Here is a 144,179-nt window from a genome sequence, read left to right on the forward strand (position 1 = left end):
CTGTTGCATATTTGCCAAAATATGTCGGCCTGGAGAGGGATGGGCGCCACCAGGCTGTACTTGCCTAAGACAGACCACAGGAAAATGGTGCCCCTACGACCCTAGTGGTTCAGGGATCCAAACAAACAAGCACTTATGATGAAATATAACATCAATGGATTGTGTACATGCAAGAGAACAGGAGATTACAAAACAAAACCATTAAGATGTAAAAATTCCAACCTGTCCTCCCCTGAGGCCTTTGTTTTTATCAAAATATCTTAGGTAATGTAAGGTTTTAACATTTCTTATGCTGAAATCTGACTCCGAAGGGACTTCCCGTGTCTTGTGTAATCCCTTACAGTTGGAGCATGTCCAGAAGTCTGAGAAATTACTGAGCCGAGCGCCGAATGTAGTCCACATATTAATTTATATAGCCTAATCAAAGGATGGATCTTTCTTCCTTGCCAATTACAATCGTGTGGAGAAAGAGCGACGGGGGCTCCAGGGTTGCCCACTTTTAGAACACATGGCGATGAAATGTTCACGCCCCATGACAAAGCCGCAGTGATTGGTGCGCGCCGTCGTCGATGCAACTTTCCCAACCATGGCTTGAAGAATGGGAGGAGGGGTGATAGGACGGTGCCACGCACATATCCAACACCCCAGGCGAGGTGATATCATTGTTTTCTGCACAGACTGAAACCAAAGACACATTCCAAAGCAAAGGCGGGCTACGACACCCTTCTGAAGAGTTGCACTCAAGGCTGAGGTCAAACTTAGGACAAGTATTTTTGAGTATGAGTGGAATAAAACAGCGTATAAAATAGTATATAATTTCAGTAACAAAAAGCAGATCAACCCTAAAGGGCGTGGTTATTAAAGAATAGCAATATGATTGGCAAATAGTATAGAGTTAATAGAGGAGTAAAACTAAATTAATCTGGTAGGATAAAAACAGTGATGGAGTTGGTGATACTGATGATAATGAAGAGACTGTGTATCCACAGAGCCAATGTGTCGAGAGGTGTTATTTTTTTGGAAATAAACAGCAAAGCTAACTGTCGGACACAATTATTAATCAAGTCATAGGGTTAGGATTCAATAAGCATTTGCTTCTTCCCACTCCCTTTTGAACATGTACGATAACATTGTTTGTGGGTTTTTTTTCGATTTATTGTTTTGTTTTTGTTTTGTCATGTTCGAAATAAAAGTTTCATTCATTCATTCAAATAGTGACAATGATGCAACCGTGCACACTCCCCCCATAATAGTCAAAATAACTCAGTCCGATATTGACTGTGCATGATTTTCAAAACCACTAACAACAGTGAAATGTTAGTCAAAATAACATCCCATGCGATCTCCAAATGTCACAATTGTCCCCGCCCGTTTGGCGCCAGCTGCGGCTGCTTGCCTGATTGGCTTCCCTCCTATTTAAGCACAGTGCTCTCACTCACCCTTTGTCAGTCCATCAACGAACCTCTGCACCAGCAAGACGTGTCTTTTGACTCTGTCCGGTATCCTGCTTGTGTATCCTGTCTGGTATCGATCCCATCTTTCTCGTCCTGTTTGATATCTGACTCCAGTCTCCAGTGTCTGGTATCAATCCCGTCCGTCTGATCCTGTCTGATATCTGACTCCAGTCTCCAGTACCGGGTACCGATCCCATCTATCTCGTACTTTCTGAAATCTGACTCCAGTCTCCAGTATTCGGTCTCGATCGGATCTGTCTCGTCCTGTCTGATATCTGACTTCAGTCTCCGGTATCTGGTATCAATCCTGTCTGTCCGGTATCGACCCTGTCTGTCTGATATCGATGCTGCCTGTCCTGTCCGGTATCGACCCTGTCTGTCCGGTATCTGCTCGTTTATCTGGTATCAACCCGTCTATCCGGTATCTGCTTGTGTATCTTATGTTTACACGCATGACTGCCCCATTTCCGTAAAATAAAGCTTGCGTGAAAACTTTATGCATCTGGGTCCTCCTCCTGTTCTGGTTCGGACACCAAATTAAAAACAGAATGTACATATCACTCACCATGGTTTTATATTTGGGAGAAACCTATGATATTAGCATTAAATGCTTTTCTCTCCTACTTTATGAATTCTACATCTCATGGGAAAGAAGCCACAGTGTGACCATCCATCAAAAACTCTGCTCTCATTTGGTTTCACGCAAGCGCAACCGCTGTGTCGTCGGGCGGCTGTTGACTAATGAACTCAATAAACTCCACTGCGGTACTAACCACACGCAGGAATGCATACTCAATAAACACCTTATTTGACTTTACGGGATTGTGTACGATGGTTACATTTTGCATCCGCAGCGGCGTAATTGGCGAAAGGAGTAATCCCCGCCTTGATGTGGGGGAGCGGTGCGGTGACATTGATATACAGCACTCCATTAATTGCCATATGAATAGGGTCCGCATTGGTTGGCGTGCTGCTGATGCATCACGGAGAGATGGGTCACTCTGTCTTTCGGAGCCCCCCGGCTTCGCCATGCTCATAATTACTAAAACCCCCAATTCATCTTACCATCACGTAGGCCAACTATGCACTTCCTCCCTGTATAAATGACTTACAGTTATGCAGTCCTGCTAAATGGCCGAGCTAGAGTGTGAGGCCACCTGTGACCGTGAGAACATCAAACATTGTACTCTCACTGGATGTGATGTTTATTCGGTGCTGCTGAGATTAAATAGAAGAATGAATGTATTTAAATTATACCATACAGAATTATCTTGATAATGCTCTGGTTCTGTAGGGCAGTGGTCAGCAACCACTGGGCTAGGGGGTCAACTGAGCCAAACGGAAAGAAATAAGTTGCAGGATTTTAGAATTTGAACGTTATCATAATACAGTGGAACCTCGGTTTTTAAACGCCTCTCAGTTCGGACAAATCAGTGTTCGACGAAAAATTTCGAGAAATTCTTGCTTCGCTGTTCGGTCAAAAAATCGGAGTTCGAACGCTGGTTCCCTAGGGTGCGATGCTGAGCGGCGTACGGGTGTTTTAGCCCCTAATTATGCCTCCGAAGAAGGTCAGTGCAAGCAGGACAGGTGAAAAAAAAACAAAACTATTGCCTTTAAGAAAGACATAATAGCTAAGTATGAAAGAGGTGTACGAATTTCCGATCTTGCTATTGAATACAGCATGGCTAAATCTACTATCAGTACGATAGTAAAGAATAAGGAGGCTGTGAAATCGAGTGATGCGGCTAAGGAAGTTAGCGCTATAAGCAAGCAACTGCCGCAAGAAAGAGGTTGAATTACTTTTGATTTTTCTCTCCCGGCCGGTCCACCACAAAGGTAAGAAATCCTATTCATAATCCTTTATTTTTTTATTTTTACACGTTCATGTTAGCGTAATCTTTCGTACGGAAGATTACGCTAACGCGAACGTACGATTAGCCTGGGTTAGCTTCATGTTTACGTTCATGGTAAACATTCAGGGTGTTGGAACGGATTACAACGATTTTACATTATTTTTAATGGGAAAAACGATTTTGGTGATTGAACAAATCGGTTTTCGAACAGGGTTCTGGAACGGATTATGGTCGAGAACCGAGGTTCCACTCTATTCTTGACGTTATAATTGATATTATCTTGATAAAGTTAGGCTCTGACATATATCTAAGAAGCACTGCATTAAATGCATGTAATACTCCAATGTACTGTAGGGACAGTGTGTATAATTAGACCTGTAGATATCAATACATTGTGCTGTGCTACTGAAAAATACAAACTACAGACATTTTCAGGGTTTTCGGGTACCCTTAGCAGCTCTTCCTAGGTCTGTCATATGGTATGTCAAATAAATGCAAATGTCTTAAAAAAAATACTCATTTATATGATAGAGCATGTCTTTCTCATTTTTAAATCAATATTTTCTGTAATGAACAGTTTTTTTTTACCACTTAGAGGCGCTAAATACACAATTTCCTTTTAATGAAATCCGTCAAGATAGCACCAAAGCCCCTGCATCAAAACTTAGATCTGCTCACACCTTGTCCTAAGATGAAACAACCAAACAAATAAAGAAAAAAATCTGAAAGGTTTCGAGTTTTTAATACAATGACAAACCAAGCCTAGCTCAATGGGTGTGATATTTGAGCCAAAAGACTGAAAATCAAAAATAGATTTGAGGATGAAAAATACAGATCCGAAAGTTGAATAAAAGAGTATATGAACCGAAAAAAAGAACTACGAAAGGAAAAAATACGATTTGGAACTGTAAACGATATAAATGGAAGTGAAAATAATATATTTTAAATTACCTATTCAAAATTGTACACAACTAGAATAAAAAAAAACATTCAAACAATTCGTTATTACTTTGCAAAATATTGCAAAACGTTCCAAATTCAATGCGACTTTTTCAGTTTAAAACATTTGACCACAGTTTGACTTCATACAAATAATGCAAACACTTCAGCGTGATCATCCATTTTTTATTATTGCATGTATATTCACTTTGAAGTGTCCACTTGAAACACAAATCCGAACATTATAAGTCTTTTATACAATAAATGCATAACAATCACTCTGCATTAAGGGGAAAATAATCCAGCTTTCAAGTGGAATACAGAGCAATCAATTTACATTTATTTACATCAGCTGAATTAAACACAAGTTAAGATCACGGGATCATTTTGGTTTTTAAAGTGCAACATTTGTATCTGCAAACGAACGTTTATGTTTAATTATTGCACTTTATAAGTGACAATTATGCTTTAAACTGACTTGCTCTTACAGTCTGTGTTCAAGAACCCATTGCATACATTAGTTCTAACAATAGCCTGTATTAAAATTTGAACAATTAACCAAGCACACTGAAATCAGGGTTTTCTTTTGTTTTCAGACAGACTCCCCCCAAAAAATCAGGCTCACGTGCAAATTTATAAAAACTATCATTTTTAATAAAAATAAATTGTTACTTTAAAAATAGTATATAGTGAACTTTAATCTGATTGGCTTATTCACAGCTTTGAATGATCAATGTTTGCTGAGCTGGCAGTGAATTAAACAAAACAAAGATAAACAAACATTACATTCTTATCCCATTGTCAAAACATAAGCTCATTTTAAGTATATTTTCTACTGTGTTAAGATATTTTATCCTTCTCCCAGAAAGAAGGAAAAAAAGCATTCTTGTGATAAGCAAAATTGGCATATCTAGCAGATTGTAGAACATCTATACAAATAATTGAAGGAATAGGTGGGGGAAAAGTACTGTTTTTTAATATGCTGCAGATAAGGATAAGCAAGCTACAAATGATCCCCAGATGCAGCTTGAATAACCCTGAGTTAAAGGCACTCCTGGTCATATCTATCATCCATCCATCCATCCATTATCTGCACCACTTATCCTCAGTAGGGTTGCAGGGGTGCTGGAGCCCATCCCAGCTATCTTCGGGCAGTAGGCAGGGGACACCCTGAACTGGTTGCCAGCCAGTCGCAGGGCACTCAGGGACGGACAATTCACTCGCTCATTCACACCTTGGGACAATATGGACCGGCCAATTAGAATAGAATAGAATATAGAATATATCTTTATTGTCATTGTTACAAAATGGGTTGAACATATTGTGACAACAAAATTGGACGTGGCACTCCAATTTCACATTTAACAATTAACCTCACATCCATGTTTTTTGGGATGTGGGAGGAAACCGGGGTGCCCAGAGGAAACCCACGCAAGTTTGGGGAGAACATGCAAACTCCACACAGGAAGGTTCGACCTCATGACCTCAGAACTGTGCCGCACAAGCGCTAACCGCTGCACGGCCGTGCTGCCATATCTATAATATCGTAGAAAATATGTCTTTTTTTTTTTTAAGAGAGAAATTAGCATGATGATCTTCCATCTGCACGAAAAAAGTACTTTTTCTTTGTATACGCTGCAGGCCCCCAAAAAAGGGTCAGCGGGCCACATATGGCCACTCACCGTAGTTTGGACACCACTGTATTCAAAGTACTTTTAGTCGTATCTATCATATTTTAGAATAATTTTCAAATTCTACAAATATATTAAATTCATTAAAAAATATATAGACATTAGCACATCAATCTTCCATCTGCAACATGTGAAAATTTTGCCTATCTATAAGTGTATATATATTTTTTTTTTTAAATATCAATTTGCTCATATTGAATGTAGTTTATTTACCAATGGAGTTAGATTGTATTTACAGGAAGTGTAACAAATTTTTGGAGAAAAATTCAATTATTTTGTATATTTTGCAGGCCCCCAAGAAAGGATCAGTGGGCGACAAATGCCCCCCTGCCTTAGTTTGGACACCCGTGAGTTAAATTCACTCTTAGTTTTAGTAGTCAGATGTTGGAAAAGATTGCTAATTAAAAAAAATATATTAAAAAAAAAGAACATAATATAAATGTTCATAAATATCTTCCATCTACTATACATGATAATTTAACTTTAAGTAGCAATATTTTTACTTTATGAGATATAATATCTTAAAAAAAAAAATACATTGTACCCATAATGTGCATTTTTTTGCCAATTTTTTGGAGGAAAAAAGTCTTGTTTGTTGTATATGCTGCAGGCCCCCCAAAAAAGGGTTCAGTGGGTTGCTAAGGGCTCCCAGCCATAGCTTCGACACCCCTGAGTTAAATGCACTCTTGGTCTAATCTATTAGATTTTAGAGCAATTTTCTAATTTCAAAATCTCATTTTATTTTGAAAATTGCAGAAGGAGTTTCCACCTGCAAAATATGACAATTTTGCTTATTATAAGTACAAATATGCTTCTTTATGAGGTTAAATATTTTCCAAAATATACATTTGGACAATTTGGATATAATGGATTTGTCAATGGAGTTGGATTGTATTATTTGGAAATGTAAAATAAATTTTGGGGGAGGGGAAAAACAAGTATTGTTTAGTGTCCATGACCCCTAGAAAGGGTCAGTGGGCTCCAAATAGCCCCCCAGCCATATTTTGGACACCTCTTAGTTAATTGCATTCTTGGTCTTGTGTATAAGATTGTAGAAACAATTAGCTAATTGTTAGCTGTTTTGCAATTGGAGTAAGAGTGTATTCTTTGGATGTGTAAACCACATATTGGAAGGAAGAATATCCTGCAAGGCAAGATGGGGTCAGTGGGCTACAAATGGCCCCTGGTCATAGTTTGGAAACCACAGAGATACATGCACTTGTCTTAAAGCGTGTGTGTGCATGTGTGTTAGGATGACTATGTACTTCTAAATTGTGTTAATGTAATTTTCTTGCCTCTGTATAGCGGCTCACTCTATGTATTCCTTTTGGACCACTACGCCATCCGCGTCCCTTTTCTGACTCCCAGTGGCCACAAGCGGTAGTGCGTCTACTTGATGCTCAAAGCAACCCAGATAAGATAGAGGTTTACAAGTGGCATTGGGCCTTAATTAAAAGAGACACTTGTTGGAGCACTTGTTCAGCAGAAGATCCGGCATCCACGCTTACGCATGTCGGACCGCTGATCCTTCTGTAAGCCTCTTCCACTCTGTACACAAAAATGGAGTTTGTCAACAAATGAAGTAAACACATTGAGTACTGGATTTTTTTAAACTATAAGGCACACTTAAAGAACCCGAATTGGCCAGAAATTTTAAAGTGCAACTTATGACCCTGTGTGCCTTATCCATCCCAGAATATGGTAATAAGATTGAAAAAGTATACGGTAATTACATGTGTATTACTTAGTGTTCATTTTACCTCTGAAAAGTGATGGGTCCCGGGGACTCGCTTGCTCAAAAATCTATGGGTCCCAACAGAGATCTAGGGGTCCCCAAAATTTTGTGTTATCGGGGTTAATATTGGAAATCGGCGACAAATATATAATATAAATCTATATATTCTTTCAGTTTTAATCATCACACTTAATTGGTAATACAAAGCAGTTATCACTTCATATTTTTTAGTTCACAAAAATATTGTACATTATACAAAATAATTTGCTGAAATATTAGTCTATATATTCATGCAGTTTTAATCACTTCAGATTTTTCAGATCATATATTCTTCGTGGTTTGCTGTCCCGCCACAGTTGTAATGCCTTCTCAAGGTCCAATTGCAGCAACAGAATTTCCATAGCTAATTTGTGGTTTTCATTGTCGTTGTGCCGATCCAATGTGCTTTTCTGAAAGTTCGTAGTGCGAAATGATTTATGCAATCCAGTTTTTTTGTCACGCTGGGTGCACGCATTACAGAACATGTAGCCTCCATTATCATCCTACTGATAGTGTAACCAGGAATATAATTGAGTCCATTTAGGCAGAAAAGTCCTTTTCTTGCTAGGAGTATTTATTTGTTTATTATCTTTCGTCGAATCGTTCGCTTCAAAACACGTGTTTTCCTTGCCTTCACGATCTTCTGAAGAATTTCTCGTGCAAAATAATCGGGTAATAATGACAATTTGGTGTCAAAAAAGTTGCGTCCCGGGGACGCACGTTGATTTGACACTATGCGTCCTCAGCAAAAATGATGCGTCTAGGAAAGCAGGGACGCAGGCAAACGAGAACACTGATTACTACACAAGGATTTACGGGTACACTGAGCAACGAGTGAATGATCAATAATCATCGGTGGCCAAAATCACAATAGATTGTACGTAACAGGATTCGAGCCCGGGTTGAGGTGGTGAGGGCACCAACACTTTAACACTAGAACGCCAGTGGTACAGATGACATATGAAAAAGACATTATGTCATTTTCACATTATTTTTACTCACGGGGTCATAAACACTTATTTGCATAGTTCATTCTGACAGGTTGTGCATTCCCTCCACTTCTTCGACTGTATGTCAATAACGTTGCGAAAGACAGAAACAGAAAAGGTCTTTTAACAAAATACTTTACAAGCTATTCTACGTATGTATTCATATAAAACTGAGAGGTTGTTGAAACATAGTTGAAGGAGTAGAGAGACTGTTTAACCCAACCTTTTTCAACCTGAGAGCTATGTTTTGTTACTAATTAGTGCAAAGGGCACTGAGTTTGATATGCGTTTCTAAAATAACAACTGATCATGTTATAAATATGTTGTTACCATGTTATTACCATGCTAATTATTGTAAGTGAACCACTAAAAATCCAATTACAAGAGAAAACCACAATTACCCAGCGCTGGTGAGCTATTTGCAGAACAGGTCTGGGGGCACCTCAATTGTTCTCGGGGGCACCCTGGTTCAACTGATCAGAGTGCACTTGGCAAATCAGTGATTCTGGCATCGAGATTAAAAGTAGTGTGATGATTAGATAAGTTGTAATGCATTTTTGTACGTCATCTGTACCACTGGTGTTCCAGTGGTAAAGTGTCCTGTCATGATGACTGATTAGTATCACCTGTGCCCGCTCGTTTGGCGCCAGCCGCTGCGGGCTACCTGATTGGTTTCCTGTCCTTTTTAAGCCCAGTCCATTCACTCTGTCAGTCCGTCAGCGAACCTATGTTTCTACAAGCTAAGCACTTTGACTCTGACTCCCATCGCTTTTTGCCCCAGTTTTTTCACCTGTCCGTTCCTAATCTCCCCGTTTGTCTCCGGCTACGACCTGTTTTTGTGACCCCGACCATGTTTGTTCTCCCGTCCCCGCTTACGGCCCATTTTTTATGCCAACCATGTTTTTGCTCTCCTGTCCCGGCTATTGACCTGTTTTTTCCGTCCGCGACACCACCATCTTCCGCTCTGGAGGATCCACTTCCGTATTCGAAACACGATCCGATTGTGTGAGCGGCTTGCTTCCCGCGTCCAGCGAGCACCGGATCACGGGCGCTGCCCTTCCTCTTTCTATCAATAAACTTGTGGTTAACGTTACACATTTGGATCCTGATTCCGTTCTGGTCGTGACATGTCCCTGACCTCACCACTGTGATCCGGGTTTGATTCTTAGCGTTAGCTTAATGTTAACGTTAGCCTAGCGCTAAATCTCCTGCCCGCTGCTATCAATAAATAGCAGCTTGCACACCCCGACTTTGATCGGCCATGTTTAAGGACTGTACTTCCCAAATCCATTCAACACGTGGACTGAGCGATTAGGGAAAAAACACTGGACTGTGTGTACAGTAAGATCAAACATCTAGTTGGATCCGCTCATCTCTGTCTGTCCCTCAGCCCCTCACATTAAACCACACCACCTACATTGGATATTACCGAATCTTACTGCAATATGTATTCTGTGTAGCACTATTTAGTTACTCTATATAACACGCTACAGTGGGCATTTGCACGTCACACTGGGTATTTGTATATTGTATTCTTTTGGCTTTATTATTGTACTGTTCTCAGCTCAGGGATGCTGCTGGAAATGTGAATTTCCCTTAGGGGATGAATAAAGTATCTATCTATCTATCTATCTATCATACAACCCCCCCTCCAAAGGAAAACAAAGCCTATACAACAAAGACAGTTAAAACATCTTCTTTGTTCCTTTATCTCTTTGTTTTCCTTATCCTCACTGTAAAATGTGTATCTGGAGTGCCACGTCCAATTTCGCTGTCACAATATATCCCATGTTGTAACAATGACAATAAAGGTATATTCTATTCTATTCTATTCTATTGTTGCAAACAATATTTTGTGATTTAAATCTGCAATACTTATCGACTGAATAATTATTGCATTATTATGTGCCATAGGTGTATAAAAAGCACACATTTTACACAATAGCTATTACTATAATCTCGCTTTATAGTCTGTTACGCCATATAGATGAAAAAAACATCACAAAGGACTATTTTTGGGAGGAGCGCCTCATAATCCGGTGAGCCTTATACTTAAACAGAATGAAGAGCGGTAAGACTCTAGGCTGACGATAAGCAGAGAAGACGCTGACGAATGGCGAGCCACCTTTGAAAGATATGAGAAAGGAAACGCCACAGATGGCCCGCAGCGCAACCGTTCCCGGAGACAAATGAGTCCTCGTGATGGCGATTGACCGAGTCGGCACAATCTCGACTCCAGTTTTCTAATTGCGACGGTCGACATCTGGCGATCCCGTGTGGAAAAGCCGTAATTTCGGAAGGAAAGATGAATGGAAGTCGCCATCGACCTGTCGGCGAGGACGATCTGCCGGGCCGGGCCGTGACTGCTGAGTTTTTGACGCGCTTTAATGGAGCGCCGTGCTGTGACAACTAATCACCTGAGCTTCTTCATCAGCGACTCCTCTACTCTAAGAGAGTAATTGATGGAGCAGACGGGCACTAGACGTGGCCTGACAATCTTATCTGTCTCTTCAACGCTCTCCAGCTCATAGTAAAGGATAAAACACTTAAAATCCATTCTTGGCATAGGTGTCCAAAGTGTCTGTCTGAGAAGTTAAATAAGAACTCATGCGTGATAACTGCGATAAGCAGTGTTGGTACTATTGCGTTACAAAGGAAAGTGTTCCTGGAATGCGAATACAGACGCTGCCCTACCCACGAACGAGATAGCTGCCGTGCGATCGTTTGTAAGTTGAATTTGTAAGTTGCTTCAGTGCTATATTTTGTATGGGCTGTATGCTTAAAGTTTATATAAGTATGTTTAAGTAACCTGTATTGTTTTGAAACTCAAAAATAAAAAAATATGCTCTATAAAATTACAAAAGCAGGCTGAATGATAAAGCATAGTACCGAAAAACAAAGCTACACATTAGGCGCTGATGTTCTGTGGTCTGTGAAGCCCTTTGAGACTCCTTGTGATTAAGGGCTATACAAATTCACATGACTTGACTATAAAGATAAAGATAAAGATAAATAAAGTAAAGTTTAACTTACTTTTGGAAGAGTTAGGCAACTTCTTCCTCCGTGGTAAAAAGTGGACAAAAAAAGGCCATCCGACCATTTTCTCAACCGCATCTAGCTAGCTTTCTCATTCCACTTTTGTTTTAAAAGAAACAGCTCGCCTCTTCTTTACACTTTACACCAACCATATCGAATGGATGCACGAGCTATTAAACAATAAAAATGATATACAGTGCAGTGTGTTTACATTACACACACTGTGCGCATGCGTCTGCCGCTGTGGTGCCTGGTTTCGACTCCCCTGCGGAGTCCTCCCCCCCTCGTGTGAGCGCGCATTCTGCTGCGCTTCCGACAATAGCAATCGTATTCTATATAATCTCTTATAAAAACAATAAAGATATTGTCGGAAGCGCAGCGGGGTGCTCGCTCGCGTGAGGGGGGGGGATTTTGCAGGGGAGTCGAAATTAGGCACTACACTACAAGACTCCTCAACAGCTGCTAAAGGGATGTTTTGCCATTTTATCGCAGAGCACAACATTTAAATTTAAAGGGTTATTAATGGATATATTAGTTACGCTGATAACAATTGTTCCAGATTTTTTATCTTTTATTTTATTATTAAGAATATGTACAGAGTTATAAGACGAAACACATGTACAATATAACATTTTTTTGTATTTTGTAAGGGAAAATACGACAGTTTGTAAAGGCATGGAGCCGTGGAGGTTGACAGATATGATTTACTTGAGTAAGTTTTGGGAAATTTCGTGCTTCTAGGAGGATTTTTAAATCCCTATACTTTACTTGAGTACATTTGTGAAGAAAAAAACAGTACTTTAACTCTGCTACATTAGTTGAAGTCGTTACTTTGTGACTTAATAAATCCCCTCCACATAAGTACGCGTCTGTCTGTCTCCGCTAAGGCGCAACTATCCGGCAGGCTCTACCATGTGTAACCCATCAAACGAAGCAACCTCGTCATGTGACCATATTCAACTTCAGCAGGGGAAATTGAGTTTACGGATAAAACAGATGGAAAATGTCGCTTAGCAATACCGACTGTGAAAACACAGAAGAGGAGGAGGACCCCTGGCCTCACATCAAAAGCATGTTCCCTTTAAAAAGGGGGTGAAACGCCAGCTACAATATGCAATGTTTCTTTTGTTCGGGTTCATGGGCTAGCTTGTTGGTCTGCTTGCAGAGCCTGTTAAGATAGTATTCGGGCTTTAAATATGCTACTTGGTGCTTCATTTATTTATTTGATTTATAGTATCTTTATTTTATTGTTTTTTAAAGCACTTGAATTTACGTTGATTATTTTAATCTACTTTTAAATGTAATCATTTTTATGTTGATCGGATGGACTTTGATAATTGAATGATCTGATGGTTTAAAAAAGAATCAATAAATACGATGTTGCTACAGTTACTCAGTACTTGAGTAACTTTTTCACCAAGTACTTTTTTACTTTTACTCAAGTAAGTATTTGGATGACTACTTTTACTTCTACTTGAGTAATATTATTTTGAAGTAAGAGTACTTTTACTTGGGTAAATTTGTCATTATTCTTTTGGTCATAACAACTTTGGCTGCAGTCCTCCGCTCTCCTCCGAGTTGTTTACGTCACATCTTTTCAGATCAGGTCCCCCTCCAAAATAGCGACTACCATATGGTTAGATAGCAAATAAGAATACAGTATTCACTACTGCACCGAAAGAAAAGGCGAATGAGGGCTGTGTGGCAAAAAAAATGTGAGCCAGCAGTGCTGTTGACATTGTTGAATGCGACGGCTCGTGTCTTTCGTGAGTGAAATGGCTCTACGAACCGGCTCTAGGAAATGAAAGAAGGGAGTTTGCTCCCCACCAATCAACAGCTCCCTCTGAGCGCTTTTTTCTCTTGTGATTTGTCAAGATGTATTTTGGGGGATTCTATGTTGTATTTTATCTGTTTTTTAGATTCATCAATAGTTTTATATTTCCTATGTTTTTTAGTGTTATTGTGTTTGTATAAACGTTAAACGTTTATACTTTTTTCTTCTTTTATCTCTCTTATTCCTTTTGTTACTGTATGTTTTTTTTTGTTTCATTTTCTCTATTTTTCTATTTTTTTCCTTTTTTCCCCCCTTTTTAAGTCATTCAGTGGATAATGTTACAAAATAATTGCGAATATAAAGATTTAAGCAACAAAAACCACCCGAAGAGCCGTTTGGAACCCGAAAGAGCTAGTGATCCTAGCTGCTAGCCGCTACTTGTTAGCTGCTCTGTGTAAATAAAGTAAGCTTCGTTCTTTTTTGTCACTCGCCTTTCACAACCGTTTTGCAGAGTCCAGTGATTCAGACACCCCCACAAAAAATCCACTGGGACAAATGTCACATCACACAGAGTGACTCAGTTAAAAATTTAGGTGTCATATTTGACCCTGATCTAACCTTTGAGATGCATGTAAAGAAAATTACTAGAACCGCTTTCTTCCATCTTCGTAACATTGCCAAAATCCGTTCAATACTGTCTCAGTCTGATGCGGAAACTATAATTCATGCATTTGTTACCTCCCGTCTCGATTACTGTAATGCACTACTCTCCGGTCTCCCGAAGTCCAGAATCAAGTCTCTTCAGCTAGTACAAAATGCCGCAGCGAGGCTTTTAACTAGGACAAAAAAGTACGATCACATGACACCGATTTTGGCTAACTTGCACTGGCTCCCAGTTATCCAAAGATGTGACTTCAAGGTTCTCTTAGTATTGTACAAAATCATACATGGACTTGCTCCCTCTTATCTTTCAGATCTGATCTGCCCCTACGTCCCGGTCCGAAGCCTACGATCTGAGAGTGCCGGTCTTCTGGTGATCCCGAGAGCAAAGAAGTGTTCTGCTGGTTCGAGAGCGTTCTCCATCCGGGCACCGGTGCTGTGGAATGCTCTTCCCCCTGAGATCCGATCTGCAACCTCAGTGGAAATGTTTAAATCTAAACTTAAAACTCACTTCTACTCCATTGCATATGAATAATAACCTACTCTTCTTGTCGGCTGAAAAACAGTCTGTGTAACATAGTGTACTAATCTGTGAAGCCCTTAGAGACTTATTGTGATTAAGGGCTATACAAATAAAAATGACTTGACTTGACTTGAATTAAAAGCCGGATCTCTTCTTCAGGTTGGATGCTGGGTGACCTCTCACAGCGCAAGAAGCATTACAGCACTGTCCTCCACTCGAAAAAAGTAGAGGACATCCCGAAGAAAATGTTCGTATCTACCGTTTTGCATAAGCTGAATGGTCCGGGGAGCGTCTGTACATTTCTTGGTAACGAGTCCTGTAATGCATTCTTAAGAAAAAATTGTAACTGCTTTTGTAACTCCATGATCAAAACTAAATACAATACTTATTTTAGATAAATACAGAGACCACTCGCTACTTTGTTCTTCGGTTATGGCTGGTTAATCCTTCGTGGATTATTAAATAAATTGATTTTGTCTTTGTTGTCATTAATATTGTATCGTGCATTGAAGAGAGCGCTCTGAGGGCGCTCTGTTTTGGGTGGGTGTGACCGTGTGTGTGCGCGGCCGTGATAGGCTGGTGGAGGCTGTCAGTCAAACAACCGGGATGGGCATGCACAGTCTATGTCATCGAATCAAAACAAACAACTAGCTTTTAGTGGCTCGTTACATTAAAAAGAAACTCATGAATTAAATTGCACTGTGAGGAAAGTCAGAAGAATGCAAAGAAATGCTGACCACCAGCGGTTGCCTCGTGGGATTATTATTACTCTGGCGGCGTCTGGGAGAAGGCAAGGTTTGACCTACAGCTAATGGCTAGGCTAAGAACTGTTTGAAGCCACCGCTACGGGCCCTGAATCTTGTGTTGGCGGAGACCATCTGTGTCTCGCCGAATGGTCATTTTCCGGACAAATCGTTCAGGAAAGCGCTCCCCCATCGAGAGGCCAGGAGTGCGATCCCCCGCAATAGCCATCGACTAACGGTTGACCACGGTTTTTATAAGAGGAGTGAATTTGCAAAAATGGAACATGGAGCAATAACAGGCAAGTCTGACAATTTACATCACAAGACAAAACAAAGAAATCCATGTAAAAGAGATAAGCGCACAACTGAACCTTCAAGGTTATATGATAAGACCATTGTTGGGGAAGTACACTGATATGAAAGAATACATTCAGCAAGTCTTTTACTTTGTAAAAATATGTGAATAAATATGATGTGCATTCAAAACAACTGAATGAATAATGTGATTATCAAAGTAATTAAATAATAAACTAATACAGCTGGAAAACAAATGCTATAGTGACATCAGATGTAGCAAAATATTCTTTGGTTATTATATGTTATAGGAGTCCCTAACGGTAAAATGTAATGTTTGAAATGTCATTAATTTGTTTTTTTTATTTTCCTGTTGGTGGTAAGAGTCAATTTTTATTTTGAATATGTCTTCCATGTAAGGAAAATCGGAATAGGAGTAGGCATTTAAAACCTTCGGCTTCAGCCTACTCCCTGTGGCCTCATGTTTATGTATTACATGATAGTATCAGACAGCTGTATTCTAAGCAAATATTTTGTTGTGTTCGTTTTTTTTAAAGGAGCTTTATGGGATTTATAACTATGTTACTCTCTGCTGCCTTCTCCTGGCTTTAAGTCATAATTGCAACCTCAGTCAAATCGTTCACGATGCCCGTGCGAGTATGTGCATTTCTTATATGTGCTAGAATAAACTTCTTATTTCATCTTTTTAGGATTTGGGTTAACGTTGAGGCAGGCATTTTCTTACTTTCACCATTTTCATGTTCCACTGAAAAATAGAAATTAAAAAAAAGACTTTCAGGGACAAGCATGACGTCCCTCTCCAGCACTTGCCCCCTTTCTTCAAACATGATGTTTTCCGCAACTTTCAACATTTAAACGACACCTCAAACGACGCACCCCGCCTTTAATCAATTAATGTCGTTTTTTGTGTGCTGTGCATTAACAAAACGTTACCAACCTGAGTCGAAAGAGTTGGTTGAGATCCAGCTCATGCTCCTCTTGGGTCTCCCTTTGACCTCTGTCCTTCAGCCTCCTCTTCCTTTCCTCGGGGTCCAGCGTCAGGAGAACCACAAGACTGGGTCGGAGGAGGTCGCTAGGCCAACGGTACAACTCGGAGCCTTCTGCCGGGAGGTTGGATAGCGGACCGCTCACTGCCGTAGCGATGGCGTAGGCGGCGGTGCTGTGCCAGAACCTGACAACAAAATTAGGAGACTGATCGTTTTTTTTATACAGTGAACATTTGGCGTCTTCTTTGGAGAATCTAAGGTACCTGCTAAAAACTGTTGTTGTCTTAGCTGATAACAAGGTTTCATTTGTATTGTTTTTTTTGTTATTTTGATAATGAAAGTTTCAATTCTGCTCTGATCACGCTTAGAAGAGTCATCTGACTTAAAAAAATATTCCAACAGCTCCAAAACGTACTTTGTACATTTTATTCCTTATGCTAAAATGTATATTGTACATTTAGAAACTATTTGCAAATATTTTTTAGCACACTCTGTGATGTTGAGTGTGTTTTTGCTTTAGTAGCACATAAATAATAAAATGGGATGCCTGGGGGAGAATGTTATTACTATATTAAACACAAGGAGAAACACTTTGTTATAATTATTTGATTTTTTTTTAAAGGGACAATGTGTATTTATTGAAATGAAATGAAAATGAAATGATCTGCATTTATATAGCGCTTTTCAAGTCAATGACTTCCCAAAGCGCTTTACAGTGTGCTTCACATTTCCTAATAGCGGCCTTGTATTGCAGCCATGTAAGACGCTAACCTGCTTATTGGGGGTATTAGGGGTTCAGTGTCTTACCCAAGGACACTTCGACATGTAACACGGACAAGCTGGGATTCGAACTGGGATCCCTTGATCCCAAGACGAGCGCTCTACCTCCTGAGCTACTGCCGCCCCCCCTATTGATTGTTATCAAGTAATAAAGTCATAATTTGTTCATTAAAAAACATATATATTACCAGTTTTTCAGAATATTGAAAATCATATTTCAGAATGGATGAAAAATGAGATTAATAAAATATTTTTGTAGTAGCGTTTAAAGCACTCTGTATAAGGGTTAACACAGCCACCAACTCTTTCACTTGTTGTCCGCTGGCAGGCGCTAGAGGTCCCCTAAAACAATGACTAAAACATTCATATTCATAATGTTCATTCATATATATATATATATATATATATATATATTCCAAAGACATGCATTTCAGGTGAATTGGCCGGTCCAAATTGTCCATAGGTATGACTGAGTGAATGAGTTGTCTGTCCCCGTGTGCCCTGCGATTGGCTGGCAACCAGTTCAGGGTGTCCCCTGCCCACTGCCCGATGATTGCTGGGATGGGCTCCAGCACCCACACGACCCTACTGAGGATAAGCGGTGCAGCTGATGAGATGAGATGAGATATATATATATATATATATATATATATATATTATATTCTTTCATTATAACATAGTCCAGTTTGTAACCACTAATTTGTAAAAATTTTTGCCTACTTAGTTGTTTTTTCTCTTTTTAAAGTCTTTATTAAGTGTTTACACTAGAGTGCCATGTCTAATCTTGTTGCATACAATTTTTCACAACATTGATATAATTGACAAATAAGCTCATTTGATTCAGTTCAGTTCTATAAATCGTTATTTCGCAAGTTCCCCACTAGAAGGCCCTAAATACTAGACTACACCAGCATTCTCTTCAGGTACAACCTTTTTACCTATCAATGATGACAGGCGTCTTGGTGCTTTGGCGGGAAATCTCTTGCGCTGTTATGTAATTGCCTAGAGCGTAGAAAGCCCTTCGAAGGATGGGGGGCTCCTGATCAAAGAGGGCCCTCCAAGGCGAGAGACACTCCGGAGGGGAACGCATAAGTGTGGCCCCAAGCACATCCCTGAGTGACTCGGTCAGTGTCGTTTTACCTGTGGTGGAGAAAATGATAGCGAGAGTACCTTATAGTCTGCAGCGTACGGCACACACCCCCCTAACATAGTGTTTTGTAGTAGTTTTTTCATAATATAATTCGTACCGGACTATAAGGGGCATGGAATTAAAACTACAGCAAGAGGTATAATAATAATAACAGTGCCATACATTGATTGATCAGACGGAATATCTCACTGATCACAATTGAATAACATTGGATGCAACAGTACTCAAACCCAGATCACAGTATGGAGTGCACCAGATACGATCCACTAACAATTAAGAATACAAAAAAGGCATTATGTTTTATCTCATTATCACACTATTTTTAGTCACAATATGAAATTGTTGATGCTATTATTGGGCCGGACCGCGAGAATATTGTCAGACATAAAACCAGTCTGTGGTACGACTTTACAACAGTAGTGTATCGCTGACTCGCAAAGTCTTTACAAAGTACACTAGATTCTGAGGTGAATATAGAAAAAGGCATTGGGGGAAGTAATTAGGTTGTTCTGAACTGAATAGACAAATGCATTGGAGGTTCGGGTTCGCGCCCCGGCCGAGTCATTCCTAAGACTTAAAAAGTGGTCGGCGGCGCCCTCTGTTGGCTGCGGCTGCATCGGCTCGCTACAACGGGTCAGGTGCAATCGACATTTCGTTCTGTGTACATTGTTACACAGAATGACAATACATGGAAATTATTATTATTATTATTATTATTATTGTGGGAAGTAATTTGGTCGTCCTGGAAGATATAAATAAACGCATGACTTCACGCATTCAAAATGTTTGTCACTCACAATGCTTAGTTGGAGCTAAAAAAAAAGTGAAAAAAAATTCTTTCAAGTAGTATACCTTGCTCACGGTTCAACGTTTACATAACCTTTAACCGCATGGGTTGTCAAAGACCCAATGACAACGCAATTCAGGACAGCCTTTTCCACTGTTGACGGTCCCATGCCTGTTTTTGGTCAGGGCAAAGTTGGCACCAGTCAATTCCTTAATGTTGTTGGCATGGTTCGCTTTTTGTCTTCCTCTCCTCCTGCCCCCTCGAACTGTCCTCTGGAGAATTATCTTGGTCAGTCCTGATGTTCTTGTGATGTGACAATACAGCTGAACTTTCCGTCTGCGCACAGTTGAAAACAGTTCTTCGTAGGGTCAATTGTGTCCTCTGATGGTGTTGCTCACATGGACTAGGTAGTTGATGCCTTCAAGTTTCTTGTAGCATCACATCTCCATGGCCTGGATTTTCTTTTCCAGTTTTTCTGTGAGAGTCCATGTTCTAGAGGAAGATAGAAGTAACCAGCGCTTGCATGAGTCTGATTTCACTGCTATGTTCTTGTCTCTCCAGATGGGTTTAAGTCTGGCAAGTACAGCTGTGGTTTGAGCTGTCCTGGCCATTATTTTTAGTTCGGACACCTCTTCTGATACAAAAGCTCCAATATATTTTTATTTGGTTCTAGTTCTCTGTGGTTGATGGTGATGTTTGTGAGGATACCTTGGGGATTGCTGGTCATTACTTTTGTTTTTCTGTGCTGATTTCCATCCCGTACTGGCTTGATGCCTTGTCCAGGCAATTGACCAGTTGTCAGAGTTCCTGTTAGTCTTCTGCCAATCTGGCAAAGTCATCGGCAAAACGGCGGTTAGTGATGTTGTGTCGGCCAATACTGACTGTACCTTCATGTTGCTCCAGAGTACATGATCCTCTCCAGGAAGATGTTGAATAAAGTTGGGGAGAGAATGCAGCCTTGACTCACACTGACTGTGGTTGAAAAACACACTTCAATAGTACCATAGATCAGTACCACACTGTTGGCATTGGCAACCATCCATCCATCCATTTTCTTGAATGCTTATCCCCAGTAGGGTCAAGGGGGTCCTGGAGGCCATCCCAACCGTCTTTGGGCAGTGGGCAGGGGACAACATGAACTGGTTGCCAGCCAGTCGCACACAGAGACAGATAATTCACTCGCTAATTCACACCTAGGGACAATTTGAACCAGCCAATTCACCTGACATGCATTTTTTTAGAATGTGGGAGAAAACCGAAGTGCCCGGGGGAAACCCACGCAAGCACGGGGAGAACATGCAAACTTTGCACAGGAACGCTGGTTGCTAGATGCAGGGATCAGAATGGAGATTTTCATTTTCAGCTGAAATAGCCAGGGTCCAGGAGCCGCAGGCCCCAGCCAGGTCCAGGGCGGAGCCCGGTGGGGGGCTCAGGGGGGCAAACCCACCCGAAGCCAACGGCATTTATCTTATTTGCTATGTGAAAATTGCACTAGAATGAATTAAATCCAACAAAACAGAAACCATGTATTTTTTTCAGTTTTAAGATGTTTAAAACAATTGGGGGATTACAATGTTACAACCATCACCATTGTTGTTGTGTTTTGATGATGAAGATGGACCTTGTATTTAGCTACTAATCAACAATATATATGAAAATATATACATTAATAACCATTCATCATTAATTTGAAAATAGAATGCACAAACTGAACATGCTTAAAGAAAATACATGTCAGTCTGTGACAGTCTTCTCCAGCCATGACCACTTAAATTTATTCTTGATTCCTTTATCAATCTCGGAGACAAAAGCCTCGTCTTCTTTTCTTAGTATTTTCATATTTACTTTTTCAAACACTCATTTCACCGTTTGAAAAGACCGGAAGGAGCGCCATGTTTGAGAAAGCCAATGCTCTGAACAAAAGCTCCGCTGATTGGTTATCAGCGAACCTATCGCCAATGGTAGGAGTCGATCTATTTGTTGTGTGTTATAGATCTAATGCGCTGCGCTTCTTTTTGCCGATTTTTCTCGCGATCTCTAACTGCTAACTTGGGGTGATGAAACAGTCACGTATCATACCTCACCCCCCCAAAATATTTTCTTATCGAATTTAGACGATTTACGGGAATGACCTTTGGGGTTCAAAAACAGCGGAAATCCGCGGATCCGCGGAAAATTCTGATCCCTATAGATGTGATCCCATGACCTGAGAACTGTGCCGCAGACGCACTAACCACTCATCCGCTGTGCCGCCCTGGCATTGGCATACAGTTGTTCAATGGTCTGAACTAGTCCTTGGCCGATGTTGTACTTCTGCATGGTGACCTGGTGACTAAAAATAGTGTGATAATGACATAAGATCTAATGCCTTTTCATTTGTTGCCTTCATCATTAGTGCTTGCCTATATCATTAGTGCTCTAGTGGATAGAATTTCTCCCTTGGCAATCTCCCCGCCAGGACCCGTGTTTGATTCTCATTGCATTCAATATTTTGGAATTGTGAACAACCATCTATGTCCCTTGAAACCTGGTGAGTTCAGTATCCTTTGCCACAATTGTTAGGAAATAAATGTGGTGACACGTTTCCAATTATGTAGGCATATAAATGGTAAATGGTCTGCATTTATATAGCGCTTTTCAAGTCAATGAAGATATAAAGAGCACGAGATTATAAGGTGCACATTCAAATTTTTGACCAATTTTGGGTTCTTGGGTGCGCACGATAGTCCATAAAATACAGTAAACCCTTATACTTCATAATGAATGCGTTGAAAAGAATGCTAAATGGCATTAACCTGTGGCATCCAGTCCTTCCAAGACAATAATGGGGAAGTCTGGTTGGATTTGAGTCTTCACCTCACTGTCACAAGGCAGCAGATCCAGGACGGATGCAGTCTCTGGAAAAGATTTGGTGCACTGCAAGACAAAAACAATTACTTTGATGATTTAAATGAAAAGTGGGGAAAACGTGGAAAGCAAACCGAAATAGAGGTTAGAAAATGGACATTAGGCAATAACTGTAGATAATTTACAGTGTAGGGTGTTACCCTACAAATACAACCCAGCCCCCACTTGTTATTTTATAGAGTGGACTTTTACCCTTCTCTTGAGAATAATTTGAGGTAACAGCAATTCACACTCAAATTCTAAAAAAATAATTTCAAACACAGGATAGAAACACTACAACACTAGGGGTACAACTGTTAGAAGGTTAGAAGCTCTCAGCCAAATGCTGATAATGTAATTATTTTACTTTGGATGATTATGATTACCGTCTTTGATTACAGTATTTCCTTTGCCAAAAGGACTGGATCTTACTTAATTTATGATCAAAAATGTTTCATTTAAAATATATACATACATAGTTTTTTGTTTTTTTTTGTACAATTAAGAATATTGAATATTACAAGTTTTTGTTATCAATTTATTGCCATTTTTTTAAATGGGGAGAAAAACAAAACCATGTATGATTTTGTCTATCAATATATATTTATTTATTTTAAAATTGAAAAAAAAATGATACAATCAAAAGTATTTGACCATTCAAATATTCGACAAAATAGTCAACAGATTAACAATACCACAAAAACAAAAATTTTAAACGTAGATTAATATTGTCAAAATCTTTATAACAGATATTTATTTATCCTCGTAATCTAAGAAAATAATAAAATGTAAAGATAAATCTTGCAGCTCATATTATCATGGATAAGAAACACATTAACAACAAATATTTTAATTGTGGTATAACAATACCATAAAAAAACATTTTTAAATGTAGATTAACATTGTCAAAATCTTTATAAACAGATATTTATTTATCTTCGTAATCTAAGAAAATAATAAAATGTAAAGATAAATGTTGCAGCTAATATTATCATGGATAAGAAACTCATTCACAAATATATGTTAATTGTGGTCAACAATTTAACACAAAAACCTTACTTAAATATTACTATTATTAATGTATTTTATGTTTAGTATTTTTGTGAATTTACAACTGTGAAATAGTATTAACTTTTCAAATCAGCTTTAATTCGCTTCGAAATGAATATTTGGTTGTCATACATCAATGTCACCACTTGAGGTCACTACAATTCAAACTAGCATGTTCACTATACTGTATCAAGTGCAATTTGGGCTGCGTCATTAGGTACACACATATTCACATTGGATACTGCATTTGTCTTTTTTTAATCATGAATAATAACTAAATATGTGTTAATATTATTAGCTAAATAATAAGTCTCTATCAATTCGTGTACCAGAAAGTGAATAGAAATGACGTAAAGAAAGCAACATTAACCTTCTTAAAAACCTCACGAGCGGCTCGGAAACTGTAGAAAACATCGTTGTTGATCAGGTTGAGGGTAGCTGGGTGGTAGTGCGGTGGTTCCGATGGAACTATGTGATGATTCTGTTCGTTGTTCCACAGGTTCTGAATCCAATCCCCTTCTTTTTTATGCGAGTATGAACACACCAGCAAAGGGTCGTCAACCCGCAGCCACTGTCGTAAAAGTCTCTCTGTAGTGGCGGAGCTCTCTGCAGAAGCGTCTTGCAAGAAATAGCCACGCACGAGGGAATCTTTCACGCTAGGCAGAAAAGAGCACATCGGAGAAACATGACATTGTTTTGGAAGATCTCTTAACAGCTTATCTTTAAGTTTCCAGTGAAATCGGGCGCTGTGGATTTTGTCCTCGCTGGAAACGAGCAAAGAAAAACATTTGGCGTTCTCGTGAACGTGGCCAAACAGTCCCTGCGCGTGTTTTCCACCCGATCCGGGGTTCTTGTCTTCGATTCGAAAATAAACCGTCTCCCCTTCTGCTTCCACGGAGAAAACCCGCGAGGGCCACCGAGAGAGGAGCGCCATTGTCCGCTTCAACATAATACATGTTTCGCTTTTCAGGCTGCAGAAAGGAAAACGAAAGTAAACGGTGCGCTGCAAGGGAAACATTCTTTGGACTCCAGCGTGGAAGAAAGCGTTACGCAATCGTCTTAACACAGGAAGAAAGGAAAACAGCCCGTCACATTAAGCAGTGTTATACCCAAAAAGATCACCGACGATAGCATGCATATGACGTCACATTAAATGTCACCTTTCATGCCTTGACGTTATAAATTGAGCCTCGAAAAATAAACCCCTGTTAAATGAAACGTGTTCTTTCAATCATGTGACCTATGATTAATTCATTGTGTACTACAAAATGGTTATTTTAAATTTTCACTGCAATTCCACCTGTTACTTGCATTAGAAGTACAGTATCAGTCATTTCTTCCCCCAGGACCATCAATTCAATAAACGAGTGCACGAAACTGAAAACACATCTTGCGAGTTATTTTTCAGTTTGCTGCCAAATGTTATTGCACTACTTTTCATTGCACTGTTGTAACAATGCACAATTCTTTTTTCATTAACGAACATTGTACTATTATTAAAACATTCCAGCGACCCTACTGAGGATAAGCAGTGCAGCTAATGAGATGAGGCCATTCTTAAAGCACTACACTGTTAATATTTTCTCCCTGCCTTTTATCTTGTCAGTCTTCTATCTTTTTTTCTTAGCCTTTATTACATGTTTACCCTGGAGTGCATATTATGTTTCACAACGTTTATATCAATGGCATAAAATACAATTAGATTCAACGGTTGTTGAAAGAATGTTTGAATGAAGGAAATGAATGGCCTTTATTGTCATACAAGGATAAAAAAAAGGAGGACTATATATATATCTCATCTCATTAGCTGCACCGCTTATCCTCAGTAGGGTCGCAGGGGTGCTGGAGCCCATCCCAGCAATTATCGGGCAGTGGGCAGGGGACACCCAGAACTGGTTGCCAGCCAATCACAGAAATATATATATATATATATATATAAACGGGCAGCACGGCGGCAGTGGTTAGCGCTTGTGCGGCACAGTTCATGTCATGGGAACCTGTCGTGGGTTCAAATCCAGCTCCAGACTTCCTGTGCGGAGTTTGTATGTTCTCCCGTGCTTGCGTGGGCTTCTTCCGGGCACTCCGGTTTCCTCCCACGTTCCAAAAACATGCATTTCAGGTGAATTGGCCGGTCCAAATTGTCCCTAGGTGTGAATGAGCGAATGAGTTGTCTGTCCCTGTGTGCCCTGCGATTGGCTGGCAACCAATTCAGGGTGTCCCCTGCCCACTGCCCGGAGATGGCTGGGATGGGCCCCAGCCCCCCCGCGACCCTAATGAGGATAAGCGGTACGGCTGATGAGATGAGATGAGATATATAAAAACATAATCAATTATGTGCATTCTTGCAGTGGCGCTTCTAGAAATGTTTCTTAGGGGTGGTGGGCCACTTAAAATACTGGGGTGGCACACCAAAGCTAAAAGGCGCCGTTTCAGCGTATTGAAGTAGGCAGGTCAGAGCAAACGTATCAGATACCTTTAAGGATACAGCTACTGATATACTTTGGTGTACTGTATTGTGTAATATACGATGCTATTGATTTAATGTGAATAGTTCATAAACTGTCCAGTCAACATTTTAATTAAATGAAATGATCTGCATTTATATAGCGCTTTTCAAGTCAATGACTTCCCAAAGCGCTTTACAATGTGCTCCACATTTCCCAATAGCGGCCTTGCAGCCATGTAAGGCGCTAACCTGCTTATTGGGGGTATTAGGGGTTCAGTGTCTTACCCAAGGACACTTCGACATGTAACACGGATGAGCCAGGATTCGAACTGGGATCCCTTGATCCCAAGACGAGCGCTCTGCCTCCTGAGCTACTGCCGCCCCGGTATTTAGCTAATAATAATAACACATATTTAGTTATTATTTTAAGTTCCACATCACTTCTGTTTGATGGTGTTGTGTATATATTGGGCATAAAGTGTACATTTAACAGAGGAATTACTGAGTGCTGTTAGATACAAATACAAGGAAGTACAGAGACAATCATATCTAAACTGGATAGATCTCTACTTAATGTTAATGTGACACAAAAATACTGAATGAAGTTAAGTCAAGTCATGTTTACTTGTATAGCCCTTAATCACAAAGAGTCTCAAAGGGCTGCACAGACCACATATTATTGAAAACCACAGACTATTAGTACACCATCTAAAACCTACATCAACATGAGGTAAACGATGAAACCTTGAAGGGACTGCACATGAGGTAGTCCCCCCTCCCAGGATGACCAGGCTGCAATGGATGTTGCAATAACAAATAATAAACAGATATTGTCAACATAAAATATAGATTATTCATATGCAAAATAATATAAGTGTGTTTTAAGCTTAGATTTAAACATTTCCACTGAGTTTGCAGATCGAATCTCAGGGGGAAGAGCATTCCACAACACCGGGGCCCGGATGGAGAATGCTTTCCAACAGGATTCAACAGATTACCAGGCTATACCATATGTGCAACAACATTCATACCGTTACTTAATGTAACACAAACCAGTATATTTTGTGATTCAAACAAAGTGATCATTTCTGAATGGACTCCCACGTGATTGTTATAATGATGTAAGATATGATCATTTGTTTAAATGATTAATTGAATAAGTGTCCAAAGTAATTTTGGACAAGGGTCTGTTATAAGCCTTTTCAACCTGCCATCCCTTTTTTCTTTTGAGGAGACTTGCTCGTTGTGTCATGTCATGTTTGTTACGAGAAATGCAGAGGAACATTTGCGATTGGCAAGACAGGTCACTTAAAAAAATGTGGGATCTTATGTGTAAAATTAAATGTGATTTTAAAATGGAATGCTCTACATTGTTATACTGATTTGAGATGGTCTTCTTTGTATGTGTGTCAGAAAGAATATATAAATATATATTTTTTTTTAATAAAATGTCAAAAAAATTGAAAAACAACAAGCCCTTTAAATATGTTTTGTATTTGTTTGGGATGAGGATACTGTTTTGTCCTTAACAACCAAAATGGTATGTTGTGTAACCGGCCCATGTTGCTAAATGTAGCCCATGATTGCCCTATTACATTTGTTACAAGCCATCTTGAACACACAAAGTGATCCAAATTGGGTTTAAAAAAAAAGGGAAAAATACACTACTAAAATCAAAGTGACCCAACCTTCTGTTCAGTACAGAAACACGTTGGCTTTTTTCTTTTCCAAAACATTTTTAAACACAAAAAGGCCATTGTTCTGTTGAAATTATATTATCAATTAGAGTTCTTGTTAGGATGCAGAAAAAAACATAACTTTGTTTACCTTGATCGATTTTTAGTAAATTTAGCACTTCAGAGGAAAAAGTCTATTTTGGGGAAGGTTATATTTTAGTAAATATAACCTTTTTTTCCTTCTACTTTTCCAAAAGACTCAGATTGTGGATCCGTCAGCTTTTCCTGACCTAAATTTGGCTACTTTTTACCCATCTGATGGTGTTTTCTCAAGTGCTGTGTTAAAACTCTGACTCCCAGCATCCACACACCCAGCAGTTAAGTTTCATTTTCCCTTCTTGCAAATGGAAACTACAAATAGATCACCTGATCTCTCTGAGCTCTACTTAAGCAGAGAATCTGAGTCCAACATCAGAACCTTGGAATGTGTGATCATGAGCACAGCTTCCAAAATGATTATTTCCTCTGTGGTTGTGGGACCGCTACAGCTGGTGCAGCTTTACATCAGGAGACTCCTCTCCTTTTTCTCCATGGTTTTGCATGGAACCTTTCTCTGGAGGTCGGAAGCATGCATAAGAGCCGGGCCAAATGTCAACAAGTCAGGGCCAAAGACCGTGACGCCGACCAGCGTAAATTATCATTTCACACGCAAGTGTAACTACAAGTGCGGCTTTTGCTTCCATACGGCCAAGACGTCTTTTGTGCTGCCTCTGGGGGAAGCCAAAAGGGGTCTCAAACTCCTCAAGGAATCAGGTAGATGAAGTGTTTTTGTCGTGACTGAGAAGGGTGTATTTATTATAAACTGGACTTTTTGCATGATTTCTGTCATTATTTATATTAAATGTTGACACTCTGTGTATTTTCTGATGATGCCCTTGCAACATCCATTGCGGCATCCCAGTTCCCCATGTGCAAACACTTCTAAATGTTTTTTTAAATTTCTTCAAACTGAGATTTTTTAGTTTTTCCTTACCCTCATGTGGGTTTCAGATTAGAGGATGTTATATTGGTGGTCGGTGCAGCCATTTGAGACTTTTTGTTATTAAGGATTATACAAATAATTGTGTTTGTTGATGCCTCAGGTATGGAAAAAATCAACTTCTCTGGAGGAGAACCGTTCCTGCCCGAAAAAGGTGACTTTCTTGGACGGTTGGTCCAGTATTGCAAACAAGATTTGCAACTTCCCAGCGTCAGCATCGTCAGCAATGGAAGCATGATCAAAGAAAATTGGTTTCAGAAGTACGGTAAATATACTTTTTTTTTCAAGGAGTGTCTGCAAAAAAAAATCCGTGGGTCACGGTTTGAATATTAGCGCCCTTAACTTTTTGTAGGAACACAAGTGTGTGTGTTCTTCTTCCACTTTTCAAAAATGTAAGAATCAATTAAGTCAAAGTAGTAGTACAATAAATCATTTTTACCTTTTCCAGTCGTCCTTTACCTTCCTAAAACTAACACCCCCCTTCCGTTAAACTGAAGAATTCCATTGTTGCTACCAACTCACCCAAAAAAGAGAAATGCTACAACAACTGTAAAAGGTAACAGTGAAATAAAATCATGACTCATGAAACAGATGTGATGAATTTTACATTGTTCAATTGGTTTTTGATTTGTCCATTGTAAAATGATTTTTCCTATTATTCTATTGCTTGTGCATACAAAACACAATCATTTACTCATTGAGTTAGTTTGTTTTTACATGGCTGAATGCAATTTCATTCATTGTACATTTTTAGGGAATGTTTGATTAATAACAATACAGACCAGTGCTGGCCCGTACACTATATTATTGTTTAGAAATATTTTGGCTTGACTTTGAAGCTTTAACTTTAGAGTCAATGCAGTTTCAGAGGTTTCACTCCAATTTTGAAGCTTTAAGGCTTTAACGTTTACGATACTTATTTGATGACAGTGACACATTATTTGAAAGAAAAATGCATGTCCCGACTCCCAACTCCTCTCCTCTCGGTCTAATCCTTCTTCAATCTATTCTACTATTCCTTCTTGTCCTCCTTCTCAACTTCTTTGTTTTTGTCTTCAATTGTTTTCAACTTATTTTTCTTCTCCTTCTCCCCACCCTTGCCTACCCTTTCAACTTTTTCTGCTGTTCCTCCAATTTCTTATTCAACTTTTTCCCCTCATTCCATTTATCCTTCTTCTCCAACTTCTTCTTCTTCTCCTTAACATCTTTCACCTAATTCTTATTCTTTTGAAACTTCTCTTTGAACGTCTTCATCATTTTTTGTGTTCTTCTTCAACTTCTTCTCCTTCTTCACCTCCCTTCTTCTTCCGCTTCTTTGTCTGCAACTTCTTCATCTTCTTTAACTACTTTTTTAACTTCAACTAGTTCTTTGTTTTCTTCAATGTCTTCTCCTTCTACCTTTTTGTCTTTTTCTTTAATTTCTTCTCTTCCTTCAAAATATTATTCTCCTCCCTTATCTCATTTTCCTCCCCTTCTCATGGTTCTTCAGCGTATTCAATTTCTTCTTCATCTTCTTGAACTTAATTATCTTCTTCTTCGACATCTTCAATGTCTTTTAAATTTTCTTCTTCAGTCTCTTTACCTCTTTTTGTATCTCAATTAATAAAAATAAAATCTATAATAATAATTTTTGCATTTACCAGTTGGTTAACAGAAAACGTTATGCCTTCTCACGCATTGTTTTTGTTACTTATTTTTTTGCTGCAAGCTTTGAACTCTGTCTTATCTGACTTTTAAAAAAAAGTTAAATCACTGTTAATTCACCAGTATGGCCGCTAGATAGAGCCAGATAATAGTCATCGCTTTAGGTCTGAACTTCTATCGGTGCAATAAATGTAACACACCGACTTCCTTACGTTGCACATTGTTATTCACTCACTCAGTAATAAATCCTATAAGAATCATGAGCAGTTATCTGAAGGCCTAAATTGTAACATTCAAAACCTGTGCTACATAGTAATTATTTTATAAATATTTTTGCTATTACAGCTTTTCTTTGTTATCAAATATGGTTTGTACTCCGTGGAAATGCTACAAAAAGAAGAGCCGTAAAAAGATAACTTATCAGAAAGTGTTGTTTTTAACATCCATATATCACACTCTGTCTTTCTTGTACTTAACGCCTTTTTCCGGTCACAGGCGAGCATCTCGACATCCTGGCTATCTCGTGTGACAGTTTTGACGAAGAGACCAACCAGCTGATTGGTCGGACACAAGGCCGAAAGAGTCACCTGGACAACCTCTACAAGATCCGTAACTGGTGTCAACAATACAAAGTGGCCTTCAAAATCAACTCTGTCATCAACACCTTTAATGTGGACGAGGATATGATGGAACACATCGCTCATCTCAACCCAGTTCGATGGAAGGTACAAGTGTGGATGTGGAAAGGAGTAGATTATTTTGTTTACCGTGGTGATGTTGGCTATTTCAGGTGTTCCAGTGTCTGCTGATCGACGGGGAGAATGCAGGAGACGAAGCCTTGAGGGAAGCTGAGAAGTTTGTCATCAGCGACGAGCAGTTTCAGACGTTTTTAGACAGACACAGCCAAATCTCTTGCCTGGTACCAGAATCCAATGAAAAGGTACCTTGATATGAATTAACTGCTACAAATGTACATGTCGTATGTTTCGCATTATAAAGCACGCCGAATTATAAGACACACCCCCAAAAAAAAGAGTCTTTTGTCATATATGTTTCATTCATAAGGCGCTCCAGATTATAAGGCGTATGATGTGCAGTGTATTTCCTTTAGGCGCATTACCAGCTCAGTAGCCTAGATGGTAGTGTGCCCGCTTTGAGACTGGGAGGTCGCTGGTTCGCGCCTCGGCCGAGACATACCTAATTGGTATAATGGCGGCGCCCTCTGTTGGCTGCGGCTGCATCGACTCGCTACAACGGGTCAGGTGTATCGACATTTCGTTCTGTGTACATTGTTACAAAGAATGACAATACAAAGGAAATTATTATTATTATTATTTACCTATGGTATACAGTCGGTTCTCGACCATAATCCGTTCCAGAACCCTGTTTGAGAAATGATTTGTTCAATCACCGAAATCTATTTTTCCATTAAAAATAATGTAAATCGTTTTAATCCGTTCCAACACCCTGAATGTTTACCATGAATGTTTAACGTAAACATGAAGCTAACCCAGGCTAATCGTACGTTCGCGTTAGAGTAATCTTCAGTACGAAAGATTACGCTAACATGAACGTGTAAAAATTAAAAAAATCAGGTCGTTTACAAGTCACTTAGCACCACAAGTGGCTAGCGCTTCATTGGAAAGGGGGCTCCGCTCCAACACCCTGAATTTTGGGCTCAGTTCCAACACCCTGAATGTTTACTTCGATTCATAAAGCTAACCCAGGCTAATCGTACGTTCGTGTTATTGTAATCTTCCGTACGAAAGATTACGCTAACACGAACGTGTAAAAAAAAAGATAAAGAAAAGAATCATGAATAGGATTTCTTACCTTTGTGGTGGTCAGCAGAAGGCGCATGCTGTATTCCCTTAACAAGATCGGAAACTCGCACACCTCTTTCATATTTAGCTATTATGTCTTTCTTAAAGGCAATAGTTGTACAAACAACTTTTCTTTTTTCACCTGTCCTGCTTGCACCAACCTTCTTCGGAGGCATAGTTAGGGGCTAAAACACTCCGTTCACCGATATTAAAAGCAAAAGCAAGAGGCAAGTGCGCACGTGATAACAGTTGGTCACGAGGGGTGGGGGCGATCTACACGATTTACACCCGTACGCCGCTCAGCATCACACTCTAGCGTACGCACTCACGCATTACCGGCGTTCGAACTCCGAATTTTTGACCGAACAGCGAAGCAAGAATTTCTCTAAATTTTTGGTCGAACACCGATTTGTTCGAAACGAGAGGCGTTCAAAAACCGAGAATCCACTGTAAATAAACGGAATGATTGATCAGTCAATAAATGTCACTGATCAAAATTGCACATCATCATATGCAACTGGAGAGGAACCAGAGTAGTGGCGGTGAGGGGGGTTTTGGGGTTTTTAAGGGTTATTGATCTATCTTCGTTATTCATTATCCATTATCCGTTATCGGTCAGTTCATAATACGCTACAAAGCCTAGGAGCCGGGACACTTACTCTCAGCCAAAAGGCCAAGCTAAGGTCTTAGCCCTAAAGCCTTGCTGCGATCATTGCGAATGCACCGTTCCCGGAGGTACTGCAATACCGGGCCGATGCGTGAAGTGGACAGAGCAATCTCATATTCCATCTCCGAAATGCAAAAATCCTTGGCCAAAAGGCCAAGCTAAGGACCTAGCATCAAAGCCTTGACCACAATTCACATCCAACATACAGGTAGTGGCGGTGAGAGTCCCTACACTTTGCTACTCGAACACCAGTATGTATTACATATAAAGAAGGCATTTGATCTTATCTCATCATCACACTATTTTTGCTCATGATCCCAGACACAACGATTTGCATAGTGTATTCTGAGAGATTAAACAGTATCTCCACTTCTTCACCTTTGCATCAATAATATTCAGATTTAATATCTATGCGTATGTAAAAGGGAGTGTATATAATTTTGTTGAAATACTTTCTGTTTTCCCTTTCCATTCTTCAACATTCGTTATGTCAGGTTCAAAACGATGACAGGATGAAATAAGAGACTCTAGTCAAGTTACAAACAAACTTATTTATTAAAAAGCTTCAGACAAGGCAAAAATAATCTTAGATTGCTATGAAATATATATTGGGTGTGAAACATAGAATATAGTATAAAAGGCACACTTAGACCATAACTTCCCCCACACATTAGTAAAGGAGTGGAGAGACTGTTTAACCTATGAGAGTGCACTATGCAAATCAGTGTTTCTGGCACCGTGTATAAAAATAGTGTGAGCATGAGATAAGTTCTAATGCCTTTTCATATGTCATCTTTTTGGAACACTCACTTCCATTACTTAGGTTGATCGCTGTGTCGACTGTAGTTCTGAAATTGTATACTAGCTAGGAAGAGATGGAATAAGAGCTTGCTCTGTCCACGCATCGGCCCGGTATTGCAGTACCTCCGGGAACGGTGCATTCGCACTGATCGCTGCTTGGCTCTGTGGCTAGGACCTTGACTCAGCCCCTTGGCTTTGTAGTGTATTATGATTTGACCGATAACGGATAATGGATAATGGATAATTGATAAAGAATATAGAACAATAAACCTTACAAAAACCCCTATTCCATATGTTAGAATATGATATAATGAAATTGTGAATGTGTTTAAATGCTGTTAAAAGTGTCAATAAAATTGTTCAAACCAAAAAAACCTATTGCGTATGATGTTTTGGGAATTAATTGATTTGATCAATCATTGTTCAACTATAGCAGTATACCTTTGAAACGTGTATTGTGGCGTATTCCTATAATTACTGTATGGCTTTTAGTCCTATCCACTGTTTTCTGCAGTATATCAAACGCACAGGACTCAAAGGCGCTCTTTCAAATTTCTGAGTTAATTAGAGTTTTTAGGTGCGCCTTATAATCCGGAAGATAATTCTGGCTCATTAATATTTTTTTTCTTTACAGATGAGGAATTCTTACTTGATCTTAGATGAATATGTAAGTGGTTTGTCATGTTCTTCAAAGCACAACTGATGACATCAATCATTGCACGCGTGTAAGCATCGTTGTATCTTTTTTCTTTCCTTTGTCATCCCAGATGCGTTTCTTGGACTGTCGAGAGGGTCGAAAAGATCCGTCAAAGTCCATTCTTGATGTGGGCGTGAGCGCGGCAATCGACTTTAGTGGATTTGATGAGAAAATGTTTCTAAAGCGGGGAGGAAAGTATGTGTGGAGCAAAGCTGATATGAAGTTGGAGTGGTGATGTTTACAAGTCAATACTTGTGAATCCTGGGTGCAATCATGTTAATGTGTTTCTTTACTTTTTTATGTTTTTTTTTTATTTGTTTTCTCGTTGTATCTGACACCAAAGTTTAAACTAATGTGATAATGGGATAAGATGTAATGCCTTTTTGATGTAATGTACTAGTGGTCAAGTAGTAAGAAGATTGGATTCGGCTTTTTGCAGACAATGGATAGTTGATAAAGAATATAGAACAATAAACATTAAAAATCTCTTTTGCAGACATTGTGGCTGTGAGCTGCCGTAACCTATTTGGCCGCCAGAAGGCATTTGACCAAATAAAAATCCGACCATGGGAATGTAGATACAGTGGAACCTCTGTTCTCGACCATAATCCGTTCCAGAACCCTGTTAGAAAACCGATTTGTTCAATCACCGAAATCGTTTTTCCCATTAAAAGTAATGTAAATCATTTTTAATCCGTTCCAACACCCTGAATGTTTACCATGAACGTAAACATGAAGCTAACCCAGGCTAATCGTACGTTTGCGTTAGCGTAATCTTCCGTACGAAAGATTACGCTAACATGAACGTGTACAAATACAAAAATCTGGTCGTTTACACGTCATTTAGCCCCCGGGTCTCCACAACAAGTGGCTAGCGCTTCATTGGAAATAGGGCTCCGTTACAACACCCTGAATGTTTTACGTAAACAAAGCTAACCCAGGCTAATCGTACGTTCGCGTTATCGTAATTTTCCGTACAAATGATTACGCTAACATGAACGTGTAAAAATAAACAAAGGGTAAAGAAAATAATTATGAATGGGATTTCTTACCTTTGTGGTGCTCAGCAGAAGCCATGCTGTATGTATAGCAAGATCGGAAACTCGCACACCTTCTTCATATTTTGCTATTATTTCTTTCTTAAATGCAATAGTTGTAAGCACTACTCTTCTTTTTTCACCTGTAGCAACTTTGCTGCTTGCACTGACCTTCTTCAGTGGCATAATTAGGGGATAAAACACTTGGTACACCTATATTAAAAGTGAAAGCAAAACAAAACACGTCCGCACGTGATAACAGTTCTTCTCGTGGGGTGGGGGCAATCTACACGATCTACACCCGTACGCCGCTCAGCATCGCACCCTAGCGTACCGGCGTTCGAACTCCGATTATTTGACCGAACGTGAAGCAAGAATTTCTCTAAATTTTTGGTCGAGAACCGATTTGTTCGAACTGAGAGGCGTTCGAAAACCGAGGTTCCGCTGTATTTATCAATTTTGTTGGTATTTATTGGGAGTGGCTTGACATGAACCCTAGCTACAGACAGTGGTGAAGGCCTAAAGTATGATACATTTTTTACAAATATCGGTTCAACCGTTTCACAACCTATTAGTCACATTCAAATGCACAGAAAAAGCGCACACATTGAGATGTTTAAAGTAGTTTGGTTGGTTTAGTTTGAATAGATTTAGAGAGATTAGATTTAGATTAGATAGATTGTATGTTGTTTGCTGGTTTTGCACCGGAAAGAAAAGCTAACCCATGATTATTGACTGTTGGATGGAGATGGATGGGTTCCACCAGGCTGTACTTGCCCAAGACACACTATAGAAAATGGTGCCTCTCTGGCCCTATTGGTTAGGGGACCCAACAACACATAAGGTTAAAAATCTTAGTGAAGTACATTTCCTCAAGAGCAATGTAATGAAGACAAAACTTGTGGTGAAGCACATCAGATCCGCAGGGACTCTTGCTAATTTAAAAAAGAGGCGCAAGACTGACTCTTTTAATACAGCTTTTCCATTTTAATTTCGTTTTGATCTGTCTGAATTTAAGTTTACTTTTTTCATACTTTTGTTTTATTTTGCAGATGATTTTATTTCTATTTTTACATTTCAGCGTTTCCTCATTTGGAGGTACCACACTGGTAGGGTGGGGTTCAATGGCTGAAAATCCTGAGGCTGCCATCCCTACCAGTGTGGATAAGCCTCTTTCAGGTCCAGTCTGTGCCTTGCCAGTATCATAATTTATCTCGATTACTGTTTCTTTTGTTTTTATTGTATTTTAACCATTGCGTGTGTCTGTGTAAGATGTGTTTTTGGGTTGTCGGTTGGGGGAGGGAGCAGGGATTTTACTGTCTCGTTGTATGCTGAATGCACTTTGAGTGGCATTTTTTTTGTCTGAAAGGTGCTCTACAAATTAATTTGATTTGATAAATACTGTTTTATGCACATTGTTTATGATAAAATTTCAAGCAATAATAAAATGATACTGAAGAGAGAGGAATGTATGTTTTACCTGGGGCTATATATATATATATGTATACATTAATCCGTTATCTGCACCACTTATCCTCAGTAGGGTCGCGGGGGTGCTGGAGCCCATCCCAGCCGTCTACAGGCAGTGGGAAGGGGACACCCTGAACTGGTAGACAGCCAGTCGCAGGGCACACAGAGACAGACAACTCACCAATTCATTCATACCTAGGGACCATTTGGACCGGCCAATTAACCTAATTTGCATGTTTTTGGGATGTGGGACGAGACCCGAGTGCCTGGAGGAAGCCCACGCACGGAGAGCATGCAAACTCCACACGGGAGGTTGCGGTAGCTGGACTTGAACCCTGAACCTCAGCACCGTGGGGTGCGCTATCCATCCAGCCGCTGTGCCGCACAATTGTATTTTTGCTGTTTTTGATCAAGGGTGTTCTCCAGTGTCATCTCTTCGGTGCGGACCAAGATGGCGTTACCAACACCTAATGTCATCTCGGTGTTGCTAACACCAATGTTGCTCAGATCAAGGTCAAGCTGGACATCAGTATTGTATCTTCTTGGGAGGCAAGTTCATGCTCAGCACAGAGCCGTCCAGAGGTCCTGCAAGGCTTTCTCTGCTGGCCTAAAACATCGGAATCATGGGATGTTAGTTATTTTTTGTTCATCAAAACTTGTAAATTATTGATTGATCTTTTTTTGTGTGCTGTGCCTAAATAAAGCCACAAATGATACATACAGTAATTCCGTATTGTCTGTAGGCTTTGTGCATTGCTTCTCCCCTACTTGCGCTGCTTCCAGACATGTGCTTTCATATTTAAGCATGTTAACAATCAAATTTCAGGCTGACTTGTTGCTAGGTGCAGAAATCTGCCCAGACGCCTTCAACATTGTATGTACCAGTGTCGTGCAGCATAGCTGTACTATCAGGGTTGCTTTAAGCCAAACGAATTTCAAATTGGCTCAGATGGCCCTGCTTGAAGGCCTGGAGAAATGTTACCACTTTCACAAAGCTTGGGGGCGGTAACTCACCAAAATTATTGTGTCAACAGCCCACTGTTAACCCGTTCTACAAGCAAATATTGTATATTGAGTCGATTCAATAGTGTTTGTCAACCCGCGATGGCTGAAGGTGGATAATAAATGGATTTCGTCGCAGATATACTGTGAAAGCCATTTTAAAGACAGAACTTTCCAGAAAAGCTGTACATGGTTAAAAAAACACAACGGGAATATTTTGCCCGCCACTTCCAGCCCACAACCGACGAGTGCAACATCAAACATAGGGAACTATCTGGAGCTTCTTCTCCTCATTTCTGAGAGAGACACAGATTTACGTCACCACCTGTCCACTAACAGGTGTCTGTTAAGGAGTGCTTCGTCAGATGTGAAAATATAACTCATGTGAAGCTAGCTAATGACATTGCATGTCTTATCATCTGATTGTTGGTGGAAAATGAATGTCTTGGTAAAGTTGTGTCACAGTGATATGACTGTGCAGTTGTCATGTCTTCTGGATTTAATGGGTTGCAGGCTTAAATTAAAGAGAGGGGATGTTGGGAATCTGAGTTTTGTGTTTTGTTTCACACTTTTAAAGCCATCTTAAACCAAACAAATTTAAAGCCAACAATCCAAAATCCATCACTAATTCAGACAAGAGTGAAGGCCAGAGGGTAAACGTCACGGCACACCACTGGTATGCAGTAATGCATTGGTTTTATTTATTAATTTTCTAAATCAATGTTATGAGACATCCATTCTCTTATGACACATCTATTTAATTACATCATAATTTGTTTATTTATATCTTGCACTCCCGTAAAAGCACAAATGTAAATACACTCATTAGCATCTCATTAGCTTCTGCCTCGGAAAACAAAACCACGTGACCACAGACCGAGTGGGGTTGATGCAAAGGCTGTGTTTAACCAGCAGGGGGCGGCGCTTCGTTTTTTTTTTTATTCAATAGCCTTCAAGCGTTTTGCAGCGCGTCCCCTCAAGCATCGAGCAGTAAACAGGAAGCTTCTCCCGCAACAGGGCTGTCGCTATGGCGTACAAGAAGCGGGTTTGTTTCCCATTGAGGTTGGCAGCAGCAAGCGAAGGCTTGAGGTAAAAGCACCGCCTCCTTCTTCCTTTTTTAAAGCGCCGGGACGGACGCTGGTACGTCGCAGACACTGGCGGACATTACGCACTCTTGACGGAACCGAGAGCCGCCGCTGCTGCTGTTTTTCACAAACAAGCCTCCCTCGAGAGAAAGCCAAATAATTATTTCCGACCAAGAGTTCCTCTAAATGATGAGTGACCGTTTTTCTTTACATTTTGGAGGCGACCGTTTGCCATTGTTAAAGGTCTCCACAAGAACCGCGGTTGGGCATCATCCCGCCTGAAATAACCCTATTCGTTTGGCTGGAGGACTTTCTTCCTTCTCCTTTTTTTCTAAACCCAATTCAGGAGATCGTCTTCACGTTCATTACGACAGCGACATCCCAGGCAGCCAGGTAAGGTATTTTACTTTCTTTTCTTGTGGGATTGCAATGTTATCACTCAGCCACTTATAACGATGACATCATATCTAAAAAAAAACATTATGCAGCCTGTATTGCTCTTAGCAGCTTAACATCAACTTTCTCTTAAAGATCATTCCATACCTGTCAACCTCAGTGAATTTCCCCTTGTTACTGTTTGCAATCCCCTAATATCACGCAACACGGCACCTATTCACCCACTATGTACAGGGTTTGGACGGGTGCCTGAAATCCTTGAAAATGCTTGAATTGTAACGTCATGTCTTCAAGGATTGAAAAATGCTTGAATTCTTGGTAAAGTGCATTTACATGCTTGGAATTCTTGCAGTGTTTCTCAACAATGACACAGACACACCTCTCTGGTGGGTTTGCTTTGCCATTTCATTTCTTCCTTCATGATTAACGGCAGCTGGTATTAGTTTGTATGGCTCGGTCCTATAGAGTGTCATTGTTCCCTCCGGGTCGTGCCCATAGGACAGGTGCATGCTTTACCTAAAAAGAGCACTAAGAAATGTGTATTAGTGCAAGGATTATCTTTTAATCATGGACATTTATTATGGGCCATGGCAGAACATTAAGGTAGCGTTTTTCAGTGGGTAGATTTTCCTGCTACTGAAAATGTAAGGTACATATTACTGTCATTTTACCTTACTCTTATATGAGAAGAGATTTGTCTCAAAAATATTTACACACGTCTTGTTCAGATCAACAAATATATTTGCAAATTATTCAAGATAAAACAATCCTATGTCTTGATAAATGCACACGCACGATCAGAAATAACACATATAAATCACAGATATATTGCTGGAATACAGTATGCTCGATTCACATTAATGGTACTGGAAAAATTAAAACATAGGCTTTGAAAGTCCTTCAAAAGTGCTTGAATTTGGCCATGAAAAATTTGTAGGAACCCTGATTATTGCAATTCAGATTCTAATGTATGTCTTTAGCTTTTAATTTTCTGAACATGGCTTGTTTCAAAATAAAATATCTGAACATTTAACTTCTGTGATGTAGGATGAAACAATTACAGCCATGTTGTGGTTTATGACAATGATCAAGCAGGTTAAATACTTTTAACACTTGTCAGAAACACTTACTGTATTTGCAGGGTGCATCCACTGTCCTTTAAGCTTCAGTTCAACAGAAATCTACTCTCCAAAGGGTGCACCCATATCAAACAGATACATTAAACTTACTTTTTAAGGTCACAATAACGTTAGCTGGGCTGCGTGTTTGAGACCCCTAATGCAGAATAAAAACATTTAACTTGTGTAAACCAGTTTACTTTATTTAACAAACAAATAACAACAAAAAATCTGCATCTTTCTTAGTTTTCCCACCCACTTGCAGTAAATTCAGTTGCTTATTTTACATAGCAGTGTATTCTACTTGTTTTTTTTCCCATACAAAAATGTTATTTGCCATACACTATTTGATAGGATCAAAAAACGTATACAATATAGAGAAAATGTTTAGGTTGAAAGGTAGAGTATGGCATTTACATTTTTAAATACCCTCTTATCAACTCTTTCACATTTTAGACATGTCCATGGAAATAAAGAGAGCCTTGATAGATTCACATTCCAGTGACTGGGATGTGTGTGCACTTGAGCACCACCTCATGTGTTTTCCTAAAGCACACAAATTGTCAGGCCAACAGTGATCTGTAAAAGGGCAACAGGGTGCCAGAGGGCACCCAGACTCCTGAGTAGTGCAAAAAAATGTTAAAAAAGAACAAACAAATGAAATATTCATAGTCAACAAATGTCAGGCTTGTGGTGATTTAGATGAAGAGCAACACTGAAAACATAAGCACATGCTGCTACACGACATCTTGGAATGGAGTTTCTGACATCCATAAAATGTTCTGATTGGCAAAAGGTCAGGAATATGGTCAAAGGCAAGATTATATTTTGAATCTTGCTAGAATGTGTTCAAAGGAAGCTCAACCGATATGAATTTTACAAGACCGATGGGGGTAGTAGTGAACATTGTTCACAACTAGAATAGACATAGCACTCCAAGATAAACGTGTAATAAAGAACTTATTAGATACCTGTAAAATTGTGTTAGGATAAAAACAAGTTATGGGTAGAGACAGGCCCAAGTTGCCAGGGCATCAGAACTGCCTGGTTATCAAATATTAAGGATACAATATCATCTGTTTGGTTGTGTGTCTCTGACTATAATATTGACATGCAAGCAGTATTTAATTTTAGCTAAGAATTTGTGTTTCTTTACCAATCAATTCTCAGCCCATATACATGGCATTTGAGGAGCATCCAATTAAAAGAGGCGAAGTACTAGCAACGACAATGCATACAAAGTAGTTGTTTTCGCATGTTTTGACATTAAATAAAGGAATCCTTTCAGTTTTTTCCTTTTACCACAATCAATTAAATATAATCAACTCCTCCTAGCGCCAAAAGTTTGATTGGTTGCTGCATCTTGGGGATTTTCAGATTCAGATTCAGATCTACTTTATTGTCATTCTAGTACACGTGTATACAGAACGAAATGTCGATACATCTGACCCGCACAGTTTCCTTGAATGTACAGATTTAAATAAAAAAAAAAAAAAAAAAAAAAAATGTTGTTGAGTTGTAGTATTGAGTGCTAATAATATACTAAATAACTATGGCTATGTATAGTATTTTACAGTAGCGCAAATAGTGCAAGAGGAGTAGCTAACCAGATGTGCAAAATGATGATGATGTTTTGCTTGTACATTACTCAACAGAATCATAGACCTAGATTTTACACATATACAAAGTAGCATAAGAAAAATGAAAATAAGAAAGTCTCAGATAAATCAACATAATCTCGTGAAGCTTGTCTAGAGACTTAGCCAGAATTAGCTTGTGTAATTTTGTTTACACTTCAAGACCAATGTCCATTGCACAAACCAACAGAGAAGTAAAATAGTAGAATTTAATGTGTTAAAGTAACAATTTAACCGTTTCATTTTTTTTCAAACGGAGGAGCAAAATCGGTTCTAGTGCAAGTTTACTTAGCTTTGCAAAACCTCAATATTGTTGACTGTCCTGATCGTAACAGGAATTTTGCCTGCATGTCAACATAGACGCTTTCCTTTTGACCATATAGCATCCATTTTAGTGTCAATTTTGAATATAAGTGCTGTTAAAGCACTAATGTGTAATATATTACCACTAGGTGGCACTGTGTTGTCTGGTGAGTGAGAGCCAGTGCCTCAGAGAACAGCGTGGTGAAATCCTGTCAGAAAAACATGGCGGGGACCAAAGTGGGTATTCTATGGTTTATTTTGGTATGATAGTTCATGTATTTTTGCCTCGCATTCAAATCCATGTTTCTTTCTTTCTTTTTTTTTTTTTTTTACTGATTACAGTTTTTGCATCACTAGAAGTCACTGAATGTGACACAATATCCCTTTAATCTCTCTCCAACGGTTCAATGCAGTTTTCTATACAAAGATTGCAAAACGATTGAAGCACAGAAGAATTGTTTTCGGTTTGACTCCGGCACACTGAAGAATTCAATATGGTTGGACTCAATTTGTGGAGGTATGATTGAGTTACTTTTTTTTGTGTATTTTAGATACAAAATGGTAGTGTACACGTTGTGAGATCTCTTTCTCTAATCCGTTGATTTTATGTATATCTTGACATATTACAAGTTGAAAGTTTTGAATTAGTCTGATTCTATGCAAACCTTGCATGGTGCAATAAAACCAACCAATTCCCTTTTGTAAAATAATCAATCCTTGTGCAATTTCAGCTAAAGAATATGTGGCTTTAACTTTTTTTCAGATAATTTTTTGAGCACCCTGAAATCCACTCAAGTTGACACAACATGTTAAATAATCCCCTTTCTTTTTTGTGCTGTTATTGATTCTCTCTCTATTTACGAGCTTTTAGCCATTTTATACGAGCAAATGACTGAAACCCAAACATTTCTTGTGTAGTGCGTTTAGAAAATCCATTGTTGTTGCTGCGGCAACCTCTGTTGTGGAGAAACTATTCTTGAAAGCTCCCGAATGGGAACCAAATGCACCAAGCCCCCTGTTTGTTGCAAATACGTAAAAGAAGATGCATAACAGAAACACCCGGCAGATATTGATGCAATCCCACAGGAAAGGCGAGTTTATTTAGGATTGAGGAAGAAAAGGAAGGATGGGATATGTGGGAAAAAGTCAATGACAGCATGTCAGGATGAGTATATGAGAAGATTTTGTGTATTATAACCATAACAGGACAGAGTCATTATTATTTTAGTGTGGCTGAAAAATGTAATTTTGGCTGTCTTTGACCAATGTATTGGTTAGATGTCAGGAAAAAAAAGAACAATAGGATAACGTACTCTGTGTAAGATTAAAACTGATCTTTGACGTCTGTAGCCATCATTGCTTAATAATAGATGTGCTGAGCGTAGCGTAGTATTAGTGAGGTTTGGGTCAAGGCCATATGGTCAAAACGGGTACTTGCCAGAAACTTTGCTAAAATGGAAAGCTACCGAACTATGACGCGACTATTACTTTCTGCTCACACTTGTTGTTGTTGACGCATTAAAAGTCTAAACTGGGCAACATTAGTCCTATCATCTTCTATTTTGGAGCTTACCCTGTGCGCATTTGGTTCTAAAATATCCCCTAGCCTCACACAGTTGCATTAGGTTAACAATGTGGATGGTTCCCCAATAGGAATACATTTTCTTTTTGCATGTGTCACACTGTAAGGTAGAATAATGAGGTATAAATAAGTCTCTGTAGTAGGAAATTGTTCTTACGCATCACCTCCAATAAAAAAAAGAGCTTTGATTAATTATCCTCAGTCGGAAATTGTTATTCTTGTTTATGTGTTCTGGCTAGGTAAGGGTGTAGCAGACACCCATTAGTACTGAAAATGGATTTACACAATAAAAAGTCAGATAAAAAAAAAAGACTAATCAACAACGCAGAAAAATGGGTCGAATGTGTCCAATTATTGTGTTTTTCCCATTTTTGAGTTGTGTTTTTTTTTTAGTTTAGACCAATGTATCGATTCAAATATCCACTACCACTGTATAATTTACATTTTATCGAGCATTCGTATCGTTTCATTGCATATGCATCTAATTTTGGAGGACTATATTGGCGCAAGCACCCTTTTTTGGCATGTTTGTAAACATAACCGAAAGAAAAACAAGATCCCAAACGGCATGAGTCTGTTGTGGAAGAATATAATTTGAACAATGCTATCAAAATACAAGCAAACATTCCCAGACATATGCAATATTTCTTTAAATAATCTTCCCAGAAGAGAGACAGATTAATTTCCTTGTAGTTAAACTTTCAGTGAATGTTTATTTTGTGTTCAATGAAACAAGCCAATGTTTTAAGGTCAAACGCATAAAAATGTCAACAATTATTTTGTTAGTGCTATGAAAGATGAAGGCCCAGGTTAATTTCCTGTTCCGCTATTATTTTTTTCTTCCTGACTGAAGCAGGGTATGCAGACTGAATTAATTGGAATTCAAGTAAATAATAAAAGAGAAATTATATAATTTCACAGAGCAGCAGAGCGACCCCGCATTTTAGTAATGTGCCTTTGTGTTTCATGCCGACTTTGATAAAAATAGCAGTCAAGGCCATATTTGGACCCTATCTTTTATCAGAGGTCCACTCGTGTGCCCCTCCAAAATAATCAACACATACAATTTTAAGCTTGAACTGGAGCTATTTTTCATGTAGTTTGAACTTAGGTTTTCATAAAAAAGGAAGAAAAACAAGGGGAAGCAATAAGAAATGTTTTTTTTTGTTTTCCTTTTCCACTCAATTTTCCAGAAACCTTTACAAATACTGTATTTTCCGCACTAGAATGCTTACCCCCAAAATTAGTCTTTTTATTACAATTTTTTTTTCAAAGTCTCACCAGTTCTCATCAGAATATAAGCTGCATAGAATTAAAACTAAAGCAAGGGCAAGTGCATTGATTTTTCAGTCCTAATATGTCACTGATCACAACTGCAAAATTGGAGGCATCGGAAATCAAACCTTTACTGCAGCAGCAAGAGTGCTTGATCCTATCCACAAAACCACCGTGGACAGGGACAACATATGAAAAAGCTGAGGTTTTATGTCATCATGATATATATTTAGTTATTATTGGGTAAGAATATTGTCAGACATTAACGTACCGTGGTACAGAAAAGGTTAGGGGCTGTTGAAATAAAGTATTGTATCCCAGACTTGCAAAGTTTATGGAAAGTAATTTGTTTGTTCTGAACTGCATGAATAGATAGGCATTTTGGGAAGTAATCCGGTTGTCCTGAAAGATACACTTGGTTCAAATGTTTGAGGTCCTCCAGACACTTTTGTGTTTTCCATGAAAAATCAATTATTATCAATCAAATGAGTTGCAAAATAAATAGAAATGTGGTTGAGACACTGAGAAGATTAGAAATAATGATTTATATTTGTAATCTTTTAAACTTTGCTTTTGTCATTCCCAAATTTTGAATGGCAGTAAAAATAAATGCATGGCCGCATGTAGTCAAAAATGTGTCACTTACAATGCTTGTTTTAGCTGAGAAAACGTGAAACAAAATCTTGTATGTTTTTTTTCAAAACTATCGGTTTTCACATTTCTTTTACATTATTGGTATCCTGTAGGGCTGCATGATTGACTAAAATCTAATCGATATCGCGATGTGATGTAGTGCGATAGTCAATTCGCCAATCACTGTGTTTTTTTTTTTAAGAATTTATAGTTCCAGTTTGTCATCTGAGTGATAGAGTGTTTGGCCTACAAGAATTCTCACATTTCGGGGTTTAAGAGCGCCGGCAAATCAGAAGCAGGTTTTAATGGCACCAGCCAATAAAGGCGTGGCAAAGTTTGCAAGATTTGTGTGCACGAATTTGATAGGCTGGTATAAGCGCTCAGTGAAACAGCCGGGCGCACAAGTGGCCACCAAAACAAACACGACAGCTCGTAACCTTAGCGGCCGGTTACATTGAAACTGAATTAACTAATTAATCGGACTCTGAGGAAAATCAGAAGAGCGCAAGAAAAGCTGATCACCAGCGGGTGCTCTCTGGATTAGACGGCGTCAGAAGGGAAAGCTAACAGCTAGGATAACAACTCGTAATCCAACACTGCCAAACGTGGCTAGTCACCAACGCCTCCTCCATTACCAATTAAACGGATGACTTTGAGTAACTACTTGTGGAAAACCGCTAGATTTGTGACTCTTGTATTTTAATCATCACAAAGACTTTGGTTACCCGTCACTAGTGTTGCCAGCCATCCGCTCTCTAAATCGCTTTCTTACACTGAAAGGAGTAGCCCTCCAATTTTGTTGTACTTTTGTAAAATGACAATAAAAAACATGTATTCGACTGCAATTTTTTTTAGTTGTTATTTTGTTATAGTTGTATACTCTCAGTCTCTTAGGACGTCATTTCGAGGTAAGTTTGCATGTTACTCACTTTAAGTTCTCCCCCCTCAAAAAACAAGCACAGTAAAGATGGTGTGATAATGAGATAAGATGCCTTTTTATGTGTTGTCTGTATACCTAGTGATATAGTGGATAGGATCAGGCGAATTCTCATCGCAAGTGGTGGCAAAGGTTTGATGCTCTTACCATTGCTATCCAGGTTTGATCCTTGTTGCCACCATTATTATGCAATTTTGATGAGCTATAAAATGTATCGACTGATTGCACAAAATATGGTAACACATTTCCAATTTGTTCCGCATATAAGGCACACTAGATTATAGGGTGCACGATCAAATTTCTGACCAATTTGGGGTTTTTGGTTGCGCCATATAGTCTGGAAAATATGCTAGTTGGAATTAAGTTGTTTACAAAAAGGAAGAAACACAAGAGGGAAGCAATAAAAAAAAAAGTGTTTTGCTTTCCTTTTCCACTCTCTTTGCCAGAAACCCTCACAAGTAATTTGGAAGCGAACAACAGAGATTCCGAATGAGGAAATACATATAAATATCAATATTTTGCCTGGGCCAAGTTTAACTCAGTTCAACATCAAGTCGTGTTTCGCGTTGGCGCTTCCTCTCGGCAGTGAACGTGCCAGCCCGTTCCTTTTACGTTTTGTACGTCTATCGGGAACTTTTCCGCCTACACTTCAGAAGAGAACAGGGGGCGTCCAGACTGGGACTCACGTCATTTGGCAATGAATAACTGCAGTCGAAATAGATGAGTCAAGAGGTGGGTATAAATCTGCCACTGTCAGCGGGTAGGAGTTTGTGCACCTCAGTTCAGGTCGATATTGCACATGCTTATTTCAATTATTTCTTATCTTTTAAATGCATGCCTTGGGAATTGTTTCCCGTTGTACGTCTGAAGTCATTAGCTTGAGGCCGGTCAGCGTTTTAATCGTTTACATTAGCAATGCACTGGGAATAGAAACGTGTTTATTTTCAGAGGATGAACTTTAGCCGTTATAAAACATTTGTTTACTGCCAATGTTTTATGTAACATTTCAGCAGTGCAATGGGAATGCACACAACTGTACGATAAAACATGGTCATTACTATAATCAAATATTCAACTCACTTTCTGGTTTTTATTCTGTGCATTATAACTCTCAATTTTTACAAATGATTAGTGTTGATTTTGTTTATTGTTAAATTTAAGATACGTTTATAAACTAGTCATTAATTTACTATAAAATTAAGCACTAACTAATTTAATAATGAATTTTTTTATTTTTAAGGCAGGGGTCCCAAACCCTTCGTCTGCGAGCAAATACACACAATTATAGTTACGGACCCCACCTTAATATGAAAGTTAAATGTAAAACAAAAATGTATTAATTAATTATCGATTAAACAATTAATTTTTAGATCTTATCTTGTTTTTTTACTCAAAATATTTAAAAACAATGGAAGATTTTTATCAGATTTTTTGTTGTTGTAGAAAACTCGCTATGGCCCAACATCACCTAGTTCTTAGCTCAGGCTGCCCGGAGAGACAGGGAGAACATGCAAACTCTGCTAAAGGAGGCTGCAGTAGCTGAAATTAAACCCCGGACCCCAGCACTGTGGGGCTGCATGCTAACCACCCAGCCGTGCCACGGTACCGAAACATATATATAATTTGCCTTTTTTTTTATATTGTTGGGCCAACAACTAACTGAATTACAATTCATTTGTGATTTTTGCTACGTTAACTTAGATAATTGTTTATCTATCAGTTATGGAATTTAATTTGTCGGATTATCACTTTTTTGATGAAATGATCAATCGAATATTTGTATGATGAATTAAATGTTAGTAAGAATTTCAGTGCAAACCCAACTGCCTCAACACAAATTGGGAATAATTCATAACAACGAGTTTGTAGAATATGAATCAAGTGACAAAATGTTTTAGAGCGATGCTTAAGTGAAACTGCTGATTCACTTAGTGTGACCTCGTAACATTATTATCTATAGTTGTTATTCAAGGATATTTGTCCTCTGCTTAGAAAGTCAGGACACATAGAATCTCATTATTTTTCAATTGGGAATTGAAAACAGTATTTGTCTGTGGAACTACTTTCAATTTGTATTAAATGCAGTGCACTCACATTTTTGCGCCATTTTGCAAACCAGCAAAGGAAGAAAGCTTTGTAATGGAAAGTAATGACTGCTCTTAGCACTGTGCTCTAATTTTGAAGAAGTGGATCATGGGTTTCACTTTTTTACAGAGACGTTAGCCTTTCACGGTGGTTTCCTCTTTTCTCGTCTATCCTTTGTGTTATGGAAAACAAAGCCAGCAGCAGGATGTGAGAACATTTCCTCCAGCTGTGGGAACACAAGTTTACATTTTGGTTCCCTAGAAGTATAGGTGAGGTTACACCTTTTTGGGAAATGTTTCTTCAACAGATGATTATTTTGTGTATAAATTAAAACGTGAACTACATGCTACGCCATATAGTATTGTTAAACCATATAATGATTGCACTAGACAATTAGCACAGCTTCTTTATCTTTTCTTGTCATCTGTTTGTTGTATGTAGAGTTTAGAGATTACAGTATGTCTTTCCTTTTTGTATCTAGACTTTTCAGTTATCTTCATGTTTTTTTTCAATTCGGGAAGTTAAAATAAATACCCGATAAAATAGTCAGTTTTGTGGCTCTTTTGCTTTTAGTGAAAGACTAGCAAGGATCCAAATACAGTATAGGTAGAGGACAAAATGGCGATTCTCGACTTCAAATTCCATGTTGACTGGGTGTCAGAAGATGAAGACAGAAGTGAGATTTTTATCACATCAATGTTTACCATTTATCTACAGTTTGTACCAAAACATCAATAAAATCCAACAATTTCACTTAAACGAAAGACCTAAAATGTGATACTAGTTTAGCGTGTTTTCAGAGAATCCCAAATCCAAAAGTAAGTCCAATTAAAGAGTTGTCACTGATTCAGATCGACTATTACCCATGGATTGGATTGCAAGCATAAATTGCCTACAAAAAGTGCATTTCCCAAACAGCCATTCACATCCAGATGAAATAGTTTATAGGGAAATATATCATCTGGAATGAAAAAAGAAAAACGGGCCTACATTTAGTGCTCGACGCGGCACCTAATTTACATGCAAATGCCACCAAATTAAGGAGAAAAAAAATCCAACTATAGTTGTTTTTACAATTTGTTTTAAACATAGTTTGATAAATGCAGTCCCTAACACTGCTCACAAGTATTGCCGCAAACAAGGGTGCGACTAAATCCTTTGCTGTGCAACCAACTAAAGCACAAAGCTATTTGGTGGAAAAATTGTGTAGAACCATGACTAAAGGGGAAATTTATTTATGGAAGCACTGCTAAACTCTTCATTCGGCACTTTGATTCATTGACACATTATCCGTATTAGGGTCACTTTTGTATTTGTATTTGCAACACCGACATTAAAATATTTCAAATTGAGCATCATGCCCTGCAGGTTGACTGAAACCTATAATCTAATTGCTTTTTTGAAGGGACAGTGTGTAATATTTAGTGCCTCCAAGTGGTATAAAAACTTCCATTCAGTAAGAAAATCCTGAATTATCACACCAATGTTCATTTGTATGAAATAAAAACATAGGCAGCGAATTTTTCAAAATTTCTTTTGCACAGTAGAATTCCACTTAGGTCCCCGCATGTTGGTGCGCCACGCTGTGCTCTGTGGCACTGGCCATTGCTTGCAACATAGTGCCGTCTAGTGGTCTAATAATGCACACTGGGTCTTTAAGGTGTTTCATCAATAAGCTTAAAAATAGGATGTGTGTGCGATCATTAAGTTTCAGCTCATGGCCAGTGATTTGTAATGCAGGAGTGTGTGTGCTCAAAAGGTTGAACACCTAATTGCATTTCTAAGCAAACGGCATATCTTGCGCCGTGAAAGTCATTTAAATTCAATACTGCTGTAAGGCATACTCTTATTTCTCTGTCAGACAGCTTGCACCAGGTCCTTATTGGTTTTCCGTCTCCTGCATTCGGCAACTTGACCTTGTATTCATTCACTAGTTGTTTGTTAATGGACTCGAGTTATGGGGATGGCTATACATTTCATGCTTTTAAAAAAAAAAAAATCTGTGAAAATCCACAAGGAATTTTCAGTTATTCAAGTACTTAACATTCCCCTTTATTTCGCTTTATTAAATCCACACGACTTCTTCATATTTGATGCTATATCATGGGTATGACAAATCACAAAAAATCGTTAAATTATTTTTTAAGGCATTGCATTGTAATGTCAAAGTCATAAGAAAGTACTTGGGAATATGATGGTGATGGTATCTATTTGATGCTGTAACATTTAAGGAAGTGATAAGGTAAAGCATTAATAATCGGATGTTTTCCCCAGCGAACTGCCTTTGCATAATATTTACTTCACGAGGAAACGGCCCCTTTTAATATCTGAAGAAGAGCAAGATGAAATCCCACTAATGTAGAGGATTACAATGAGCATGATACCTGTCACGAATTAACAGTTGAGGGGAGGACACAACCTGTAAGGTGTTTGTAAGAGGTCCCCTAATTCCTATTTAAGCTTAAAAGACATTAACCTCTGACGAGCACATTTATTCTGCGGATTTAAAGTTTAGCCTGTTTTAAGTCATTGCTTAGTTTTTTTGAGCTTTTTCTACCCTTGTGTAGCTTTCAGATCAGGGGATGTTGTAATGGTGGTCTGTGGAGTCTTTTGAGACTGTTTGTGATTCAGGGCTATACAGAAATCTGTGACTTGACTAGACATCCTCACAAAAGTCTTTTGTACCCATTTACATTGTTTTTTATACAAAAATATAGATGCCAAATTCAAGTGGTAACGTGACACTCAAGACACTCAAAATGTGAAGAAATTACATCAATGGGTTCAGGGTGTCCCCTGCTCACTGCCCGAAGTTAGCTGGGATCGCCTCCAGCACCCCCGTGACCCTAATGAGGATAAGTAGTGAAGATAATGGATGGATGTTCTGGAAGCCCTCCCTTGAGCCCTTTGGTATCATGAAATCTCCTAGGTTACAATAGCAGATCTTCAGTAAAGGGTGGTGAAACTAAAGAATCGCAACATGATTGGCCGGTAGCGGCAATGTTGTAAACTGTGCATCATAGTCAAAACAAGGAACACCGGTGAGCAATAATAGTCAAAATAACAAACTGGCATCCTACTCTCAAGATGTCCAATATTTAAACAGAATAAATGTATCACTATTAATCTATTTGCTTATTAATTATCCATTTACTCAATTGTAATATATAAACATGGTTGAGATACTTTAAAATTTGGGGATCAGTCAAGTGCTTGACTTTGATATTAAAGTCTAATTAACTCAGAGCACCCAATACTTGATGTTCTGGCGACACACTTGCAATTAATTGGTTTTGTTTTGATTTTTTTTCTTAACAGGTAAGAGGAAGAAAGGAAGCTAACTCTCAGAAAATGCAATGGCTGCTGGGTTAATTTAAGGCCAGACATTATTTTACACCTCGAATGTTACACTGGAGGATACATAGCAGAGTTGACCTTGCCAGATATCTTGCGCCATGAATTGCATAATGTGTGTTGTGAAGTTTAATTCGAAGGGGCAGTGAAGTCCGTCGTATTACTAGTCTGGTTGCGGGTTTCCCCACAGGATATTTAGTCTACTGTTGCAGTTAATTTGGAGAGAATAAAACAGCTCAGCAATTTTGATTGCTACATGAAGATGCGTGACATTGCTGTCTTGTCTTACTGCTTGCACGGGCAGGGCAAAATCAATCCAGGGTGCTTATGTAAGTCACACGGGGGGCATGGACAAACAAGAGCAATCACCACTCTTTGCCAACCCGGTGATTTTTTTTTTTTCTTCCCCGCATCATGTCAAGGACTGACTGAGAACGCTGTCACCTCCATGAAGGCCTTGTGATAGGTTTCATCCATAAATGTGCTCACTGCAGGCTAATGTACACTCTCGGTTTATAGGTAATGGTATTTTACCTCTTGATAATAAATGGACACACTACAAATAGCTACTGGGATAATTTTGCCACCATATTGTTTTTTACTTCGCATGATTAGAACACTACTTTTTCTGCATTTGCTCTTCTTTTTTATGTGGTTTTCAGTAAGCAAACTCTTATCCTGTCCTTTAGGGCTGCAACAATCACTCGACATTGTCGACAAAAATCTGTAATACAAATAGTCGACAATTATATTGTCGATTATTGTCACCAGACTCGTTTTTCGAACAAAGAGAGGCATCTCTATAGTCCCTGCTGAGAGTTGCTCATGCACAATATTGTCTATGTCTCAAGTGCTGACTTAAAGAAAGCCCGTGACAATATGTCTTAAGTTTGGGAGTGTTTTAGTCTGGATACAGTAAATCAAAATACTACTTGCAAAGTTTACAAAGCAGACCTTGGGTATCATGACAGTACCTCAGTGATGCACGAAAAGACAGTTCAGCAGATGACCTAAATGAAGTCTGACTCGCCTGGATTTGAGTAACATTTGTGCCAATACTACCTTGCTGACACGCATTGTACATTTTATGGGCCTATATTTCAGAATAAAAGATAAGAGTTATACATTGAACGTTTTGCCAGAATGTGCCTGACAAACTTATGTGGAATGAAATGCAGGCAGTCCGAAAAACAAACATTTTTCGTTAAAAAACGACAAATGTCAGTTGTTGGATCTATGCCTGTACTGTCTGAGTACTGTGTGTAATTCATTTAAGTTAGGGCATTTTTATATATTATTCGTACAAATCTGCAGTACGTGTAAGAAAATATGTATCTTTCATTGTGCCAATTTTTATGCGTTTACTGTCATTTTCCGCATAAATCAACTTGGTGCTAAATTTAAGAAAAGCATTATTATTATCTAATTATCAAACTAAGTGTCAATAGTTAGTGACTAGTCGGCTATTAAAATAGTTGTTAGTTCCAGCCCTACCATCGATTATTTTTCTTTTGCATTCCATTATCTAAAACCTGTTTGTGTCCCCCCTTTATGTAGGTCTGTGTGTGAACGATAGCATTTGCAAATATTACATCCCTGTTTTCTAGGTCAGCAGTGTTTAAACTTGACCTAAAAAAATCCTTTTTAATAAATATTGCGCAACATGAACCTTTATACCTTTGGACTACCGGGCATTTATTTCTTTTCAAAATGAGACATACACAAATTAGATATACAGTAGGTATTTACATACATTTTGTTATACATTGGAAAATAATTACCCGTTTTTTTACGGATTTTGTTACGAAGCATAAAACTAAACTTGTCACAAGTCTAATTTATGCCATGTGTACATTTGTATCTCTTACAATTTCAAATACAAGTCTACATTTGATAACATTTTTGGAGATAAAATCATTCACTGCTATCAAGGTATTTAGTAGTCATTGAATTGTGAATAGGTCAAAGCCCATAATAAGGTATTAAGCTGTCAATGACAGTAAGAGTTGCGTACATAATTGGTGTTTCTTTGGTGACAATTATATTTCCTGTGTGCTAATGTGAGTGTAATTTCCCCCAATGAATCATATTAGTTCACACAGGAGTTCATTTTTTTTTCTCTTGGGCACTGCCTGCCTGCAGGTTTTTCTAAAAAGGATGTTGTAGCTGTGGCCTGTGCCGTTCTTTGAGACTTTTTTCGTGATTAAGGACTATACAATTAAATATGACCTGATCTAGAGTCAGCTAGATTCAAAAACCATGACGAATCATAGCTTATCATAAAATTTATTTTTACAAAATCTGATACCGGAGGACACTTGCACAACACCATTAATGTATCCCTTTTCATTAAATACCTGCTACTGTATTTGATCACAAAATGTATCCAGTTGCTCGCACTTTTTTTGTCTTTTGTGCTGAAAATCTGAGACAAAAATGCAATGATATAAGTAAGGCTTATACTTGGCAATGTAGTGTAGGGTGTGCCTATGTATGAAAAAGAATGGAAGGAACTGGGAGTTTTTAGACTTGACATCACTGAGTGCTTATTACGGACCCTGGAATCACCCATGTTACTATATACATCATTATATGGATTTACCCTTAACGTGTCCATTTTTATACTGCAAAGACTGGACTCCGAATGCTCTTTTAAAATTATGTTAATTTGTCTCATTACATTTGTAATTGCTGACAATATATGGACTCTTTATTGTAGTTTGAATAGTAAACCAGACAGACAAGTAAATATTGAAATTAGAATTTGGCAACAACTATTGATACCTAACTGGTCAGGGCAGATGCATTACAAATCGGAGCTTTACAATAAAGAGGCTGTTGCAGAAAGACGAAATGGTTTCGTTTTTGTGTTCCTCCCATTCAAATTAATGTCTCAGGCCATCATGACTCGCGTTATGCAATAGGTTGTTATGCGTTTTTGTGGTTTTGTCTAATGGCTCTGTAGCCAGAATCACATGAATGAAACCATACCAGCCCTCCCAGTGAATATGAGTGGATTCCCTTTAAATAGAATAAATGTCTTGCCTGATTTGTAACACAACACACTAGAAAGCCTACATTTGAATTTGTCTCGCCAAAACAACACACTAATTTGGTACTGGAAAGATTTCACACATTATTTAAGATGTAATTGAACATGATTATTCAAATACATTTATATAATGAAAACAAGATCAGTAGAATGTTTTTTGCTCATTGATTTAATGAAAAGTTGCATAAACTCATACTAATGGAAGTTTATGATTGAAAAAAAAATATATTACTGTAAAAATATTATGGATATTATGCGATCCATTATCCCTGAGCGCATAGGACCGGCAGAGTGCATTTTTGTGTTTCTTTCGGCTTGGCGGCTCTTCGTTGCCATTCTTTCCTTCAAAAGTTGTACTTTTGTCGGGAGGCTTGCCATTCCGGCCCCCCTAAAATAAATATAACAGCTGTGGCAGCAATCAATTATCCCCGGTCGACTATTGCTGATAGTGGAGGCCAAGAGAGCAAATTTGTCTTTTATGTGGCGGCTTTTTTTTTCAATCTATTCTTTTGGCCTAACATAAAAAGCACCCGTGCAGCCACGATCATAATCCCCAGTCGACTATTCCTGCAGAGCCCATGTTAAAAATGGGGCGGGGTAACTTAACAAATCTTAACAAATTACTGGGTTTCTGGTGCCCATTAACCGCAATACGCAAAACGTGGCTCACGTTTAGCATTCCGGACGCTAAAGTGTAGCCACCCGGAGCTACCTGGAGCTATCCGGCTTCTGCGCCGCTATACAGAGACACGAAAGCTGGGGGGAATCGGAGAGGAGGCGGACTTACACGAGGTGGTGTATCCCTGGATTTTCACAAAGAAAACATTTCCATCTGCCGCAGGGATGACGAACTTTTGGACTAGCGTGACGTCATCCACTCCGCTACAAGCACCCCTAGGGCATCATGTTAGTCTGTTAATAAACAACGGGGTAGACTGCTGGAAGTGTGAATTTTCCTACGGGGATGAATAAAGTATCTATCTATCTATCTATCTATCAATAAACAAGGGATTACTGAATATATATTTTGGTGACCTGTAGTGCCACATATTGTGTTTACTGCACAGAGAGAACGATAGAGGCCGAAATTCCTTCTTCATTTGTAAAACAAAAACAAATTTGTTCAATCACACTTAGCCAAAGTGAAGTACCTTCGTCACAGGGTGGCTATCTTGGGACAGGGATGTTTGATCCCACTTTAAACATTTTTTACAACAGTTTTCACGTTGTGTGAATGTTGTAGAGAAGGACATGAGTGAAGTTTCCACAGACCATTGTGAGGAAGTCGTGAGGCTATTTTCTGTTAATTTGCAATCAGACCAGGTTCCCACAAGTGCAGTTTTCCAACAGCTGTCCGTTGAAAAGTGAATCTCATTTTTCCTTATAATAACCAAAATATTTTACAATTCAAATAGCCTTTTTATTGATGGTATCTCACCTCACCCTTATTCTGGGTTCCTCCTTTCATTATTTACCCGGTTGTCTGTGGTGAATGGTAAACAAAAAGGGAAGTTGGACTAATACTGCCAAATCTTAGACCAACAAAAAAGGGCGTAGAGGCTTAAAAACAGAGGAAAGGATATGAAGAAACAATAGAAATACCGAGCCACTGAAACTTGCAGTTGGTAACACAAAGAAATAAAAAGGAAAACTGATTACTTAGGTGAAAGTACTTTCATTGTCTTGAAGTTCTTAGAATAAAATACGCATGTTTTAATGTCTGAAAGACACACTTCTTGGTCTATTTCAGAGTTCTCTGTTCATATAGATTTTTAGCGGTATTAGCATTTTTCCCAGAGCGATGGGAAGCTAAATATTAACTTTTAATCGGGTTATTAGAAACACAATTTTCTCACTGTTTGACACAACACTCAAATGCTCATGGACATCGTCGTAAAACTCCTATCATTTCTGCCTAGCCTATGCCTGCCTTGATTTAAAGGCCACTCTGCTTATAACAGAGATATTGCTATGGAGTCAAGAATATTTGGGAGACATCATGACATTTAAGTAATTTGTGGACATAATAAGATGAGTAGTAATGAGATGAACGGCTCTTTTCAGCTTCTTGAACGCACTCCTGGCTTGGTTGCTGTATCTAGCAGGTGTGGTCATTACTTTGTGAGCTACCAGTAGATCGTGGAGTTTGTACTAGTGGATCACTGTGATATCAAACGATATCAGCCTACCATTGTCATCCTGTCACTTAATTTATATAGAGAACCCCCAGTTAGATAACGACGATGTCACCACTTACAGTGTTTTCCAAAAAGGTGTTCCTAAAATAAATAAAAATAAAAATAGCCTTTATTTCAGAGGTGTGTCTTAAAAGCCGAAGAGCCTTATCGACTGGAAATAAAATGAAAAATCCATAATTACAATGAAATTATTCTACATACCTTTCATGAATGAATCAAGTTAACTTAGTTGTGAAACTAGATGTCCTTATATTAATGTTCTATGACTTTGGTATTACTCTTTTAATTTCATGGGCCTTATAATCTGGCGCTCCTTGGGTATGAAAAATATCTCATAAAGTAATGTTTTGAGGGGGCTCAGTGTAATCAGTTGCACCATATAGTCTGGAAAATATGGTAAGCCCAACAAGCAACAAACTTATGATATCTGCCAATAACCACTTACATTACTTGTCTTAGAGAGCAACATGCCAGATGAAGGCCAAATTTGGACTTTACGCTAAGCTCTAAGCAAATCAGCATGAGAATGTAACCAATTGAACAATTGCCAACAATTACCTAACGTTGGTTACATTCTAAAACCTAAAATATTAAGACGGACACAAAATATACATGTTTCTGCTTCAGAGAGGTGGCAGTTAACAAATTCATCACTTGTCAATGTGAAAAAAATCTTAGCAAACTTTCTGCAATTTTGTTATATCAAATTACCCAATGTTAAACTAAGCACAGAGCAGAAGTAAATGGAAGAAGACCAAGAGGAAGGCCGTGATTGACGTGCATGGATGGTGTTACGAGTGCACTGCAGGAAAGAGGTCTAAATATAGTGGAAGCTAGAGCTCTTGTTGGTGATAGGAATGAGTGGAGAGGTGTTGTAAAAGGATACTGGGATGTTTAGATGCGTTCTAAGGGATGGGCAGGGCACCCGTATGATGCGGCAGGGGTAAACCAGTGAAGGCTGTCGGGCCCTGCTGTTGAACAGAAGAGTGTTGTGTCACCCTGACCCGAGTGAAATGGCCGCTTTCTTGTGTCCCGTTTCATCTGCAGGGATGAAAGCATGACCAACTTTGGTGCCGAGGTGCTTAACTTGTTTGGGTGTTTGGGCATTTGGGTTGGCTGTGATCCAATAATCCTTGTGTGTTTTTTGCTACTTTTTCCCTTTTATTTTAATTTTCTTTGTTTTTATATATGTTTGTCTTGCTGTCGGTCACCCCTCTCTAGGGATATGACCAGGGTAGATAGATGGAAAGATAAACTAAGCAAAACTGGAAATAAGCACTAAAATATAAAAGTATTGGCTTTTAAAAGTGGAAGTAGCTTTAAATGTGTAGCAAAATGAAGTTTAACAAAAAATTGGGTTGGGGTTATTTATAAACGTAAAATCAATTACATGTTAAGGAATTTTGTGGAGGGTGGATCCATTTTACTTTGTCATTTTGGAAGTATCTTGCATGCTGGTTAAGTGTGAGGACCCCATCTCTCGAGATTCCACAAGAAGAAAGCTAAGAAAAATATGAGCAATGTCTCATCACATTCTATAATTTGGATAAAATATTATTTAAAAAAAAATGTAAAATAAAACCCCGTTTCCTGAAGCCAATCAAGAAAACGTAATAAATGACCTGTTCCAACTGTTCAAAGCTGTTTTGGGATATGTGCAGGCTACACACGTACTCGCTTTGAAAATGTAGCCGATAATGGACCATCTGGTTAATAATGTAGGAACCAGAATTGCACGGCACCACCTTTTTGTTGCGAATTTAATCATTAGTCGTATTCTTGTCTCTCTTACTATCTTGGGGCAAGCTTGCAACGTTTTCTAGGAAGATTTGTGCGACTAGTTTTACAATAAGCATTTATGTTATTTAAATCCTCATAGCACACCACATCAATATTTATTTAGATTAGAAAAAAATATTCATGACATTCCTTGAGTCTCTGGGTTTTGAAACTGCTCACTCTCTCTGGGTGACACCTTGCCTCAGCACCCAAAAACAAATGACCGTTTAGCCCTCTGTTTACGAGTTCAGCGTCAGCGTAATGGAGAGTCGTTTCCGCCCGGCGCTTTCCGGTTGGCGTGACGGATGCTGAATAAATGGATGAATGCTTCGTGATTTCCGTGAGACGGAGGCGAGGAGAACACTTTGCAGCATCGTTTCCTCCCCTCCTTCCCACATAGGTTTGATACGCATTATATTATGGAGGAGTCCTAGAGGAAATCATATTATATGGAATTTATTTGATGCTCATGTATATTGACGTCAACTATTAACGTCATCAGTTGAGGTTTTTGTTGTTGTTTTGGTTTATAACACACATCCTTGATTTTTTGATAAAAACTTAAAATTTGGTTTGATTTTTTTCTCAGCTTAAACTAAGCATTGTAAGTCTCCAAGGGTGTGTCTAGAACTCTGGCAACAGATTTGAACCCATATTGTGGTGATGAAAGCATGATTCTTCACCATTTTGACCACTGTGGTTGAGGATGACACAGATAAAGGCATTCGATTTTATCCTATCATCACACTCTTTTTACGGTATGCTGCTCTCTGCCTAGTCTAGAGGACATTGCCAGCTTGTGATACCGCAGCATAGTCATCACCAGTAGAAAAGACTCTTCCCACCCAGGTCACCACCTCCTTGGACCCTTTGCCCTCTGGTAGGCGTTACAGGTTAATTAAAACAAGGATTAACAGTCTTGGAGACAGTGTCTTCCCCACGCTAAACATGGGCATAAAACCGTGAAACTATATTACTTGGGACTTATTTAGGATTTTTTTGTTGTTGCTTCGAAATGTTATTGCATTAGTTTTCATTGTGATAATGTTACAATGCACTATTCCTTTATTGTACTATTATTATAACTCTCTAAGCCAGGCATGTCCAAAGTCCGGCCTGGGGGCCAGTTACTGTCCGTGTTCAAGTTTTTACTGACCCAAAGCGTCTGTCATAAAATATCAATATGTGGCCCGCTAGTTATGTTGACCGCAGTACAAAACATTTGTACAAAAAAACAACCCACCAGATATTGGCAGTAGCCCTCAGGCCACCTTGCACTTGGTTTTCTGTGGGAATTTTAGCCCACCCCATTTCCGACACGGAGACTAAATCTGTAAATAAAAAAAGAAAAAGAAAGTTGACTGTGAGGGCTGCCGTTTCCATGAAATTGGAATGTTTTTTATTTTGTTTTTTTTTCCCCCGAAATCCCAGACAACTGAGTCCGCCTAACTTGCCAAAAGCCAGTGGCTGTTTTCAAAGAATATTATATAAAGAAGCAATAAAGAGCTAACTTGTAACGAACGCTGTGAAAAGGCGAAGCAACCGGAATATGCTTTAAACGCTACAAGGCTGCGACGCTGATCACAGAGCACTGCAAACCTTTCACGGGGGGTGAATTTTTAAGGACTGTTGAAAGAATGTCAGGCTGAATAGTCAACCCTCACACATTTTCAGCTTAACAAATCTGGCCTGCTTTCTGAAAGTTTTTGACACTCTTATTTGCTTCTAAGCACTACTTTGTAAATATATTTGCCTATTTATCCTGACAGTATTTTATCTTATACTTCTCTTTAAAGACTTCATTTCATTTTTTTACTCTGGAGTGCCATGTTTTATCATGTTGCATACAATGTTTCACAATGTTTATATGATTGACGATAAAGAAACTTAAATTCAAAGTTGCTGAATACGTGGGGCCAAGATTCAAATATTTTATTAACACTGAATCAGACTTTGAAATACGTTACATAAATACATTGTACATTTTCTGGGGGCTTTTTTTCCACAGTTTACGTGGTCAATAAAACAATATAGTACTGTAAAAAAGTGTGATGATGAGATAAAAGCTAAAGCCTTTTCCTATGTCATCTTTAGCCCTAATGATCTACTGATTCAGAATCAGCATGCTCCCCGCTGTGATCCAGGCTCTATTCCATTTACATCAAATGTTGTGCAAATGTGGTCAGCGATATTTTTCCACTGATCAATCATTGCTCAAATACAGTGATCTACTTCTGTAAAACCACAAGTATAACGCCCACCCAAACTTTGAGTTCTTTTAGAGGTATAAAAAAGTGCGCGTTATACAGTAATACACAAAATGTCATTGTGGTTTCTTATTGCCATGGGATTAGGCAACCTAGATTACTCCAACGCCTCCAATGGAAGATGTAGTTTACAACTATTTAGGGTTAACCTGTACGCTTTAGGGAGCCCGGAAACGAATTAATTGCCTTTCAATTATTTTGTATCTGGAATATTCGCTCATTATACAAGCAATTCCACATACGAGCACACTCGAGTACCAAATGTATCTTGTATGTGGAGGTATCACGGTGTTTTCATTTTGCCATAAAAAGATAACGCGTATGACTAGTTAGAAGATTATCTACTGTATGTTTCATCAACTTCTTACTTTGTCGGTGTATAAATATTTGCTATACATGAATAAATGATATTCCATGGGTGAAAAAAGCTACAATGTGTGTGTATGTATTTTTTGACACTCCTCCCTTTCTCCATGCACCCGCCACCTCTCTAATTCTTCTTCAGTGCGGTTGCTAAGCAGCAAGGCCAGAGCTTGACAGTGTTGACGTTGTTCTTGTAAGACCACTTCATGTTAAAAAAAGTGGTATGTGCACGAGCTGGTAAAAATAGCCATTTGAGTTGTATTCGTTCGGCAATGTTTTTTATTTGGTGTACAAAATATATTTAATTTCACGAATGCAAAAACGAAGAGTTGTTTTTATCTGATGTAATAATCAGAAATTAAGATAGGGAATTATAAGATTCATTATTGATACATTTTATTATACTCTTATTAAACTGCAAAGAGTGGTTATTGCACAATTGGTAAATAATTTGGCTCATTTTAGGTATTGTGATTCATATTTTACTGTATGTCAAATAATATACATATAGGATATCTTACAATCCTTCGACTTGTTTTACTAGAAAAATAGTAAATTAACAAATAATTAGAATCAACAAAATTATCCGTCAGTGAAACAAGACGTTTTAAACCAAAATAATTTTTGTACGATAAGAGAAAAAAAATCACTAGATGAAGATTTCAATTTACCAAAACAATATAGAAGGCGGGCAGCACGGCGGGGCAGTGGTTAGCGCGTGTGCGGCACAGTTCTAAGGTCTTGGGAACCTCCTGTGTGGGTTCAAATCCAGCTACCGGACTTCCTGTGCGGAGTTTGTATGTTCTCCCCGTGCTTGCGTGGGTTTCCTCTGGGCACTCCGGTTTCCTCCCGCATTTCAGGTGAATTGGCCGGTCCAAATTGTCCCTAGGTGTGAATGAGCGAGTAAGTTGTCTGTCCCTGTTTGCCCTGCGATTGGCTGGCAACCAGTTCAAGGTGTCCCCTGCCCACTGCCTGATGATTGCTGGGATGGGCTCCAGCACCCGCGCGACCCTACTGAGGATAAGCGGTGCAGCTAATGAGATGAGATGAGAATATAAAAGGCAAAGTATAGAAAACTATTTCAATGAGCAAAATTGTCCACCAGTGGACACCGGTGTTTTTATTAATAGAAAAATGATTCAAACTAGCTGAATTATCTGCCAGTAAAACATTTTAAAACAAAATTCATTCTTTATATGATAAAAGAAGAGGAAGAGCAAAATAAGAAAAACAAATAGTTTTCATTATATTATATTCATATTTTATTTAGATTAAAATAATAATTGGAAAAAAAATGAACAAAATTGGAACACTTTTGTTTTAAAACAAAAATGAAAATAAATGGTAAACTAAGCAAAATAATATCCACCCATCCATTTTCTACACCACTTATTCTCGCAAGAGTCACGGGAGAAAATAATAAGAGTTAGTCAAATGATCTGCAAGTGGAACAAGAATAAATAAAATGGTTAATATGATTTACTTTAGTACATTTTCCTCCCATGACTTGCACTGTAAAATATGTACCACTTAAGACGAGACATGAACAAAATACACTTTCAATTAGCTATTAAGGTACCCAGCTAACATATATATATGTAACGGGTGTAATAATAACTTTTATTTTATTGAAATTCCTGCTAAAATATGTGTATAGTTTTTGGTAAATGTCCTGCAATGCTGAGTCCAACAGTGCCATCTGCTGGTATGGGGTGGGGTTTGGTTTTGGCTTCTAACATGTGACCAGGAGGCGGGGTTTTGTCAGTTTTACCAGAGTACTACAAAGGTAAGACATATCTTTTGGTGCTCCACAAAATAAGTTAATTTTAAACTTTATAACCCCAGCTGACAAATCTCTCACCATGCATAGTAATGTGATTGATATTGTCAAGCTGTTTAGGTTTATTTTCGTTTTGTTTCTGTTTTACTAAATATTAATTCCCCTTGTAGAGATCAAAGAGATCAGACCCAGCAGAAAAAGCTAATGTTGTGACTCATCCATTTGCAGGTAAATTGTACCCATTTTTATACTCATTATTGTTTTTATTCCTATTTTTCATATACATTAAAAAAAAGGATGATGTTGGTTAAAATTCAGAGTAAAGAAAAACATGTTGAATTCATTGTAAACGTTAAAAATCCACTATACGATCTCTTGTTAAAAGTATCTTGTTAAAATGCAAAGATTTATAAATGTATTGTGATATTCTAAAATGTATTTTCTGTAAAGTGAAAAGACAGCTCTTTGATATGCTTTGTTGTCAGTTTTACCAAAGTACTACAAAGAGATCAAAGAGATCAGACCCAGCAGAAAAAGCTAATGTTGTGACTCATCCATTTGCAGAAACTGTAATAATAAAAACCTCATCATCCAGTCCAGCGTGAATGTGGATCTTTGGTGGGACACGTACAGCGCGGTTACATATATATATATATATATATATATATATATATACACACACATACATATGTGTTTGTATTTGTGCTTCAAATTTACCAGAAATCAAACTCCATAACTGGAGTCAAATGTTTTGACCTGCTGGCCAAATTAATTTAACAAATTTTATTATTCACCAGGGAAGCACAGTAGCTGATTGGTCGGCAGGTTGATTGGTGATTCCAATATTATCCCAAATAATAAATGTGTGTAACGGGTTGCATGTGTGCAATGTGATTGGTTTGCAACCAGTCCAGGGTGTCCCCTGCCCACTGACCAAAGATATTTGGGAAGGGTTCTATCACACTTTGTACACTCTAGTGGCGATAAGCTGTACAGAAAATAATAGTATTCACCCCCAAAAACAACCCTTTTGCTTATGTTTTTGTTTTTTTGTGTGTTTGAAGTACCATGGCGGCCAAGATGACCGCTGCCCGGTACCGTCCCACTTGGGAGCTGGCCGTGGACCCCCTGGTCTCCTGTAAGCTGTGCCTTGGAGAGTTCCCCCTGGAGCAGATGACCACCATCACGCAGTGCCAATGTGTTTTCTGTACACTGGTAAGAAAAAATAAACAACAAGCTGCTTTCGGATTCCATTTTTTCCTTGTAGATTTCTGTGTAATTAAAAAAAAAAATTTAGGTGTGTGCAATGTATACAAATAGAGAACTGCTCATTTTAGGGAGTTGTCATGTGTATTGACGGTCTGTGACAACATTTTGTTTTGCAGTGTATTGAGATTTTTGTGCCAATACCAAGTATGGATTCTTTATGCGAGAATCAATTTTCCCTTTTCTCGTTATTTACATTTATTAATTCATTCATTTTCAGAACCACTCACTAGCCATGGGAGGTACAAATGCTTACAAACGTAATTTGCAGTTTAGAAAAAGAAACTAAATCTGAGTAAATTATTGACTATCTTACCCACATTGTCATTCATTCATTATCTGCACTACTCATCCTCAGTAGGGTCACAGGGGTGCTGGAGCTCATCCCAGCCATCTTCGGGCAGTGGGCAGGGGACACCCTGAACTAGTTGCCAGCCAGTCGCAGGGCACACAGGGACAGAAAACTGACTCGCTCATTCACACCTAGGGACAATTTGGACCAGCCAATTAACCTAAAATGCATGTTTTTGCAATGTGGGAGGAAACCAGAGTGCCCGGAGGAAACCCACGCAAGCACGGGGAGGTCATGCAAACTCCACACAGGAAGGTTCGATCTCATGACCTCAGAACTGTGCTGCACATGCGCTAATCACTGCACCGCCGTGCTCACTTAAAACGAAATTGAAATATTTTTTTAAATACCACAAAATAGATAAATTGTCATTTCCTTTGGAATAATGTTTCCTAATTGCTTACAGCTCTTCACTGCAAAAAAGTACAATTTGAATAAAAAAGCAGTAGAATGAGAAGAAAACCCATTACAATTCTAGTGAAATAAGACAAATCTTGTTCAAAATTAGTGCTAAAATCAACGAACAGAGCAGTCAAAGTGGCAAGGGAAATCTTACATGTATTACAGGACATACATCTCTGCTTGTTAAGATCTTTTCACATTTCTGTGGTTAACAAAACGGAAGTGGCTTTTTGTTTGCAGTTTAATAGCTCATGGCAAAACTATCTCTGTATTCAGCTCAGTAGCCTAGATGGTAGTGTGCCCGCTTTGAGACTGGGAGGTCGCTGGTTCGCGCCTCGACCGAGACATACCTAATTGGTATAATGGCGGCGCCCTCTGGCTGCGGCTGCATCGACCCGCTACAACGGGTCAGGTGTATCGACATTTTGTTCTGTGTACATTGTTACAAAGAATGACAATACAAAGGAAATTATTATTATTATTATTATTATTAATTGAATTAAAACATGTCCTGCAGACATACATAGCAGATACAAAACTAAATGTACCGGTAGTTCCACACGTAATTGAATCATTTAAAAAAAAAAGAGAAAAATAGCCGATTTTCCGTGTTCGCGGTAATTGATAGGATGATTTTAGTTTTCTTTTATATATATATATATATATATATATATTTTTTATTTTTTTTATTTTTTATTTTTTCATTTATTCATCTCACCTGAGTCATCCTGCTGGTATTTTTTTTCTCGTCTGCAGTGCCTGAAGCAGTATGTGGAGCTCTTGATTAAAGAAGGCCTTGAAACAGCAATTAGCTGTCCTGACTCCGCGTGTCCAAAAAGAGGACACTTGCAGGAAACTGAGGTATAAACACAGACATTTCGGTGGTTAATGCTTTAATCAACAAACTGTTACATTATCTTTAATAATGCTTAACAAGCAGGTGTTTATGGCTACAGTTAAGACTATTTTAATAGTTTACTATTCACCGACTATTGTCGGATAATTGTTTGTTTTTTTCTAAATTTTAATTATGCGGCAAATGATGAACGTAAGAAAATGATGTACATTGAAAACTACATATTTTATTGAAAATACTGGAGATTTGTAGACAAATTTAAAAAAAAAAATGCTAAAACCAATTGGTTACGGTGCTCGGTCAGTGGATACATAAATCCATAATTAAAACGGTGTTCATTTTATGGGACAGACAAAAAAAATACAAATCAAGTACACATTTTTATCCCTTTAAAACAGGAACTGGCTCATTGGCAGGAGTAGAACAGTAAATATAACTAATGTCATGTGCATTTTGTGAAGTACAATTAGTAGTCAATTGCAAAGTACTCCATGATTCTCAACAATTTGAAATCAAACTGTTTTAACAATTGTAGTTTTAACCTTTGACATTTCTCCTTTTCTAATCCTTATTCTTCGGAGTGCATGCATTTAATTTCAAACACGTTTTTAAGGCTCAGTCTGGCATAAGTTTTTTTAAATAGCAAAATAAAATGTGCACTGCATTTATTTAAAACCGAATTGGCTTGAATGTTACTTCAATTTTACTAAGGCGAGTCAGACTCTGATTTGTTAAACTGTCAGCCTGTTTTCATTGAATGTTCGTGCATCACCGAGGTACTGCTATGCTCCGCAAAGTCTTCTTTGCTGACTTTGGAAGTAGCAAATCTCAACAGAGATTATATTCATTTAGGGATACCTCACTCTGTTGAAAAACAGTTCTGGTGACAACAGTGGAAAACAAAATTCATTGTCAACTCTTTTTATTAGTGATTTTTGTCGACAACATCGACTAATTCCTACTGGCACTGTGAATTCACATGTTCTCTTCACTATGCAGATCGAGTGCATGGTGGCCACAGAAACGATGCAAAGATACAAGAAGCTTCAGTTTGAAAGAGGTGAGTCAAAAAGAACAGACAAAAAGGTCATTATTTAGCACTGGCTATATTTGCCCACACGTCACGTGCATCCTCCGAGCCTACTTCTATGCTCCTACTTCTGCTACTGTATTTGCACAGCAACATTGAAAAGGCGTGACAACAGCTGGTGCCGGACACGTGAGGCCACTACCGAGTCAATCATTGACTCACGTTGAATCGAGTACACGCGCGATGGTGCTTGAAATCATTGTCAGTCGCATGTGCAGTATTGCTTTCAAATCCTTGTAAACTTCTACAGTACTTTTACAGGGAAATATATGCTTATAAAGAACTAAAATTCTTGTTAGTAAGGGCCAGATTTTACATGACAACGTGACAGCAAGCTGGCAGATTGTGTGCTTTCGCTAACTGCTTTAATTGCTCAACCACTAGCATGCACATTAGGGAGACCTCTCGCTGCCGTGGGGAGCGGTAACCAAGCAACGCTTTGGTGCTTCAACGGTACTCAAACCTTAAGTTCTCCGCCCACACATCGGCACAAACTGTACGTTCAACTCTCGCTACAATGATACATACGTCAGTGTTCTCGTTTGCCCGCGTCCCTGCGTCCTAGACGCATCATTTTTGCTGGGGACGCATTGTGTCAAATCAACGTGCGTACCAGGGTTGCAACTTTTTTGACACCAATTTGTCATTATTACCCGATTACTTTTTTTTTTTTTTAAACAAAGATTTACCGCACTCTAAACCTTTCGTCAGGCAGATCCGCCATTGTTGTTTTGGTCTCGGCAAACGAGATCTTGTTGCTTCGAGATGACGTCATTGTTTTGGTGGTTGTCGAGTGAAAGAAGTATGCCTCCGTAAAAACAGTTGCTATTAGGTGAAAATCAACAAAAAATCTGTAATTTCTTCAGTGTCGGGAAAAAGTCGAAACATAATACAGAAAGTGGTAACAACGGCAATAATTCCGGCACGAAAAAACGGAGGAGAAATTCTTCAGAAGACCGCAAAGGCAAGGAAAACACGTGTTTTGAAGCAAACGATTCGACAAAAGATAAACAAAAGAATACTCCTAGCAAGAAAATGACTTTTCTGCCAAAATGGACTCAATTATATTCCTGGTTACGCTATGAGGAGGATGATAATGGAGGCTACATGTTCTGTGATGCGTGCACCCAGCGTGACAAAAAAACTGGATTGCATAAATCATTTCGCGATATGAACTTTCAGAAAAGCACATTGGATCGGCACAACGACAATGAAAACCTCAAATTAGCTATGGAAATTCCGTTGGTCCAATTGGACCTTGAGAAGGCATTACAACTGTGGCGGGACGGCAAACCACGAGGAATTAATGATCTGAAAAATCTGAAGTGATTAAAACTGCATGAATATACAGTATAGACTAATATTTCAGCATTATTATTTTGTATAATGTACAATATTTTTGTGAACTGAAAAATCTGAAGTGATAACTGCTTTGTATTACCAATTAAGTGTGATGATTGAAACTGAATGAATATATAGATTTATATATTTATTTATATATTTATTGCCGATTTACAATTTCAACCTCGATCATATATATTATCAGGGACCCCTCTCACCCCCATCATGGACTGTTCACTCTGCTAGCCTCTCGGAAGAGGTACTGCAGTGTGCGGTGCAGGACCACCAGGTTCCACAATAGTCTTGTCCCCCTGGCCATTAGACTGTTATACGGTCAATCAAACACATAGTAAATCTAACTGCTGCTAATCTGTACATCTGTTGGTTTTGTTTGACTTTTTGCACTACTGGCAGTTCTTTAGAGCTAGCCACTCCTTGCACATCTGTTTCTCTGCACTATTGTACTTACAGCGTTATTGTTACAGTGTTATTGTTACTGTTTACCTGACTTGTTTACCTGACTGCCCATTTTGCACATCTGGTTAGCTGCTCCTCTTGCACTATTTGCGCTACTGTAAAATACTATACATAGCCATAATTATTTAGTATATTATTAGTACTCAATACAACATTTTATTTATATCTGTACATTCAAGGAAACTGTGCGGGTCAGATGTATCGACATTTCGTTCTGTATACACGTGTACTAGAATGACAATAAAGTAGATCTGAATCTGAATCTGATAACACTAAATTTTGGGGACCCATAGATCTCTGTTGGGACCCATAGATTTTTGAGCATGCGAGTCCCTGGGACCCATCACTTTTCAGAGGTAAAATTAATACTGCATACGTTCAGGGAAAGTGAAGATGTTTGAAAAAAGGCGGATGTTGAAGGAGCCACGCATCATTGAAAAGTCTGGATGGATGTACGAAATGCTGTCAAGTATGCAGGCAATTATTCTTTTTATTATCGATTAAATGTTCTATTCATTTTTGGATTAGAAATAATCCAAATCCTTAGTTTATCATAATACATGATATTGTTACTGGCCTCCATAATGGAAGATTGATTAAAAAAGTAAAATAACATTTAAAAAAACATCCATTACGCAAGGACAAATCCTCAAAAATTACTCATTAGTGGATGTCAGATTTTTAAAACAAATCTGTAATAATTGTCAGTTAACAGGAAATGGCCTTTTTTAAAAAAAATTACTAATGATTAACAAATTTTGAAAGTGGAAATGTTAATGTTTGAACGTTTAACACTTTCGGGGGGTCTCAAGAGATTTGTTTTTTGATCTGGAAATTAAGAATTATCAACATTTTCGTCCAAAACACTGGTGTGTGTGGAACGAATGAGCCCGCAGAGAGAGATGCGTGAAATGACATGGCAATTGTAAACAAAGCTATTGGGAAAAGGGAAAATAATAAAAAGAGTCAAAGCCAACACCAACTGCACTTAATAATTGTCCCCTGAAGTGTGCAACTTCACAAACTAATTTTGTGACTACACGTTTTCAAAGGATATTTATCAAATGGCGGCGACCTGTTGATTTTGTTCCAAAAGAGGTTTTGCTGGACCCCTGTCGGACATGGTGCCCGTCCTCCACCTGCCAGGCCGTGTGCCAACTGAAGGAGTCGGATTCTCCGGCGCTGCCCCAGTTGGTCCAGTGCGCCGTTTGTGCTCTGGAATTCTGTTCAACCTGCAAGGCAAACTGGCACCCTGGTCAAGCCTGCAAGGAGAACAACCTTCCCATCACGTCTTTCCTGCCGGGGGAGAACAGGTACCCACTTTTAGGCGCCTATGGGTTCAGTCACAGGCACGCGTGGTTCTGTTATGTGTGACCCGGTTGATGAACTCTTAACCCATTTAAAACGAGGTCAAACAATCGTCAGCATCTGATTTTCCAGTTGGAACACCACAGTGCCACTCCGGCTGCCGTATCATGACTCAAAATAAGTCCTGACCTTGCCTTGATAACTGAAATACTTAACAGATATAGACTATATCAGGGGTCGGGAACCAATGGCTGGCAAGCCATATATGGCTTTTTTCATGAGTACACGTAGCTCGGAGGTAAAAATGATCACCTGCAACTATTTTAAATATTCTCATATGTAGAGCCGATTGCTGCACATGTGATGCCGAGACAGTATTCATGCTCAAAGGGTTTGGTCCAGTGTTTATTGGACACAATTTTAACAACAGTCTGTGTCACACCAACATATTTTGTTTTGGCTGTAAATCGCGAAATAATAAATGCTTTAGAGGCTCATTAAACAATCTCTGTTCATAGTTGAGGCACTTTATAATGAAAAGCCACAAAACAAACCTTTTACCCCAAATCCCTTGCAAGGCACGTAGAGCAATTTTATTGGGTGAGCAGTAGGAATGGGTGGAGCTATACACGGGGCGCGTGCACTCTTTTTTTTTCGCCCAGTGTCATCTGCACTGAAGGTAAATACATAGGTGTCCTTGTTTGCAGTATTTTGTGACATTTTTACAAAAGATCTTTGCTTACACCTTTTTTGAAACCATTACTTGGGATATTATTTAGCTTTATTGCAAGTATTCTGATTTTTACAAACAATGATGGTTAAACGAGTTAGTCTCAAATCGTTATACTTTGGACTAATAGAATTGAACATATTGACAAATCGTGATTTTTCATACTTAGGGCATTATTTTTCTATAAAAAAAAAAAAAAAAGAAGAATAGCCATAGTTTTGAAGTGGATATCCCAACAGACAGTCTTGCAGCACTCGGTCTTAAAAATATATTTGGGCATGAATCAAAATTCTGTTTCACCTGGGCTCTGTGCCCACTTTAAACACGGAGGGGGTCTAAAGTAGGGCCAACCAGTCAACACGGCGCATGCAGCTGACCTATTTCTCTATGATATCCTCTTACGGGGGAATAAGTCATTAGGCCATGTGAGGCTTCCACTATCAGAGGCCACAGTGGAGGATTAACAAGTCTACTCTTAGAACGACATTCCTTCACAGCAAGCTTAGTCTCGGCACACCTGACCTTTTTGTACAGATATTTTACTTTAGCGTGGGAAGAAATTGACAGCTGATCGAGCATGATTTGGATGTGCAGACTGAAAAAGTTGCAGTAGAGCCAACTGCAGTTTGCTGCCCGAGTAGCACGAGTGATTGTCAAACGCTGTCAATTAGATAAAATGCCAAACCTGATTTATTTGATTGACGTTTATTGTGGTTGCTCTACAGAATATGGAGCATACAAAAGCAGGGCCATGCTTTTCAAATAATGTAAGCAACTACCGTAAAATTCGGACCATAAGGCACAACTGATTGTGAGCTGCGGCCAGGAAAAAAACATTTTGTCCATATATAAGCCACTTATGTTTTAATAATATACAGTAGGACAACCCCTTCACGTTCTGACATCCCACCGGTGGGCCGCCGGACCTTTGATAAACAAATACGTGTCTGTACGATGTCCCCAAGCACTAAAATACATCTTGCCTCATATCATTAGAAAGCTAAACTCTCCAAAGAAACATCACGATCAGTCTGAAACAAGATACCCGAAAACTATAAAGCCGGCGAAACTCACCAGTACGTCCCCTGGCCGTCTTCAACTTCCTTGAATGTCTGCTAAACTGGCTTAGTTACATCAAGGACAATCCATATAATCAAACCATGCAAGATATTTACCCTAAAACACACGAAAATGACGACTGATAAATAGAAATCAGCCTTAAACATTGCTGATTTGTTGGACGTTGCTTCTTGTAATCTGTTCGTTTCGCCACATTATTTCAGTTTATGAATCATCAAATTCCCGAAATGGTCGTTAGTGCTCCCCTTTCGATTGACACCTTTTCCTTAATGAGGGTCTGTTCGTGCTAATTTTTTACATGCACAAAGCGCGAAGTTACATTAAACTTGCATCTTCTTTGACGATAAAAAAAATGCATGAATTAGCTACCTTATCGTATGAACCACAGGGTTAAAAGCTTGGAAAAAAAGTCGCATATCATAGTCCTAATTTACGGTATATGCAAAGTTGTAATGAATGTTTTTTCCGCTCAGTGCTTAAAAATATTGGTTGTTTTTCATGTTCCGTTAAATAGCTTCCTGTTCAAACGACAGGGGCGGCATTTGGTTTTACAGACACAATTTTACCCCTGAACAAAACAATTGCATTTTAGTGAGTGGAAATTATAAACCAAATCAAACTAATAAAAGCAAATAATCCGGGCCAAGTTTATACCACACATTTCATACAATGCGTGTGATAATACAAAAATACATTCTAATGTTAAAGAGACTGTGTGTATTATTTGACCTTTAGATGTTGCTGTACGGTGTCGTGACACCAAAAAGCAGTGCTAAAAAGCACAAGGAATAATACAAACTTGAAGCGGCCAAAATGCACCATTTTACTTCTCATTTTCTCCTCCAGCATTTTTGGGTACCCGAAGCAGCAAGATTTTGGTCAATTAGGTCAGCTCCCTTTTGGTGAATTTCGTTTAAGTCAAATAAATGCTACTATCTCGACCTAACAGTATTTTTAAAAAAATATATGATAGTTCATGTATTTATGCTTGTTGTTTAAAAATTTATACTTTTTTAATGAATTACGCTTTCTTTTGACCACTAGGAGTCGCTAAATAATACACACACACTTTAAACCAATTCCTATATACTTTAATATTTACATTTGCATTTTTTTTTCTCACCCGCATCTATTTTCTGGGAGGAAACCAATATTTTCAATTAATTTCTGACTGCTAATGTATCTAAGAATCATGGGAAATGTAGTAATCCTAACTTGTCTATGTTAGGATGCTCAACAGAATGTCTTTTAAAGACATAAAATAAAAAACATTCAGGTACTTTATTTTGTATATACCCTTTTCATCACTCTAAGGTCGAGAAATTTTACGAAAATTATATACATTTATCAAAACACTATTTATAAAATTGACAAAATCCTTAGCCAACAGCACAAAAATATTAGACTTGGATAGGAACTTCACTACCCCCCCCCCCCTTTTTTTTTTTTTAACAATATTTTACCCAGTAGTTTTGCAGTGCCCGCCCAATTTTTGTTTCTTTAAAGGGACGGTGCGTAAAAAAACTTGATTCGTTAAAAAAATTATTCGAAAAATTGGTATGTTGATAATAATTATAACAATATCAAAAATATAAACGTTCAATCTTTTCTGAATACCAATTACATTATTTTGTTGCCTTCTATGTTCCAGCACTTTCTATAAAAATGACGAGGACGACGCCCCCATCAAGCGCTGCCCCAAATGCAAAGTGTACATCGAGAGGGACGAGGGATGCGCCCAGATGATGTGCAAAAACTGCAAGCACGCCTTCTGCTGGTACTGCCTGGAATCTCTCGATGTGAGTCCGAATTTGTCCGAAGGTTTTGATGCTGTTACAGTAATAAACCTCATTTGTTTCGTGTCTCACAACAGGACGACTTCCTCCTGATCCACTATGACAAAGGACCCTGTCGGAACAAACTGGGCCACTCCAGGGCGTCTGTTATCTGGCACAGAACACAGGTGAGCAAGTCTCCTCCCCTGGCTCGGCACGTGCGCTGCCCTTTCCTTCTCAATGCTGCAATCTCACGTGCATTCCTCCCGCGTTATCTTTCCGGCACAATGGAAGAAAAAGCACAGATTGTTCCGAGTCGTACAGTCTACTCCAGAGCCGATGATGCGCACCTTTTTGTACATTGCTATGGTTTATGTAACGGAGGTTGCGCTGGAGCTTTTAGTTAGACGATTCAGCAAAATAAGGGTGCATCCTTACTCTTATATCATTTCAAAACAATATATTTTCCAAATTGGATTGAGATTAAATGTATTTTTGTACACATATACTTTTTAAAAATACCCCATATATATATATATATATATATATATACATACACACACACTACAGAAATACATGCCAGAAATATTAATAAAACCACAATACATTTGTAGATACAAAAGATGAATGTACAGTAAAGATACAAAATTAATCAGGTACTACAAGCAGGCACTTTTATATGCATTGAATAGATGTGCAAAGAGACACATAAGTTGATGATTTAAGTTGTTGCCGAGACTTATCGATTAGTTGTTGCATCCCTAGAAGTGACTGGACGGGACGAGAGGGGCTTGAGTACAGGGCGCGTTGGTATTTGAGACTGGGAGGTCGGTGGTTCGCGCCCCGGCCGAGTCATTCCTAAGACTTAAAAAGTGGTCGGCGGCGCCCTCTGTTGGCTGCGGCTGCATCGGCTCGCTACAACGGGTCAGGTGCAATCGACATTTCGTTCTGTGTACATTGTTACACAGAATGACAATACAAGGAAATTATTATTATTAAAGCCTGACCCAGCCCAGGTGAGAAGTATTAACTTCATTTGAGGAACCAAGCCTGAAGAAAACCCCAATTTTCATATCTTGAGAAGGGAGATTTTGGCCAATCAGGCCACTCTTCCAGACGCCCCACCCTCCCCATTCTGTGTCCGCTGCCAATTTTTGCCAACTATGCTTCCCAAAACAACCCCCACCGTAGCCCAGGCTTTAGATTCTACCTCTAATGACAATTAAATGTTCACCATTTCTACCTCCTGAATTTTTAAATGGCCACTAGAGGGCAGCCAATTCTTGAATATTGAATCGTGAGTAATCTGGAGTAACTTCATGCTTGCCCCGATGCTTTTTATTTGTTTCTATTCCTGTGTAACATGAACAAGTGAAAAAGGTGAAAAGTGAAAGTGAGAAAAGGCCTGTTTAAAGTACAGTTCAAAACACCATCTGAAAACCCTCCAAAAATATGTTAATTTGAGCGAGTCTAAGAGATGCGCGCACTTGCGCGTGCACGAACGAACTGAGGCTGCAGTCATGACACAAGGCAGGAAATGGCAGCAGAGAATAAGAAAGTTTCAAATTCCGTACAGCTTTTTTACAGAGAAAATTTCAGGTTGAAATATCCATTTTGCAGAATAATAAAGAAAACACACATCAGGTGCGTAAAACAAAATGTTGTCGAACATTCCAGGACCTCGAGTTGGTACAGAGCACTGAGCATTCACACCAGAGTCCTCGGAAAATCTTTGTAATAATTGTCCGTATCCCCATGCATTTTAGTCAGTACAAAGTGACACATGCACGCTTGTCCATTTTGTCCAGCCTCCTCTTCCTGTCATGATTAGCATACACAGTGGCATCTGTTGCCCAGTGGGGCAGGCTGAGTCACACAATTACAGTTGAGCTGGTGGGGGAGCAAGCTTCGGCATCACTTGCTCGCTGAGTGCGTGCATGCGTGTCTTTGTTTGGCTCGCCTCAACTCCAAGAAATCCACCCCCCCCACCTTCTCCACTTCTTCCTATCCTCTTCCAAAAGGCGCACCCGCACAACCTCGCCAGGCTGCAAACATGCATAGCCTCAATCTGACAACATCAGCTCATGTGGAACTAAACGTGTGTGTGATAAGGGAAGCATTGCGGGGTCTTTTTGTTTAAAGAACATTCTGCTTCTTAAAAGGAACGCGAGGGAGCTCATAAATGTTGACACAACGGACAGCAAGTACTCTTCGTGATGTGTGACCTCAAAAAGCGATGCAATTGATTAGTGGTACGAAGAAAGGCTCGTTGCATGTGATTGCGTATTATCCAATAGCCCTTCTGCTTCAAATTAGCTTGTGGCTTGCTCCCTCTTGTGGTCATAGAAAGGAAATCCTTTCTTTGCTTTTTTCAATTGTGTTTAATTCCAAGGCCTCAAGTCACTAAGTACAAAAACTGCGATACTACCTTACGGGTCAACACACATTTAATCATCAAGAAAACTGGTGTCTTTTTCCCCCTTCAACCAAATGCCAATTGATCCAAGTTCGTTTGTTATTCATTTTACCCTTTACCTCAAGACCATCATGTAAAGAAAATAGATCACGGTATTTTTTTAGCTACCAGAACAACAAAGCCCAAATCAACATTAGCACCTCGAAACAAGATACCATATTATATGCATTATTGAAATAAATTACAGTATTGGTTTTGATAATATAAATAATCAAGTCCAGCTACATTCAAACCATTGAAAATAACAATAAATAGTAATACATTTAGTTATTTAGTGGCTTACTTTGGGGAAATAAATATTCCAAAATGGTTGTACACATTGACTTATGCGCCATCCCACCCGGACAGCATACCCCAGTCACGCCCACCCAACACACAAATCCCTCCCTAATGTGAGGATATCATGGACAATAAAGACAATTCAATTTAAAATCCGCTAAGCAGTGAACCAGTTGAAACCGAAGCGCATTGGACATGGCACTTTAGGGTAAACATGTCAAAGACAAAAAGATAAGACATTCGGGATAAAGGCAGAAAAATATTTGCAAAATAGTGCTAAGAGACTGGCTTAAGTTATAATGTTAATTAAAGGTAAATAATGGTAAATGGTCTGCATTTATATAGCGCTTTTAGGGTCAATGAGGACCTCCCAAAGCGCTTTACAATGTGCTTCACACTTACTCATTCACACACACACTCATACACCAATAGGAAGTCAGCCATGCAAGGCGCCTACCTGCTTATTGGGGGCATTAGGGATTCAGTGTCAGGACGACAGGTCGACATATAACACGGAGGAGCAGGGAATCAACCTGAGACCTCTTGATCCCAAGATGAGCGCTCTATATGAAAATGAAAAGTGCATCTTAACAATAGTGCAATAAAAATAAGTGCAATAACATATAGCGGCAACAAAATAAATCAAAATGAGTCACAAAGTTTCAGTTTTGTGCACAAGCATTTAGCGGCAACAAAAAAGAAAAATAAGGCGCTAGATTTGGTTTCCGTTTTGTGCGCTCGCTCAGGGTCGTGATGGCCATGGTGTAGAAGCTGTCTCTGGGCCAGTTTGTCCTTGTTTTGTGGGGTGTGTAGCAGCGACCACAGGGTAAAAGGTCACAGAGTCGGTGGCTGGGGTAGGATGGGACTTCTCCATGGCTCTGCTACGGTATCACAAGGCAGCAACTGGGCAGAGAGCAGCCGCTGATCTTTTGGCCCGAGTTGATAGCGCCTTTTCTTCAACTTTGTTAGGTGGTCGGGATCTTCGCCGGGTTCGGCCTACTCCTGCTGGTCGCCTCCCCTTTCCTCCTCCTGGCCACGCCCATGGTTCTGTGCTGCAAGTGCAAGTGCAGTAAAGGCGACGACGACCCTCTGCCCAAATAAACGCCAAAACACGCTCAAAGGATGGCTCATCTTCATGTTGACCCCCTCTTCACACCGCTTTTATATTTTGCTTTCAAATTTGAGGGGGCGGAGCCTGCGCTTAAGCCCGGGCTGCTTTGGGATCGTCACTCTGCATGGTAGAGAGGTCGGAGGTGTCATATCACGGTGGTTCTGGGGACCACTTTAAGTGCTTTTGCTGTCGGTGGGATTTTACAAATACAAGCTGGACCACAAACTGCCGTTTTCTGGATCGCACATCAGCTGATGTAGCTCTACAGGTCAAGTCCGGTAGCATCTGAGGCGCACCACGCATGTTCAGTGTTCAGTCGATTTGCACACCTCGATTTTGCTCGTGTGGATGTAGCGACTGCTACTACTCAAATCAGTCCAACTTGTCCCCTCTAATGATGTCATCGTTTGATAAAGTCGTGCTTTTAATAGAACCAAGTCGTGTCTGCTGTATGTAATTGTATTATGTCTTGTACTTTGAGACTTTTCAAAAAACCTTTAAGGAAGGCCTTGATGCTCCTGTTTTAGGATTCATCAGCGTGAGGTCAAAATCCTTGCGATTGTTTTTTTTTTTTTTCTATTCGGTGCACTCCAAAAACTCCAAGGTCAAAAATAGCCCAGTTGGGTCTTGAATGGACCAATCCATTATTTTGATCTTTTTTTTTCTAACCCCGTTTTGGGATTTTAAGCAAAAAGAGGGTTGTTTTGTACAATATAATGGAACAAAATCAGGGGTCATCATAATCTACATGTATTTGGTTTAAAGGGATAGTGTGTATTATTTGACCTTTAGATCTCGCTGTTTAAGAATGAGTGCTAAAAAGAAAAAGGAATTTTACAAACTATGAGGACTCAAAGTGACCAAAGAGCAGAGTTTTTTTCCACAGCCTATTTCCAGGTTTGTTTTTCTGTTACCTGTAGCAGCAAGATGGTGGAAAATGTAAGCTCCCTCTAGATGAGGTTCATGATATGTAAAATAACTGCTAATCTGTCAACCTACGAATATTAGTAGATAGTTCTTGTAATTTTTATTATTATTTATATCAATTTTTTGGGAGGAATGTATTCATTTTTTTTATCAACAGGAGGTGCTAAATAATACACACAGTTCCTTAAAGGTTGACTCTTCTGGGTGAGAGTAGAGATGATCTTGTAGCCTACAATAGAAAAAAAAGATAATATCACAATTTTCAGATAATAGCAATGGTCTACCATTTATATAGCGCTTTTCAAGTCACTGAAAAGCCTCCCAAAGCGCTTTACGATGTGCTTCACACCCATTCCCCCCACACACACAGATTGCAATGTTAGCCATTTAGATAAAGAGCCTCTTTTTTATTTTTTATGATTATTTATACTTGTTTTTCTTGTAAAACAAAAAAAAACCTTGTCTGAGGATAGCACATGTATGATTCTTTTTGTGTGAGGGAGATGACAAAAAACTAAGAAACTAGTTTTTCAAATTTGATAAATTCCTATCATCTGGCACATCATACAAAGTTATTTTTTTCTCATTTCATTTTTCAGACAAAAACTGCACTTTCTTTTAGTTTGGTTAAAGGGCCTGCTGTTTTCATTTATTCAAAATGAAATTATAATACATTTTGGTAGTAGGGGGTTGGTATAAAATGACCACATGTTTGCTTCAAAGAAACATATTTCTTTATTTTCATAGTTCTTGAAAATGAAATGACCCACATTTTCAGTTGTTTTAATAAAATTTTGAGGTTCTTATCAAGAAAATGATGGCATACCTGATTAATTGTGATGATTTTTTTGGAGACTGACAAAACATATTCTATTTGGGGAGGAGAACATTTTATTTAAAAACCCAAATTGCAAGACATTCTAGCTTTAACCTCAATTTGGGTTCTTTTTGGACCAACTGCTTTTGGAGTGTGCCAACCTCAAATACTTTATTTAATCTCTTTCTGTCAAAGATGTCTCCTAAAAAGTGTTGGTTTTGTCAAACTGAGAAACTGATAACCTTTGAATTGAGAAAAGCCAAAATCAGCCATTTACACCCCCCCACGTGTGTTCAATCCAAATAATCCCAGGGAAAACGTGTATAAAGTTCTTTCCAATCTTTGTGTTTTGATGATTCTATGATGTCATTCAAGTGTTACGCTGTTAATAGCCATACTCGTGCGAGAAAACTGGATCAAGGTCCGGATTATTATCAAGGGCACTCATTTCTAAAACGTTCTCACAACCATCCAACGTCACAACACACAATCTGATTTTGTGACGATGTACAGTAATTCAGGCATGAAAATGGGTCAGGGGTTATAAAGGTGAGAACGGTGCGTTACACTGTAAAAGCCAAAATAATATTTCTACAATTTACACAATGTTTTTGTTGTGTATTGGTTAGCACATTTGCCTGACATGCATACGTCCCCGTTGGCCTGGAGAGGGATGGCCGCCACCAGGCTGGACTTGCCTAAGACACACCACAGGAAATGGTGCCCTTACGGCCCCAAGTGGTTAAGGGGTCCAACCAACGCATATTCCACACATACACCTAGGGGATATTGCACGAAACCAGTTTGATGACCCGCCACCAAAAAAATATTTCTCTTGGATATACACGATTCATATAGACCCCCCATTTTGACTTTATAACAATGCATTTTGCTGAAAGGTGAACGATTCTCATGCCTGGTTATTGCAAACTTGCATACGTGTCAGTGGTCCGAGTATTCGTGTTTCGTCTGGTTAGCTTCATTTGTGAAGCTGCTCTGAGACACTAGCACTTTTATCTATGCAAGTTTGTACATCCATCCATTCATAAATTGCACCGCTTATCCTGGAGCCCATCCAGGCTATCTTCAAGCAGTGGACAGGGGACACCCCAAACTGGTTGCCAGCCACCTCATTTAAATGTGATCTCAATGGATTTTGTATTTATTTACAGGGAATTATCAAATGTCCTCACGTTTCCCCTTTCACTATTGTTCTTTGAGGGATCTGTGCTGGTTTTTGGTGTGCTGGGCAGCTTTATAACTGCACAACGGATGGCTGGTATGATCTGCAGTTAAATAAAAATATGTGTTCAATGACAAACAAGAAAATATAGGATTATCATCATCTGTTTTTAATTGGTTGAGTTTTTTTGTCAATTTATTGTGTAATCCCAGCAAAGTGACACAGCCCTGTAAAAGCATGGCGCCTCACAAAGAGTAATGCACAACATATTTGAAGTATTTGTCTTCTGGCTCAATTGAATCTGATATTTTTGGGGCAATTCACTTTGGAAGACGGTTTTATTTATGTGTAATCTTTTTAAGATGTTTTCTAAAATATTAGGTCAATGCGTAAATGACAGATCATTCAACGATTTTTAATTATGTCACCCATTATAAAAAAAAAGAGATATTACATTATTTTAAAAACATACCTTAACACATGAGCTAAGGAAGCATTTTGCACTTGTCAATTGATTACATCCCCTTTTTTTATAATTTGGGGGTGCTTTGTTCCAGAGAGAAGTTTTTTATTTACTCTCTTTTCCAGTATTTTTATATATCTATATTTTGCCACATATAAAAGGTGATTTTATATATATATATATATATATATATATATATATACACAGAAAATCACAATTCTGTTTCCTGAGCCTTTAGTGTGATTTTTGTCACTCCTTAATATTTTATGCTAGGAGAAAAATGACCCAAACAACATAATCAGGAATAAAAGTAATATGTAATTAAAAAAACATAAAACTATAAAATACACTGATGTAGTGTAAATCTACATATTTCTTTTAGCTTTTCTCTGGAATGTTTTAAATATATTGGTTTCAGCCAGGCCTAAAACTTATAAAATCAGGAATAAAAGGAATGTGCGATAAAAGTCGTTAAACAAAAATACACAAAATATCAACGGAAAGCAACTTTCTTTAAAGTTGTGTATTTTAGTTTTTTTTTTTTTTTTTTTTTTAAATTTATCTTCGGTCTTTTGAACTCCGAGCGATTTGTTGCAGACTTGCCAAGATTTCACCTCAAACCTTACTAAATTACTATACTAAATTACATAATGTACTTGTCGACTACAGCGTTTGCATTGGAGAAAAAGATGCATTTAAAAATAATAAATATTAGAATTAATATAAAACTGAAGAAAAGGGAAAAAAAACTAACCTCTTTTAAAAGAAACACACAAAAAGTGCAGGATGTTTTAAATGAAATGCACAACACAAGGTGTGATCACTTTGTTGGGACTAACCAAACTATACTGCATACCTCCTCCTTCCTCAGTTGTACAATGTTGCTACTGTGTTGCTACCGTTGAATTAGTAATGCACAAGTGTTGCGCATCAAGTAGCATACCGGTCAAAATGTGTCTACACTAGTGACATTATCTACCAGTAAGCAGGTCACATAGTAGCTTTTTGAAGCTAAAAAGTAGCTTAAAGATCTGCAGCGCCCTCATGTGTTCACTCCATACTCATCACCTTAAGTTGGTGCAGTCCAAGGGTGTCAAACATACCGCCCAGATTAGGCCCGCCAACAAATTGAATCCACTTCTTTTCATCTCTCTCTCCCTCATTGTTTCTTTCGATAATTGTCTTTTGCTATCCCTCTTCCTTTCCTCACACTCTTTAGCTCTTGTTTTTTCCTTCCTTTTGCACTTTCTATCTCAGTCTTGCTTTTTTCTCTTTCAGTCTCTCCATCTTTCTCCTTTTTCTCCATTTCCTTCTCCCTTTATCTTTATTTCAGTCTCTTTCTTTCTGTCTGTCTCTTTTTCTGTCTTATAGCATTTTTCTTTCCCTTTCTCGGTCTTTCATTCTTTCTTTATGTCTTTCATTTTGTTTTCCCTTATCTTTCTGTATTTCATTCTCTTTCTCGTTATTCTCTCGTTCTCTTTTCCTCCCTTTCCTTGTTTATATCTGTCTTTTTCTCTTTCCCTGTCCTTCTTTTGTTCTCAGTCGCTTTATCCCTATATAGATTTTTCTCTCTTTTTTTTCTTTTTCTCTCACAATATTTTCCTTCTCTTTTGATGTGTTTCTATCTTGTCTTTTTTTCTTCCTCCCTCTTTTGTTCTCTTCTCTCTTTCTCTTCTATCTAATGCAGTTGTCTGGTTTTCAACCATGTAGCCCCTGAGCTCAAATGAATTTTGACACCCCTGGTGTAGCCCTTTTACTACAACGTAATAGCATGTTAACACATTTGCAGAAAAAAACAACATTTTCCAACTGCCTATCTGTGGCTTTCCCCCATTTAAGTCTGGAACTGGACTTAGTTATTTCTTTCCCTTTCCCGACAATCGTGCCAAGTGTTTTTGCTAAAAAGAAGGGCAAGAATTGTCGACTCGATGTACATTTTGATTTTGTATTTGTAATGTAATGGCAGTTTTTACAGGGTGGGAAATATATTTGATGCTTCATTAACGCGAACGCTGCACTGTAAAAGGAGGTTTAGTCGTCATTTGTGTGTTCTGGTGCCTGCCGTGTTTCATGGTGATAGCTTTTAAGGATCATTTGCTTGTAATTTTCCATTTTTTAAACAACTTTACGTATCAGGGCTGGTAACGAATACAAATGTTTCTTTTTTGGGATGATTTGAATATAGGAACTTGATATTTAAAAATGTGAACAGGCACCAATGACGTCAAATAAAATCCTGGCTAATATGTGTGTGATTGCTTTCATTGTATCGTTGCTAACAAACGATTTAGATCAACTGCGTCAAACTCATGGTCTGCAGGCCAAATGTGGCCCACCACATCTTATATGGCCCACGAGACAATTTTGAGAGAAGCGCACGAGAAAAACAAGTATCAAACAATGGCCTGCAGTTTTAAATATGTCCACTAGATGTCACCAACACCAGCAGGGGAGGCTTTTCCCATTACTGCAGATCCTTGGAACGTCTTAAAATGCATTTAATTTATTATTCTAAAAATTAGGCTTCAATTGGCATGAATTTACCTTAAATCGAATTTTCAAAACTGTTAAAAATGCGAAAACTTAAAAATATTTATATTTGTTTAAACTCAAAAGATTTAGAAACATTTATCAATTGTCTTTTTAATAATTCACCAATTTACTTACGTGGTAATACAAAAACAGAACTATTAAAATGGTGATGTGATTTCAGTCGGGCCTTTCAGAGATGTTAACTTTGGACCACGGAAAAGTGTAAAGTCCATACCAGCCATCTCCGGGCAGTGGGCAGGGGACACCCTGAACTGGTGCATTAAAAAGTATTAAATCTAATTTGCCTCAATCTGTAGGAACCATGACCAGGCACCGCGTACAAAATATGTACTTAAACTGTATTTGCAGACTACCATTAATCAGACAGAGAACATTGAGGAAACCCATCCTAGTATTGTTTTACTTGAAAGTAAAAGACGTGGTGTTTAAGGCAATACAAATAATCCAAATTAAAGAAAGAAAAATAGCATCTGTTTTTATCCCCCAGAAGTTTAAAGAAGCTTTCTTGCCTTGCTACAATCGCTATGAAATAACAGTGACGTTCCTATATTCAGGTAAACATTCTCATACGAAAATGAAAAGCAGAGATAATTAAATCATCAAATTAATTTTTAAAATTAGTGTTTATCCCATTTTCGTCTGCACAAGTTTTTTCGGGGCCAAATAAACCTTAATGGAAATTATTTCAATCATTTTTCTTTTTTTCCCCCTTCTCTTTTTTTAGACAAATGTACAGATGATAAACATTACAAGTGATTAAAACTTAATGAAGGAAAATAGAGTTAAAAAAAAAACTCAATAATAATTATATAACCAAATATTGCAACGCTGAATCATAAATTGTGAGCCTCTGAAAAGACCACCATCCCACCGACTAAGGTACACTTTTTATGCCATTGACTTACTAGTATGTGGTCCACAAGCTCAAATTAGTTTGACACCGCTGATTTAGATTATTTGTTTTGTTAGTTTAGCATGCAGTAATACCCCTCTCCTCGGTCATAATCCCTTCGAACACCAAACTCTTTAGTCCCAAAACAAATTTCCCCTTACGAAGTTATGGTATTTTTTGTTCCTTCATACCCATTGCAAAATACCCAATATATTAAAAAAATGTACGTTTAAAAAAAAACATATACCCAAAACATTAATAAACTTATACCTAAACCCCAACACGCGCTTAAATCTGTAGATAAACAAGATGAAATATAATAAAGATGAAAATATGCAACACTTTAAAGACATTTGCTGTACCTTGGCGTGCGGGACCGTTGCCAGAAACTCATCCACAGTTGTTGTTTTTCGCAATAATATATTTCTTAAATTCAAACGTTGTACTCATTCCTTTCTTCTTTTCTTTTCACTAACGTTTTTGGGACCCAATATTAGAGGCAAAAAGCCATTAATAGAGTAAACCAAAATAAATTCCGATTGACACTTCATTTGAAATGATGCTAACGACAATCGTAGCCAAGATGGCCGCTCATCTCAAGCAGGTGTGTTCGGGTTTGTTCCAGTTCTGATTTTTCATTCAAATACCTTAATAAAAATTACACTATTTTTTGGGGTCGAAAAGCATTTAATAGAGTTTTTTTGAGTACCAAAGTATCACAATTCCTTAACACTGTGACAACAAATATTAAATGTTCGTTTTCGTTCCCTTTCGAGTGTCCGTCACTCGAAGGAGGCGGTACTTCCGGTAAAATGTATCGTCTATGTCTATGTCTATGTAAAATTGTCTACCATCTAAATATAATTTGACTGACTAAATAAGTTAATCAAACCCAGTAGTTAAAGTGTTCTAATTGTTTATCAAAATTTCACGAGGTTACGTGCAGTTAGATTGACGCTGCAGGGTTATTTGTCCTCATAATTTGTTTGGAATTTCAAATATTACTTTAGTCAGACTTCCTTATAATTTGCGTTTTTTATTTAAGAAATACAAATTTAAATCAAGATCACGAATCAAAATGTGGTTGTTTTACCCCTGCTGTAAACACCCGAGAGTCATTATTATCCCAATTTAGAATTTAAGTTGTAGAATAGATAAATCGACTTATGGTAAATTTGTACAAGACCGCCCTCAAGCGAAGGTTATCTTAACTACACTAACAAACTGGTAACAGAACGATTGCAAGAAAACCACATAAAGACCCCAATATTTAAATAATACTAAACATCAAAACTGGACAACATTTGATGAGATTAATGAAAGTCTGACCTGGAAACCCTGTTCGACGCAATGACGTCACATATCACGTTTCACTTTCAGTCTTCAGTTGGTGCGAACTAAGAAACATCTTGCCTGGCTCTCTTCATTTTATTTTATTTTTGTCTTTTAGTGCCCACTTTTTGCCAGATGTCTCATCCATCGAAAGAAAACACAAAACGCTAACTGGTTTTGCTGACATATTATCAACCCGCGCCAGCTGTTCTCCTTGTTTGGAAGTCGGTCCACCAATCACTGGGCTGCAATACCGGAAGTTGCCATCTGTGGTTGTCATGGTGATTGCGGGAAATTGATGTAGCAATAATGACAGTTTATCCCTCAGCCAAGGTTTAAATGATATTACATTAAAATATTATTTAAAAAAACAAATATTTTTCACAAGAAGCTGCAATGCAGTATTGCTCTATAGTGCTCGTTCAATATTTGACCGCTAGATAGGGCTAGAGCAACGTGAAAAAGCCACAAGCACATTTTTTTGCATTTTTTTGTATTGAGACTAATTTCAACCAAGCACAGTAATGAATGTTCATTATTGTTTTCTCACAATCAATTCACATTATAAAACTCAAGGCAGAATATTTTATTTATTTCTATAACATACAAGTGAAGAAATCTTTGTGTAATCTTCAATTTTAATCATTGTTTTTTTTTCTTTTCTAATCTGAACCCGGGACACTAGCCACGTACAAATAACAATCTAACTCCTGTTTATTATTTGATTTACAGAGCAATAATACAATATATAAACACGTAAAAAATAAATGCGTGTTATTGTCTTTCCTTAACTTATAAATAAAGTCTGTGTGATGTTATGTTTAAGTAATCAATCAGGCATGAACATTTCTTATGAGGTGAGCGGCAAACACGAATACTTCGTCTCATTGTCGCCCCCTGCAATGAGGAGAGAGTATAATATGATTTATATCTAATTTATGTTCTGAAAATTCGGTGACTTTGATGAAGAAAATCCAAAAGTTGTGGAGTTAAATGAAAAATAAAATTCACACTGAATAATTACAACCATTTCATATAATTTTAATTTTATATTTCCAAAATAACAAGTGAAGCACAGACTTACCTGCCTCCTCTTAGTGCACGGTGCTCATATGCTCATATTTCCATTATTTGTAATGGCAAAAATATTACAATAGAAGTAGAGTAGATCACATTCAAGCTATTATGCAATACAATATTTATCCATGAGTGAATTTAATAGATTAAATCGAAATTAGAGTGCTGGGTGGTCACTAAAACAGGTATTACTTAAGAATCACATACAAGTTTCACGTTCAGGTTCACTCATCCCTTAACCGCTAGGGTTGTAGGGGCACCACTTTTAGTGGTGTGTCTTGGGCAAAAAGAGCCTGGCAGTGCCCCATCACTTTACATGCCAGTCTTTTCACAAGGGGTTTCATATAACACACAAAAAACAGATTTTACTGGTTTCCATGGATACCAGTAGGTAAAAAGCCTCCTGTTCTGACCCAGTTGCAGCACCTTCATCATCAGCTGTTTTTTTATCAGTGTAGAGTGCCATCCGGCTCTTCAAAGATGTCACTAAATAGCATCTTCGCTAAAATTTGCCCTATGCTGTCTCAGTCAAATGCGGAGATTATATTTCATGCGTTTGTTACCTCCAGTTTAGATTACTGTATTGCACTACTCTCCGCTCTCCCTGAAGTCCAAAATCAGAGCCTTCAGCTGGTACAAAATGCTGCAGCGATGCTTTTAACTAAGACAAGAAAGTTTGTTTACATTACCCCGATTTTAGCTAACCTGCATTGGCTCCCTGTTAGCTTAAGATGTGATTTTAAGGTTCTGTTGGTAGTATCCAAAATCATACATGGACTTACTCCCACATATCTTTCAGATTTAATATCCCCCTATGTTCCGGTCCGGAGCCTTCGCTCTGAAAATGCTGGTCTACTAGTGATGCCAAGAGCCAAGAAGAGATCCGCAGGTTTGACAGTGTTCTCCATTCGGGCCCCGGTGCTGTGGAATGCTCTTCCCCCTGAGATTCGATCTGCAAACTCAGTGGAATTTTTTAAATCTAGGCTTAAAACACACTTCTATTCTATAACATATGAATAACCTATATTTTATGTTGACAATATCTGTGTATTATTTGCCGTCATTTAGGTTTTAGATCAGGGGATGGTGTCATAATAGTCTGTGGTTTGCAATAATCTGTGGTCTGTACAGCCCTTTGAGACTCTTTGTGATTAAGGGCTCTACAAATAAACATGACTTGACTTGACAATTTCCTCAGATTTGAAACAATTTTGGGTTGTTTACCCCTCCCCATCCAATTCCATTGTCTTTAATGAGCATATATTACACATGGTTTTTCCATCAGCACGTCGAAAAAAACCCCAAAAAACGAAATAGGAACAAACACCATGACACTCACAATTCCCTGATGGTCAGAACACAAAGAAAAGCGCGCTAATTATGACCTAGGGCCATTGCACAGCCGTCATAAGACTGAGTCAAGATGACAGGACTACTTTGGACTTATAATTCTACCTCAGCGTGTCGCCTCCCCCGCTTATTGTCTCTTAAGCTCACAACAGCTATTAAACACCGTTAGCTTCCTGTGGCTTCTGCTTGAAAAAATAGCTCTGGCTGGTCCAAACAACAAGCTTGACACTCATTTGTTGATAATAATGGCTGATGGCGCTGTGACAAGCTGGATGACCAAAGCCAAGATTTTTATACAGTAATACCTCATTTTTCAGCGGAGTTTCTTTTCCGAAAGTAATCCCGAGATAGTCAAAACCCACGAGGTAGAAACCATTATTTATTTATTTATGAGTTAAGTATTCTTTTTCTGTATTTTCACGACCATAAGGCGCACATAAAAGTCTCAGATTTTCTTCAAATTGTGTGATGCACCCGATCATGCACTCTTTCGTAAAGCGGCGGGCCTAGTGGAGGACACGATGAGATGCCGTTCACACTGCAGACTTAAATGCTCGATTCCGATTTTCAGGTAGTATCCGATGTTTTGTGAGATCGTTCACATTTCCAACTAAATGTGACTTCTTTGTATCGCCTGTGAATTTTAAGCGTCTCTTATTTGATTACCATCTTATCCCGCTTCTGTGGAAGAGGATGCATGACATTACACGCGATGCATTGTTTGGGGAAGTACTCATGGATGCTAACAGCGTGGCGTATCTAGCAATTTGAAAGTTATTGTACCCGCAGGTGGAACAGAGTTGTCCCCTACAAATATCAACCAAATTCAAAACCTCACTTTTCCTGCATTGCATGCTCTCTGTGTTTTTGTCCGGAATGGTGTGTTGATTTCTACGCTACGCGGAAAAAAATGGAAACCGAGCAGCTGTGAGAGAATTGAAGATGAATGGAAGTTCACAAGTCAAGGAAGCTGAAACAAACAAACTCTGACAAGTGTGTTGTACTTATTAATCAATCCTTAAAGAAACAACAACCAAACTCCCCAAAATGTTGAAAGAGCCATATTAGACAAAAAAAATAAAAAAAAATGTCTGGAGCTGCTAAAACTTAAAATCCTTATACAAGCCTTATTAATAAGGAAACCCATACTTTATCTATCTATATTCATTCACAAACTTTAAGAATATGTCATGTTTTCCCTTCTGATGGAAATGTTTTTTTTTAAATGTTTAAAACTTGTTAAAAATGAGTCAGGGAGCCACTAGGGAGCACCAGCATGTGGCTCTAGAACAAGTTCAACGGGTCAGAAAGTCCAATTTGTTGGCAATAGCAAGCATCTTCTGATGCATTTTGATACTTTTGTGGGTCCAGAGCGTTTTTTTGACTTAACGTTTTTAGATAAACTGGAAATGTAAAATATTTGCACATACATAATATAGGTTTGTTAATCTGTTTCAAATATGCGTTTAACTTGACGCACAGGCAGACACTGGCAAAAGAAGCAGCGACTGTTTAGCCAATCAACATGCAGAGCAAATTGCATGGTGAAAAGACGCAAAGTATCGCACCTGCAAAATATAAACTGCGATACAGCAAAGGTTGGCTGTTATTCAATAACATAATTTATTTTCAATAATGAATATCAGTAATTTTTTATCTTAACTTTGGTTGACCTATTGCGTAATATTGCCCCTCCAGTTTCCAATAAAAGTCTCCAACTATCACTCGTCGCTTCCCTGGTTTTCCCCCGCCTTCTTTTTACGCTTTCCTTCACGTGTTAACTCAAAGTTGGCCTGTGGTTATTCACCTGCTCCTTTTCACCTGGCCTCTGACTCACCTGTCACGGTGCAGAGTGAAGTTCGAGATTGTTGAAAGGGCCACAGGGCAAAGAGGTAGGAGGTATTGGGACACACCTTGAAAAACCATTGAGAACGACGTTTACAGCTAGCATGTGCTAACACCAACAGTACCATAAACGGCTGCACCAAAAAAAAAAAAAAATAATCGGTACATAAAATGTTGTCCAAGTTCCCGATTTATGTCTCTGAAGAATTAAAGATTCAAAACTGCTTCAACCATAATTCCTGATCCAAAATGTCTTCTGGAATGTTATTGATGCTGTTAAAAGTGACAGTTAATGCATTGCCTCTCAGTTAACCATTGAGAAATTGCTTTTCTTTATCTGTGTGTTTGTTCTTATATGCCAGTTATGAGACGAGAGACCGATCAAAATAAGTGCAGGAGAAGAGCTGTTCCTTCAAATATTTTGTCGACAGAATATTCAGTGAGTAAATGAGCTACAGGCAATGGCTGTAAGAATTCACAAATTTAAAGTCCATAAACTGATACGGGGGAAAACATATACCGGTAATTCGACAGGTATGGAATGATCTTTATTGTTGATAACGACGTAGTGAACATAGTTTGCAATGAGATTAGACATGGTACTACAGGATATACATGCTCGATAGCCTAGATCAGGGGTGTCAAACTCATTTTAACTCGGGGGCCACATGATAGAAGAAACATTCTCTTGGGGGCCGGACTAGTCGATTAGAGAGAAAGAAAAAAAGAGAAAGGAATAAGAGAAAGAGAGGGAAAGAAAAAGGACAAAGAGAGAGAAAATAGATAGAGGGGGGATGAAAAGAGAGAAAAGAGAAAGAGAACGAGAAAGAGATAGAGAGAACAGGAGAAAAAAAAACAGATAACAAGAAAAATAGTGAGAGAGGGGGAAAGAAAGAGAAAAAAAGGAAAGAAATACAAAGAAAAATAGAGAGAAGGAGAAAAGAGAAAAAGAGAGAAGGGAAAAGCAAGAGGGAGAGACAGTGAGCACAGAGATAAAAGGAAAAAAGTAAGAGAGCAAAACAAGGTAAAAAGACAGAGAGAGAAAGAGACAAAGAGGAAGAGAGACACAGAGTGTGAAAGAGAGAGAGAGAGTGAGAGAAAAGGGAGGAAAAGAAAGGGAGAGAAAGCAATACAAGTACAGCGTCTTTGTGGTTTTGGCAACATCAAGTGGACATATTTCAACTTGCAGATCGCTTTTCCCCTGTGCTTCTCCGAGGGTTGTCTCGCGGGCCGGATTCAACCCCTTAGCGGGCCTGATCTGGCCCGCGGGCCGCCTGTTTGACACCGCTGGCCTAGATGGTAGGGCGCCGGCTCCGAGACTGGAAGGTCGCTGTTTCAAGCCTCGGCCGAGTCATACCTAAGACTTACAACATTGGTACTCATTGCCTCCCTGCTTGGCGCTCGGCATTAAGGGTTGGGATTGGGGGGTTTGGTCACCTAATGACAAAAATGGCTGCACCCTGTTTGGCTGTACGGGTCAGGTGTATCGACATTTCGTTCTGTGTGCATGGTTACAAAGATTGACAATAAAAGTAAATTCTATTCTTCTTCTTCTATAACAAAGACTTAAACTTACTCGAACTCTGATTTAAAGTTTTTTTTCAACTCTTGAGATATCAAACCAAATATTCCAATGAGATGGTGCAGCTTCCAGCTATGCACCTGTTCCTACACGCGCACACCGCCACACTTCAACGCTTTGGCTTTCAACTTGGGCTTTTTCTCATTAAAGCTCGCGCACAATTCGACAGCTTTTGACAGCGACGGCTCGCGTGTGGTAGGCACGGCACTGACAGATATCCGACAGCTTGATGATAACCGTCGCTTTCTTGCAGAGGCACAGGTGTCCCTCACGGCCGACGAGAAAATGACAGCTCAGAGTGACGGATGGCTTTGATGGAAAGTTGTGCAACTGGAAACAAAATGGCTGCAACGGCAACAAATCCCGACCGGTTGGTTTAGCTGACTCAGAGGTACTACAGTTTCTGTTTGCTAACACGCAAAGACATGCATTCAGGAAAGGTGAGGCTGTATCTCAACTATCATCATGGATATATAAAATTAAATACATCTATATACTAAATGGTTGTCGTGAGTAATACAGATAGAAATCCATCCATTATCTGGACCGCTTGTCCTCAGTTGGGTCACAGAAGTGCTGGAGCCCATCCCAGCTATCTTCGGGCAGTGGGCAAGGGACACCCTAAACTGGTTGCAAGCCAGTCACAGGGCACATAGAGACAGACAACTCATTCGCTTAATCACACCTAGTGACAATTTGGACCGGACAATCAACCTGACATGCATGTTTTTGGGAATATGGGGAGGACACTGGAAACACATGCAAGAACCGGGGAGATCATGCAAACTCTGCACAGGAAGGCTGGTAGCTGGATTTGAACCAATGACCTATGGACTCTGCCATGTACGCTCTAACCACTTATCTGCCCTGTTGCCCACAGATAATAATACATAAAAAGCAATGGTTCCCAAACTTTTGCCCCCTTGGCTCACGAGTGTATTCCTAGCGTCCGCTTCGTCAAAACCAAAATAGGTCCAAACAATTGACGTACCGCCCTTTTTTGGTGCAGGCTTAGTTTCCTTTTCGTTTGTTGACTCTGGGACTATGTTTACGGAGTCCAGCATGACACTCAATGAGCTCACATTGAGCATAGTGTGGTGCTTGCAAACTTTGAATCGTGTTTATTGGCTTGCCCTATTATTAACTCTTGCTCTGATTGGTCGGCGCTTTTAAAACTCGAACAGTTACCATTGTGGTTGGCCAAAACTTCATCACTCAGTATAAAACCTTGAAAAAAACGCAGTGTTTTGCGGTTTTACAACCGCACTAAGTTCAAACTTTTGACTTCGGCTTCGGACTGCCGCCCCCCTACCACCCCATTCCTTCTCAACTAACCCCCCCTCCCCCGATCTTTCCACCGCCCCCAGGGGCGAAGTACTGCCCACTTTGGGAACCAGTGTCCGTGTTTTTTTTCCGTGTCTATATGTATATTACAGAGTATAATCACTGTCCAACACTGATCATCGGCTGCTGTCTGCCCAGTCTAGAGGATATTGCTGGCTTGCGATACCGTAGCAGAGCCATCAACATTATAAAATACATTTACCATGGCGACCACCACCTCTTTGTCTTGTTGCCATCTGTTAGGTGCTACAGCTCCCTAAAAAACAAGAACAAACAGACTCAGAGGCAGATTCTTCCCCAGAGCCATCACCACCCTAAACGGACAAACAATATTGCTGCTGCTCAATTAAACCGTGAAAATATATACTCTTGCTCAAAACAATGAAAATATCTATCCATCTATCTATCTATCTATCTACCTTGGTCATATCCCTCAAGAGAGGTAACCGACAGCAAGACACATACAATAACAGATAAAATAAAAGGGAAATAAATAGCAAAAAAACACACAAACATTTTTGGACCATGGCCAACCCAATTGCCCAAACACCCAAACAAGTTAGGCCCCCCTGCACCCAAGTTGTTCATGCTTTCGTCCCTCCAGATGAAATGGCAAACCAGAAAGCGGCCATGTCACTTGGGTCAGGGTGACACAACACACTCTTTTGTTCAACAGCAGAGCCCGACAGCTTTCATTGGTTTACCCCTGCCGCATCATACGGGTGCCCAGCCCATCCTTAAGAACGCGTCCACAATCCCACTATCCTTTCACAACACCTCTCCACTCCTTTCTATCACCAACAAGAGCTCTAGCTTCCATTATATTTAGACCTCTACAATGAAAATATATATTTTGTATATTTTTTTTGTCGCTGCTATGTTTATATGCTTCTTTACATTGCACTATTGTTACGATGCACGATTTTTTTCTCATTCATGAATACATAGTGTTTCATATCGACGATATCAAGGTCAATCAATGCAATTTGTTTCACCAAAAAACTGTTTTGTTTTTTTGAGAGAGAGCCATTCCATATACTTTAAGACAAAATTCAACAATACCGCCCTCAGTCAACTGTAAACTTTCTAAAAAGCCAGATTAACAGGCTGTAAAAGGGCAGGACAGATGGCGACATAATGGGTGGTAATTATCAACTATTTCCTTCCAGACAAGAAGGAGGGGAAAGGGAAAATAACAGGATAACAAGGCAAGGTGTTGCCATCAGGTCAACTGACGGCGCTGAAGTGTGAGCGGCAAAAACAGATAAAGTGGAGATCAATGACGTAAGGTGAGTTTCGTGTCTGGTGAGTCACAGTCAGATTTCCAAATAAATGAACCTACATCCTTTGTGTGGCAGAGCAAGAGAGCAATAGGTAAACCAATGGCAAAACATAAACCAATGGTCTATTTGCGACCCCTTGTGACGATAGCTTGAATATAAAGGTTTAACATCAGTTTGGAAGGTGCTAATGTGTCAGGAAGTGCTCCAATTTGGGAACAATTCACTCGTAAATGGATTCACAATTACAGTGCGTGCAGGATTAAAAAAAACCATGAGCAGCATAAACTCGTTTCCTGTGAAGTTTGTTTCAAACCAATTATTTGAAAGTTATCGCTCCCGATAAAAGCAGGAGACATAGGGAAAATAGAGACAGAGAGACAGAAAAGGAGATAGAGAGAGGCAGAGAGGGGGAGACAGAGATATAAAGACATACAGAGAGAGAGAGAGAGAAAACAGAGGAAGAGACAGCGAAACAGAGATGGTAGGACAAAGAGAGACGGACTCAAAGGGACAGGGAGAGAGGGGAAAAAGAGGGAGGGACAGAAAAAGAGGAGAGACAAAGAGGGACAGAGAGAGAGGGTAAGGGAGAAGAGAGCAGCTTTAACGCCAAACATACACCAAAAAGTTTGATATTAGTCTCATCAGACCAGAGCATCTCCTTCCACATGTTTGGTGAGTCTCCCAGGTATCTTGTGGCAAACTTTAAACAACACTTTTTATGGATATCTTAAAGAAATGGCTTCCTTCTTGCCACTCTTCCATAAAGGCCAGATTTGTGCGGTATACGACTGATTGTTGTCCTATGGACAGATTCTCCCACCTCAGCTGTAGACTTCTGCAGTTCATCCAGAGTTCATCTCTGATCAGTTTTGACCTTGTATGAGCTGAAAGTTTAGGGGGACGGCCCGATCTTGGTAGATTTGCAGTGGTCTGATACTCCTTCCATTTAAATATTATTGCTTGCACTGTGCTCCTTGGGATGTTTAAAGCTTGGGAAATCTTTTTGTATCCAAATCCAGCTTTAAACTTCTCCACAACCGTATCTCAGACCTGCCTGGTGTCGTCCTCACTCTTAATGATGCTCTCTGTGCTTTAAACAGACCTCTGAGACTATCACAATGCAAGTGCATTTATACTGAGACAGACAGACAGACAGACAGACAGACAGAGAGAAAGACACAGACAAAGAGAGAGAGAGAAACAGAGAGAGAGAGAGAGAGAGAGAGAGGCAGACAGACAGACACGGAGAAAGAAAGAGGGAGAGACAGATACACTGAGAAAGAAGAGAGTCGACATCTATATGGACTACTGACTAGACTCTTCTCACATACTGTATCTGGTTTCTTGCATTCCCAATTGTGATTGTTTACTTATTACCGGTTTGTTTATTTACTTCTTAAAACCTTAGTACAGTAGTTTTCTTATCTTTAGATTGTATGTTGATTGAAAAAATATAATTGAGATTAGTGGAATGGTTGATGAGATACAGCCCCACTTTATACCATCGGCCCCTGGGTAAATTGAGTTTGAGAACCCTGGTATAAACTGTAGCATAAAATACAAAGGTTACATTGATAATGTAGGGTGCGGCACAGTTCTGAGGTCATAAGATCGAACCTCCTGTTTGGAGTTTGCATGTTCTCCCCGTGTGCTTCGGTTTCCTCCCACATTCCAAAAACATGCATGTCAGGTTGATTGGCCAGTCCAAATTGTCCCTAGGTGTGAATGAGCGAGTGAATTGTCTGTCCCTGTGTGCCCTGCGACTGGCTGGCAACCAGTTCAGGGTGTCCCCTGCCCACTGCCCGAAGATGGCTGGGATGGGCTCCAGCACCCCCGCGACCCTAATGAGGATAAGCGGTGCAGATAATAGATGGATGGATGGATTTCCACAATGACAGGTGAGGAAGAGCCTCACCTGCCTCCCCTGACTGCACGTCACTGGGGAGGATGCACGACCAGGAGCCCCTGGCGATTTGGGGCAAAAGTTACCGTACTGTTGAAACCTTTTTCATCTTTTGTCACCCTGGTCTAATAGCAACAATTCTCTTCCTTACCCCTCAAGAACTTCACGGTTTGCTTTTCTCCCGATTTATTAAAATTAAAGGTGACAGCTAATTTGAATCACAGGAAATGTAATCGCAAACAAGGTGATAGACAAGGCTCCCCCTACCCCCGGATGCCAAAATATGGAAATGGGGCCCTGTATTCGGATCTTTGTCTGCTTGTCAGTCTCACATGGGGCACATCAAAGCCATATGACCTGATTTTGCACCTGCTGTTTAATTAAATTTACAAGATAGACACCGTCTCCGCTCCCGGTGATATACAAATCTGGCTTTATTACCCGCTACTGTAATTTACAAGGCAATTTACCGCTGGGCACTAATGGAGCCTGGCTAAGTGCTGCCTCCGAAAACATACACAAATGTGTGCGACAACCACTTGTGTAGAGAAGCCACCCAAAACGCCAAGTTTGCAAGTCCTCCGCTAACATTCGAACATTTTCATATTTTGTTTGAGAGTAATTGAGAGCAGGAGGGTTTTTCTCTTGCTGACTTTTTTGAAAAAAGTATCCACCCATCTTGTTCTTTGTTTTTTATGTGTATGTGCGGTGGATTATGTCCTTCTTTTACGCTGCCGTGTGAGAGAGAAGCCCCAGTACACACTTGACCCTAATGATTGACATTTTCTGTTTGGGCTCCGGTCAGGCTCGAGCTCAAGATATTACTTTTAGTTTATTCTGTTTTTAATACTGGACACCTGCATAGGAGAGTAAATAGAAGGCCAGTTGGTTATTTTGACTATTATACCTTACTGTTGTTTGTTATTTTGACTATTACGCACTGTTTACATCAAGGGATTTAAACTTATGACCCAGGGTCCTCAATTAGCCTTCAAGATGACAGTTTGGAGCCCCTGCCTTAATATGAACGTAAATGTCAGTGCAGCCCACGCAAATAATGATTGACTGATTCATGTTAATATTTATTCCTGATGTTTTTCTTATTTTAACGTTTTTTGTGTACGATTAAAATAGTGTTGCATGTCCTCAAAAGCAAATTACAGTGGAACCTCCGTTCCAGAACCCTGTTCGAAAACCGATTTGTTCGATCACCGAAATCATTTTTCCCATTAAAAATAATGAAAATCGTTTTAATCTGTTCCAACACCCTGAATGTTTACCTTGAATGTTTAACGTAAACATAAAGCTAACCCAGGCTAATCGTACATTCGCGTTATCGTAATCTTCAGTACGAAAGATTACGCTAACATGAACGTGTAAAAATAAAAAAATCAGGTCGTTTACAAGTCATTTAGCACCCGGGTCTCCACAAAAAGTGGTGAGCGGTTCATTGGAAAGGGGGCTGCGTTCCAACACCCTGAATGTTGGGCTCCGTTCCAACACCCTGAATGTTTACCTTGAATGTTTAACGTAAACATGAAGCTAACCCAGGCTAATCTTCCGTACGAAAGATTACGCTAACATGAACGTGTGAAAATAAAATAAAGGATAAAGAAAATAATTATGCTTAGGATTTCTTACCTTTGAGGTGGTCAGCAGAAGGCGCAGGTGGAGGGTGGGGAGAGGATCAGACACTCACACACCTCCTTTTATATTTTGCTATTATTTCTTTCTTAAATGCAATAGTTGTACGCTACTTTTCTTTTTTCACCTGTAGCAACTTTGCTGCTTGCACTGACTTTCTTCTGAGGCATAATTAGGGGCTAAAACACTTGGTACACCCATATTAAAAGCGAAAGCAAAACGATGCACGTCCGCACGCGATAACAGTTGGTCACGAAAAGAGCGATTTACACTCGTACGCCGCTCAGCATCGCACCTTAGCGTACGCACTCACGCATTATTATTAACGCTTTATTATTGTATTGTTCTCAGCTCAGGGATGCTGCTGGAAATGTGAATTTCCCTGCGGGGATGAATAAAGTATCTATCTATCTATCTAACTATTACCGGCGTTCGAACGCCGATTTTTTGACCGAACAGCGAAGCAAGAATTTCTCGAAATTTTTGGTCGGACTCCAATTTGTCCGAACTAAGAAGCGTTCGAAATCCGACGTTCTACTGTATATGATTAACATTCGTTCATTTAGATTATGAAAATAGTTGGATATATTTTTATTATGCTGAACGTCAATTGTTTCTAAAAAAATAGAACCATATATTTTTAACTATCTGGAAAATGATCTTGCAAATGATAAATGCATATAATATATTAATGGTTAAATAATTATTATTTTTTGTAATTTTCGACATTATTGACAAGTTCTTGTCCCAGGGTTTGACTCTTAAAAATTATTAAATTAAGTTATATCCCAATTTAGGGACAGTATTATCTCAGGAGGTAGAGCGCTCATCTTGGGATCAAGAGGTCACAGGTTCGATTCCCGGCTCCCCCTTGATATATGCGAAGTGTCCTTGGGCAAGACACTGAATCCTTAATGCCCCCAATAAGCAGGTAGGCGCCTTGCATGGCTGTGTGAATGGGTAAGTGTGAAGCACATTGTAAAGTGCTTTGGGAGGTCTTCATTGACTTGAAAAGCGCTGTATAATTTCCCAAATAATAAATCTTATATTAAACTTCATTTTTCTTGATTTAAGAACATTTGTCCACGAAGGTTGGAAAAAAAACCTAGGAGCTTATCCGTCCATCCATCATCTGCACCGCTAATCCTCAGTAGGGTCGCTGGGGTGCTAGAGCCCATCCCACCTATCTTTGGGCAGTGGGTTGCAGGGCACACAGGGACAGACAATTCGCTCGCTCATTCACACCTTGGGACAATTTGGACCGGCCAATTACTCTGACATGCATGTTTTTGGAATGTGGGCGGAAACCGGAATGCCCGGAGGAAACCCACGCAAGCACGAGGAGAACATGCAAACTCCACACAGGCAAACTCATGACCTAAGAACTGTGCCGCACACACGCTAACCACTGCGCCGCCATGCTGCCCCCTACGAGCTTATAAAAGAAAAAATGTTAACGGACACTATATAATATTTGACCACTAGATGTCCCTGAATTGTGAATTGCAAACGGGAATAAATGCTACACAGGACAAAGAAGAACACAAATTACGTAAACTCAATTTTTTGCTTCGCTATTCACAAAGTTTTTGGAGTACACTTAGCAGCAAGATGGCGGACAATCATTTCAGCTCTCTCCAGGAGAACCTCTTGTTCCGTTAAAATAAACGCCAATTTCTCAATGTACAAAAAAGTACACTTTTATATGATTGTTCATGTATTATTATTCAAATCCATTTTTCACCTCCAGGAGGCACTAAATAATGCACAGTGTTCTTTTAAGCATACATTGGTTAATTATTTTACTGTGAGTTTGTCTGTGGGAGTGTGTGTGTATGCATGGGGGTGTCATTGTGCATGTATGTTTGTATGTCGTGTCCCGACGGATCACCACTTTATCGTGGTGGGGCACTTTGCGCGTCTCCATGACCCCTAGAGCTATGTCGGCGGGAGTCTCGTACTCCTGGTAGGGTTACCCAAGCCGAACAGGTCGAAGGGTAGAGTCCAGACTAAGAGTGATCCCAAAAGCTGGTGGCGGCACGCTTTGAGACGGTTTTCTACAGACCTGGATCCCGTTAGCCGCCTGCAGTTGTAGAAAGATGCCGGTCGTCTAGGGTCTCCCTTGCCACTGGAACCATCTTCTTTAAAATCAAGATAGTGGCGTTGGGGAAAGCGCACCCCTTACGCCACTTTAAAAACCGTCATTGCGCAGGTATCCTCTTTTACCTGAGTCTCCGACCACAATCCAGGATCGGACTGTTCAAACATCAGCAGACTCACAAATAAAAGAAGATGGTCATCATCGAATCGATGGACAACCCCAACGTGTTTGTATGTGATTTATAGGCTCCAAAATAACTCAACCAATTTTTGTGAAAATGATCACACTTGTACTGTAGGCCTCCATGAGCGTCTTTAGCAGGATTTCATGTCAAGGCATGCCTAACAAATACCAACAAAATCAATAAACATCTGCTTTTGCATGGTCTGCTTTTTGTGGGGTTTTAACGCCCTCTGGCAGCCAAATTAGGTACTGCATCTCCTGAACACCGACCACTCCAAGCAGTCGAATGTATCCTTCTATTGGCTTGCTAACGCCGGGCCATTTTGCTTGTCTGAAAATAAGAAAAATGAGTGACATTTTCTGTAGGAAACACATTTATATTTTGCACTGTGGTCCCGCAAAAGTGCTAACCTAAAACCCCAAATTTTATCTACAACTGCCATCAGGCTAAATACCGCCCCAGCTTCTGGGTAAGAATTATTCAATGTCAGCGCTGCACAGCAGTTGTTTGCAACAGCTAGAACATAAAAGTCTACGGTGTGCGCTTAGAGCGCCAGCTGCCGTGCGGCCATGGGTGCACTGCTGCCTCGTGAAGGGAATACGCTTTTTAGACACCCTCCAATCTGCAGCCACCCCTCAACAAATGATACAATTGCACGAAATCCATTTAAAGTTTAAGGGTTTCAACTACAACTAACCGGATCGCTTACTAACGAGTATTTTCATCTAGCTGGTGGCTCTTTTTCATTACAGTTGGCTCCAAGCGGCCCGGACTCAGACGGCCAAATTTAAACTGTGCTCACAATTGGTTTCAGTTTGTTTATGGTTCGGAAATAAACACGAGCCATAACCCTAAACGGAATACTGCAGATGTGAGGATTGTATTCATCTGCCGCCGTGGCTTGTTGTGGGTTTCTTTTTTCCATTGCTTTCACCAAGCATTGGGAATTCACATTTACTCGTAATGTGATATCAACTCATATTCCACACATCATATCGTGGTCCAGTGGAATGAATTAATTACATGTGCAACGATGAGAAAACAGAGGAAAATGATATTGAAATCATAAATCCTTGGAAATTGGATAGTATTTGCAATGATTGATGCTGTTATGTCGATTCCCCTGAAGCAGGTGTCTGCCACATTTGGGTTGCACTATTTGGCAGAACGGCCATTTTGTTTTTGTTTGTAAATAGATCAAACTGGTTTTGAAACAATTTGATTTAAAGCACATGTGTCAAACTCCCGGCCCGTGGGCAACGTCCGGCCCGCCGTGTAATCATATCCGGCCCGCAAGACCATTTTACATTATTGTTATTAATGGCCCGTCAATATGAACAACGGCGTCCCATCCCTGGACATCATATTCTGACGCTTTAGTCACTGTACCTATCCCTTCATATATGACGTATACTATACTATATACCAGGGGTCGGGAACCTATGGCTCGCGAGCCAAATATGGCTCTTTCTATGAGTACATATGGGTAAGAGACAAATTTAATTGCATGCGTATTTTCTTCATCTCGTTTAAAACTTGAGCCATTGATCCTGTTCAGATACACACAAAGCCAAACCAAAGCTGAATTACTAAGCATTACTTTTCAGAATACATTGGGCACGTTTTCACTACAATTTAAAGTCAAGGTGTCACACAAAAAAAAACTCGTTTTGGCTGTACAACGCTAAAGAATCCTTTCTATAAAAGCTCACTCTATAATCTGTGTTCAGTGTTCAGATATTTTTTGATGAATCCACGGAACAAATTGTAAATACGCCAAAACACCGGAAGAGAACTTAAAGTGATTTGATTGGGTGAGTGGGAGGGATGGGTGGATCTATGCAAAAAGTACAAGCACTCCCTCCCATCTCTCACCCTATTCCGTCTGCGCCAAAAGTAAGCACATCAGGCTTTCTGTTCTCAGAATGTTGTGAAGTTTTTACAAAATAATTTGTGTAGCATTTTCATATTTCTACTTTTGACAGGAGATATATTAAGGAGAGCAAAATATTTTGGGATATATATATTTTTTTTTAATATATAGATTGACATAGGAGCAAAGGAATTTGAATGTCATTTTAATGTTAAGTTGTTTAAGTTAAGTTCTAAGTTGTATAATTTAACAAGATATTTTTATTTACAGCAAAATAATAAATACTGTATAAGTGATTTAAGGTTTGAATTTAATATTCTTGTCTCTTTTTAATTCATATTTATGTTCCAAAAATATTCAGTTTGAGTGTGTTCAATAAATGTTTATCCTGGTTGGCCTGTGACCTTAAGTGTGTTTTGAATTTTGGCCCCTTGTGCAATTGAGTTTGACATCCCTGATTTAAAGGGTCAGTGTGTATTATTTAGCACCACCTTCTGGAGAAAACAATCATTGTTCACGACTCAAGGATCCCTTGACTGTCTGAGTCGTCGGGGCACCACTGAGGAGGCGAGTCTGGACAGCACTCTCCTCTGCTGATGGATCCTGGCTTGAGTTTGAGTCATGACAAAGTTGGCACCAGTCTATTCCTTGATGTCGTCTGCCTGGTTATTTCACTGCCCCCATTTTCTCGTGCCCCCTTGAACTGCACCCTGAATAATGATTTTGGCCAGTCCTGATGATCTTGTGACGTGACCATACCAATGCAGTTTTCGTCAGAGCACAGTTAACAGCAGTTCTTCATAGGGTCCAATGTTCCCTCTGATGGTATTGCACACTGTTTTTTTCTCACATGGGCAATGTAGATGATGGCTAGAAGTTTTCAGTAGCATTGAATCTCCATGGTCTGGGTTAACTTTACTTCTTTCTTTGCTGTGAGAGTCCATGTCTTGGAAGTATAGAGGAAGATGGAAGTGACCAGTACTTGCATGAGTCTGATCTTTGATTTCACCACAATGTTCTTGTCCCCCCAGATGGGGTTATGTCTGGTAAGTGTGGCTATGGTTTTAGCCATCCTGGACATGGATGTTTGTGGTGTGGTCTGAGGCAGAGTTGTCAACCTTATCCAACCTTGGGGTTCATTACTTGAGTTTTTTTTCTGTGCTGAATTCAATCCTGTACTGGGTGAAGCTTTGCCGAGGAAAAACGGAGGCTAATGACAATACAGTATGTCGCCCAAAACTGACTGTACCTTCATTTTGCTCTAGAGCTTCGGACATGATCCTCTCCATGAAGATGTTGAAGTGGGGGAGAAAATGTAGCCTTGTCTCACATCGACTGCGGTTCAAAACCATGCTCCAATGGTACCATTGACAAGTACCGCACTGTTGTCATTTGCACACAGTTGTTCAATGGTCTGAATTAGTTTCAGGCACATGTTTTACTTCCGCATGGTGGCTCATAAAGCGGCTCCATACTCTGTCAAATGCCTTCTTGAAATCAACAAAAAGTGATAGAGGTTTCTCTGGTGTTGTTGAAACTTCTCACATGGAATGTGCAAATTAAAAATATGTTTATTGGTTCTCATCCCCTCCCTGGTTTTTCAGATAGGATGTTTTCAGCCTGTGGTTTCAATGTGTACAATAGTACCGTTAGCATAACTTTACTTGCATGGCTGATGAGACTAATGGTTCTGTAGTTGAAGCATAGTTGGAGGTTTCATTTTTTTGGTAACATAATTACTAATTACTTGTCCATGCAGATAGCCACTGTCCTGTTTGCCGAATCGTTTTGCAAATCTTTGTCAATAAGTGTCAGAACCAGAACAGATGGCAGACCCAAACACGTAACATTTCACACAAAAGTTTATTGGTATATCGAGGAAGTCAGGTGCGAGGAAACAAACGCCAGCGATCCGGTGATTGCTGGACAGGATGAGCAAGAAGCTCACGGGATCGGAGCATGATCGGAATGCGCAAGTGAGTAGATTCGCCGGGGCGGGAGTTCGGAGCGTTGTCAGGTGCAAAACGGGTCGATAGCCGGAGCGGAATATCTGAGCGTGGTCAGTGGGCAAAAACCAATCGATAGCCGGAGCTGGAGATCAGACCGCAGACTATCGGGGAATCAGGAGCAGGAGAGTAGGATAGGGATGAAGATGGGACAGACGGGAGCCAGAGTCAAAGTGCTTGCCTTGCGTATACGGAGGTTTGCTGACTGACTGACAAGAAGTGACTGGAGTACTGAGTTTAAATAGAGGGCAATCAATCAGGCAACAAGCAGTAGCTGGCACAAAACGAGCGGGCACAGGTGAGGGCAATGATTAATCATGACAATAAGTTTAAAGTTAGTTCACTACCATTGATTTCTGAGAGGGTGTTGTTGATTCCTGGAATTGTTTCGTTTTTCAGCAAGTAAAACGTCTTCTTGAAATCCACGAAGATGTGGTAGAGGTTTCTCTGGTGTTACTGAAACTTTTCGCACAGGGTGCACAGACTAAAAATCTATTCTTGAGTGATCCTACCCTCTCTTAAACCTCCCTGTTCTTCAGCCTGTGGTTGATTAATTTGTAAAAAACAAAAAAAAAAAACAATAACAAAAAAACAATATCACTATAGATAATAGAAAAAACATTCACTAACTACCTTAAAAATGTGCATTTTTCAAAAATACCCATTGGTCAAGAAACTCACATTTACTGTGCTGTAAAAAAATATTTACCCTCTTCCTTATTTCTCTGTTTTTTGCATATTTATCACTCACAAAAGTTTCAGATTAGCAAAGCAATTTTAATATCACACAGAGCTAACCCAAGGAAATACAAAATGCAGTTTTGAAATGTTGGTTCCACTTATTAAGGCACCCAAAAAATTAAAACCTATCTGGTCCTATGTGGAAAAAGTAATTGCCCCCAGAACTTTTGGCAGTAATAAAATAGATCAAACCTTTACGATAATTGGTAAATCATTCACAACGCCATGGAGACATTTTGGCCCACTCGTTTTTTCAAAATTGTTTCAAATCTACCATATTGGAGTGTTTTCTAGCATGCATCTCAATTGAATTTTAATCTTAAACTTAAACTTGGCCAATCCAGAACCTTCCTTTTGTTTTTTGTGAGGCATTCAGAGGTGGACTTGTTGGTGTGTTTGAGATCATTCTCCTGTTGCATGATATAAGAGCGTTTGAGTTTGAGGGCACAAACTGATGGCCAGAGGTTCTCTTTCAGAATATTCTGGTAATCACCGGAATTCATTTTACCTTCAACCACAGCAAGTTGTCCTGGTCCTGAGGCAGCAAAGCAGCCCCAGACCATCACACTGCCACCACCATGTTTTATTCTTGGTATCATGTTATTTTTATCAAAAGCTGTGCCATTTTTAAGCCATATGTAACAGGGTGCAACTTTCCGAAAAGGTCAATTTTTTACTCATCACTCCACTGAATGTTTCTCCAGAAAGCATAATAAAGGTGATTTTTGGCAAATGTGAGACAACTTGCAGTGTTCTTTTGTGACAGCAGTAGTTTAAGTCTGGTCACTTTCGCATTGAAAGATTTTATATTTTATCTATTTGACTATAAGGGATTTTTTACAATCAAAAACAAATTACATTTAAATACAAAAGATAATCACTGGCTGAGCTGTGGTGCGAGGTCATTGTAGCCTAGACAAGGTTGATGTTTACAGAAAAACAACAAGAATGGGGACAAGGGCTGGCGCCGGTGTTTGGCTGATAAGTTTTTTTGTTGTGAGTTTTTTAGATGTGGCGGCGCCTTTTGGCGGGGAGGTGGTGAAGCTGGCACCTGACCCGCCCCTTGGGGGGTGGCCGACGCGCCAGGCTTGTGAAAAGACGTGGGGAGTTCCTGGCCAGCCGATGGGGGAGGAACCGACGCCCCGACTTGTGAAAAGTAGACCGAAGACAGAGGAAAACAGAAGAGAGATGGGAGATCGTGAGAGGGAGGCTCGACGAAGATTAATTAGACTAATTCGACAATAATTTGGCTAAATTTGATGGAATTCACTTAGTTAAATACTATAACAAAATAAATCTGCCCCCGTTTGGAAATGCCTGTCTCTTGTCAATATTTTTCCCTAAATTAAGAAAGGAGCAAGCATTGTTAGGAGAATGAAGTTTGTGTTTGGAGTCAGATAACTAATTCAAACAATTTGGTAAACGCTACATATGTAATATTTTTTTTTCCATAACAGAATGAAGGCCATTTATGGCCAGTGTCTTTATTATAGTTACCTTGGCTTTTTTTCGATGATTTTTTAAGGTTTTTGTTGATCTTTTATATCCTGGTGGTTGAGCTCTTGTTGCACTCTTGGAGTAGTTGTTAGTTGGTCGACTACTCCTGAGAAGGTTTTCTCCATGTGTGGATAATGGCGCTGTTTGCTGGAGACCTAAATGGCTTTGTGACCTTTTTCGGACTCATATATTTACAGTATAATTACTTTTCTCCATTGTCTTCTGAAATTTCTTTGGATCCTGGCATACCAATTGAGTTCTTGAGATTTTGTAGCATACTTCACTTTGTCTAACAGATTCAAATTAATTGATTTCTTGATTCAACACAGGTGGTGGCAATATATTTTGGGTGTGGCCTGTGGAATTTAACTTTCTTTAAACTGTGGTTAGCCACAGTTACTTTCTGATTCAACAAGGGTTGGGATTTGAAGGGTGTAATTTCTTTACACATAGGCCGATATTTCTTTGTGCCTCAATAAATGTTATCAAAATTTTAAAACTGCATTTTGCCTTTTATTTTGTAATCTGTGTGTAATTATAAAATGTGTTCAATGATCTGAAACTTTTTTGAGTGATAAATATGTGAAAAATACAGAATTCAGGACAGAAGAAAATACTTTTTCATGGCATTTTGTTTCACGTAACATGAGCCTCACCTAGGAAAGGCTGACATAATTGTCCAGCATCTTGCTAATACGGGTGACCAAAAAAACCTAGAACCTGGTGAAAGACTTGAGAAGAAAATTGGTTTTATTTAGTCACACTGAGTCTGTGTAGTTTATATTATTCTTAGCTGTTTAGCATTCTTTTGGGGTTGTACTAAATAATCAAGCAATTTCTAGTGGTCAAATAATGCATGCCGTTTACGATTCCAGTTTTACTGTGTAGTATCGTATCGATATAATACCTGGTAATCAGGGTTGGGTAGGGTTACTTTAACTTGATTACTTTCAATTACTTTTGGATTACTCCAATACCAAATATGCTAATAAAAGACAAAATAAACTAAATATGAATAAAATTATGACTCACAACACGTGGTAAGCTTTCTCTCCTGGCTCTGATCTCTTTGATCTCCGGCAAAACTAACATAAAATGTGACAGAAACAAAATGAAAATAAATCCAAACAGCTTGCCAACATCATTTTTGCCATTCCATGTATTCCGTTACTCCCCAAGCCTGCACAAAATTTTGTAATTTTATTCATATTTAGTTGCTTTTGTCTTTTATTAGCATATTTGGTATTGGAGTAATCCAAAAGTAATTGAAAGTAATCAAGTTTAAGTAACCCTAACCAACCCTGCTGGTAATGGTACTACTAGCCCACATATGAATAACGCACATATAAATGACATCCCAATGGGTATCTCCTTAATTTGGCCTACGAACTGCCACGGATTTCAAGCATACAGTTGAGACTACATACACGTGCACACAGCTTTGTGATTGCATGTGAGAAAGGTTTGCATTAAAGTGCGCATCTCGGACAATCCATAATAGATGATGAAATTTGGGACGCCGTCCAGCCTTATGCTCTTTTGTTTTTCTCCTCCAGCTGCTTGTTTTTCCACAACTCAACTGTGCTGCTGACCAACACTTGTACGCCTTCACCAGAGGAAGCGAAATTAGCCGTGAGAATGTCATTGTCTTTTCGCGTTGCCCGACATGTTGAAATCAGAAAATGAGCGACTTATGCGTTTGCCATGAGCACATATGGCCACAAAGCCCACGAGAAAATGTTATAGTTCAGCCCAAAGGCCAAAAGTGGTGTCACGGCTTACATACTAGAAGGGACCTCATAGTTTGACTGACACGCATGCACATTTTCTGCATGGTGGGAGGACATCTAGTATTCAGATATAGTGTAATGGCATTTTTGTAATCTTATGAAATCAGTTTTTCAGCCTTATTTTTGGGTTATACGGATGCTTCCCGACTTACGAACGAGATAGGTTCCGGACGATCGTTCGTAAGTTGAATTTCTTCTCAAGTTGCTTCAGTACTATTTTTGTATGTTTAAGGCTTGTTTAAGTAACCTGTATTGTTTTGTACAAAAAAAAATAAACATTTCATAAAATAATATGCTCTATAAAGATAAATAAAGTTGGGTTTAACTTATTTTTTGGAAGATATGCTTCAAGAAGTCATCCTTCTTGGTAGAGAGTGGACAAAGAAATAAGCAATCCAACCATTTTTTTAACCGCATCAGTCTTTCTCATTTTGTTTTCATTTTAAAAGAAACGGCTCGTCTCTCCTTCACACTTTACACCAACCATTGAATTGAATGGATGCACGAGATATTAAACAATAAAAATGTAAAAAGTTCTTAGCGTGCTGGAAATAGTATAGACATAGTATAGACAGTATAGAATGTTTACACATGAACTAGGAAGAGGAAGCGGATTTTTTTTTACGGGTGGATTCTGGGTGACCTTTCACAGCGCCACCACACGCCGGTAGCGGCGGAAGGAAGCTCTACAGTACTGTCCTCTACTTGGGAAAATGTGCACACAATACATGATCTAACTTGCAGCAATGTCTGGATATTGTTCAAAAAAATGATCTACCATTTTCCGTAAATCGAATGGTCGTAAGTAGAGGAGCGTCTGTACTGTATTTATTGGTGAATCCACGCGTTTTATACCGATGTTTTACATTAATCGTAATCGAGCAATGATGGACAAGTCAACAAATATTGCTGGCATAATTTGCTCAGCACTGGATGCAATTGGAATCGATCACTGGATTGTGGCTGTGAGAGTGTTGTTTCCGGACCTTGGCTATTAGGATTGTAGATGACAAGGGAACTGTCTTTACATTATATCTCATCGTCAGACTAGTTTTACTTACTGTACTATGTTGTACGACGTTGGAATTGAGCATCATGGGAAAGAGTTCTACTATGACAACGTTGTACAACTTGGTTCACGTATACCTAACTTCATGGGTCGTTGGGGCTCCAATGAGGACTCAAGTCTGGGAAGCCTTCTCCACTGTTGACGGTCCCTGGCTTATTCGTCCGTCGTGGCAAAGTTGGTCCTTAATGTTGTCGGCCAAGTTCTTTTTGGTCTTCCTTTCCTCCTGCCTCCTTGGTCACGACTGAAAACATGTATCAGGACTGAAAACATGATACAATTAGTTAAAATAGTTTGAAGAGGAAATGAAATCTAATGTATTTTTCTCTGTAATTTAGATCACAGGTACTCTACTAATTGATCACATGGTGGGTTTGGGTGTATTATTGTTATTATTACTAATGTTATTCAGGGTTGGGTAGGGTTACTTTAACTGGATTACTTTCAAATACTTTTGGATTACTCCAATACCAAATATGCTAATAAAAGACAAAAGAAAATAAATATGAATAAAATTATGACTCACGACACGTGGTAAGCTTTCTCTCCTGGCTTTGATCTCTTTGATCTCAGGCAAAACTAACAAAAAATGCGACAGAAACAAAATGAAAATAAATCCTAACAGCTTGCCAACATCATTTTTGCTGTTCCATGTATTCCATTAGTCCCCAAGCCTATTTGGTATTGGAGTAATCCAAAAGTAATTGAAAGTAATCCAGTTAAAGTAACCCTACCCAACCCTGATGTTACAGAGAAGGTTGACCACTGGATGTCTGCGCAACTGTGGGAATGAACATAGCCCGCCGACCTCCAGGAAACCTTTGAATCCGACTTTCTCCTGGGGTCCCAGTTGATGTATCGATTTTCCAGCTGCGGGCTCAGACGTTTTCAAAGTCAGACCCTGCAACGTTGCTCTTCCATCTTGACACAGGTTCATTCATTCAATGCTTTGAGTGGTCAGCTGTGATGGATGCTATTGGTCAAGCAGTGCCACGCCACTAAGCAGCTGTCTCTAAACGTGCAAAATAAATGAGAGGGATGTTGCAAAAAAAAGAGAGTGGATGCTCTCGATCAGGTCTTGTTCATCTTCCTCATCCCCTTCCCATAGGACCACCGCAATTAACACGAGCGAGCGCTCCGAAAACGACAACGCCGCGAGCCACAGCGGCAGCTCATGGCGAGAGGAGAAAAAAGGAAGGAGAAAAACAAAAAGAGAGAGGCAAGACACCAGAGAGGTGTTTTCTTTTTTTTTCTAAAGGTGCAGGTGCACAATTTGAGTGACTGCCAGGCTGCGCTCTCTGTTTGCCTCCACATTAACGTTGTCAGCTTTTTACCTACTTGCTCCTCATCTGCGCTGCTTCATGTTGTGCTGCTCACTCCATTCCTTTCCAAGTCCCCCCCCCAACAGGGCAGGAAGTTTTCCACAAACTTGCCCTGAAAACAAAATGCATGATAAACATTAATTACCTCAATTCTGTATAAAAAAACGTTATGTAATAAATGCATTCAATTTCAATAAATATCAGTAAAGGTTGCATAGTGGTTGACTGGTTACCATGCCCGCTTCACAGTTCAAGTGTCGTGCGTTCAATTCCAGCTGCCATACTTTCTGTGTGGGGTTTTTATCTTCTCACCCATGTCTGTGTGGGTTTTCTCCGGGTATTTTAGTTTCTTTAGAAGATTAAATGCTAATTTAACTGTCAAGGGCGGCACTGTCAAGTGATTAGCACGTCCGAGGCACAGTTCTGAGGTAATAGGATCAAACATTCCTGTGTGGAATTTGCATGTTCTCCCCGTGCTTGCGTGGGTTTACTCCGGGCACTCGGGTTTCTTCCCACATTATAAAAACATGGATGCCGGGTTACTTGGCTGGTCCAAATTGTCCCTAAGTGTGAATGAGCAAGTGAAGGGTTGTCTGTCTCTGTGTGCCCTGCGACTGGCAACCGGTTCAGGGTGTCCCCTGCACACTGCCCGAAGATAGCTGGGATGGGGTCCTGCAGTCCGGCGACCCTACTGAGGATAAGCGGTGCAGATAATGAATGGATTAAAATTGTCCCCAGGAATAAGTATGTGAATAAACAGTCTTTGTGTATCCCTGCAATTGGCTGGCAAACCTGGTTGTTATGAGTGGAGGAAAGATGAATGAATGAATCAATAGTAAGCAACAGACATTATTTTAAGTATTGTTGAGTGTGTCAGGGCCAGGTACGCCACACTAATACAGAGGGTGCCTACCGGGTTTGGAACTGGACACACCTGAGCCCAATCACAACACACCTGTCCCTAATTGAACGAAACCTTTATATTGACGGTTAGGACAGCACACTGGGTCGAATTATAGCCAATTCCATGCCACTTCCATCCTGTTAACATGTCAGGATTGTCTTTGGTTTTGTTTCTGGTTCAAACACTTCACTAGTTGTTTCAAGACCTGATTTCTTTTTATAATTCTTTACTTATTTTGGTTGATAAATACCATTTTTTATTGAGCAAACCTGCCTCTTCTGGCTTCCCTGCATTTCGGTCAATTTTCGCATTTGTGACAGAGTGTTAAATTTATTCTGTTTTCAATATTGGTCACCCACAAAGAAGATTACATAGGATGAAATGAAATCAAAATTAACAACTTTATTAAGCAATAGAGAATAAGAGAGGGAAAGGAAAGAAGGAAGGAAGGTTGAAATCATGTTTATAATTGAGTATTACAGGATTACATAATTATTATATATCATTATTATATGATTAACTTTAGCTCAGCCACATTATTTAGAGAAAAGTTAATTAAAATCAACATACGATTTAATATAAATTCAGATTAAAAATTTAAAGATGAAACTTACTTATCACTGTCGTGATTGTCGATTTAGAGCACCTGCGGTGGCTTGATTAGACCCAACAGCCTGGACAGCTGATTGGTGGACACTCCCTTCTTAAACCCCCGGCTTTCTCTTGGAGGCTTTCAGATCGTTGCGAACAGTTGCCTTTTGCTCAGTTAGCCTTCTCGTCCGACTCAGTTTTTGCTAAGCCTTTTCCTGTCTGATGTTCGTTACTGACCTTTTTCTGGACCTGTTTACGCCCTGTTCTGCCTGCCCCTGTTACCGACCTTTATTACGAACTCGATATCACCTTTAATCTCCAGTCCCGGCCAACGACTTACTATTCTCGGCCGTCTTTGTCCGACACGGAAGTGTCACTCCCGCCTCGCTCGCTCCTTTTGTCTGTCAGCCCTCGGATCAAGCAACCAAGGCTTACTCTCCCTCTCTTTTCAAACAGAAACTGAGAAAACGAGCGCTATTGAGTCCTGTGTCCGTTTCTGGTCTGTGACAATCACACCATCCGATTCAACATAATCACACACAAAGACAAAATAATTTGAATGTATGGATATAGATTCCCCCCAATCTTTCCTTATGCTTTTTTTATTTCTGTTCCTTTTCTCAAACCCTTTCTTATTAAATCCATATTACAAATATATACATTTTTTTAATGTGGTGTCTCACAAAAAAACTTTAAAACAAACTATTAACAAAGTACTTGAACCATTGAAAGCAACGGATAATCGAAATGAATCTTGAGGAATCCAGTTACATTTCGATGGACCTCACCATTTCCAGATACATTTCCCCTAAAACGGATGACCTGGAGCTACAACTCATGGGAAACGGCTATATGCAGGACGGTTGCATTTCAATCATTGCGGAGACCTGGCTCAATCCGATGATACCCTATGCTAGCGTGCAGCTAGCCAGACGCTCTCTAAATCCATTTCTTACACTGAAAGGAAAAACTTTTGAAATTTGTTGTGCTTTATCATATGGGCAATAAAGACTGTTCATTCAACAGCAATTACTGTATGCTTTCTGTTTTTTTTTCAATTTGTGGAACTTTAGTTGTGATTTTGTCGTATACTCATAGTTGATATTGGCGACATCTCTAGGTAAGTTTGACCCTTGGGCGCCTCTGTGTAAGTGTGACTCTACTTTTTTATTATTTTTACATTTTTGGGGGTTCTGGTCCCCATTAACCGCAACATCTGAGGGATGATTGTAGTTGCAAAGGTGTTGAGTGCTATTACACACAGACATTCTCACACACACAACCCTACTGAAGAACCGCCATATTTGTGTAATTAAGCCCTAATCATGTCTTTGCTTTATCGCATTATTTATTTTTGTCCCTACAGATGTTTGCCTCCATACTGCGAGCTCTTTTTAATCAGCGAGACAGATGTCTCGCGTGACAAAAGTAAAACCTTTAAATCAGCTCAAACGCTCCCCACATACCGCGAGCACGCACGTGCGGGAACAAATTTATCTCATTTTATTTCGGGGTTTCGTTTGTTTGTGGATTGGGGAACGCGATGCGGAGGAAGAGAAGCTAAGTATTGTTTTGATCACATTTTGTGGGGGTTTACCAAATTGGATTAAAAATAAATAATTACATAAATCATGTGAGAGTACTGTTAAAGGGTATTCGTATCAAACCGTCATCTAGAATTATTGGAACGTATAGCACTTGTAACTCTTACTGCTATCTTTTGACTAGCGCAAATAAATCTCGTTTGTTCAATACCATTTACTTATTAGTGTAGAAAATTTTAGCATTCTTCAGAGGAAAAAAATATTTATGGTAGAGCAAAGCAACACCTTGAGGCAATTTTTTTGCAGTAAATAATAATTAGTTTCAATCCTAACCATTTTTAAAATTAAAGCTAGAAAAATCGATATATTGGCCACATGTAACCGGTAACACATAAGAACAGAAAAAAAAAATTCAACTCGAGGAACCAGCGTAAGAGCTGCCAAATGTCGAAAATCGTAATTCCGAATGAATAGGGAATTTTCACATTTGGAAAAAAAATAGCTTGCAGCATTTAAGAGCACGATTTTAAGGTCGAAATTGCTTCTAAGACAATGTTCTTCGATTTGGAATATAAAGTCACTCCTCTAAATGGAAAATCGTCTTTAAAATGCACTTGAAATGTATTGAATTAGCCTTTGAATATAAAACAAAAGCACCATCTAAGGGAGTAAAATGAAAATTCTTTATTTTGTATTTTTCAATTGTCATAGTTTTTTTAGAGAATGTGGGTTTCCTGATAGGCTATAAACTGGCCTAGTAATATTTGAGTCATCCAAATGTAAAGAATGCCGTGGTCAAATTTTATTTCAGGGAAAAATATCTCAGAGGAAAAGCATCTACAGTATTTTTCAGACTGATGCCATATCATATCAGTATCAGGCTGCTGATGCAGGATCGTGATTGAAAAAGTTGCATTGTTTATGGCTCATCTGATTAAGCGAGGAAACGTAATGGTGTAAACCCCAAAACAGAATGGATATCATCCTATATAAACCAGGTGACCACATTGCTTCATTCTGAATGATATGGTTCAGAAAAAAAAAAAACCTCCTACGTAATCCCCGCTAATGATAAGCATTAAAAAATACGCCAGATAAAAAGTTTCTACTTTCACTTTGTCTGTGACAGAAGTTGTACTCTGAAAAGTTTCACAAATGACCAAATGTCACTAGCGGGTTTGAACTCTGCATTTTTGATGACGCCAGTTGGCAGAAGATGGAGTGGGGGGAACGCAAACGGATGGGCTGTGCCCGCAAATGTAAATTAGACAAAAGGTTCACACGACAGCTTTGTGGGGCGGGGCCAAACGACAGCTGATTGGCGAAAGCAAAGCGCTGAAAAAACGTTGGCACGGGCGGCTGAAGCTCGGAGGCAGCCCGGGCACCATAACTTCTGTTCCCGAGCTATCAACGAAGAAGAAAACAAGGAGCGACTTTTCCGTGCGACTTCCCGGCTTCTTGATATGGTGTGGTTTCGTAATCAAGAGGACTTGATCTGATCTACAAAACGGTGGACAGCTGGTTCATTTCCACCGCAGGGCCTTATGGGAAATGTAGTTTCTTCCCTCAATGACATATGCAAATCCCAACCGTCCCTCCTCTCTCACTCCATAATTGCAGACTTTTCCCGTAACAGAAGGTGGCTTGTTTTGTGTGCGGGTGTGTGTGCAGCCTCTGCTCTAGTCCAGTTCCAGCTTCACTTCAACGGATAAATAAAATATGCATAGTTTATCCAAAGGAGCTAAGCAGAAGGAATGCAAAGGCAGGGACGGGAATCTTCAGAGAATGTGCTCATTTTGGGCTCGGCTGGCCGAATGCACTTCGATCGCAGGCTACAGATTGTGTTGACTGGGCGGGAGTTCCTCAAGTGACACGTGAAAAGCCGGCCTCTACATCTGCCCCTGAATGCGTTTGTGAGCCTCGGCAGGTGTGGCGGACAGACTGGGCCGACCGGACACGAAACTAGGGGGTACACCTGCAGCCTACACTCACCGGAAGTGGGAAGCAGAGCGCCTGATGATGCGCACCAACAGCCTGCATCCGGCTAAATTATGGTAATGGCATGCAGTCATCTGCCTGGTGCCATTTGACTCGAGAAAAACACTTAAACACTCCATGTATTCCTCTAAGTGGGAAGGAGAGAGGCCATCATGGATGGGCGGGCCTGTGTGGTTTTCTTGACAGGAACAGAGCAGACGAGTCCGCCACGCGCCGCAGTCTGTTTGCTGTGGGTGCCTGCGTGCCATTGTTTTGAAAATACTCACTTAGCATAAAGCCCTGCACACATTTATCAACGCTTACATGGGGAATTTGTCATTGAAGTTATTGGCAGTAATAGGCCAACTGCGCCATCCAGCACAACTGACGCTAATTTCAGCTCTACTCCAAGTGCTTTAGGTAATGTTTTTTTAGATCATGTGACCATTTAAGATAGCAAATACCACAGACAGATAGCAATTCTGAAGACAAGCTCATATTTACTACTGCACAAAAAGGAAAAGACAAATGAGGGCTGCGTCGCGTACAATGTGGTTTACGAATGACAGCATCAGGGCACTTTCCTTATTCCCATAATGCACCTCACTATGGAAAATAGCGCTGGATTGCAACACAGACTTGAAAAATGTTTTTTCGGTTGTGGTCTTTGGTTGCCATGGTAACGGACTAAATTATATTCTATTGTGATCGATCATCAAGGATTAAAAGGAACTCCAGCGACTTGAAAATTGCTCTGATGGTATCGAGAGGGAATTACCGCCCCCTATCATCACAGATTCTCGTCTCCATTCCACTCCTCAATTCTCTTAAAAATTCCCGTACGTCTCAAAAATTACAAACTAATCCTTTGTTGAGGCCTATTATTTGAGTCCAGCAATCCTTTCAGTGACAATTACTCTATTCCTTCTTCTACCTGCTCCTTCGTCTCTTCCCTCAGCATGTTGTACTTTCTGTTTTCCATTTTTACATGCTCCACAGATTTTTCCTTCTGACACTCCACACTTTGCACAATCCAGTGTTATGTTTTCCCATCAATTTTAACATTTTGTCAAAGGCACTGTTACCAATCCTTAATCTCGTCAATACAGTCTCTACTCTTCTTTTTTTACCATCAACCTTTGCCGTCCTAACATTTTGTTGAATTGTATACAGGTATCGTCCTCTGCTTTGCTCAACAAAAGTACACTTTGCTGTTCCTTGCTCGTATCAATATGTGGTCGGTAATGGATCACTAAACAATTCTGGTTGAGCACTTAAAAGGTCATTAGTCTGAAAAACTATAATCAAGCTCCCCACTCTCAAAACTTTAATCTGAGAATCAAACTACCAACTTTTAAATAATGTCCACAGTTTTCTTGTCAATATTAAATATACACCAACAGCCGTAGAATGGCTATGCACCATTTAAGCATCACCGATCTTGAGTTTCTTGGGTGGCATTTCTCTTTTTGGCAATGTCATTCACCTTTAGAGTGGCCTACCTGATTGCTTGTAAAAGACTGATCCTGGCAAAACTTGTTCAGGCCTGGAGAGTAGAATGTCTTTCTGGTTAAGCAACTGAGTCCGCAAAACTAAAAATGCTAAGTCAGATTTTTTGGGGGGCAGTTTTCACATCTGGGGTAACCTACTTGATATCCCGTAAGAAATGGTGTTCATATATAAAGTCTTTCTAGCCTAATAGAGTGAAATGTCTTTTTGGAAAGAAATGCTCAGTCAGCAGAACCAAAAGTGCTCTGTCAACCTTTTGGGGCATTTTTTGCATATAGGTTAACCCTTCTAACTGTCTGGAAGACTTTGTGTTGAAGTTGAATGTTATTCTGGCCTGGAAGAGGGGAATGTCTTCCTGGAAAAACCGCTGAGTCAGCAAAACCAAAAGTGTTGATTCCTTTTTTGGGTATTTTCACCTCTATGTGACCTACCTGGTTGGTTGCGAAAGATTGTTATGAACGAACAACAAACAGATACATACTTATATCCCAAACAAAAATATTATCGCCACTCTCGCTTTGCTCGCGGGTGATAAAGAGTGCTGCAGTCGCGCTCCTGAATTGACGAGTCTATCTCCCTCGCACAGGTTGCCCGGTTGGAGGTCCCGGGTTCAACCTGGCTAATTGTTTGTGTGCGTCTATCTTTGGGACATAAATAAATACAACCTAATATAATGACTGAGAGAAAAGCGTGAGGGAATGAGAGTGCAGAGAAGGCCATGACTCGGTTTGGAAGCCCACTAAGGAGATAAATGTCACTTGGAACTCTCGGTTGGCCTATACGGCACAAATTGAGCAGCCGCACTCCTGTTATCAGCAGCGCACACACACAGGAACGCACATGCGCGTTTTCCCTTCCGCTCTTGAACAATTAGCTTTATGGTGGCTCTGAGCCTGCGAAATGTCATTCTGCCAGGTAAACTAGCTATTATATCACAAAGGCTGCAGCTGAGTCAATTATACAGCAAACGGGGGTGGGGGGCACACAAGGGGCAATGAATGCATGAGCCCATCAAAGGACGGGGCACACGGGTCAACGGTGAAAGAGCAAGAGTTTGCGGCAATGAAAAAAATAAAAGATTGAGCTCTTCAGTCTGGTCAATAATTATGCTAATTTGATATTTACAACAAACAATCGTTCATTAGATGAAAACATGGGTACGTTTGTGGATTTTGTTTGCTGTGCAAACGGGCTACAAAATGAATTGCACACACAGGAAGAAATGCTAAGGAAGGATAGCTGTAAAACAAAGCAGCATGTGATAAATTTTAATGCTGCGTTAAAGGATGGTAGGAAATATTACTCCCGGTGCCATCATGAAAGCATTCAAAACAAATGTGTTGTATTCATTCGCATGTAAGGCATACTCGAGAATAACGCGCAAACCTAATTTTCAAATCGAAAAAAGTAAAAAACTTCGTTTCACATTTAAGCATTGTAAGTGACAAACCTTGTTGGATACGGACGCCCATCAGTAAAATGATCAATTGAAAACGTAAATTATGAACACGATACCAAAACAACAGTTACAAAATATTTATTTTATGTCCTTCAAAGTCCAATTTTTGTATCTGATACACAGAAGATTTGTTTCTCTCATCATGCTTTTTTGATTTTATTTCTGTTTTTTACATTACCTCTCTCACCACCGAGGCCTGGGTTTGATTCCGTTGCATCCAATATTTTGCGATTATGGTCAGCAATATTATAAGCAATGTTATAGTAATAAACACCGTAAAACCTCATGTATGATGCACACCCACACTGAGTTTTTTTGTAAGTAAAAATAAAAGGCCCGTTATACAGATGGTCATTCCACCTTATATTGTGTTATGTAGAGTTATGTCATATACTGTAATAACTACATCAAAGTAATAATACTTATCAATACATATTTTTCTGTAGTCTTCACTAGTATTTACTTCTTGTTGTATTCACTTGAGGTCTCAAGAAATCAATTCATTCAGTGGTTATACTTCGTCAACATTGTTCTAAGTGGTGTTCTGATTCACTGTTGATGTGGGGATTAGGTTTACCCTGATCTCATGATACCACCTGCAACATCTAGTTCTAACAAAGATCTCTTGTTAAGTTTGGAATTCCTGACTTTGTCTAGAAAATCCCACTTGACCTAAATTTCTTTCTTGTGAAGTCATGTTACTTTCCTAAAATTTCGTAGATTACCGGATATTGTTTTGAGCATGCGGTGGGACATGAAGCCTACAGTTTCTGAAGTTTGTATTCCTCCTTATGCTTTTTAGAACACTGTGACATTGAATGTCCATATACTATACACTGCCATTCAAAAGTTTAGGTTCTTTAAGACAATCTTTTTGAATTCCATGAAAAAGTCACACTTTTATTTACCAAATAAGTTGTCCATTGGCTGTGTTCTTTTATATAAATGTATCGCTATTGTTCCTATTTCCCAACACAAGAGACTGTACTTTGGTTGGAGCCTGTTTTGTGCTGTTCTCTTAAGGGAGTAGTACACGCCCTTGTAGGGGATCTTCAGTTTATTGGGAATTTCTCGCATGGGATAGCTCTTTGAACAAGAAGAGACTGTCGAGTTTCACACAAACATTACCTTTTCTGGCTTTTCTGAAAGTTTAATGATACCCACAAATGTGATGCTGCAGATACCTGTTTAGCACAATGGAAAGTCAGTTTTATAACTTCTCTGACCAGTATCACTGTATTCGGCTGTGCCAACGTCATTTCACATGTGTTTACTGATCATCTGTTAGCCTTATAACGCAATTAGTGAACACAATTTAAACACTAGAGTGCCGGTTGCCAGAAATGGGCATTCACACAGCTGTGTAAAAACAGAAATAAAAACAGACACTTGCAGCAAAGTTTTTCATTCACCATGTTATCAATGTATGGTGTGTATTTTGATTAGTTTTATGTTTTATCTTCATTTAAAAAAACAGTGCTTTTAATACAAATAAGGACATTTCTCAACGACCCCAAACTTTTGAACGGTACCGATTTGAAGAGCGTCTCTTTGATTGTAGGACGTAGCTCAAAAAAGTCACGTCACAAATCAAATCACATTCATATGTGTAGCCCTTAATCACAAAATGTCTCAAAGGACTGCAAAGGCCACAATTACGCCATCCCCTGATCTGAAACCGACATGCAGCCAAGTAAAAGCTCAAAACGTCAACATGATTACAATAAGAAACCTTGAGAAGGGGCCCCACAAGTTGTAATCCCCCTTCCAGGATGACCAGGCTTCAATAGATGTTGCATTGGGTAACTGTACACAAAATGTAGTGAACATGCATCCAAGATAAGATAAGATGGCGGCGCCCCTGTTCGGCTGCAGCTACATCGGCTCGCTACAGTTTTTTACACTTCGGCCATAAAACCCAGTCTTCGACTCAGTTTTGACGGCGCACAAAGTCAACTCAAACTGCAGATTAAAATACGATCGCAGTTTTTTTGCTGGATATGCGATCATCCTGACATCAAGCGCTCGGTGCTACGACCACTCGGGAGTGTTTATTTAGCCATGGACTGCTACGTCAACAAGACCCAGCGGCCTACAAAGCAGCGAAGCAGAGTGGCAAGAGAGCGGTGTGACCGGAGGAGGAAGCGAGGTTGTCGGGCCGGGCTAACCGCTAGGCTAAAGGCTAAACCCTTCAAAACGCCTCTCCCATCCATTTTCCTCTCCAACGTTCGCTCTTGGACAATAAACTGGACCATTTACACCTGGAAGTAACATCGAACCGCGAGATGACGAACTGCTGCGCTAAAATTCTGACGAAGACATGGTTAATTTTATCTATCCCGGCTGACGCGCAAGGAAACTGCAGGTCAGATGTATCGACATTTCTTTTTTCTATACACGTATACACGAATGACAATAAAGTATATCTGAATCTGAATCTGAAGATCGTGCTTAAGTACATTCAAGAATCTGAGACTATGAAGCTTGTCTGTCCTCGCTGCAGAGTGACCAGATGGAGCCTGATGCAAGGGGTGCACAAAGATGCCCCTCGAGGTTCCCCTACCCTCATCTTCACCCTTCAAATAGGCCTCAAATCCTCAGATGTACGCCCTCTGTATACAAACGTACCCAAATGCCAGCACATCGCACTCAGGCTAGTTGGACACACAGTTTTGAGGGCGCCCACCCCTGACAAAAACACAATGGCCCAAGGGCCGGCTGGCCGGCTGACTGGGTCAGCTGCAGATAACATTGCTAATCGCGCCGTGGCAAATAGCGACCCACAACAATGAGGAAGCGGCAGTGCGGTGATTGGAAAATATCTCCACCACAAGCGAGCATTCACCGATGGTCACACACTCACATGTACATAAACGCGGAACATTGTAATTGAGCTCTCAACTCAAGGTGTTCTAAGCTGATAGACATGAGAAGAATAGAAGATTTATCCCCTTTTTATATTCAGACGAGTATAAATCGCCGGAAATCCCTCAGCCTTTTCTCTCATAATCTAAGTTTTGTACAATGAAAGCACATTGCTTTGGAATGTGGATTTTTTTCACCTTTTTTCACCAATTCCATCTGGGCGTTAAAAGATACGACACACTCGTACCTTGGAGAAGACGATATTTCCCTCCGAAACCTTGCAGATACGGCACATTGGTTCTAAAGCTGCATTTATTCACGACTCACACACAACTGAGAAAATGTATTTCATCTCATTTAAATACTGACTAATACTTCTATAATGTGAACAATATAAAGTTAGAAAACTTGTAAATGGTATGAAATAGGTGGTAAGCCGTTAAAGGCATAGCAAATAGTGCAGAAATCTGGGCATGAAATAAGAAGGTATGTTTAAAATTGTGGAAATGAGCTTTCATCGTATTCATCATTCGGTTGGTAGTGAGTGAAAGCAATATATAAACTGTGGAAAATATGTTTAATTGTGTTAAATTTGATTGCTCCTTTGCCACTATGCTAAACTTGAAGAAAAGCATTAATAGATAGGTATTCCTTCAGTATGAAAAAAAGTGGAGTGACAAGATTGGATAGATTGAGAAATGAAATTGTGAGAGACAAAACTGTAGTAGTAGTGGAACTAAGCAAGCTTGTGGATAAGAGAGTACCTGGTTGGTTTGGACATATAGAGAGGATGGATGAGGAGTGAATGTTGAAGAGGATCTACAGAGCAGAAGTAAATGGAAGGAGACCAAGAGGAAGGCCGCGATTGACGTGGATGGATGGTGTTACTGCAGGAGAGAGGTCTAAATATAGTGGAAGCTAGAGCTCTTGTTGGTGATAGGAATGAGTGGAGAGGTGTTGTGAAAGGATAGTGGGATGTCTGGACGCGTTCTAAGGGATGGGCCCTGCTGTTTAACAGAAGAATGTGTTGTGTCACCTTGACCCGAGTGACATGGCCGTTTTCTTGTGTCCCGTTTCATCTGAAGGGACGAAAGCATGACCAACTTCTGTGCCGAGGTGCTTAACTTGTTTGGGTGTTTGGGCATTTGGGTTGGCCATGGTCCAAAAATGTTTGTGTGTGTTTTTTTGCTCTTTCTTACCTTTTTATTTTATTTGTTTTTTCTTGTTTTTGTCTTGCTGTCCGTCACCCCTCTCGAGGGATATGACCAAGGTAGATAGATAGATAGAATGAAAAAAGTGCATGCAAAAAGAGCTTGCTTATACTATCCTTAAATGTAAATTTTGGGTTGAGGTATGCACCACATCAGTATCTCTGGTCTCACTATTTCCCTCTGCTCTGAGGTAAAAGAATTGCGTTACTTACTCAGCACAGTAATACGATACATAGTAATCATATTAATATTAATCATAACTGCTTGTGAAAATTTAGCAATTTAGAAGAAGAAAATCCCAAAACTCTGAAGTTAAAAGAGAAAGTACTTTAATAAATGTAACGTTTTAATATATTTTTCATCTCATATATCCCTGATGACAGATGAGGCAAAGGCTAAACTGCCTCCCCTGGGTGCACGTAACTGTTATAAATCCAAGCAAATAATAGGGTGAAAGTATTTATTTTATCATAGTTATAAAAAAGAAAAGGTTTCTACTTCACTGATTGCACCTGTCACAATATATTTTTGTTAGAGAAGCCGTGCGATAAATGAGGGATTTCCGTAAAGAGGCAAAATTGCTCCAGAGTTCGTTTTTAACAAAATCGTTTTGAACTAAAATGACAAAAAACAGTTACTAGATGATCATCAAACATTTAATGTGTATCCTCGTCTTGAAAATTCGTTCCGCTGGCTTGAAAAAATTGCATCCATCCTTCCGCTCTAATGCTAGTTAACCTTCATGATGTGATTTGGCCCACGATGGTGAATGTTTACCCCCGTGCATCACAATGTTGCTGTGTATGCGTGGAAATCACAGAGGGGGGGCGAGGGGCTACTATCCGCTGTTTGGCTGCGATTTTGGCAGCCCTGGAAACTCCACCATGCATACGGAAACATACAGGATCAGGCCTGGAATCAAGGTCAGGCCTGGAAAACGATGTAGCGGCGCTCTCAGGACTTGACTTTTCTGCTGAGTTTGGCATCGGCGTGCGCAAGCTGTTCCCCTGAGGCAGCGGCCAGGAATCACCCATCGTTGCTTATCCCGTGCAACCTGTAATGAGCTGCTGGAGGACGGTCCTGCTTAGGGACAACATTTGAAGGCTCTTGGCACACCGCCACGCATAAAAACGAATACAAGGCCTTCTGGCACAAAAGCCGAGCCATATTCGGGAGGTACATTAAAAGTTACTTAGTTAAAGTTTTTTGCAGGCTCTTTTCCATCTACTGGGTTCTAATTGACAAGTGAAAGTGAAGCTATAATCATATCTCTGGATTGAATATTCTTTTGGTTATAAAAAGTAACACCATTCTGGTACTGTTATTGGCATTAGTGCCAGTTAAGGCTACTATTTAGGTGTTTTGTTATTGGTAAGAATGGACTTGTAGGGTTTATATTTTTTGTAGAGAAAATTTCTTTATATTTAGTGTCTAATTATTATTTGTATTCAGAATCTAATTCGGTGGTCACAGATTGGGTCGTGCTAACAATTTACCATCATAATTAGCTCCCAAAATAGTTTCTTTTTGTCTCTAGTATCAGGAAGGAAGCAATATTCTCACCAAAGAAAGATAATATGGACACACAAATAAATAATGCAAACATGGTTTGATTCTAACAAACTATGTTTTATTTACATGGCAAACGAAACATTGTTGTGTCAGGACCAGAATGAAGACAGGACCCACTTGCGTGCGTTTCTCTTAGTTTTATTAGGAAGAAAGGAAAGGATAGTATACACGATTCGTAGATCCTTGGTCGTGGGGAGCAGGTTACTCAGACGCGGAAGTGGTATTTCCGTGGCGAGCGATGGCAGTGTCGAGAGCGGGGAAAAACAGATCGGTGGCCGGGACGGGGGAGCAAAAACGTAGTCAAGTTTAGAAAATGGGTCAGAATCAAACGGGAATCAGAACAGGAGAGAGTCGGGGTCGGTAGGCTTGCCTAGCGTGAGCTGAGGTTCGCATACGGACTGACAACGGGTGACAGGAAGACAGGGGTTTAAAAAGAGACAAGCAGCCAATAAGCGTCCGAGGCAGTTGGCACCAAAGGAGCCGACTCAGGTGCCTCGCATCAGTAATCATGACATGTTGATACAATAACTCATGGTGTTAGCGAGGGGGAGGGGGTTGGGACGTTCTCTAGCAGTAATGAAAGTACTGATCAATAAACCCTTTAAGTCCACAATTAAGTAAGTTAAGTAGACACAATTAAGTAGAATAAATATAACCATTAAATATATTTTTACATTTCCGTGATGACAGTTGAAGCACAGCATTACCTACATCCCCTGACTACACGTCACGGACCATGCGTAAGCAATAGTATCATGTCCAATCAAAGTTTTTCCTCAGTTCAACATCGACATACGCAGCCGTCAAATTGAGAAATCCCCATCTCACTCAGCGAAAATGTCAAGAGGTTCTCGGGCTTGAAAGTACAAAGACGCAAAGATTAGAGAGCCTTCGTTCCACTTTTTTTTTTGTGGCGACCTTAAAAGGAGTGACGCGCTGCGCAAACATCTGGTCCATCAGCTGGATCCTATGCATCAGCGGGCACAGGGACACACTGGGACAGGTTGGCGGCTGCCTTTGACAGCAACAGTTAATTTCCAACATAATCAATTTATGTGCAGCTCCATAATAACCATCTGTGTTGTGCATGGAGGAGGACAGTCCTGAGGAACAGCACAGCGTTGGCTGCCATGCCGCCTCCTCCTCCAATCCGCCAGCTACGCCAGAAGTGAAGCGGCAAGTAAGGATGAACAAAACCAAGGGGGTGAAGGTGAAAAATGTTCTTCTTGTGACTTTGACTCCTCGCATTTATTAGATACTTGAAAACAATTGCTGTAATCCCTGTTTTTTTACGTTAGTTACTTTCTCAAAAGGACCTGTGATAGTCAAAGGACCAGCAATAGTCAAAATCTGTGAAGTGGAAACCATTGTTCACAGTATTTATTTGTGCATAACGAACTTCTTTTTTTTAATCTAAAAAATAACTTATGTTAGGGCTGTATTATATTTGAGGTCTTGTACTCACCATAATTGTGCAATGATTGATCAGTCACTTACAACAATCACAAAACATTGAATGCAACCACATCTCTCGATCCACAACACACCTAGTATATAAGTAACAATATCCAAATAATTTGCTTGGACATTTTTCAAGAAATACGGTGATCCTCTATTGCTCGTGCGCAGAGGCAAGGCAACTCTTGATTTCTTTCTTCGCCTCACCTTGCCCACACTGAAACGTGAGTTGAACGTCTCTGTTTTGCCACCAATATCCAGGGTCATAGTTAGATGGCAGATGCGGAGAGGTAGAGTTCTGCCTATGAAGCGTCTTTCAAGCAGAGAGTTGCCAATCATTCTTAATATGTGGAAATCGGTAGGTGTGTGGTTAGCGCGCAGCCCCACTATGCAGAGGTTTAGGGTTCAAGTCCAGCCACCGCAACCTCCCAATGTGGAGTTGGCATGTTCTCCCTCTACTTGCCTGGGTTTCTTCTCGGCACTCAGGTTACCTCCCACAGTCCAAAAACATGCATGGCAGGTTAACTGGCCGGTTCAAATTGTCCCTAGGTGTCAATGAGTGTATGGTTGTCTGTATCTGTGTGCCCTGCGACTGGCAGGCAACCAGTTCAGGGTGTCCCCTTTCCACTGCCCGAAGATAGCTAGGATGGGCAACCCTAATGAGGATGAGCAGTGCAGATGATGATTGAAGTACTGTGAATTTATAATCTTAAATATAATCTTGTTTTGCTCTATTGCCCTATTGATAACATGTTAATAACAATAAGGGGTGAACATGATTGCAGGACACTATCCACTTCTTTAATTCAGATGATATTGTGTAGACATCTTGTGGACATTATTTGATGCTACCATACTTTAGCATGTCGCTAAGTCCAAATTTGTCAGTGATCAAAAGCATCTTCTTCTGCCTTTTGGTGCTTCTGTCAGTCCAGAGTGTTTTGTTGACATGATGGCGTTCTTGAGAACCTTGACATTTATATTTATATTTATATATGTCTTTCAAAATACATATGGAGATTTGTCGAGCTGTTTTACATAGTATGTGTACAACTTAGAGACACAAGCCCAAAAGGGACAGGGCAACTGTTTAACCAATCAGAACACAGAACACAATGCCTGATGAAAATCTGTAGAGCAGTGAAACCACGAATAGTAATCCGTGATACAGCGAGGGATTACTCTACCTGGAAAAAAAACAAAACTTTAAAACAATGCATGGAGTTGGGGCTATTACAACCTCCATCCTCGTCTCCTGTTGTGTAATATCATCTTTCAACAAGGTCAGCTCCCCCTGTGCCACATCCTAGTTCACCTCCAGTGTCAAAATTTGCCAAGGAAAGTGTCACTCAACTGGTAAAACTGTGTGTTGACACGCTCAAACACGCACAGCTGCTATGTAACAAAACATGAAAACTGAATTAAGCTTGCATGACCCCTGACCCCCGTACCTCATTTAATTTTCATAAAGGCGATCACCATAACGGGGCCGCCCTATTCGTCTCAGCTTTGACCTTAAAAATATGTTTGTGTATGTTTTTGCGACATGTGGCTCAGGGACGTCAGGTCAGTGTTGAAATTTAAAATGAGTTCTGCTTCTATTAAGAAACCCGTAAGACAGTATTATTAAACCAGTATGGCAGGGCACTCTAGTGTGCTGTGAGACATTGTCTAGTGCAGTATAGTGCCGTTTTTTGAGCCAAGGCACACTTTTGTCATATTTCAAGTCAAAACACGTTTATTTGTATAACCCAAAATCAAAAAAGTCTTAAAGAGCTGAGCAAACCACGATAACAACATCCCCTGATCTGGAACCCACATGAAGGCAAGGGCAATCTAAAAAAAGCAGTTATAGCATATATTTCAAGAAAAAACTCAACAAGAACACTAAACCTACTCTCAAAACAAAAGGTTCATTCTCAGGCTTAGGGTCATTTCAAACCCCAACCCAGCACATTTTATTTCACTCTGTGACGTTTGATGAGTTGACAAAATCTATCAAATAACAATAATCCCAGCGACTGTGTCCCATATCAACAAATATACCACTCAAAATTTGTCTCCGTCCCACAGTTACTTAAGAGCTCTATTTGACTGTCATTTTTTTCGCAAATAATAGTTTATTAAAAAAGGTGCAAGAAAAGTTATTTTTTTTAAAAAGTGAAAAAAAAAAATGCAAACGAGGATGTGCAGAGCAGAAATCCGCCCACCTCTATCACTCACCTAATGAAATTGCTGTGGGTGCTTTGCTGGCATTTTTGGGTGTTTACAGTTTGTTCTGTAGAGTTTCATCATAAAATGTCTCCACAATGGCATAGAACACATACACCATCCAACATCAAGGCTCATCTTCTACCCTAAGGACAACACAAGTATTTATGTCATGTTTTACCCTGGAGTGCCATGTATAATCTCATTGTATACAACGTTTCACAACGTTGATATCGAGGACAATAAGGACAATTTTCATTCCATTCTATTCTATCTATCTATTCTTGTTTTTTTGTTTTTTGTTTTAAATATTGGAAACACTTAAAGTAATTTGATTTCCAAACCCTTTAGGGTGGATCTGCTTTTTGTAACCTGGGATATGTAATAAGAAGATAATGCTCAGGAGAGGACTTTTAGAAGAGATTTAGAATTTGGCATTGGGAATTTTTATGTACAGTTCTCACATGTTCTCTTTGCAAATTCAAAATTCATTATTGTCTTCTCTCCTTGTTTTTAGTGTATACTTTACTATACACAAATCATCTTGGACAAAATTATTTATTCAATATATTCCCATGTACTATTTCATAAGCAGATCATGAGTATATAAAAAGTACTCAGCCGCCACCTACTCATTTGGATGAATATTACAGTTATTCAGCTGTATTCACTAAATAATGCAAAGATATCGGATAACACCATTCTTTTATTGCAAATATAAAATCGGACAACTTCCTGTGGCACACTCGAGATGATCTCACGGCACATTAGTGTGGCCCAAATATAGAGATTCCTCTTGGGAGTTAACTCAGCTTTAAATCATTCACTTTTAGATAAAGGACATGGCATAAGAGTATTACATATGTTTTTTCAAAGAAGGGTGGGTAGGGTACATAAACATGAACTGGGCGGTCTTCAAATGTCCACTTTGTGGCACAGATGTGCGCTCCTCCTCGATCGATGGCAGCTGTGACTATTCCCACAGAGGCACGGCCTTAAGATGACCACTCCCACAACAGCACAGCCCACCATTTTAAAACTGCTACTTCAACTTATTAGATTTGTGGGAACACAAGGTATTACTCCAATTGGATTGAAAACCATTAAAAAAAGGACATACAGCAACAATGCTGAACAAAGTCGAGCTCAACACAGTCCAAGCAACCTATTATGAATTATACATGTGCTGTGTGAACGTCCATGTGTCCCTGTACATCCTCTGCCATCCTAATTGACATGCAGCAGGGCCTAGCAGCTGTAAGGCTTTCTGCAATGTGTTTGCATGTGTGCAGAAAAAGAAAAAAGAGAAACAACGAGATAAACTGTATGGCAATCTGTAAAATCTTCACATTCTCAGGGCCACCTGGACATAATGGTTTTTAGCTGCCACCATTGCCGTTAATAGTCAAGTCAAGTCATGTTTATTTGTATAGCCCTTAATCACAAAGAGTCTCAAAGGGCTGCACAGACCACAGATTATTGCAAAACACAGACTATTATGACACCCTCCCCTGATCTAACACCTACACGAGGGCAAGGAAAAACTCAAAAACCTCAACAAGAGGAAAAAGAAGAAACCTTGAGAAGGGACTGCACATGAGGTAATCCCCCTTGCAGGATGACCAGGCTGCAATGAATGTTGCAATAACAAATAATGAACCGCTTTTGTCTACATCAAATATAGGTTATTCTCTGCTATAGAATAGAAGTGTGTTTTAAGCTTAAATTGAAACATTTCCACTGAGGTTGCAGATCAAATCTCAGTGGGAAGAGCATCCCACAGATTTCAGACTTCATACATCAAGATATAAAACTCTAATTTAATGTGAAGAATCAACAATAAGTGGGACACAATCATGAAGTGGAACATGCTTTATTGGGTATTTTAAACTTTAACAAATAAAAAATGAAAAAAGTGGGTGTGCAAAATTGAAGTCAAATACTTTGTAGCGCCACCTTTTGCTGCGATTACAGCTGCAAGTCGCTTGAGGTAACTGATATTTTTGCCCATTCGTCCTTGAAAAATAGCTCAAGTTCAGTGAGGTTGGATGGAAAGCTTTTGTTAACAGCAGTTTTCAGTTCTTTCCACAGATTCTCAATTGGATTGAGGTGTCGACTTGGCCATTCTAAAACCTTGATATGTTTTTTGGGTGAACCATTCCATCGTAGCTTTTGCTTTATGTTTGTCTTGTTGCAAGACAAATCTCTGTCCCAGTCTCAGGTCTTTTGCAGACTCCATCAGGTTTTCTTCCAGAACAGTCCTGTATTTGACTCCATCCATCTTCCCATCAATTTTAATCATCCTCCCTGTCCCTGCGGAAGAAGAGCAGGCCCAAACTATGATGCTGCCACCACCATGTTTGACTGTCGGGATGGTGTGTTGAGGGTGATGAGCTGTGCTGCTTTTACGCCAAAGATAACGTCTTACATTGTTGCCAAAAAGTTCGATTTTGGTCTCATCTGACCAGAGCACCCTTTTCCACATGTTTGGTGTCTCCCAGGTGGCTTGTGGCAAACTTCAAACAACACTTTTTATGGATGTCTTTAAGAAATGGCTTCCTTCTTGCCACTCTTCTATAAAGGCCAGATTTGTGCATTATACGACTGATTGTTGTCCTATGGACAGATTATCTCTCCTCAGCTGTAGACCTCTGCAATTCATCCAGAGTGATCATGGGCCTCTTGGCTTCATCTCTGATCAGTTTTCTCCTTGTATGAGCTGAAAGTTTAGGGGGACGGCCCGATCTTGGTAGATTTGCAGTGGTCTGATACTCCTTCCATTTTAACATTATTGCTTGCACAGTGCTCCTTGGGATGTTTAAAGCTTGGGAAATCCTTTTGTATACAAATCCAGCTTTAAACCTCTCCAAAACAGTATTTCGGACCAGACTGGGGTGTTCCTCGTTCTTCATGATGGTCTCTGAGCTTTGAACAGACTTTTGAGACCTTCACTGTGCAGGTGCATTGTCGAGTGTTCCAAATCTGTAATTTCAAGAATTTGAATTCTTTACAAACTTTTTCAAGTTGTTCAAAGACCCACATGCAATGACCAAGGTTTTTCTAAAAAGGCTAAAGTTAAAGGGGATGGCCTGGCCAAGCATGTCTCCACGTCTAAACCCACTAGAACATCTTTTGGGGCATCCTCAAGCGGAAGGTGGAGAAGTACAAGATCTTGAATATCCCCAAGCTCTGTAATGTGGTCTTGGAGGAGTGGAAGAGCAATTTGTGAGGCTCTGGTGAGATCCTTGGCCGGGAAGGTTGAAGTGGTCTGGCAAAATCATGGTGGCCACACAAAATATTGAACTTCAGGACTTCAATTTCCTTTGGGGTGTATTAATTTCGTTAGTTTAGCTACTAATGGCTGTATTTTGAGTTTTGTTAGGGAACATTTTTACACTGCTATGTAAGAATTACATAGACTACCTTTTATTGTGTCAAAGCTATGTTTCTTCAGTGTTGTTCAATGATGAAATCTTGTCTGCCTCTGTGTAGAGCCACTGCTCCTCCGCATTGAGAGGAGCCAGTTGAGGTGGCTCGGGCATCTGATAAGGATGCCTCTTGTTTCAGGCATGTCCCACCCAGCAGGAGGCCCCGGGGGCGACCCAGGACACGCTGGAGAGACTATGTCTCTTGGCTGGCCTGGGAACACCTCGGGATCCTGTCGGATGAGCTGGAGGAAGTGGCTGGGGATAGGGATGCCTTGGCCTCCCTGTTAAGGCTGCTGCCCCCACGACCCGACCCCGGATACGCAGAACAATGGATGGATGGTTGATGGATGAAATCTTTGCAGATAGATGAGTGGTGTACTCAATTTGTGACATACAGTACTCTCCTTGACTACAAGAGGGCAGTGTCAAGTCTGTATAGTGTGACGAGTTGGTTCAGGTGTAAATTGCATTCAATCATTTTTTTTTTAGAATAAACCAGTTAACACATTCAATGCCAAACATGAACATTTTTTCCCTCATTGTTTGTGAAAAAATGTATTGTGTTTAAAAATATCCCTTGTTATCAGTGATTATGATATGTAAAGTGAGTTACTAATGTAGGCTGACTGATAAAGCATGATATTGAAAAAAAAACCTTTTAGAGTTGATATTCTTTTACTGATCCGGCCCGCCTCAGAACAGAAAGTCGGTATCTGGCCCCAGAGCCAAACTCAGTTTGGAATCCCAGCCTTAGGTTCTTATTCCACTGTATACAAGCATGAACAGTGGGACAATTGTTTTGTTTCCTGTCATTTTTAGTTTGATTTAATATTTTTTGATGTCAATTTCCGATCGGTTTGTCAGACAAAGCTACGTACACACGACCTCACACATGCTCAAGTTTTGCTTCTTTTGCAGAAGTCTTTGATTCCGTCCCGCTTTTCAATTCTTCATGCAACTCCAACATTTCAAAGAGTTCTTCCGTGCTCGCCTCCTCCTTCCTACCCGCCGTGCCGGCCAAATCTGGGAGAGGGACTGCCCATCAGAGGTTGGCTGCTATCAGCGAGGGGCCCCCGTGTTTCCAATTCAGGTCACTCTGGATGCAGACGGGTACTTTAAAGCGAGCCGCGACGTGTCCTGTGATCCCAGTAAGCACGCTTGTTAGCCGAATTGATAAATCCGCCGTACACCTGGGTCCTCTGAAGTTGGCACAGCGTCTTAAGGGGAGGGGGGGACGTGAACGGCAGGATAGAAACTGCATGGGGGAAAAAGGTCTTTTTGGCGCGTGACGAAACAGAATATGTTTGGGAGAGCGACCTAGAACATTGCGGAATGGCGTACAGATACGGGGCATATGGCAGCAAACCATTCAGAGAATCCGAAATGCGCTTTGGCTCGAAAACGTCGTTTTTCCTGAAGAAACTTTGCAAGATTTGTAAAGCTCTGCCAAAACACGGAGCCGCATGTTGGATTCCTGGATTTATTTATTTTTTTGCGTCTAGCGTCCCGACATTTTAGATCCAATGTTTAGATCAATGGTTCTCTACTGGTCTGACTTGAGGACACAGCGTCCCACCCTGATTGCAAGCTACAACTCAAATCAAGAAATAAATCCTTTTATCATATTCATTAAATGAAAAGGATAGCACACTTTGAACCAGAAATAGTAAAATATATAAAAAAAATAAATGAAGAGAGTAAGCAGCAAAACCAAAACAGACTTCAAGTAATAATATTCCCTTTAACGCTCAATTAGCTGCATTTAAAAGAGGGACTATGTGTCATGTTTGACCATTAGATGTCGCTGTATTGCATAGTGCAACCAAAAATGAGGGCTACAGAACACAAACAAAATGACCAAACTGCAGCATTTCTTCTTATTTGTTTGCCTTTCACTAGGCTTTCTGTGGTTCTTCTTAGCAGAAGTATGGTGGACAATCAGAAAGAAAGAAACTAAAAGAAAACCAAGGAAGAGGAAAGCCGAAAAAAGGAAAAAAAAAACTTAATAAAAAAAGAAAGAAGTACAAATAAAAATGTGAGAAAAGAAGCCAGAAATAAGGTAAGAAAATCGTATGGGGCACCTTTAGCAGCAATATTGTGGACAATCTAAAAGAATGAAAAGAAGTAAAACGAAACAAAAGAAAGGAAAAAGGGTACAAGAAAGAAAAAAGTATTGAAAACGAGAACAAATCTATATAACAAGAAAAAAGGATTTTGGGGGTACCCATCATAGCAAGATAGCCGACAATCAAGTCAGCTCCCACTAGGTACATGACATGTTACGTCAAAAAGATAAAACGTTATCCCCAAAAAAATGGATGTTACATGTTTTCATTTGGGATAAATAAGTATATATATATATATATATATATATATATATATATATATATATATATATATATATATATATATATATATATATATATATATATATATATATATATATGAATATATGAATATATGAATTTATATATGAATTTTTATGTTTTGTTTTTTTGTCAATCCACCCAGGAAAAGGGGTAAGGAGTTTTGATCTGACCACCATCTTTCAAATGCAGTCAGGTTACTCTGGATATGAAAGTTGTCTAAAAAGCTAACTCAGCACTCTTGGTTTTGCTGACTCAGCGTATTTCCTAGAAAAACATTCTACTCTCCTAACCAGGCTTGCAATATATCACAAGCAATCAAGTAGGATACTCTAGAGGTTAAGATGCCCCACCTCAGAAATTAACTGGACTCAATCTTTAAGATTTCCATTCTCATTTGCCAATGACCTCAAAAAATGGTTTGGCATCTTAGCCTGGGTTATGCTGTAATGCGGCACAGCCATTTTAGTTTTCCTTAGCAGTATTTTGCCAAGGCCCGCGACCCATGTAAAATGGAACCGCAACCCACTTTTGCGTCGCACGTTCTGCCATTTTGTATTCAATGTTTAGATGCTGCGTTTATGGTAATCAGAGTATAATTCATTTATCGGCTCTACCTTAGCCATGTGTTGACCCCACGGCCATGTTGCCAGTGCACATCTGGCTGCGTGGTGCGGCGCTGAGACCTGGATGGGATTTGCCCCTGGTGATGGGGCATCTGGGAGGCCAGATGAAGCCCAGGCTTGATGAGTGCTTTGTCTATTATGGATATGGGGCTTTATGGAGACATTGACAGCTGCACATAGGCGGTCTCCTGAGCGGGAGGGCCTAGTTCCGCAGTTGCGCGCTTTTGCTCGTCAAAGAACAAACACCGTGTTATACTAGTGAGCTGGATGCTATCTAAGAGCTGTGGCAAGGTGAAACATGCTTTTGATATTCAGAGGAGAATATACGATATATACTATGTACACATATAAGCTTACGATACGGTTTGAAATTTGGGGGTCGCTGTGAAATATCCTTGTTTCTGAAGGAAAAGCACAATTTTGCTTTTCAATGAGAATAACATCAAACCAATCAGAAATACACCTCATACACTGTTAGCATGGTCAGTGATTATTTATGTTATTATTATATTATATTATATTGGGGCGGCAGTTGCTCAGGAGGTAGAGCGCTTGTCTTGGGATCAAGAGATCGCATTTCGAATCCCGGCTCCTCCGTGTTACATGTTGAAGTGTCCTTGGGTAAGACACTGAATCCCTATGCCCCCAATAACCAGTTTAGCGCCTTACATGGCTGCACGGCCGCTACTGGGAAATGTGAAGCACACTGTAAAGCGCTTTGGGAAGTCTTGACTTGAAAAGCGCTATATACATGCAGATCATTTCATTTCATATTTAAGCTGCAAATGTTGGGTTTTAAATGTTATATTTAAATAGGTGCATTTGAGGCTCATTTCCAGCAACGAGCACTCCCGTCTTCTGATAATATATTGTGTTTGCTGGTGGTGACGATTGAAAAACATTTTTGCAATTATGGTAGCATAGCTGAAAACTGTTGTAGTTGCTTAGAAAAGTTATAAAACAGACCTTCCTCCAGCCAGTCGACTATCCGGAGCATCACATTTGTGGGTGTGATCAAATTTTCAAATAGGCCAGAAAAAGAGAACTTTCGTTTTAAACTCAACAGTCTATTCTTGTTCTAAGACATTCTATTCAATGCAAGAAACTGCAAATCTCCTACAACAGTGTGTACTACTCCCTTCAGAGAACAGCACAAACAGGCTCTAATAGAGAGAAGTTGGAGTCCCTTTGCAAAACAAGAAAAAGGAAAAGTACTTAAGAGTTTCTTGTTAGAGAAATTGACGCTATATCGGGCCTCAACTAACAGCTTTGTTAAATCATATCTGCAAAACACCGGTGTCAACATCTACAGTGATGAGGTGACTCAAAGATGCTGACCTTTACAGTAGAATGGCAAAGAAGAAGCCAACAAAAGGAAGATATTTATACGGGCAATACAACGTAGAAGAGTAACTCTCTTATGGAAAACACAAAATTGTCTGGGCGACCCCAAATTTTTGAACGGTAGCGTACAGTAGATCAAAGAAAACTTTGTAAAAATATTTTTGCAATACAAAATGCCTGTATAAAATTAGAAAAAAAGTCTTGGAAAGTACCCAGAACTGAAGAAGAAGATCTTCGAGTGGTCTGAAGCCCAGAGGCAATATGGATATGGAGTGTCTCGACTGGTTAGTGTATTTGTTTTCTTGTATTGATTTTATTATGTGGCTATTTGAAAGCAGTTCTAAGGAGTTAGCTTCTATGTGAGTATATACAGTATTTTGTGACTCCATGACTAAATTTACAATCCCAACAGCCTGTACACATTCATAGCCGTGCGATTGTTCTCAAGCTCTCCCATCCCTTGCCTTCATATCAAAGTGATGTCTAAGTAGACCCAAAGAAAGCTATTACTACATAAACAAATATGTGTACAGGCTGTTGGGATTGTAAGGGCTTCTGAATTTTAGCCAGTACAGTGCATTACGTTTTGTTTTGAGAATGTTTTTGTTGCACTCCTGGGTAAAGGGTAATGCCAATTTAATTAAGATTGACTGCTTAACTAGTGATTATGAATGACAGCTAGAGACACAGTCCACAAGTAAGTGTCTTCATCAGCTACTTTTCTTTACTGGACAGTTCCCTGCTGATTTCATTAAAATGTAATGGACATGAATGAGTTTATTTTTATGACTGTTTAATCCTGCGGTGTGGCCTTAAATTTTCACATGCAGATTTTATTTAGGTGCATTATGTAATACAGGATTTACGGTAGTGAAAATGTATCATTAGGATGATTCATTATACTCTAAAGTATTCCAATCCGTTAAAGGTTAAAATTGGAATTTCATAATGAGGAACCAACAAGGGTTGGAAAATTCACGATTAATCTGCTTCCACACAAACAAAAACACAGAGCCAAAATATTTCCGGTAATTGCAAGCTACTGAATATCAGCGCTCATTAAGTGTCACCCCACACAGTTGTCTAACGAATACTAAGCAAACGTTTAAAGGGGAATAGACATCTCGGGCATGGGCAATACTGGGTATTTTGGTATAGATCTGATCCAAATGAATACGGGGAAGTATTAAATGATACCAATCTGATACTTCTTGCTTAGAAATTATGTGATCATTGGAATATTGAAAATTCAATTTTTTCACAATTACAGTAAACAAAACACAAATATTGTGGGCAATCAATGTTTATTTTTTGTTAAATACCTAAATTTAGCAGTATAAACATCCAGCCATACATCCATTCATCCATTATCAGGACTGCTTATCCTCAGTAAGGTAGCAGGGGTGCTGGACCCCATCCCAGCCATTTCGGGCAGTGGGCAGGGGACACCCTGAACTGGTTGCCAGCTCGTTGCAGGACACATGTAGACAGACATTTCACTCAGTCTTTCACACTTAGGGACATTTTGAACCAGCCAGTATGTGGGAGGAAACCTGAGTGCCCGAAGGAAACCCACACAAGCACGGGGAGAACATGCAAACTCCGCACAGGAAGTCTGGTAACTGGATTTGAACCCATTGCCTAAGAACTGTTGTGCGAACCACCCCTCTGCTGTGCCGCCTATGCAGAATAAAAAAAATAAGTATAAGTATTTATATTATAGGGCGGCCCGGCGGCTGGGTGCGCATGGTGCAGAGGTTCAGGGGGCTACCGCAGCCTTCCCGTGTGTTTGCATGTTCTCCTGTGCCCACTCCGGTTTCCTCCCACATTCCAAAAACATGCATGTCAGGTTAATTGGCCGATTTGAATTGTCCCTAGCTGTGGATGAGCAAGTGAATTGTCTGTCTCTGTGTGCCCTGCGACTGGCTGGCAACCAGTTCAGGGTGTCCCCTGCCCACTCCCTGAAGACAGCTGGGATGGGCTCCAGCACCCCCGTGACCCTACTGAGGATAAGCGGTGCAGAAAATGGATGGGTTTTTATTATAACTGTTTACCCCAACAGAAGTCCAGAGAGTTAAACTAAAAAAGGAGCACTGTAACAAAAATACAAGTTCTGTATAAATACCTTCAATTTCACAACCTTTTCATTTAAAGTCAGTAATGTAAATACAGTTTATAGCAAAAGAGAAGCGATAATGCATAAGTATACAGTATGTACAATTTGAATAGGTAAAGAGTAAAACATTTTTGACTCATGAAAATCCTAAACAGTCAATCAACGTTTACAGGCTAGTGAAAGACAAAGATTGGTTCTGAAAGTGGCTCACCAGTACCTGGCCATTGTGATTATCTTGTACATTTTTTTTTCAATGGTTGATTGGTCTTATAAACCCAACTTCCATCAATCAACCCGTTAGGGGCATGGTAAAAACATAGTAATAACATCATAAGTTGTTATCTTGAATATTGAACTGGAAGCTCTTTGTGCTACTCAGGAACAAAAACAGTGCAATAATAAAAATAACAAACTGTTATTTATGCAAACTCTTTTGCCGGTGTTCAATATTGAAAAAAAAAAAATATCAGCTGGCAATGAGAGTGTCTAAAAGCAAGCAAGCTAATCATCGTAGGGCGGGGTCTTGCCAAGCGCATTGCCTTGTTGCACGGTTTTATCAGACTATTTGGACAGATTGGTAGAATTCAAAATGCAGCCGGGGCCCGTGATGTGGCAATAAAGCATTTGCCTTTGATCCCGCCTCACTTTTTTTTCTTCTTCTCCCCTTCCATTCCCGGCATCGCACATGTGCCCGTCAAAACGAATTAGATCAACCACGAAGAGGCAGAGGCAGCTGCGGCAAAACCTTTGCATCCTCTTAGTTTACAGACAGTCTGCTTATTATTGTCATTGTCGAACCAGACGACACGCAACTCCGGCGGCGTCACCTTTGTAAAACAAACTTCAAGGCAAAATGAAAGATCCATCTTCATGTGAGTTTTTTTTCCGCAGCTGTCAATTACCTACTAGGCGGGCCCCCGTTAAAAAGTGTGCTGAAAATGGATAAAAAAAAAAGAATAATTAAACTTTACGATAAAACAAGATGATTTGATAGGAAACACAGTGTGGTAAATATTAGATAATATGTAAAATTATCCCACAAAATAAATTAGTTTAACTAGCAATCAATGATTTGTTATTCCTTGTTTGAATAAAGTTTCAACAAAAAGACATCAAAGTGAGAGCCGTCAGTATTTTTTCATTGCTCGCTGCGATCAGAACACCCAATCTTTACCGAAACATTGCTTGGCAAACCAAATCTCTACTTTTTAAACAAACACTTTGTTTTGACTCTATCTGTTGATGGTGTAATTCTAAAAAGAAAAACTAGAAGAGGTTTTGATTCCATCCTGTGGAAGATTCCTCGATCCTTTGGACCATTGGAAATCTCACTAACCCAAGACCAGGAATACAAACACGGATGTGATTCATCAAATAAAGGTCGTGTTAGGAATGGGATTATTTCTTTGGTCTTGACCTTAGATTGCTAAACTTTGAAAACCACAATTTGCATATACCTAATACCCATGGATTTGGGATTTCCTAAACCGGAGACCACAACTCTGGACAGGGTTAGGGTTTCTCCACTGTTGGCCCAGTTTTCTTTCTGTTTACCTCTCCTCTTGTGCCCTAGGACTGTGCCCTGGAGAAGAATCTTGGCCTGCCCTGATGATCCTCTGACATGTCCATACCACTACAGTTTTAGTCTGCCAACAGCTGACAACAGTTCTTCATAGGGTCAAATACGCACTCTGATGGTGTTGCGCACCATTGCACTTGTCACATGGGCTAGAAATTTCCTGTGGCATCACATCTCTATGGGCTGGATTTTCCTTTCCAGCTTTGCCGCGAGAGTCCATGTCTCACAAGCGTAGAGGAAGACGGAAGTAACCAGTGCATCTCTTCTTCACTTCTCTGAAGCTTTTGTAATATTCTTGTTGGCTGCTCTGTACTTGGTTGCTCCTTCAGCCATGTTTCTTTTCTTCTTGAGTTCTCGGATGGATTTCTTGGTGGATTTCTTGCTAACAAAGGCTTGGAAGCTGTTGACTAAATATGGGACTTTCATTCGTTCAACGTCAAACTTGATCCAGGCGGTTAAGGGATCCGTTAACAGGAGACCAGAACAGACCAGGAAACCCCAGAGCATTCGTTTCAGTTATTTATTTAGGGAAGCGATCAGGGCTTGCGCGAGACGAGATGGCTGTCAGCCGTCAACAGCGGAGCAGGAAAGAAGGCTTCTGATCGGGTGGCCAATCGGAGGGCGGAAGTCAAGCAGGTCGAGTTTACCGGGGCTGGAGAGAAGATCGCAGCGTGGGACGGAAGCAGGTCGGGTCGGAGGCAGGAACAGGGAAACAGAGTTCTACACGAAACGGGCATTCAGGAGAGTCACACAGAGTTACGATCATAATACTCTGACGAAGAAGTCTGGGCGCAGCGCGTTAAAGAACGAAGCGTCAGCCAATCAGAAAGCGTCCACATGATTGCTCCAGGTGACCAGAGTTAGCGATCATGACATTAACCATGAAAACTGGAGAACATCGAAGTTGTTCTTTCTTTGCTTATTGCAAGGACCTGCTTGGGATTGATTTGAATCTTCATTGAAATGTATAGTGTATTATTGGGTGACTTCAAAGTTTGAAACTAAAACAGATTTAGGTTGATTCTTAAATTCTGAGGGTACACATAAAAGTGAATTTGCGACTAATAATAGATTATCCATCCGTCCATCATCCGCACCGCTTATCCTCAGTAGGGTCGCGGGGGTGCTGGAGCCCATCCCAGCTATCTTCTGGCATTGTATTGTATTTTATTTGTTTATTCAGCCAGTATAAACCATAAACATGATATATACAAGAAATCATTTGACACGCGAACACTAAATAATGGTAAAATAATAGATTTAAAGGAATAGTAAAAAATATATTGTAGTGTATAATACAAGGTAATTGTATAGAATAGTTTAAAAATAAAGAATATATAAATAACAAGACTAGAGTAGAATAGGTCGGAGGAACGTCGTTGGCATGATAATACTATACATAATAACCTAAATCAATTCCCGTAGGTAAAAACTCTCTTTAAGACATGAAGTCTTGCTCGCAATGGAGCGAAGACGGTGACCTGACAGCAGGTAATCAAAGTACCTGCGAGCAGGGTGACTGGGATCCTCTATAATTTTTAGGGTCCGTTTTCTAGTTCGATCGATGTAGATACTTTGCAGGGACGGGAGGCCAGTACCTATTATTTCCTGTTATTTTTTTGGGCAGGGGACACCCTGAACTGGTTGCACAGAGACAGATAACTCACTAGCTCATTCACACCTAGGGACAATTTGGACTGGCCAATTAATATGACATCCATGTTTTTTGGAATGTGGGATGAAACCGGAGTGTCTGAAGGAAGCCCAAGCAAGCACGGGGAGAACATGTGAACTCTGCACAGAATGGCTCATAGTTGGATTCAAACCCATAACCTCAGAACTGTTATATGGACGTGCTAACCACTCAGCTGCCTTGCGCCTAACCGTTGGTTAATCAACCAGAAATAGAGTCGACAAGCAATCATTAAACTAAAGTAAAAATAATACAGGGTTAGTAAACAAAGATGAACCACATTTAGAATCTCTCATCTAACACTTAAACCAAATGAGGGTATTATTTTACTATAATTTGTTCAATTGTGTCTATTGTCTTGTTCATTGTTCATTCAATTGCCAGTTTTTTTTCAAATTAATTTTGACTCTGATGTTTTCTATTAATTTACAACTCATCAAACCTAGAACTAGTCCGGTAGCTTTTCTTCCCACTGCCTGATAGCATAGGTGCTAAAACACACTCTTTGACAGGGAAGATGAGGCAACACCCACGCCTGGAGTGGCCTTTTTTTCAGACGTCGTCGCACTTAGGAGAAATTTGTGACGGCACATCGCCGCGCCTTTTCCCCTTTCAACGGCATTAACTCGATGCCATGTGTCGAACAAACGGAGGCCATTTTGGAGCCCTTAATGACAAGGCTGCTCGGCTTCTCTCCTCTCCCTCTCGCTCCTTTCAAATTGCTCTCTAAATGAAGTACAGCTGTGTGGACCAGGTGCTGCCTGCCTACCCCCATCCCAATCCACCAGCCTCCATTTTTTTTTTAGAAAGAACAGGAAATTATGAAATCCCTCCCAAATCCTTGGCAATGATAGCAAGGTTGGAAAATGTCGAGCTGCTCATTAGGTGCGGGTGCGTTGATCCAAATATCGATATTATTATACTACGCAAGAACTTTGATCAGATGGACACTATTTTCCTGATATATACACAATGCCTCCTTTTAATAATTTCCTCAAAGCGCTGCTTCTCTTTGTAGATAGCTCAGCCCTTCTCTCTCTGTCTCAGTGCCCTCCTCCACTCTCAAAGTTTATGTCTGAGTGTATGAATTTAATTGAAATGCTGCCAATCATGAAATCTGAAGAAAGCTCTTGCTATCAACTTGACACATGTTTAAATAAAGCATTGTAATACTTTGCTTTTATCCAAAAGTCGGGGCGAGCTATGCTTGACGACATAATTTTTACTCTAATGGGCGAGCACAGACGGATACTTGGAGGTGCCAGAGATCCTACCCCAATTTGAGCTAACACAGCAAAAAATTCTACAATTATGTTACTTTGTTCTCAATATAAGATGGCTATTATAGGTTTTTGGTCAGAACCTACTGGTCAAAATGGGATTTAACAAAAGCCACCATTAAGTTTTGCTAATACGTAGCAATATGTTCCGCTACTCAAACACATTTAAATCTAGTCAGAAAATTAACCAGTGGAGGTTTACATGGAATCAACAGACTCTTCTCGAGTTGTCAAAAATCTTTGGCTGGTTGGAGTTCACAGGTACTTGACTAAACTCATTCACGTAATTAGAAAAGGCACAAACCTAATTGAGTATGCCAGGGCAGTAAGCGAGCAGAGTAAAGGGACTAAAGTGTGTGAGATGGAAAAAAACACAGCACGGTGCAAGAACTTAAAATCAGAACAAACTAATGATTATGCTTGCAACAATTTAAAGTCTGATTTTTTCCTTAACAGCACAAGTGAAACCAAAATAGCTGAGGAAATATATAAAACATGGATGAGGGAACCATTATTTCTGTCGAGTGAATGAAAGAACTTGATTTGTCATTGTTTAATTTATATCTCTCGCAGGATTGTCCTTTGGCAATGTATTCATATTAAGTTTAATCGTTGGTAGGCAATCAAAATAAGGCAAGAAGACATCAATAGATATTGAACTTGCAAGAAGAAGGACTCTCAGATAAGAGAATTCATCTTTTCCTAAAGCTCTCTTCCGAGCACCCTATTTTTATTAAATCTTCAAGGACAAGAACAATGAGTCAAAATAAGGAACTGCATCCAATAGTAACAAACTTAGATATCATGATCTTTCCATCTGTCTCTCATTATAATTCGGAGCTACCCTTTACATCAGTGTAGTCTCAAGGCAGTAAAAAAGAGGTATTCCCTGTTTTTCTACTAACATTCACCTTCTCCATATAGCAATCTCAACCTAAATTGTCTTTGAGCAAAATTGTTGCATTATAACTTGATTAAAAGTCAAATTTCACAGCGGTCATCCGAAAGGCAGAATTAGTCAGATTGTAGTGAAAAACTGCTCTTTGTATTTATTCATCAAAGGTATTGCTCGACCAAGTGATGGTCTTGCTCTGGACCACATGCTGTACATGTTTTAATTGTATTTGATTAGTTTCTTATTTTTGTTTTTTTTGATTTATGTTTATGTTGTTTTTAAAGGCGTTCCGATGCTTGAGATGTTCAATAGCACACATTTATGATACAGTACCGATAGCCAAATCTTGTGTTAGGATCCTGCACGTATGTAATCGAAAAACCCTTTCAGTGAAGTAGATAGTAACTGTAACTATCACAATTTTCTTTTGTGATCAGGAAGAAGTGTTTTATAACTAATTAGCGTTAGCTGCGAACGTATCAATTAATTTTCAGTTATTTCTAATGGAAATAATTTATTCAAGATACGAAGAAATCTAGATATGTACTTGATCCGGGAACTATATATATTTGTATGTAGAGAAGCAACTTTAGAGAATAGCCTATGGCAGTATAAATGGATGTCTTCATCCAGTCTTTGTAAACAGTTTCCAGTAACTATAGGCAATTTGGCAGATTGGTGTTTATGTCAAACGCCT

At 39.5% G+C, this 144,179-nt stretch overlaps 3 protein-coding genes, 1 long non-coding RNA gene and 1 pseudogene across 5 annotated transcripts; 2 read left to right on the forward strand and 3 right to left on the reverse strand.

The window, feature by feature from the left end:
* Nucleotides 1-6,512: 6,512 nt before the first annotated feature.
* Nucleotides 6,513-24,514, reverse strand: cmpk2 (cytidine monophosphate (UMP-CMP) kinase 2, mitochondrial). The gene is made up of 5 exons (XM_088355078.1): nucleotides 23,761-24,514; nucleotides 22,250-22,370; nucleotides 18,456-18,657; nucleotides 16,689-16,922; nucleotides 6,513-7,485 (listed from the first exon to the last, which is right to left on the reverse strand). Exons 1-5 carry the CDS (start codon nucleotides 24,406-24,408, stop codon nucleotides 7,365-7,367), a joined length of 1,326 nt encoding a protein of 441 aa, XP_088211204.1. The 5' UTR covers nucleotides 24,409-24,514; the 3' UTR covers nucleotides 6,513-7,364.
* A 3,446-nt stretch (nucleotides 24,515-27,960) lies between these two features.
* On the forward strand, nucleotides 27,961-34,682 carry rsad2 (radical S-adenosyl methionine domain containing 2). Its single transcript, XM_088354593.1, has 6 exons — nucleotides 27,961-28,325; nucleotides 28,655-28,816; nucleotides 30,691-30,920; nucleotides 30,986-31,135; nucleotides 34,121-34,153; nucleotides 34,254-34,682. Exons 1-6 carry the CDS (start codon nucleotides 28,007-28,009, stop codon nucleotides 34,416-34,418), a joined length of 1,059 nt encoding a protein of 352 aa, XP_088210719.1. The 5' UTR covers nucleotides 27,961-28,006; the 3' UTR covers nucleotides 34,419-34,682.
* LOC148351788 (U2 spliceosomal RNA) lies at nucleotides 32,732-32,847 on the reverse strand (annotated as a pseudogene).
* Nucleotides 34,683-38,633: 3,951 nt separating the features above from the next.
* On the forward strand, nucleotides 38,634-80,164 carry rnf144aa (ring finger protein 144aa). The gene is made up of 8 exons (XM_088354202.1): nucleotides 38,634-39,170; nucleotides 64,601-64,751; nucleotides 66,313-66,417; nucleotides 67,412-67,472; nucleotides 70,417-70,633; nucleotides 74,090-74,237; nucleotides 74,312-74,401; nucleotides 77,938-80,164. The coding sequence occupies exons 2-8, from the start codon at nucleotides 64,605-64,607 to the stop codon at nucleotides 78,067-78,069; spliced, it is 900 nt and encodes a 299-aa protein (XP_088210328.1). The 5' UTR covers nucleotides 38,634-39,170; nucleotides 64,601-64,604; the 3' UTR covers nucleotides 78,070-80,164.
* Nucleotides 61,346-86,422, reverse strand: LOC148351790 (uncharacterized). 2 transcript variants are annotated; one of them, XR_015852851.1, is made up of 5 exons: nucleotides 86,244-86,422; nucleotides 77,426-77,531; nucleotides 66,275-66,412; nucleotides 64,604-64,748; nucleotides 61,346-62,641 (listed from the first exon to the last, which is right to left on the reverse strand). It is a non-coding gene; the product is annotated as an uncharacterized LOC148351790 (long non-coding RNA). The 2 variants fall into 2 exon arrangements; XR_015852852.1 differs by lacking the exon at nucleotides 61,346-62,641 and having other exon boundaries at nucleotides 64,254-64,748.
* Nucleotides 86,423-144,179: the final 57,757 nt, after the last annotated feature.

This window comes from Urocampus carinirostris, chromosome 15, assembly GCF_059441175.1.
Source record: "Urocampus carinirostris isolate Australia breed hairy pipefish chromosome 15, RoL_Ucar_1.0, whole genome shotgun sequence".
NCBI lineage: Eukaryota > Metazoa > Chordata > Actinopteri > Syngnathiformes > Syngnathidae > Urocampus > Urocampus carinirostris.

Bases quoted from the DNA above. Each gene is read 5' to 3' on its own strand.
- cmpk2 (XM_088355078.1), bottom strand. From the start codon at position 24,408: ATGTTTCCCTTGCAGCGCACCGTTTACTTTCGTTTTCCTTTCTGCAGC. The intron at 18,658-22,249 runs GTTAATGCCATT...TCTCCACCACAG, and splicing joins GGAAGGACTGGATGCCACAG to GTAAAACGACACTGACCGAG. The intron at 16,923-18,455 runs GTAAAAAGGTTG...TTTTGTTGTCAG, and splicing joins ACGCCTGTCATCATTGATAG to GTTCTGGCACAGCACCGCCG.
- rsad2 (XM_088354593.1), top strand. From the start codon at position 28,007: ATGAGCACAGCTTCCAAAATGATTATTTCCTCTGTGGTTGTGGGACCG. The intron at 28,326-28,654 runs GTAGATGAAGTG...TTGATGCCTCAG, and splicing joins CAAACTCCTCAAGGAATCAG to GTATGGAAAAAATCAACTTC. The intron at 28,817-30,690 runs GTAAATATACTT...TTCCGGTCACAG, and splicing joins AAATTGGTTTCAGAAGTACG to GCGAGCATCTCGACATCCTG.
- rnf144aa (XM_088354202.1), top strand. From the start codon at position 64,605: ATGGCGGCCAAGATGACCGCTGCCCGGTACCGTCCCACTTGGGAGCTG. The intron at 66,418-67,411 runs GTATAAACACAG...TTCACTATGCAG, and splicing joins GACACTTGCAGGAAACTGAG to ATCGAGTGCATGGTGGCCAC. The intron at 67,473-70,416 runs GTGAGTCAAAAA...TTGTTCCAAAAG, and splicing joins GAAGCTTCAGTTTGAAAGAG to AGGTTTTGCTGGACCCCTGT.